The 144,179-nt window shown below is 36.7% G+C and overlaps 1 long non-coding RNA gene across 1 annotated transcript; it reads right to left on the bottom strand.

Moving 5' to 3' along the window:
- Positions 1-62,612: 62,612 nt before the first annotated feature.
- LOC141568522 (uncharacterized) lies at positions 62,613-139,692 on the bottom strand. Its single transcript, XR_012491677.1, has 4 exons — positions 137,883-139,692; positions 97,037-97,222; positions 62,844-62,951; positions 62,613-62,758 (listed from the first exon to the last, which is right to left on the bottom strand). It is a non-coding gene; the product is annotated as an uncharacterized LOC141568522 (long non-coding RNA).
- Positions 139,693-144,179: the final 4,487 nt, after the last annotated feature.

Genomic DNA, 144,179 nt, shown 5'->3' with positions numbered 1-144,179 from the left:
TGTGCAATAAATATAGTTGCTCTGATTAACTAGTTAACCATTAGAGGATACAATATAGTATAGGCCTTATCAACCTCCATTTCTTCCAGTTAAGTTTACAGAGTCTAGAAAACAGCTGAGAGCTATTTCCCCATCTAGACTGTAAGTTCCTCAAAAGTAAAGGTAAAAAGTAGCTTCTAGGTGACTTTTTTTTCTTTTTTTTCTTTTGTAGTCACAGTACCTAAGCAGTGTCTGGCCCAGAGGAGATAATGAAAAGCTTTTTTAAAATAGCAAGTACTCCAAATGTCTAAAGCATATGGTATGTGCAGGGAAATAAAAACCGTACTAAAAATGTACGTGAGGCAATATTGATCTACATAATAAGAATTTTGGATTTATTCTGTATGCAATAGAGCATTCTTTGAGGGGTTTTGTGCAGAACATAATGTGAAAAGTTGACACTGACAGTCATTCCTTGAATCTTTGTACTGTTTGAACTGGGCCAAACCAACACCGTCTTACAAACAACTGTTTACAAAGGACATCCTGACCACAAGGACCAATACTTATTAACTCTCTGAAGATAGAATCAGTAACCAGCCAGGTATAACCAAAAAGGAACTCAGCTTGTTAGCACCAATAGAAATTTGCTTCTATTCATGTAATTATTCCCTTCCTTTTCTCATAAAAACCCCTTGCCCTCACACTATAATCGGGACACTTATTTGGGTTTCTGTCTGAATCTGTGCTTTCAGAATTGTAATTCTTTTTGATCCCAAACACTTGTTGCCTCTCATTTGGGCTTTTTATTTTTAGGTTAACAAGAATATATAATAAATTATTTCATGCATATTAAAGCACTTAGAACTGTGTCTGTCATATAATAATTCCTCTATAATAGTTATTAGCATCATCTTTATGACAGCCATGTTTATTGTTCCTTTTATAAGAATTTCTGCTTCATGTACTGATTTATGTTCATATTCAAATGTCCAAAACATTGAGTTTGCCTTTAGTATTTTCAAGGCATTTTCTCTGCAAAAACAGATTGCGAGAAAACTGCATCCATTTTTAGTCTCCTACTCTAAAATAAGTCTAGCTCTAAAGTCAGCCTCCCGCTTTAATTCCCAGAACTCATTCCCCATTAAAAATCACTTAACTCCAATCTATCACCAAACATGAAAAGTTTCAGCTTGAAAGGAGCTCCAGCATCTGCCTCCACACCCGGGACCACAAAGCCTGAGTGAGCAGTTGTGGCTGCAGGCTTGAGTAAAAGGGATGAGTCTAAGCGTGATTGCTGTGTGAGCTTTGCACAAATGAAGCGACGATCACAGAGGAGACCCACCTCAGGGAATTGGATAAGCGAGTAGGCAGCTCTATACAGACCACAAAAAGATAATCAGGTTTTGGAACAGTTTTTTCTTAGTTTGTATTCTTTGGGGATAACTTCCTTAGTAGCAGCCAAATGGGGTTCCCTAAGGCCTGCCAAACATCCCATTTCAATTAGCATATATTTCCATTTGTTGACATACAGAAAAATGTACTTCCAGACTACCAAAAGCTGTCCTTCCACTCTCTCAGGTAAGTCGTCTTCCTCTGTGGCTGTCTGGGCAACCAGGGCAGGAATGAGGCAGGAACCAGTGTGGCCTTCTCTTTTTGTGACCTGTGCTGCTCTAGGCGATTGATCGCTTCTTTGCAAGGCTTAGTTTTCTCATTTAAAAATGAATGGGTAATGACAGAAAATCCTCTAAAATTCCTTATAATTTCTAATATTCTGATTTCTATTAAACACATCTTTGTAGTATATAGGCTGTTGATCTAAGTTAAGGAGTGGCAAGGCCAAATGCTCCTTCCACCTGTTTTTGTAAATAAACTTTATTGAAGCATAGCTATACCCATTCATTTATATCTTATCTATGGCTGCTTCCCCCAATGACAGAGTCCAGAGGTTGTGACAGAGACCAATCAGGGGAAGTTGAAAATATTTACTATCTGGCCTTTCACAAGAAAGTTTGCTGTTCTCTGATCTAAGTGAAAATAAACAGGAAATTTTATTTCCTCATCTATTTCTTTTGCTCATACTGTCTCCAAATATGAGTAAATTGAGAGCTCATGAATAAAAGCTCACAGTTATTTGTTCTATATTTATTTATTTATTTATTTATTTATTTATTTATTTATTTATAGGAGGGCACAGCTCACAGTGGCTCATGCAGGGATCGAACTGGCAACCTTGGTGTTAGCACCATGCTCTAACCAACTGAGCTAACTGACCACCTCTATTTGTTCTACTTTTAAACAATAAGAATCAAGAGGAAAGAAATGACAAATTGGTGGCAAATTGTTCTGATGTTCAAGCCACCAGAGAGTGCCATGTGAAATGCTATTGTCACACCCAAACCAGTTCTCAGGACATGAGTGGGAATGGTCTGAACTGAAACATCAAATTGTCATCATATTCGAAGTCATTTTATTACACACCCACTTGAGATAGGACACTATTTGCTTTATGGCTTCAAAAATGAGAAATGACTTAGCATCAAAATCTTCCTATTCTCTCTTGAATGACTTTTTAATAGCCGAAGATCATAGTTGTACGAACTCCATAGTGAATCTATTTTAATTATATAAAAAGGAGACATGCTAAATCATGCAATGAGTAGGAAACGACTTTAAAAACTTTAAACAAAATATATAAAACAATTAGAGACTGATTCATATATGACTTGATACTTCACTTTAAGTGTGTCCCTTATTAGAACATTAAGTAGAAAATGAAAGCAGCTATTCAAATATTTTTACATGTTTTAAATGGGGCATAGCTGAAACTGTGAAGTGTGTGTCTTTGGTTCTTTTAATAACAGCCCTCACTCGTTTTGAGCCTCAAAGCATCTCAAGTGATAAAGCCTTCCTGCTTCACTGTAAAAGTTGTTCCTTTTCAACATCCCTTTAATTCCCATGATTTCTGTTCATCATGTGACAACCCTGTTCTTTTTCACCCATTAAAATTTATTACCTCGTTTGCCAAACAATTAATTAAAGTTTATTGGGGTGACAATTGTTAGCAAAGTTACATAGGTTTCAGGTGTACAATTCTGTATTACATCATCTATATATCACATTGTGTGTTTACCACCCAGAGTCAGTTCTCCTTCCCTCACCATATATTTGATCCCTTTTACCCTCATGTACCACTCCCCTCCCCTCTTAACCTCTGGTAACCACTAAACTATTGTCTGTGTCAATGAGTTTTTGTTTTTTTGTTTGTCTTGTTCCTTTGTTGTCTTCAGTTTTATATACCACGTATCCGTGAAATCATATGGTTCTTGATTTTTTTTCTGTCTGATTTATTCGGCTTAGCATAATAATCTCAAGATCCATCCATGTTGTCGCAAATGGCACTATTTCATCTTTTCTTATGGCAAAATAGTATTCCATTGTGTATATATACCACATCTTCTTTATCCAATCATCTATCGAAGGACACTTTGGTTGTTTCCATGTCTTGGCCACCGTAAATAAAGTTTAAATGAAACAATCTTGAACTGAGTGTCAGTTTGGAGCTACACAGACCTGTGTTTGATTTCCAGCATTGTGACTTTGGGGAAGTTATTTAACCTCACCCAGCAAGACAAGGAATCTATATCTGTCAAATTTGAAAACAGTTGCTACTTCATAGGTTGTTATGAGAATTCTACTTGCCAAATGTATATCCCTGGTATATAACACATCATTACAAATATCATTAGTCAATTCACTTTCCACAGAAGAATAACGAGACTCTCTTTCTCCCCTCCCACATCCATTGGTTTTCAAAAATTGCAGTTTCCTACCAATCATTCACTTCTTAGAGTTTAATAGCTTGTATTTCCCAAGTTTTTAGCTGATACCTGTCAATCAAATCCCATTTTTGTTGAAATTATTCCTATGTTAAATTTACAAGACATCATGTGTCCCTGTCTAAGGTAGAAAGAAGACTCATTCTCAAAGATGCTGTACTGGAGGTATTACTGATGAGATCCCACAGATTTAAAATGTTGTGAGGCCAGTAGTCCATGGAAGCCTATAGATCTCTAATACTTCATCATTCCTGACAGTAACCTAAGTAGTGGTTAATTATTTTCTACTTTCCTAAATATATCAAGTGTAAATCCACAGAATATATTAACCAAAGTCAATAAACAGAGAGGAATGAAACATATAAAAGCCTTACATATAGACAGAAAAGCTACTCTGATGATATGCATTTAATAGTGTGTGTTATTTTAAAGGTTAGCATTACAGTTCAATTAGTAATTTTATTTATTAGTGCATTTTTCCTAGGAGAATTATTTATCTCAGCTTTTAAAACATCTTCAAATCCCAATTTAAAGTATCTCTTGGAAGGAATTCCCATCAGATCTCTTGGTTTGACTTAGACTTCTTCTTGAAATTGTCACTTAAGACCATTAAATTCCATTTTCTCTCAGTCATTGCTAACTCTCTGCATAGATGTATAGGACAGGTAGAATCTTTGCACAAACAGATAGCTAAGGCAGAGGGATTGTATTTACATAATACAGGTAAGGAATCCATGCCCTTTGGTCTGTTCTGCTCCAAAAATAATAATAATGATAATTGTTGACTCTCAGAAAGTTAGTACCAAATGAGTCTAAGGTGGTATTGAAGACCTTCCTCTAAAATGAGGAAGACCTTCCTCTTTCTAGAGAAAATAAATTTAATACCATATAGACATATAAGATGTAGTTTACCACTATTATTATAATATCCTGTAACAGCAATACAACATGTGGAAAATGAGAATTATATAAAAAAATCATTAAAAATAGTAATGAAGAAGAAGATTTAAGGAATTAAGTAAACCAAAATAAAGTGGAGAATGGATGATATGGGATGGGTGATAGCATTTGTCATCATTTTTCACCCTACTTATATACCATAAATAAACAAACAAAAAAAGAGAGCATTTCAAGTCAGAAACTTGTTTCTCTCAAATTCCGTGTGCAAAGGAATCAAAATCTAAAATTCGTTTTTGTATTTATAAAACATCCAGTAAAATTGAAAACTAGTGCTAAAGTAATAAATTATTCTTGCTATTCAATGGTTTCCTGCCATACATAAATGCTGAAATAATACAAGGTATTCATTTTCATAGCAAGAGAAATGGTAGTCTATTGTAAGAACTGTACTTCTGTTACTTGCAATGATTAACCATTGGTTTTACTGAAATCAGAATCATGAAATAAGAGCTGTTCCGTGAGCCATTATCCTTAGATGCCTCTATAACCTGATGCATCAAAGGCCATGTCTATATTTATATCTGCAGTTAACTTTAAGTAGAATGTATAAAGATTTCTATTGATTAAAAATTGATATGCTCTCCTGTGAAAAATAATACGAAATGGAACTGCACCATAAGCAATTGATTAAAAAAACAAACAAATGAAACCTATTATTTTTCTAATGAAACAAAATTTAGTTTTAATTTTAAAAAATTATGTCAATAAATGAAAACTAATGTATTTGAAACTTGGCTTGCCTGGACTAATGCTCTTTTGACGATAGAGACATTATAAAATGAAAGTGTGTTGTGAGCATGTGAAGTGAATGTGTGTGAGAAGGTGTCAGACTGGTACAGAGTATGGTACAGAATTCCTATGTAAGATAAAAGTATTTAAGGAATAAGAGAATTTATCAAACCTCTGAAAATATTTTATTTTTGAACTTTCAAAGACTAACCCAACATTCAGACCTATTTTTCAAAACTATCAATGTCCATGCATGCCCCTTGAAACTGCTATTTCCTCTAAAGTTTTTTTCTTTTTCTTTTTTTGAACAGTTATTTAAACCAATCATTTCTGAGTAACCATTTTCATGATCCCAGTTATTCGTTTGGTTGACAGTCTATTTTCCTTGGCTAATTGGAAAGATTATCAGTGCCACATTGAAAGAATTGGTGATAATGAAACCAAACTACCTGTTAATGACACAATTTAGATCTCATTAGTAGACTATACAGCTCAATGTATAAGGACTGTTACAAAGAGATGAAGGGATAGAATCTCATCAGAGGCCGCCTCCTCTTTCAAGCTGAAGTCTGCTATACTCCAAATAGAGATGTCAGAAGTGCTCTGACCTTACTGAGTTGTCAGGTGGAAATAAATTAAGCAGGATATGGGCTAATTAATCATTAGCTAATATTATTGGAAACATGACAGGCACTTCTTCCTTGTGGCATTTAAACCTTGTATTCACATTTCTATTATATGTACCACATTTTAACTTGTATTCTCATTACTTATTTAACAATCCTTACCCTTCCTCCTGGCCACCAACAGGCTATGAGCTCCTGGAGAGTAGGGGCTTTATTTAACTTAGTCTTTGTATCTACTCCAAAAGTGTAGGCATTCATTAAAAGTTAATGGAAGAAATGACTGAATGAATAATTAAAGCATGCTAACACCTAAAAAGTAAAATCAATGGGGGGAAATCACATAAGAACTAGGATAGATCGCCAGGGTTAAACAGGTGCACAAATTAAAGAGACATTTCCAAATTATGTCCACGGCAGAGATGTCCTTAGAAGAGATGGATGGTCATTGAGCATCCAAACAACCTTGAGACTGGTTGCCACCTAGTGGCCTTAGTAAGTAACTTACTCTTCTGAGTCTACCATGGTTATATAGCAAACTGCTGAAAAACTAGACCCCAAACTGTGGTATCTCAGACATACTGGGAGTTTATTTCTTGCTTACAGGGATGCAGGACGCACACCACTCTCTGAAAAGTTCCAGGTGCAGTGGCACACATTTCTTCTCTTACAAGACATTGGAAAGAAGTAGCCACACATCAATGCAGGAGAGTCAAAGAAATGTACTCTAGCCATGTGCCAACTAAAATTCTATTTTTATGAAGGAAGAGAAAGGACAGGGATAGCTCTGCCATACTTAATTTTTTCAATTGTAAAAACAAGAATAACAATATCCATCTCAGACTATCTATAGAATTAAATAATAAATATCAACAGATAAGGATAACAGAAAGTAAAAAATACAAAAATTTAGCTAGCATGCCTAAATGAGCCCTTGATTCTTAGAAGAAATTAATAAGGGGTTGTTTTCATTCATCTCAGTAGGAAGAACTACATTATATTTTATTCTATTTTAGGTTGAATTCTAGAGTTCTAGATGACTGACAGAGAAACTTCATGTATTCACAAGGAGTCACCGTGCCCCCATTCTGTGCCAGGTACCATGCTAGTCACACAACACAGCAATGAACAAAATAGAAATCCTGCCTTCAAACAGATATTAAACATGTATGACAGGAAATTTTAGAGCACAGTTATTTATGATCTTTTGCCATTTCACCTTACAAGGGGAATCCATTCTTTTTTACTCTGCTCACCTGTAAGAATAAAAATGTCCATATTTTACTTGTGTTATACAAATATTTCCTTCAATAATAAAATGCTATGATACAGGTTGTTTTTAAAAAACACAGCATGCTGGCAGAGCAATTAATAGGAGGGTCTGACTAAATCTAGGGGTGATCAAGGAATGCCTCCCTCATATAGTGACATGTAAAGTGAAGCCAGAAGTACCACTGAATGCCAGGATGGGGGTGACAAAGCATTTCAAGCAGAAGAATTTTTATGCAGAGGTTTCCAATGCTGGAAAAAGCATGGGCACTGGCTAAACTGAAAGAAAGCCAGCATGACTAGAAGGCATACCATAAGAGGAGAACAGGGTGGAACGAGATTAGGTAAACCAGATCATACAGAGACTCAAAACCTATGCTAAGGCTTTTGAACTTTATTGAAAGAACAATTGGAATTCATAGGCTATTTGAAGCAAAGGTATAGCATGATCGAATTGCAATATAAAAAGTTCAATCTAGCTGTTAGAGAATGAATTAAAAGGAATAAAAAGTAGATTCAATGGGACCAATTCAGAAATGTTTGCTCTATTACAGGCAAAGTACCATTTGGCTTGAACTAAAATGGTGGAAAAGAGATTGAGGGAAGAAAAGGGAACCAAGAAATATGTACAAAGTAAAAGATCAGGACATGATAATTGATGGAACGGAATGAGGACAAGAAGTAGGGATGAGAAAGAGAAAGATGAAAGAAGAATCCCAATGTTTCTAGTTTGAGTAACGGTAGATAATTGATGTTATATCCTAATTTAGGAAACATACAGAAAGAAATGCCTCAAAGGAATATGGATGCTTAGAGGACAAGTATAGCATCCCTTACAGATTTTCTCTAACACCACTTTTTTCTTCCTCTCCTAGAATACAATTGCTATTCTTAGGTAACTGAAATACTTTTTTTAAAAAATCAGCTGGATGTAAATATGCTCAAAGTAATTTTATGTGCTATTCACTTTAGAATAATACTTGCAAAAGTTATGAGAAAAAGTAAACAATTCACTGACCAGCAAGAACATACTCTTGCATTTTGGAGCTCTTATTTTTTCTTTACAATGACCACCTTAAAAATCAGAGTAAAATTAGTTTGGATGCTACAATTTGGCAATGGTATAAATTTATCATTTCGTATCTGTAATCTCGGCTTCCTTATCTGTAAGGGGATGGCTATAATCATCCTTACTGTATGGATTTGTGATAAGAATTAAATGATGTAATTCCCATGAGTTCTAGCACATTGTAAATATTCAATAAATAAACTAGTATGAATGGTAATACTAATATTGATGTAGTATTGATAAGAAATATTTTATCAAATAAATTCAGTAATGTTATCTATTTTTACACTAAAATATTTACTTTCCTCTATTTTGATCTTCACAACAAAATACTTTTTGCCTAATCTAATACTTTATTACACTTACACAACTTATATATTTCAAAGTTCTTTCATATGCACTGGTTCACTTGAGCTTCACCATATCTATGTAAGATAATCATGGCAGATATTATCGTCCACATTTGTAAATAAGAAAATTAAGGCTCCAAAGCAAATTTTATACAGTATAAGCTAGGACACAGAGGAGCCAGAACAATAAAACAGGTCTCTTGATCCTTTGACAAATAGCAAAATAGAAAATAATTCTTTCACACAAAATTCCTTCTAAGAACTCATATTTCTCTTAGTCTACTGCTGTACCTTTGCATTTCAAAAGCACAGTCTGTGGTGGAATTTTTGTAATAAATTATGCTAATATTGGAAAACACCTGAGATTCTGATTCAGAATTTATGATTGCATGTAAATCTGAATCTTGTCAGTGAGATGTCGACTAGAGCTTATCTGAGAAATAGTACCAATACTTCTATACGTAACACTGGTATTTTTGTAATTGTAGGCCATGAGAACTACACTCCTTCAGTGAACACTTATTCAGCAATAAATATACAATGCTATTTATTATTAGGCTAAACTCTTAAAAATAGAAAAATAAAATAGGCACAGCCCATAACCTCAAAAAGTTTACAATACAAAGGGTAAAGAGACATATACACAGATTATTGTCATAAAGTTTCTAACATCTCTATATTAAAGTATTTTATCTGCCTGTCTCTCCTCCTGGACTGAGAGCTTCTTAAATTAGCATCATTTCCTAAGGAAGTTAGGAATCCAAAAGGATGAGCAGTAGACATAGCAGGGCCCAGATGAAAGTTTGTAATCCAAGAAAAGGGAGTAGGATGTGATAAGTAGTGAAGTATGAAGCCACGTGATCTGTAGAAGAAATTGAAAGTAACTCAGCATGGAGAGAGAGTAAGATCTACGTTTAAGGTAGAAAGCAGAGAAGATTATTCACTAGATGAGGCTGGTGGGAGTGTGTCCGGCTTCGAAATATTCATTAAATATGAGAAGAGGAGCAGAATTTGTGGAAAGAGGAGTTCAAATATAGACATGTCATTTGTGGAACTTGCATATGAAGATAGGTCATTATATATACAGGTTTGCAGTTCCAAAATTATAGATTATTAAATGATTTGTGAGTAAATGGTAATCAATGTGATTTCTCAAGAAGAAAATGGTTACAACAAGAGATGTGCTCCTTGTAGGAAAAAATATATATATTTTTAACACCACCAACAGTGTTGGCAGTCCTTGAAAAATTATATAATGTTATACCAGGAAATAGAAACTTTTAAGTGCTGATATGAAAAACTTAGATTCTCTCCATGTGCTGAAATTGGAGGAAAAGTGGCAGGCTTCATCTCTGATGCAATGGTTAAAGGGAGGGCTTGTAGTTTAAAAGAGCCAGGCTTCATGTGAGAATACCCATTTCAAACGTAATAGATGACAATGAGACTCCTTATATGTTTTCCATTCAAAATTTTGAAGGAGGGAAAGAATTAAGAAATAGTTATATGAGTGCTTTTCTACCTCTTTAGAGCTTCTAGAATTCTGTTATGTCTTTCTTCCTTCACTTATAATAATTCTCATCATAAATGTATCTTACAACTAATTAACATCATTCTTGAAGCCTCAATTAAAGGCATTTAGCTTGAATAGCTTTTTTCATAATTGTTCATGGAGGCAATTTCCCCGATTAGTTTATGAGGGTTTTTAAACTGCCAGAAGCATAGAAATAAAATAGAATCTGTACTCCTCATTCTCATGTTCTCAAATAAAACTGTGAAAATGCCACTGTAAGGGTAACACAACAAAAAGCAAAAATATCAGATTTTATACCTGGCCTACACTTAACAGGCTTAAAACTACATCTGTTTTACTGGGTTAGCCTGGGAAGTATAAATCAATAAAACATGCCATAACTATATAAGCATAATCCCAAAGGATATTTAATCCTGGTCTCCACAGCATTGAATCAAAAAAGAGTCTTAAATGAATCAACAGAAACACTCCTGAACGTAATTTTTTTTCTTGTTTGACCTTTTATAAGCCCATGAGCTGTAGGCATAGTCTCAGTGGATCTAGAAACCATTCTGAACTGCTCCCTGGAAGAGCCCAAAGATAAATAAGAGAAACAACACATCCTGTTGAACCAGCTAGCTAGTTTTTCTTCACCAAGCTCTCTTCTCCCTTCTCCTAGGGAAGGATGGGTCAGGCTTCAATGGCTAATATTAGAAATCACATCCTTTTACTTTATATGTGGCTCATTATATTAGGGTGTGTATCACTTCCATAAGCCAGACAAAGAAAGATAGTTGATGGTAAATTATAAGAAAGAGATAACTACAAACCAGATATACCTCTTGAGTTCCATACCCCTGAATGTGTCAAGAAAGACTGGATGGCAATCTGTCTGCCATTAGTCTAATTAGTTGGAATTCGGAATAAAAGGCATTTTGGATAACTTCAAACTCTGAAAAAACACTATTCAAGGAAAAGCTGGCAGTATGAATTGAAGTGCTCATAAAAGGCGTAGCATAGAAAAGATTCAATACTTATTATCAACGATTATCTATTTATTATCAAATACTATTGTCAATATAGTAATTGAATACTTGGAAACCAATCTCTTCAAATGGTCAGTAACAGCAATAGTAAGATAGTAGTAGTAATAACTAACAATTACCGACAACTTAGTATGTACCTGGCACTATATATTCTATCACTTGAACCTGAAAACATCATAAGAAATAGATAAATTTATCATCTTGATTTTACTGATGAAAAACAACAAGGTACAAAAAGTCTAGTAATTTCCCCAAGATCATACAGTTAATACTGGAGGAGCAACCCAGTAAAATGGAATATTCTAAAGAATATGGAAAATGTTCTTATTTAGATATATACGTAGTAAAATAGATATATTTAAAAACTCTCAACACAAAATATTTAGAAACGATCTATAAAGTATAACAAACACCATGTTAAAGACATAGGTGAATTCTTAAAGAAAATAAGAGCAATCCCAGGAGCAAAATAAAGGAGGAACTGAAAATAAGAATATATACTTACTACAAAGTAAAATATAGCTAGAGATGATTTACTGATCTCAGGACATTTATGGTACAAATGGCAAAACCTGGGTCTCACATAAGGTGAAGTGTTAGAAATGAGATCCTTACATAAAGATAAAAAAACCTCAGAGGTCTATAGTCTGAGTAAAACGGTAGGTGAGGGGGGAAATTATTGTCAGAAAGGAGGGAAAAGAAGGAAAATTTAGCTTTTATGTAGAATCCAGGTAGGAAAAAAAAGAAAAAGAAAAAAGAAATCCTGGAAATGTCTTCAAGTCATATCTAAGTCTGGATTTCTTATTCATACTATCTGCAAGGTCCAAGAGAAAATTAACCTAAAGTAGTAGCATTCTGAAGAAACAAAGGCAAATTTTCTCAGGATAAAAGCAAAAACCTAGGACTCTTTAGATTCTCAGAGGAAAAATATCCGGGCTACATATGAATTAACACATAAGACTACAAACAATTTAGGAAAATATAATACCATCAGTGAAAGTCAGCAAAAACAATCAATAGCAGAATTAGGCATCTTATAGCATCATTCATGTAATTATAAGATTCAGAATGTAAAAATATTTTTAAATATTTAAGTATACTAAAATAGAATAACAGAGCAATGAGATAATTGTTTTTAAAAAGATAAGACATATTTTAAAATAAGTGAAAAATAAATTTAGAAATAAAAACGTTTTGGCTAAAATTAAAGATATAGTTAAAATAAATGTTCTAATTAAACATTACATTTTAAGTAGTCAAAGAAAAGTTAATGAATTGAAAGATCTATATGAAAACATTACTAATAATACAGGACAGAAAAACAATAAGCTGTAATATAAAAGATATGGAAGCCTAAATGAGAAAGTCTAACATATACCTGTATATAATTGGATTTTGAAAAGAAAATGAGAAAGAGGGCAAGATACTTGAAAAGATAATGGCTTTTCTCAATGGACTGCTACTCATAAATATTGGGTAAAATAAATCAGACACAAAAGAATATGTTCTATGCAATTCCATTTATGTAAACTCCAAAAACTGACAAAACTCATCTTTGATGATAGAACGAATTCCAGACAGTGCTAATATTTGGAGATAGGTAGTGATGGAAAGGGAACCTGAAGAGAACATCTGGAATTATATAAATATTGTATTTCTTGATTTGTAGGCTGGCTAAATCAATATTTGTGGTCTGTAAAGTCATCAAACTATACCTAACAGCACTTTTCTGCATGCATATTATACTTCAATAGAATGTTTTTAAAGGGTTTAGGGTTTTATAGAATTAATTATATAAAAATCATCAGGTCAAGGAAGTATAATTTTCATCAAGAAGCATCATGTAAAAACTGCAAAAGAAAAAGATAAAGAGAAGACCTTAAAAAGCATCCAGAGAGAAAGAAACAAAGACAGATTACATGTAAAGGAATGTCAATTAGATTTTTTAAAAACTCAGCAAACAGCAGCAAAGTAAAGCAAAAAACAGTAAAATAATATTTTAGATGTACTGAGAGAAGATAATTGCCAATCTATAATTTTACACCAAATACAATCATCTTAAGAATACACATAAATTTTAACATACTATTTTTCAACCAACCAAAACTATAAATGTTCATCATCAAAGAAATTACTAAATGTCTTTCTAAAATTTGTCTTAAGAAAAAGAAAGTGATCTCAAAAGGAAAATCTGATGAGAAAAGAAATAGTAAGACTTTAAACAATTTAAAGCAGAGTCAAAATATACAAATAAAAATATACATTTAAAAATTGATTTAAAAAATAGGAGACATGTGGAATGAGGACATAAATGCAGTTAGATGACCCCCAAAAAAAATCAAAATGAAAATGAAGCAGAAGTCAAATTTGAAGAGATAATGGGTGAGAATTTTCCAGAATTTAGGAAAGATAGCAATCCACATATTGAAGAAGCACTGCAAAATTTAAGTACAATAAAAACAAAGAAAACCATACATAGCCTTGTCAGGGAAAACTGATAAAACCAAATGGGAAAATCAAAAAATAGGGCAGAAAAATTTAAGATATATTATTCAAAAGAACAAAAATAGATTTTACAGATGATGTCCCAACAGAAGTAATGGAAAGTGATAAACAATAGAACAAAATCTTTAAAGTACTAAGAAATATTTACCAGCTTATATTTGTGTAAATATATATCCTTCAAATATGAAATGTCCTTCAAATATAAAGGTTAAATATATTTCCAAATGTATCAAAACAATCAAGAGAAATTGAGAGAAATGTCACCAGTAGACCTGCACAGAAAAGAATATGAAAGGGGACTTTACTACAACAGTATCAAAATAATCCAAGATGGAAACCTGGAGACATCAAAAGGAATAGAGTAACGGAATGAGTAAATGTGTATATAAATGTAAATTGATATTGGCAATATGAATCAATAATCTAAGAAAGATACCCAGTTCACTTGATTGACCCAGGATGTCTGAATAGCTGTTGATGGCTCGCGTTGCAAGGGTAATAGACCATTATTTACCATAATCCTAACTGCCTACAAAAGTCCTATGCCAAAAGGGTCTGAAAACCAGAAGTTTGCCCAAGTGATTACCGTCTTTGCTTGGAATCTCTTGCTGTCATACCCTTCAACTAGATAAATCCCCTAAGTTATTCCTCATGACTTGAATCAAACCCAAGTTCATTGTAAATGAACCTTAGATTTTACCATTTAGTATTTTGATTTGTTATATAACTAAATCCCTCACATAAAACCCCATTCTGCAGCACCAGGAAAGCACAAATGTCCCATAATGACTCGTAGATAATGCCATTCAAATCGGACACTTCAACTTACTTCTATGAGAATGATCCTACCAATGCCCAAGTGATTTATTGATTTCACTTTTAGATAAAACCAAAGTCTATATTTCAATGAAGGTATTCATGCCAAAATTTAAACAATGCTAGAACACAGAAAATTTTTTTAATCCTCCTTTACCTTTAAAGATAGTTTGTAAATACAGAAAAGCTAAAACTTTATGAAGAGGAACTCATATTTAGATATGTAGCTATATTTTTCTATAAGAATTTAATGTTACCAGATGTTTTAATAAAATGATTATCACAGTCTGAAAGGTATACAAAATATGCAAATTAAATTTCTCTGCTTTAGAAAACATTTAATTAATTCTGAATATTTAGGAATGTATTAGCTGTTGTATATCTTTCTATTACTTCTTTGAAGCAAATATATACATTAAAAGTTTTATATATATGAAAACACACATCTGTATACACATAAAAGATAACTGGAGTAAAATGTTTCATACCAAAATAGGTGTCTTATATAATTATTGATCCAAATGCATTTAACAGATGAGTAATACCTATTTTAAAAATAATGAAAGATATACTTATAAGAATAACATAATTACTTTTGTTTTTGCTTTCCTCTTACAATATTTAATGCTATTGAGATATTAACCTATTTACTCTTAGGCAGCATTGACTACTGTGTGAATGAGAGAGAGGTAGTCTTCCTGTATGTGAGAGGGCCATGTCTAATAGAGCTCCTATGAAATATTTTAGGACTAACTGTCCATTGGACAGGGTTGCAAGGCCTTGTGGCATCTTATGTGATGTTTCCTTATTGCAGTCCATTCTCTTGCCATGGGACCACCACCATGGCAGCTAATCTGACACATGCTGCCAGTTTTCAATTCCTATTGTACCAGATAAAGGGAATGTCTATTAATAATGCTGGTTATATCTGTTCACAAACAAGTTCTTCAAGCCCATGCCTAAAGCACAGACTTTTGAATGTCCCATAATTGTATTTATCCTAGTTATACAATATTTTAGTCTTTCAAAGTTATCATATTGCCAAAAAAGTGATTATGATCAGTGAATATGGTAAAAATAGAATAACTTAGCCATGTGAAAAATGGTGGTTTGTGAGATTTTGAGGAAACACATAGCATATAGAGATGAATTATTTTACAATAAGGAGAAAAATTAAGATGCACCTGAAATTTAAAAATGTTATGGCTAAGGACTGATTTATTTTCAGAAACTGTCTAAATTAAAATTTATATATATCCTCATTGCTCACCAAAAATTGAGAATGTTAGTAAAATACTAAGGAAAGGAGAAAATCTGTGGCATGCACTATTTCACTTTCTTAAGGGAATAAGGTGTGGGATGTATCTTTGACTTCACAAACTGATGAAGACTCCACACACAGAGATTATGTCTCAAACAGAGATCATTCCAAAGAATTTTACTTATTCCCTCCTGCTTCCATTAAACAACTTATTTATCCATGCATTCATCTACTTAGAAAACTTTATTTATTAGTTTAGTGCAAAAGTAATTGCAGTTTTTGCAATTTTAATCATTTATACCACAATTACTTTTGCACCAACCTAACCGTATGTATTAATAGTCCAGTAGCTGCTAAGTACTGCAATTTAAAAAAAAGCTAAAACATGATTCCAATGTTTTGAAAGTCATAAAGAGTAACTCTCCTTATAAACAAGTAATTATGACACAACTTACATGAAATTATAAATGTAAACACAAAGTACTATTCAAATCAAGAAGGTGAAAAATATTTCTGTAAAAGACAGGAAATAACAGAATGCCATTCTGTAACAGACTGTCGTTATCATCAGCATCATCCTCCTCATCATCTATCTTTCCACTAGAATGTAACCCTTATAAGGAACTGTGTCTTTCCCCAGCATCTAGATTAGTGCATCGCACAACATAACACTCACTAATTATTTGTTTGTTTAAACAAATGAATAAAAAAAATTCTAGTACAAATTCCTTGCTTTACACATGATAAAATATAAATGACCAATTATGCATACAGCTGAACTAAAACCTAGGTCTTTCTGTTCCCGGATTGTCCTTACTTGGGAAGTAAACTCAGTATAATTTTACACACTATTACTGCAGCTGGCTATTTGGGAGTATGAAAAACTTAGTAGGAAAATAAATTTTAACAGACAACAGCGGAGAAATATTTGGAGTTCACCAACAGGTTGATTGACCAGCACAAATATGGTAAATAAAGAACCTGTGCCTTGAAGAAAGCTCTATATTTTATACCTCTAACTTAAACAAAAATAGAAAAACAGTCTTTATGTAATAAATAATTTAACATTTTAATACTTCTCCTCCATTCTCCTTATTTCCCATAAGGTTTTATAGAGATTGTTATTTAGTTCATAATAGGAAAATATATTCAATGTAAATGTAATATTCTATGTAGTCTAAGAAAAGATGCCACTACTTCAATTATTTTCTGCAATAGCTAAAAATGACCATAGGTCATCTGTCTATTTTATGGTCAGTTTTGTGAAATGAGTTATTTTTAATTTAATGAAATATTTTAAGAATACGTGTAAGACAAACCTGTTTATGGTATGTCAATAGCTCTGATTTTAAAATCTACGAACATATTTAAAATACAATTTTATAGATATCAAGTGTATAAAAATAATTTGTCAAAACTCTGCAGTTGTCTCACACTACAAGAAAGTAAAACAGTATTTTCCTTTAGCCATGCAGCATTAAAGAGTAGCGAATATTAAATATGCAATGTCAAATATGCCAAAATTCTCACAAGTGAAAATTAGGTAGCAATGGATTATTCTAAAAGAGAGAATGAAAGAAAAATAGTCCTGGCCAAGAAACTTTTAAGAATTTAGAACAAATTTTATGTACTAAAATCAAAAGAAGCAAAGAGTACAATACTGGCCATAAAATAGCATAACTAATTTGCATATTGTATAGCAATGTACTTTGTAATTAGATTTTACAGACATAATTATTTATCTGACACCTGTATTCTGATGTACATTCTACACAGAGTTTCTCATGACTATTTCATCGGATCCTCCTAACATTGTTAAGATTGAATAAAATAATATATGTAACATACTTAAAAGAGAGCTGAGCACATAGTACTATATAAATGTTAGATGCTATAGTGGTTTTTTTTTAGGATGCAGCTCCTCCCAACCTTTTGCTTTTTTAATTTTTTTAATTTATAGTTTCAAGTGTACAAAACAACATAATGATTAGACATTTACACCCCTCACAAAGTGATAATCCCAACAAGTCTACTACCCCTCTGACATCGTACATAGCTATTACCACACCATTGACTATATTCTCTATGCTGTACGTTATATCTCGTGATTATATATACATCCCATGACTATATATATATATATATATATATTTAATTATAGTTGACATTTAGTATTATTCCACACTAGTTCCAGGTACACAGCACAGTGACCATAGTTTTTTGTTTTCATATTAACCTGTATCTCACAGGGATTGTGAGGATGAATTGAGATGATGCTTTTACATCATTTAATCAGTCATATGGCATATAAAGTAAATTCTTCATAAAGCTTAGCTTTGTTATTTCCATCATTACTATCATTATTATTATTATTTCCATTTTAAAGATGACATTAAGGCAGAGTCTTGCTTAAAAAATGGCACAAGTATTAAACTGAAGATTCAATGCCCAAATTTGTATCACTTAACATCTAGCCCAGACATTGTTTTCCTTTTAATACTTTCTTTCAACACTTCTGTTCTTTAATGTGCTTTTGGACATAAAGGGAGTCTTGGAGCTCATACTTCTAGAAACTGAGGCATAGAATCTGAAATGTGGTCACAATGAATTCAGTCATTCATGTAAAAGTATATATTGCTGTCTACTTTGTGCTAGACACTGTGCTAGGTGCTGGAGTTAACCAGTGAATGAAAAAACAAGCAAGATTCCTGTTCTTCTGCAACTTCCCAGCTCCCAGAGAGAAACTACTTTTATAACTATTGGTTTACAACAGGCGTCAATGTTGTGACAGAGATGTACATGGTACTTCAAGAACTTCCAACAGGGACAAGTGATCTGGCCAAGCAGGTCAGGGACGACTGCTCTAAAGAACTGAAATCTATGTAATTTTACTAACAATTGTCACCCCAATAAATTTAGAAAATAAATTTAAAAAAATAAAGAACTGAAGAAAGAAGTTAGCTAAGCTAAGGCAAAGTACGGCAAGGCAAGTAAGTATACCAGATGGAAGAAATAGCCTGTAGAAGGAGAAAATCTGCACTTGAAAAAATATTTTTTTAAGGCCGGCGTAGCTGTTCCAAATATAAGGGGAGGAAATCTGGTACCAATACGGTCTGACGAAGTACTCGGATGACATACGAGTATCGTGCAAGGCTGTGTAAAATGTGTTCAGTATTCTGTTCTTCATTCTAACAGTTATGGAAAGCTTTTTTAAAAAAGTGATTTTATGGGACTGGGTGAGAAGAAATCAGATGTGCAGCTCAAAAACATTACTCTGGCTTCCATGTTTTGAACTGGAAAGGGGGCAAGAATAAGTGTAGGAGAACAATCCAAAACCAGCTGCATGATCCATGTGAGAGTTCATGGTACCTTGGACAACTATGATAGGGCTGGAATTGAAAAGAAGTGGACAAATTCATCAGCAAAAGTTAGAAGCGGAGTAACAGGAGATTCATATTTGTAACTCTTCTGCCCACCTGTAATAACTAAAGTCACACACATAAATGAGATGCCCAGGGAAACATTTAGTGAAAAGAGAAGAGAGCCTAGAATGAAGCCTAGAAGAACTGTGTTAGTTAGAGGAAGATGAGCTTGAAAAGTAGACAGAAAATAGCCAGAGAGGTAGGAAGAGCACCAGACCCAAGAAAGGTAGAGCTTCTTCAAGCAGGAAAGGACACTGAACAATATCGAATGCCCATTGAATTTAATGGTATAGAATTCTTAGAAAGAGCTGGTGCAGTGATGTGGTGTGGAGAGAATGTGATGGGAGATAATGAAGACGTGGAGACAAAGACAATAGCATAGTTCCTCATGGGAAGAAAACTTCCTTGAAAAACTTGCATAATTCAAGACTGGTGTAACTCAAGATAGATTCTGACAAAGTATGGAGGATATCTATGTATACGGCATATGTGGTACTGAGACTTGACTATACCATAAGAAGAGGTTTTTTCCCAGTCTTATTGAGAGATAACTGACATATAACACTATATCAGTTTAAGGTATACAACATAGTGATTTGATGTATGTATATATCGCAAAATGACTTCCACAATAAGTTTAGTTAACATCCATCACCTCACACAGTTAAATTTTCTTGTGATGAGAACTTTTAAGATCTAGTCTCTTAGCAACAGAAGAATATCCAACTCACTCCACCTACCAACTTTGTATTAAAGCAATTCTTGATTAGCCATTTGTAGTGATTTGCATTACTTCATATTTGGTGCACATAGGTTTGTTAGTAATGAGTCCACATTATTTCAAATTTGCATGCACTTTTGGGAAACTGGGCTATAAAGGGGGCAAAGAAGAAGTCATATTTTTTAAAAACTGAGAAAGTGGCAACATCAAATGTATGCGATAGACTCCACATCAGTTCTATAATCTAAATGTCTGAGTTCATCTGTCTTTCTAGTTCTCCCTCAGTTCAGTGTTTATCAGCATATAAAGTTGTCAATCTGGTAGGAAATCAGCAGCAACATTTTGTGTATAATCAATTCTGGGCTCACTGTAAATGATGATTAAATGATTAGTATCTAAGTGATTGCTGGGTAAGGGGAGGGTAACCGCATCTTTCTTTTTTTTTAACATCAAAATTGAGAGAAGTTAAGATTGCTCCACACAGCTGTTTAAAAATAAAACAAGTTGAGGTTTGGCTTACTTACGTATATCACATAATCCAACCAGAGTTTCTTTCTTAAAATTACAATATAAAAAGAAAGAGAAAATAGAGCTAAAGCAGGGTTAACTTAGGGTTGATTCTTGATGATTTGAGATCATATAACCAACACCTTTAAATTCCATCCTTTGTGGATTTGTTTACTACAGTTAGTAAATAAGCTGGGTTTAGTGTACATGTAAATTTTTATACTATTTTAATTTTTAATCTTATTTTAATACTATTTTGGGTACCTACAAATGTACCACACAATGTAGGTATACACACACACACACACACACACACACACACAATTTATATTCTCATACATCACTTAGATACAGAAATTATCTCTATTAAAGATGAGAAAACTCAAGGTCAACAAAACTAAGTAAAGCGCCCAAAGCCATGGTTTGTGAATGGCTAAGCTAGCAGAGATGTAATTTGACCCAAATTTTTGTGTCACCTCGAAGCCTCTTCCTACAATGGCAATCAGGACTAGATGAAGTAGGATGGAGGCAGGAGGTAAAGGAGAAACAGCAAAACAAATAGGATATAAAAGTAGATCCATATTCCTTATGTGATACCCCACCCGCATCCCATGATACCTGCATTCATTTCCAGAAGAATTTTCACAAACACATCCCTAGTTAGTCACCATATATGTATGAAAACAAGCTCATGCTCAAAAAGACCTTTTTCACTGGGTTTCTCAGGGGGCAAGGAATGAACAACCAAACCTGACTCTATGAATCAAAAACAGGCATATCTTTGCAACGTTAATGTGCAAAAGACTTCCAAGGCAGAAGAAATTGTTGAGTACCAATAATGAGAAATGCAATGGCAAGTTAATCCAGAAACTTCAAAGGGGCTTTTTTCTCAGGAGAACAAGCTGTTGAAATGGATTCGATCTTAACAAGACATTATCTCTAATGGAAACAGAAATCTTCTGCTTTCTGATCTAGGTCCCAATATGCAGAACAAGCATAAAAACTTTACAAGAATTACAGATTAGGAAAATTACCATTGCTGGAACAATCTAAAAATATGAAAATGCAGATCCACAGGGGGAACTTCATATTTTAGAAAGTGAATCACCCAAAATAAACTGATCAGTTATAAACTAAAGATAAATATTAGAGCAAAAGAGAAATTATCTGTGTTCTCAGGTGAGTATTAATTCAGAAGCATAATTTCCTGATTTTAATATGCAATCATCATCATCTAATTTTAGAAGTTAAAAAAACTCTTTTTTTCACAAAGTAAGTTGATTTTCAACTGTATAGTAAGACAGGTAAAGTAAGAAGTAAAATAAAGTGTTTTCAACCTTGATTTATGAACATTTAAATATGTGAATTATGTTTAAGATACGTTTTTATAACATAAGCAAAATAGAGACAATGAATTTGGAGAATTATCACCTACAGAACCCCCACTTACACTTTAAAACTTAAATTATATAATTTTACTATTTGTTATGTTTCTCTTATGATCCAGGCACTGTCTTAGGCTGTATCTAGGCTACTAAAAAGATAAGGATAAACAAAATAGTCAAATATCCCTACACTCACGCAGCTTGTATTTCTAAATGGGAGACAGACAATAAACATCAGAGAGAAAAAAATTATATAGTAGATTAGCAAGTGTTGAGTGCTATGGACAAAAGAAAAAGTAGAACAGAGTAGAATATCCAGCTCATCTTCCCAACTCCAGATCCATCAGATTCTTATCCATGGACCCCAGAGGAAGTAGCCACACAGAGGTAACCACTTTCCACAAACCTTTCCATGAACAACTCCTTCAGGTTTTCCCTGGTAGCTGGGTGTGCTTGGCTTCTCAGATTTCCACACAAATCTCCCTTTTCCAGATCTTTTCTCCCCTGGTTCTCCTACCTTTGTGTAAGGCTGATTTCCTACAGCAAAACTTTAATCCCATAAAATCATAGCTCTGCTTCCCCAGGTGTACTCTGACCAATACACAAACCATTCTTCATAGGGCAATCAAAATGTTCTTTCCAAGGACGAAGTGTGATCATGTTCTGTATCTGTTAACAGCAGTCAATGATGTCTCATTTCCTTCAGAATAAAGTCCTAATTTTGAAAAGTTGCTTACCAGGCCCTCATGAGTTGACCTCAACCTATTTAAACTCTCTCACATATAAAGGCAGAGAATTTCCACCCTTTCCTCAAACTCTCTCATCTCTAAACCATCAAACATACCTTCCCTTCCCTGAAGCACTCCCCTCATCTAAGAAAGTGCTTATTCTTCAGACTTCAAATGAAAGGTCCCAGTTTTAGATAAACCGTCCCAATGTCAACATGACTAGTCAGGTTTTTCTACCATTAAGACCTACAGTGTCCCATGATCCCCATTCTGTAACCTCTTATCACACTGTATTTGATGATACGTCTTCCTCACTAAACAATAAGCTCTCAAACGACAACCATGTCTGTTTTGTTCACTGTTCCGTCCTCAGTGCCAACATGATTCCTAGCACACGATAAATACTTTATCAACATTTGTGGGATGAACAGATGGCTGAATAAATAAATCAGAGGTATAAGAGTCATATATTCCTGTGCAAAAAAAAAAAAATAGCACAAATTTAGAGGATAAAACAACACACATTTATTATCTTATAGCTCCTGGAGAACAGGAACCCAGGCACAGCTTCACGGGGTCTGCTTCTTCAGGCTCTGTCTCTCACACAGTTACCATCAAGATGGCAGCCAGAGCAGCCACCTCAGCTGAAAGCCTGTCTGGGAAGTATGAGCTTCTAAGATTATGTGGCTGTGATAAGACTTCATTCCCTGCAGCTCGTTGGACTGACAGCCTCAGTTCCTTGCTGGCTGTTGGCCAGAGGCCAATCTCAATTCCTTGCCATGTGACAGCTGTCCGTATCACTTGCTTCATCAAAGCCAGAAAAGGAGACTCTGTTGCCAAGACAGAAGTGAGAATATTTTCAAATCTAATACAGAAGCGGCATCCCCTCAACACTGAGGTATAGTGTTGGTTAGGAGCAAGTTACTCACAGGAAGGGAATGACACAGGCCATGAATCCCCAGAGGTGGGAATAACTGGAGATCAATTTAGAGTCTGCCTACCAAAACAGGCATGTAGCAAAGTTGCGCTGGAACATCTATGATGAGTTTCCACTGGTTGTCAAGGGCAGGTATGTGGGTGGCTCAGGCTAGCCTAAAAGTTCTGTGACAAACTGGTTGGGAGACATACTTTATGGATTGAGGTGGCCTTCCACAGGTCCTAAGTTAATCTTGTCTAAATATATTTAAAACACCCGAGTAGTAATAACTAGTAGTAGAAAGATTTTAGTGGATTCCAGTAATATTAGAAAAAATAGAGCAAAAAGTAAACCTTAAGGAGTGAATCAGTCAAATGGTTCACTATAATACTCATTCATAATATATGTAGGCTACAGGTCAGCTATGGCTCTAACTCAGGTTCTACCTCTGCTCCATGCATCTTTTGTGCCAGGATTCTGACAAGCTTCACTGATTTGGAACATTCCATTCTTGAGACAGTAGAATGGACCAGAAGCACTGTTGGAAATGCAGAATGCCTGTTAAAGCATTCTGCAAAGAGAAACATTGTTCCTTCCATTGACATTCTGAACACGGGTGGGAAGTATGCCCACCCATGGAAGCACTGAGAGTTACGTGGTACTTCTGGGCAGAGAAGAGGCATTACTGATTGGGAACAATGACACAATATGACAAAATAATAATATATTCTAATACCTTCATATTATTGCTATAGGAAAGGAATCTGAGGCTTAGATAGGTTAATGACTTGCTGGAGTTTATACAATAAGTTAATGGCAGAACTAAACCTAACACACAAGTTTTTCATCCATTTGCTCATTCTTTCAACAAAGTTTTATTTCACTTTCATAATGCATTGTCAGAACTCAAACTAGGAGCTGGGGTACAAGAAATGAATGAGGCTGTAATTACATAGAGATCACAGCTTATTGAGGAGGTTTGTATGTGAAGAGAAATTCACTACATTACATTTTCTTGGAGAAAGATTTACAGTGAAGATCATTTGAGCTGGGCAATGACCAATGAATAGAAATGTGCCAAATAATTAAGATGGTGTAGTGTGAGCGCTTCAGGAAACAAGGACAGCATGTGTGAAAGCTTAGAGGCAGTGATGAGCATGAGAACAGAGATTTAAAGTGGTTGGGACACAGGGAGATGTAGTCAGTGGATCACGTGAGGGATCCCCAGAATGGCTCCTCACATTACACGGATTTATGCAAAGTTTTTCCTGCTCTGGCCTTGGGAGAATAATAAGATTTCTGTTGACTTTTTAAAAGTAAATATAGAAATATCACCAAAAAGAAAAAAGAAAGTTGTTTAAAGAATGACAAAGTCTACTGACTTTTAGTGACATAAGCTCAACTTCTATTTTTTCTTCTTAGTTTAAGATTTTTATGTGTAAACGTTGCCTTAGAGTCCATGATCAACAATAGTATGGGGGAGATCCACAAATTTTAGAGACATAAATATGTGACCAAATATCCAAAGAGTCACATAGCAGATGTGTTTCATAGCAGATGCGATATCAGAAAGGTGTTATATTTTTAGACCTAGTGAGTCTAGTCTACTCCTGGAAAGTGGGGGAGGATGGAAGTGAGATTAAAATGGCATGTCTTTGATGAAATGTGTCATATCCAATCCAGAGCTGGTCTATAATTCATAGAGTTACCAGATCTACCACTTTGATGAAAATTACAAGTTAAATCAGGAAAATAGTAGGTCAAGTTAAGCAGTGGTTGAATTTTTCCTATGGAACTAATCAAACCAAAGTTATCTGAAGATATGCAGACAGCATTGTTGGAAAAACAAACGTTCACCTAATGTAATGCAACATCTCAAAGGTGACTGCTCATATATATTCAAGGACTGTAAAATAACCCCTAAATACAAGACTCCATTTGTCATTCCCAAAATTAGAGGTAGGGGAAGGCCAGTGTTACAGTGGAAATTTGGACATTCCATGTCTTTTGTAAACTGTAGTGTCTTACAGCTTCAAGCACCAAAACACCAGTGAAAATGAGAAGCTGATTTTTCTTCCTTCCTTCCTTCCTTCCTTCCTTCCTTCCTTCCTTCCTTCCTTCCTTCCTTCTTTCCTTTCTTTCTTTTCTCTCTCTCTCTCTCTCTCTCTCTCTCTCTCTCTCTCTCTCTCTCTCTCTCTCTTCCTTTCTTTTTCTTTATGTCTTTCTTTTCGTTTTTTTTTTTTTTTTTTTTTTAATCCAGCTTTTTCCAAGTGTTGACTCCTTTAATGTTGGGAAATAAACATCTTCCTTGTTTTATAAACACAAAAACTGAGGGTCAAAAAGCTTTACCATCTTGGCTAGTCAGAAACAAGGTTAAGTGATGACATTGCGATTTTAAAAGCCGTGTTCTCTCCATTCCACTGAACTACCACAGCCACCATAGCTCTAAGCTGGAGGGAAAAGGAGGTGGCCGTAAGGACATTTAGCTGCTTACTAACTGGGGTAGCCAACCACCCAGTTTGATCCAGACTGCCCAAGTTTAGCACCAGGTTTCCTGCATCCCAGGAAATTCCTCAATCCTGGGCAAACTGGGACTGTGGGCCACCTTACCATGCATTCCTCTGACACTCACATTGGTTTCTGTGAAGTAGAGAAAAACAGCACAGAGAAGTCCAAGTCCAGAGCCCCTGTGAATACAAGCAACATAAATGGGTGCCAAAGACATGAGGGGGAGATTATTGGGAAGTATAATTGTTGTTGTTGTTGTTTGTTTGTTTTTGGGGTTTTTTTGTGTGTGTTTTTTATCATAAAGTTATCTTTACATTGCTTGGTTCTTACCTCCTTTCACCATTCACCTTCATGTCACCTGGCAGCCCAGCTTATATGACTAACAATGCATGTGGAACACCTTAAATAGTTTCGTTAGTGCTTTAATCTAATAAAGTGAATTAGCTATCATTAGCATAAGAGTTATTTGAATATTAAGTCTACTGCTAAAATAGTACTTATAGGCAGTAGTTCAGCTTTCCATTTAAAGTGGGCCAGACAGCCCCTTATGCAGGCCCATCTCATGATGGAATGAAAAGGTGTTGGCTTATGCAATGTGATATTTGGAACACTGGTCAGGCCTTCGGCTCCCAAATGTCTTCTTCCATGCCTTATAGCGTGCCTGAAATGCTACCATTAGTGGGTGTTTTAAAAAAATGTTCTAGGACAGGAAGAGGCAGGCTCTCTGGGAGGTGGAAAAAAAGAAGCTTCACTTGCAATCTGGCAGAGAGTCAGCCTGTCCTTGCTGCAGATGTAGCAAATGTGCTTTTCCAGCAGTTTCTGCAAAGGTGAACTCTGAGCCAATGAGTCAAGAGTATCACAAATTCATTTGTTTTGTAAGGTTTCTGGTCTAAGCTCATTTAAAATTTTAAGGCACCATTTGGCAGAAAAGATCATTCCAAGCAGAAAATATGCTTTTTATTTTAAAACAACTTTACTGAGTGGGTCAATTCTCGGGAGACATAGCTGTTTTCACTGTTTAAGTCAGAGGTCTCTGTTCCTTACAGAAGCTATTTGATCAACTTCAGATGACCTCGGCTGAGCTAGCATAATACAATAGTTGTCTTGATCCTTGGAAATGTTTATTGCCTGTCTGTATTCGGAAAGAACAGTTACACCCTAGCATAATGAGGACATTTTCCAAATCTCAAGTTGAATGTTTGGCCTTATGGAAAGAATAAAGCCAAAGCTGTAAGAGAATTACAAAGACAGCTTTGTAGCAATATTTTATACTGTACAGTTCATTACAAGAACACTCTTTAATATGAAAAATCCATTGCTAACATTGTGGTTTGTAGTGCTTAAACCACAGATGCACAAACTTTGCCTCTGTCAATATGTGGGATCATGAATTCTTTATTTTCAATGCCTCGGAAATCTGTAGTGAAGAAAGTGTGCTATGTATACAGCCACCTTATATCTCACGTTGAAAGTAGAAACAAATAGTTATAAATGAACTTTCCAAGTCAGTGGATGACCCTAAGTAAAGATCTATGGCCAAATAAGGCTTGGAGAATCACAATGTATATTATATGAGCATAGTAAAGGTCTCAGGTGTTTGATAAAATATTCAAATCACCACCAACAACAAAATTATTTGACCTCAGAATCTTATTTAACATTATTACTTTAGAACACATTAGAAAATATTTATAAGGATCAAATATTTACAATCATGCTTGTCTTGTAAAATCATAGACTGTCGCTACAATTATTAATATAGAGTTATTTCCAGTCTAGGTGTCCCTGGGAAACTATAGAATCAATTAAGACTTTAAATTGTTATTTAATATGTTATATCAAATTCTAGATCAATGATCTTAAAGGGTTGAAGCAACTTGCCATTCTCCTAAAGCTGCCTTACTTTGGGCCCTGTACAGGCATCGCTCAGAGATACTGAAGTTTCGGTTCCAGACCACTATAATAATGCAAGTATCATAATGAAGTTAGTTATAATCTTTTTGCTGGTAGAGGGTCTTGCTTTCCATTTGTAAAAAACGCAACATCTGTGAAGCACAATAAAGCAAAGTTCAATAAAACGATGTATGCCTGTAGTGGCTTCCTACGGAGTCGCCTTAGTTCTTTCAGATACATGAAATCTGTTTTCTTTTATTCTACTGAGTTAACGTAATACACTGTGGAATGCTGGAAAATTGAGAGTCAAAATAATCAATGGTGGGTTGGTTGGTTTGCGGCCACAAGGCAAAGCAGCAGCACGTCCAACAGCAACGGGCTTCATTAGGGCTGGTGCTGGGTACTATCGGAAGGTCAAGAGGCATCTGTCCCGAGAACTTGCTGGGGAAAATGCACTGGGTCACATGTCAACCTTTTCTACCTAATCCCCCACCCAGACAAGCACCTTGATAAAATGGTTGTTGAGGAAGAAAGGTTAATATTCACTTAATGGTCTACCTGAGATTAGTAAGGGCTTTCAATAAACCTAATTTTGTTTTAATGTTATGTTTTGGTTTTTTGTTTTGTTTTGTTTTTTTTAAAGATTTTATTGGGGGAGGGGAACAGGACTTTATTGGGGAACAGTGTGTACTTCCAGGACTTTTTTTTTTCCAAGTCAAGTTGTTGTCCTTTCAATCTTAGTTGAGAGGACACCCTCCAACCAATTGAGCCATCCGGGAGGCAGCTCAGCTCAAGGTGCCATGTTCAATTTTAGTTGCAGGGGGCAGAGCCCACCATCCCTTGTGGGACTTGAGGAATTGAACTGGCAACCTTGTGGTTGAGAGCCCACTGGCCCATGTGGGAATCGAACCGGCAGCCTTCGGAGTTAGGAGCATGGAGCTCTAACCTCCTGAGCCACCCGGCCGGCCCCCTAATGTTATGTTTTAATAGATGTAATTCTATCTGATATTCATCAGAAGATACAATAAGTTAAACACAAACAAGATTTAAATCTACCAGGGGTTGCCAAAAAAATATATACAAGCAGACACTTCGGTCAGTGTTGCGCAAGCAGTAGTTCGCCGTCATCAGAAGTGTCTGGACACTGATGGTAACCACTCTGAGCACCTCCTGTAATTGCAGAAGTCAAACGTGACTTGTATTCATCTTTTGTTACTGGTATATATTATTACATTTTAATACAGTTTTTTCCTTTCTTAATATGTCTACATTTTTCTGGCACCCTCTGTATATTTTTTAAGTACTAAGGAACTCTGTATTACTGAGTTAGAAAAGAGGCACCCAATAAAAATCACAACAGAAAAAAAAATCTATAAATAATACCACATTTTACTCCTATTTATTTTTTAAATTCATTTGTCAAAGGTGGTAGAATTCTTCTGTTACTAATGATCCTTTAGGAAATAGCCTTCTATAAACTGAGGCATTAAAATTATGAAATTCCTTGGGGCAGATGGGTGGCTCAGTTGGTTAGAGCGTGAACTCTGGGTAACGGGGCTGCCAGTTCGATTCCCACATGGGCCAGAGAGCTGCGCCCTCCACAACTAGAATGAAATCAATGAGCCACCGCTCAGCTCGCAGATGGCCAGATGGCTCAGTAGGTTGGAGCGCGGGCTCTCAACCACAAGATTGTTGGTTCGACTCCCCCAAGGGATGGTGGGCTGCACCACCTACAACTAACAACAGCAACTGGACCTGAAGCTGAGCTGCGCCCTCCACAACTAAGATTGAAAGGACAACAACTTGACTTAGAAAAGTCCCAGAAGTACACACTGTTCCCCAATAAAGTCTTGTTCCCCTTCCCCAATAAAAAAATTTTTTTTAAAAATTATGAAATTCCAAAACTCACTACAAGAGAATATAATAGGAAGTGACTCATAGGAGGTATTTTCTCATCCAAAAGTGGTTCAGCTTCCTTCACAATATATTTTCTCTGTATGTTGGCATGGTTTTTTTTAAATAAGAAACAGGTGCAATACTGCAATGTGATTCAACATCAGTGAGAGCCACTTGGGGACAAATATTTGAATTACAGTTCTGGGGTCACAATTCTTTTAAAATAAATATATCAGTACATTAGGAGAAAAGGTGCCAAATAATTATTTGTCTGTGTGACTTTAATGAAGCAACAGTCATTACGTAATAGGTATTTTTTTTTAATTTGCAAATAATGTTCAAGGAAATTTTACTATAGTGCTAATTTTATATTTAACATACAACAGATGTCTAAAGCCAAAAAGCTTTCGTTTTTCTAGTTCAATGCAAATTTATTGAGAAATTAGTACATCATTAGAACTGTACAAGACAAGGCTTACTATAAAAATTAATAAACAAGATTCCTTTAGGAGATCATTTTCTAGTAACAAACTATTTCAAGTACAGTAAAATAGCTTTGATGCATCTTTACAAATATTTGATTTATAAAGAGAAAATGGGAGTAAAACTGATGAAAAATACATTTACCTAACTACTAGTTTTTAATTTATACATTTTTTCTACACCACATGATACAGAATATATAAATTATCATAAAACTAGAAATGTTGTGTTTTGAAATATATAAAGGAAAAAATTGGGAACATGTTTTGGATTTAATGTACATTTTATGACTATTTCTATAAGCTTTGTTTTCTGAGGTTAAAAGAAAACACATTATATTTCAATTCATTCAAACAACACAAAGTATAAAATGGACTGGCAGTAGTTTTTAAAGACAATAACCCTCTCCTTCTTTATTTGAGGTCTTGCTTGCATACAACCCAATCTTATTTCAGCTTTCTTGAGCGGCCAGAAAACCAATATGCTAGTGAGAAAACTGCTGGGAACAGTAATTGAATGAATCAAATATGAATCCTTACGCAGTTGAGGTCCAGCAAATAGATGACATTTAAGGATAACTATTTCTCCTTTGTAACTATATTAGCTGCAGTACTTTTTCCAGCAACATATTAAAGTATTCTGAAGACAGTCTCCTGAATTTCCAAGCAACATCTGGCTGAAAAACGGGTGCTAAGGATGTCTCTTTTGTTTTTTGAGGTTCGTTTTTTTTTTCCTTTTTTACTTAGAAATCCTATTTTTTTATATAGAAATTTGACCACTTCAATCAAGCCTATCTACAGTATGACAAGAAAATAAGACTTCAAATACATGTTGCTAAGAATAAGAACAGAATTGATTCTAGTTTAGAAAATTCAGAACTAAGTTAAAATCTCAAACTACAACCAAACTTATTTCCAGAGATGTTTCGGTTTACAAACCCAATCTATATTCTCTAATAGGATCTGGGGACTTAATCCCCTATTGGGAACAAGAAATACTGAAAATGTATACAATATCTACAATAGAAAATGGTGTTTTGTTTCCTTTTATATCCCTTCCTAATTTATCTCCTTTGTTAAAGTGTACCTAATATCTTACAAAAGGAAACTAAATAGATATTTAAAAGTTCTGAAAAATTATCTTTGCCATGAGAGTGCAGTATACTGCCTGGTCTATGGAGCTGCCTCCTATACAAAGGAACAGATTAATCTCAGTATTTAGAAAACAAGGAATGAGGAACAAACTGCATATTCCTTCTAGAGGAGAAATGTGTAAACTGGACCATGCGTTGGGTTTAAAGATAGGGGTTACACCTCACTTCCTTCTGGGGTATACATATGAATGGGTTAGTTGGCCTAGGTCTCAGATGAGGTAGAATAAAAGCATCTCTACAATGCCTAAACTAAATACTTATTTTGGAAATGTCACAAGTCAGTTGATATCAGTTTGTAAGATGAATTGAACCTGTAAAGGACATTACCCTCCTGTTTTAATACAGATATATTTGCTAAAAAACAAAAACTCTGGTCCTGTAAGAGGAATGTTATTATCCTTGCCTAAGGAGTCTTTCTAGGTTAGAGATATAGTTAACAGTTCCTATGATTAATGTACACTTACTCTCCTCATCACCTTGCAGATATTTCTTAATTAATATACTCATAATTGATATTATTTAAATAGATAGTCGTCCCATACATCATCCTACATATATCACGTAGCTTAGAGAACAAGATAAGATAAGAGGTAGTCTCTCATTATTTCTTTGCTGCTTTCTATAATGGGTTTGGGGGCTTCTGATGAAAGCCATGATCTCAACCAGCTAACACAGTGTAGCTGCTGGCAGGAACAAGAGAGAAGAGTCAGGCCAAGCAGTGATGCCTTCTCCAGGGTCTGAGTCTTCACAAGGACAAGACCCCTTCCTGCCAGGTGCAAGCAAAATATGGTCTTTTGCATGGGTATTTCTTATTAATATTTAACAACAGTGTATATTCCAAGAAGTTTACATCTTTATCTGTCATTTATATGTGGTTTATGATTTTTGGCTAAACAAAATTTTATTAAAAATACATTTATGTGGTTCTCAATTTTTTTTCTTTTTTTGGTCTTCTTAACTGAAATCGTAAATAGTCCTTAAATGTGTCCATGTTTGTCGCCTCCATCTTCCCCACCACTGGTCTGAGGCCCTCCCCTTCTCCCCAGGAATGCAGCCAGGCCTTTCCTTTTATGTTTCAGCAACACTGAAAAGCGAATGAGAGTTTCCTGCCTTTGCCAGCCCATATCGCACCTGCATGATTTTAATCATGCTGCCTCCCCTTAACTAGAATATCATTCCCTCCTCTCCCCCATTCCACTTGGTTAACCCTACACATCCTTAAAGACTCCACTGAAGTGTCATTGACTCCAGGAAAACTTTCTTACCCCCAACAGCTTCAGGTCTTACTTTGTACCATAAGTACTCCCTAAGTCATGGATAGATTCTGCAACTTTAAGCAAAACAACTATAACGCAACCAATTTTACTATGTACAAATTGATAGAAACAAGTCTTAAGTTCCTAAGGCAACCCAACAATATTACAAAGAAAAGGACGCTGAACAAAACAACGTTATTTGAAGCCCTGCTGTATTCCATAATACCATGTACTTAGTAATCCATTTCATATCTGTATCTGCCATGTGACTGAACTGTCATTGCGGACTGTCCCTTTGTCAATCATGGAATCTGAGTGCTTTACCCAGTGTCTGGGGCCTAAAGGGGAACAACAGATATTTGACAAAATGATGAATAAATTAACAAAATGAAGAGTTTATAGGATTACCATAATAACAGCTTGGACAGAGGTTTAGAATTTCTGGAACAATTAAGAAGGTTACCAGTTCCAACCCCACATAAAGATGATTTTGAAAGCAAATCTCAGTTTCATATATCGACAGCACTCACATCTTCCCTTTATTATAATTTTCTTCTAAAATACTGTGCAAGAATCAGAACTTGAATCCATAAGGACTTCAGTGAATCTCTTACTATATTACTCTGAAAAAGATTGCTTTGTGGTTTACACTTACATATGAAAACTGCTTTTTTTCTACCATCCTCACTAAAGTCCCTAAAGCATTTCTAGAAAAACCCAGATAAATTTAATTTATCAAAGAAACCAAAAGGGGTTTTAACATATTAAAAGAAAAGCACAAGTGAAGATTTTTGAACTATCCACTTTGAAGGAATTATTATTATATAAGAAATCTAAGACATTTCAGCAAAGAAGATCTCTTCTAGAAATTCAGATTTTTATATACTCAAAATAATGTTTAGGAACAAAAAGGACATAGTACCCTTCTTGTTCAGTGACTCTAATTATGGCCTACATTATAGTGTATAACCTAACCTTTGCTCCTGGCCTCTGCATCTGAATCTCTAACTCACTAAGAAACAATTTCACCGTGAACGCACATGTCATAGCAATAATAATAATAGCAGCAGTAGTAGTAATAGCAGATACTTACCTAGGGCTTGACACATACCAAACACTGTTTATGCATGATATATAATATATAATATATACACATATATATGCATGATATACACAACACATACGCACATACACATATTCATTTAAACGTCAAAAAACAGCTTTATGAGGTAGCTACCATTGTTTTCTCCTTTTTTTATTAAAGAGCAAAATAAAGCACAAAATGTTTAAGGATCTTCTTCCAGGACACATAGCTGAAAACCAGCAAGGTGGGATATGAACCCAGGCACTCTGGCTCCTGGGTCTGTCTAGCGACCGCCCCCAGCCCCCATGCTCTTCAGCTTCTCATTGCTGGAAGTGTGTGAATTATAGACACTGACAGAGCTGGGTTCAAATCTGGGTCCACAATCTTTACCATGGAAATCTGTTATTCACAAGAATGTGGCTTAATTAATTAATCTGGACCACAAGCAGGTTCCTATCTATAAAATAAAATTATTAAATTTTATGGTCTTGTTGGGAGAGTAAAACAACAAATATGTGTAGAGTTTCCAGCACAGTTCCCAGTGAGTGCATAGTAAGTGGTTAATAAATGTTAATTCCCTTCTTTCTGATTGTTCAAATTTAAAATGTCACAAGGCCATTCCCCAGACACTTGCTGCTCCTTCCATGTCTCAATGCAGTGAGAAATTAACATGCACCCAATAACCTCAGTATAATCATCTACTGTTCTCTTTCTCTCTCCCCTACCACAACAAATCCATCATCTAGTCTATCACCAGAGTATTTCTCAAGTCTCTCACATTCCCTGTTCTCCAACCTCCATGCCACCAGTGTCTTAATGTGAGCTCTTAGAAACTCTCACAAAAGTTATCATAATACTTCCCAAGCTGATTTCTCTGCCTGTGGTCCCTCTACTGGAGCTCACCAGTGGCTACGTCAGTTATCGAATCACTAGAATACAAATCTTGCCCAAGTCATTCTGGTGCTTAATCACCTTCACTGTTTCTCCACTGACAGCATGGTGAAGTTCAAACTAGCTTAGCAAGTCTGGTTTCATCCTGCCTTAGCAAATTTTAGCTCCCAATAGTGCATTCTTCATGCTTAGAATAACATCAAATATCTAGTCATTTTCCTAACATGATGTGATGGTGGTTTCCTTGTCCTTTGCACATGCTCCTTCCCCTCAACTTAAAAGGCCATTGAAACTTCTGATATTAAATGAAAGATTGTTAAATAAATTGACTGAGCAATAGATTTGTTGACTCTGTATATCCAATTGTTCTCCAAACACATTCTCTCACACTTTGGGTCTTATATGCAACAGAAAGAAGGTAGTCTAAATACACATGGAATCAAACTGGGAATAAAGATGAGATGACAAATCTCCCAGGTTAACAGAACATCAGACTAGAAGCAAGGCATTGCACTAACAATCCACAAAGATACATGAAAAGATAAAAGCATGTAATGACATTATAAATCAAAGCTTTAGAAATGCCATATTTTGCTCGAACCACATTTTTACTAATGGTAACATTCAGTAGAAGCTGATTAGAAACCAAAAGCCTTGAATATATATTGCACATACCCCACCAGAATATAGAAAGCCCAAAAAACATTAGAGAAAATACACTGATTTACTCCAGCCACATACCACTAATTCTGGGGCACGGGATACTTTACTATAAAAAAAGGACCTGGTTCAACAGCATTAGAATTATGAGCCATTCAACCCAGAACCTGTCCTCCTCTCAGCCGCTCACCACATCAGATCATTTACTTGTAAAGCCACACAAAACTAAAATTCTCAAGATACAATGTGATAAAAGAAAGCTGCATAGCTGTATACGTTGCATGAGGAATTGTTAAACAACCTAAGCAAACGTATTTAGAAGCATAGACCGAAGCACTGGGAACTTACCTTTTTTTGGTGGAAGACTGCGGAGAGTCAGGCCGGGGCCTGATCCAGGTGAGTTAAATGCCGTTTCCCAGGAAGGCAAACAGGGCAGTCTTGGAGCCTTCGGGGCATGTTTTGTGGCTCCAGGTGTACCGGGAGAATGTCAGCGCAGGTCCAGATGGAGGGCGCAGAGAGGATGGGTTGGGATAAACTGAGCGTCAGGAGCAGCTCAGAGACCGTACGAATCAGGCATGAAAGGATTCCGCCGCAACCAGTCTTCCCAGAGGAAGACAGATCTCACGATATCTCGAGAGTTCTATGGTAGCTGACAGGGTGATTGTAGATGAGAACCACCTGGGCACCTGAGGTGCCAGAGGCCTCTCATCCCAGAGTAAACAGAAAAGAGTCGGGCTCACGCCACCTATCAGGGAAACCCCAATCCTTCGTCGACACCTCCCTTGACACCCTCGTCAGTCAGTGCTGGAGCTCCTCATCCCAGGGGCCCAGGCAGGTGTGGGTGACAGGGCTCTGGCCCAAAGTCAGTGCAGGGGTATGAACTACGCATGCACAGGCTGCAAGTCTGTCACCTTCCAGGAGTCAGACGGCCCCAGCAGTGATGCGGCATTCTGGGGCTGGCCCACCGGACCCGACCCGGATCCACTGTCTGCCAAGGTCCAAGGCGCAGCAGCCAGAATGCGCTGCTTCATTATCCAGAGGCCAGTTGTTCCTCCTAGCAGCAGTGAGGAGTCTTGAATTTATCTCCGGAAACCATGGATACTGTTCCTGGAGCCTTTCCTCTGAAGAAAGGCTCCCTCTTTCTGACTGCCTCCAACTGCCAGCACCCTACTATTGGGAAGCTGGCCTCTTCACTCACCACCCTACATCAGGAAAAAAATCTGTTTTGAACACCATGGGGGTACCCACTGGCTGGAGCCAGGACCAAGGCCTCGGCTGGGTGAGTGGAGTGTGGAGTTTCCCAGAAAGACGAACAGGCCACAGTCGGAGCTCACAGGGTGTGCTTTGTGGCTTCTGGAGTGTGGAGGGGATTAACTGCAGGTCCAGATAGAGGAACAGGTAGACGATGAGCTGAGAATCAGGGGTAGCTTTCACATTCCTCACTTATAATGAAGGACTGCCAGTGGAATATGATTCACTTACCATGACAAAGATACCAACAACTGAAGCTGAAATGAGCCTCAGTGGATGACAGTCCGTGGTGCTCAATAAATAGAGCCCAAGGGCTGAGAACACAAAAGTGCTTTTCAGGGCTAGGTGCCAGCAGACAAGTGCACACTGAAAGAGGTTAGGACACCATGTCCTGAGATTCAAAAGGATCTGCTAAGAAAGCAGAGGAGTCAGCACAGGTTATCGAATGAGTCCTGCGTAGGAAATTTTGGGAAAACCCTCTCAGAAAATAAAGGCAAAGAACAAAGATATTAAAATCAATAAGAAGAGGATACACATGGAAACTAAGAAAAGATAGTCCAACAAATAGAGAGGTTCTTGAGGAAAAAGCAAGGAAAAAATGAAAAATCAAAGATATAACAAAATAATCTTAAAAATACCTAAGGCTATAAATAAAAATATTTCACCAAATCATAGGCAAATATAATGGAGAGCACATACACACATACAATTTTTTGTAATTAAACACACCAATTAAAAAGCAAAAGCCCAACCTTAAATTTTAAACAAAATAGAGCTATTTGTTTCTTATAAGAAAATTACTAAAACACACTAATAACGAAAATTGGAAAATGTAAAAGATGAACAAAACACTTCAGACGAAAGCATATCCAAAAAAACTGAAATGATCCTATTAAGAAATGATCATATTTCACAAAATATTATATTTTACTTCATAAATCATGTCTCCTAGCATATGAAGAGTATTTCCTCATGGAAGCAGAGGAAAGTTAAATCTTAGGTCAGAGTAATCCCTAATCAGCTTTGAAACCACATCACAAAACTGGTCTGAGGGGAGAGTGGCTGCTGTATCTGCCCCTACTCTCATGCACACAGACAGGAAAGGAAGTCGCACAGAGCTTCTTCCTGAAGTCACTTCTCAGACAAAAGCTCACATGGGGAAAGTTTCCTTTTATAATCTGATGCCACCTCAAGGAGAAGGTGGGCAAGGGGTGAAAATCTAAAATATTAACCTTTGAAGCCAAAAGATATTGGTCTTAAAGACTCTAATTAAACTATTGTACATAAGAATGCTTTTATGAGATTAGACTGTTTATTCATCTGTATTCAGTGCGTGTGTGTGTGTGTGTGTGTGTGACAGAGAGAGAGAGAGATTCTTCAGTGTGTAAATTCTATCAAAGGAATCTGAATTCTCTTTGCACATTGCAAACTGAAATACAGTTCAAGTGACTGGGGCATGTCAACATGACATAACATTTAAAAATATATATTCTGAAGCCAGACCATCTGGTTTGGAATAAAGTTTAACCTCTTTGTGTCATATATGAGTACCCTCATACATTAAATGGGAATAATAAGACCTATTACACAGGATCGTGGTAAATATTAAAAGGTCAGTTATATATGTGTAAAGTGCTTCATGTTGTGTTAGAAAATGTTTGTTATATAAATGTGTGGCTCTGTTACATCAATATCCAGGAAACAACTGTATTCTTCAAGACTGTTTGGTTTGACTCTTTGAAAGAACTCTAAATTAGAGTAGCATAGCCAAAAGGAAGATTTGGCTCACCTAACTAACAGAACCACAAGAAGAAGAAATAAGCCACAGAAACACAAATAATGCAATAAATCTAAAGAAGAATCAGAACCAAAATTTTCAGCACCATAAGGATGCTCCTTCTTTACCTGTTCTCATCAGTTTGTCCTTCCAGGTCAGCAATCACTTGATGGTCCCACTTAGTACAAGTGCCCATGCCTAGATCAAACACTGTGATCCACATAAAGATGGTAGTTTCCACTGGAAATCATATAGGGAAAAAGAATAAAAATTATTAACATTTATCCAGTGTTTACTTTGTGTCTGTTGCTCTTCTAAGAATTTTGCATAGGCTAAATCATTTATTGCCCACAATAATCCAATGAGGTATTATTTTCATTGTAGAAAAAAAGAAACAGAGCATAGATCAATGGAACAGAATACAGAGCCCAGAAATAAATCCATGACTATATGGTCGTTTAACCTATACAATGGAAGCAAGAATTTATGTTGGGGTAAAGACAGTCTATTTAATAAATGGTGCTGGGAAAACTGGACAGATACATGCAAAAAATTAAACTGTACCAATTTCTTTTGCCATATACAAGAATAAATTCAAAATGGATCAAAGACTTAAATGTATGACCCAAAACCACAAAACTCCTAGAAGAAAACATAGGAAGTAAATTTGCAGACATTACACTTAGTACTATTTTTTGTTGCTATATCCTCTCGGGCAAGAGAATAAAAAGAAAAAATAAACCTGTGGGATTACACCAAACTACAATGTTTCTTTACAGCAAAGGAAACCATCAATAAAACAAAAAGGCATCCTACTGAATGGGAAAAGATATTTGCAAAGATACATCTGATAAGGGATTAATATCCAAAATTTATTAAAAAAACTCATACAACTCAACACCAAAAAAAACAAACAACCCAATTTAAAAATATGCAAAGGACATGAAGAGACATTTCTCTAAAGAGGATAAACACATGGCCAACAGACACATGAAAAAATGCTCAGCACCACTAATCATTAGAGAAACGCAATTAAAAACCACACTGAGATACCACCTCACTACGGGCAGAATGGCCATCATCAATAAATCAAAAACAAGTGCTGGTGAGGATGTGGAGAAAAGGGAACCCCTGTGCACTGTTGGTAGGACTGCAAATTGGTGCAACCACTATGGAAAACAGTATGGAGGTACCTCAAAAAATTGAAAATGGAACTACCTTATTACCCAGTAATTCCACTCCTGAGTATCTAGCCAAAGAAATCCAAAACACTAATTCAAAAAAATATATGTACCCTATGTTTATTGCCGTGCTATCCACAATAGCCAAGATATGGAAACAACCCAAATGCCCATCAATAGACAACTGGATATGGTGGGAATACAGACTGGTGCAGCTGTTATGGAAGGCGGTGTGGAGGTTCCTCAAAAAATTATGAATAGAATTGCCATATGACCCAGCAATCCCTCTCCTGGGTATCTACCCAAAAAATCTGAAAACATTTAGAGATAAAGACACGTGTGCTCCAATGTTCATTGCAGCTTTGTTTACGGTGGCCAAGACATGGAAACAACCAAAATGTCCTTCGATAGATGAACGGATGAAGAAGTTGTGGTATATATACACAATGGAATACTATTCGGCGGTAAGAAAAGATGATATAGGAACATTTGTAACAACAGGGATGGATCTTGAGAGTGTAATGCTGAGCGAAATAAGTCAGAAAGAAAAAGCAGAGAACCATGTGATTTCACTGATATGTGGTATATAAACCAAAAGCAACAAAAGAACAAGACAAACAAATGAGAAACAGAAACTCATAGACACAGACAATGGTTTGGTGGTTGCCAGAGGGTAAGGGGGGCGGGGGGTGAGGGGTGGGAGATGAGGGTAAGGGGGATTGAATATATGGTGATGGAAGGAGAACTGACTCTGGGTGATGAACACACAATGGGATTTATAGATGATGTAATACAGAATTGTACACCTGAAATCTATGTAATTTTACTAACAATTGTCACTTCAATAAATTTAATTAAAAAAAATAGACAACTGGATAAAGAAATTGTGGTACAGTTATACAATGGAGTATTACTCAGCCACAAAAAAGAATAAATCTTACCATTTTCAAGAACATGCATGGACCTAGAGAATATTACGCTAAGTGAAATAAGTCAGACTGAGAAAGACAAATACCATATGATCTCACTTACATGTGGAATCTAAAGAACAGAATAAATGAACAAACAAAACAGAAATAGAGATATAGGGAAAAAAAACTCATGATGTCATAGAAATGGCAGCGTGAGGAGAGCCTCTTGAAATCTTCCCTGGAATTTACAACAAATTGAACAACTATAATTCCACAAAGGCCTCCCTGCACAGCAGACAGGCAAGACGAAGAGACACGCAACTGAAATCATCTAAAGGTGGGCAAATTGGGTGAGCGGGCAAGGAGGGAAGCGGGAAGAGCGGAGTCCCGGGCTGCCCGGGCGCAGGATGCAAACTGGAGCTCCCAGAACTTGCATTCGAGAGCTACAGCCATGGGAGAGGGAAGAATTTGGACAGCCAGGCTCCCCCTATGGCCCACAGTCCCACCTGAGGGATCAGCATATAATATGGCTGAACCCAACGCTCACGGCAAAGACCTCGGAGCAAAGACTGAGGGAAGAAGGCTGAAAATGGTACTTTAAGCCCTCAATGCCAAGCAGAGAACAGAAGCCTTAGTCACTGAGCCTAGCTGCACCCTCCCTACCATCGTAGAGCTCTCCCCACCCTCACCTGCCCAGTGCTAAAAGCAGAACAGTAGCAGGTCAGATCAAAACAACAGAATATTTACAATTCTGAGAACTGCAAGCCCACAGCAACAGACTCACAGCCCAACTAGTTCTGATGAAGGGAAGGGAGCCCAGGGTGCTGGATGGGCTGTGCTGTTGGTCGTATCCATTTCTTATAACCACCTCTCACAAATCCCTCCCTCTCCACTCCCATCCTCACCACCACCACCCCCACCCCCTGCACGTATCTGGGTAGAACCCTGCAGAGGTAAACAGAGCCACTGAAACACACAGGCCCTGAATCTGGTGTAGGAAGAGCTTTGAAATTTCAGATGCTTTCCACATCCCCAACAGAGCTGGTTCCCTGAGACACAGGCAACCTGCTCACAGAGGAGAAGCCCATCTTTCAGGGAATCACCCCATTGTTTGAGAAGCTGGAACAGTGCAGCTAAAATATAACACTATAGTGTGAGAGAGAATAAAAGGCTGCAGTCGAAAGAAAATAAAGCATTCTACCAACACCCATTGGAAAGCAAAGGAAAGACCAGTTCCTACCAACCTGTTACAGAACCCACTCTTATAGATGCCTAGGAAGAGAAATAATAATCCACTAATTGCCATTAATAACCAAGGTGACAAAGCAGCTCAGAAAGAAAATGAAAAGTCTCCAGAAAATGAATTTAAGAAATGAAAATATGTGACTTAAATGGAAGAGAATTCAAGATTGCAGTTCTGAAAAAACTCAACGAGATTCAAGAAAACACAGACAAACAGTTTAATGAACTCTGAAACACAATCAAAAACAAAATGAACATTTTACCAAAAAGATTGAATTTTAAAAAAGAACGAAATAGAATTTCTGGAGATTAAGAATTCAATAAAAGAAATGAAGAATGAAATAGCCAGCTTACATAATACAACTGACCAGATGGAGGAAACAATTAATGATTTCGAAGGTAGAAATCTTGAAATGACACAGATGGAAGAAGAGAGAGACTTGAGACTTAAAAGAAATGAAAGAACTCTATGAGAACTTTCTGACTCCATCGAAAAGAGCAATATAAGAATAATGGGCATAGCAGAAGGAGAACAAAGGGAGAAGGGAACAGAGAGTATATTCAAACAAATAGTCGATGAGAACTTCCCAAACTTGTGGAAAGAACTGGATCCTCGAATCCAAAACGCAAACAGAACACCTAATTACCTCAATTCAACAGGCCTTCTCCAAGGCACATTGTATTGAAGCTGTCAAAAATTAATGACAAAGAAAGAATCCTCAAGGCAACCAGGAAAAAGAAGATGGTAACCTACAAAGGAAAGCCCATTAGATTATCATCAGATTTTTCAGAAAGGAGTGCACTCAAATATTCAACTATTGAAAGAGAGAAATTATGAACCAAGAATAATATATCCAGCAAAGATATCCTTTAGACATGAAGGAGGAAAAAAGACCTTTCCAGACATACAGAAGCTGAGGAAATTTTCTAACACACAACCTGCAATACAAGAAATACTGAAGGAAGCAATTTGACCTGAAACAAAAAAGCAAAAGAATACAAAACCATGAGCAGTATTATGAACAGACAGACAGAAGCAGGAAATGACAACCCCTACACCAAATATGACACTATACACTTAAACATAACATACAGGGTAAAGAAGAAGAAGAAAGAGGAAGAGGAGGAGGAGGAGGAGGAAGAGAAGGAGAAGGAGAAGAAGAAGAAGTAAACACTTAAAGAAAAAGAGGAAAAAGACAACTTGCTACTGTAGCACAGAAATCAACTTCACAGCATAAATAGGGATAATTAGTGACAACAAAAACATAAAAGGGGGGAGAATAAAGGTCTTAACCTGCATAAGGAAATGGAGAAAATAAGCATGCTAAATAAAATGGAATACTCTAAATATGAAACTTTCTTTTACATAAACTTAATGGTAACCGCTCAAAAAAATCCAGAACTGAAATATATAACATAATAAAAGAAGAAACAGATACATTATAGAATACCACCACACTGAAATAATAGACAGCAACAAAAAGGCAAAGAAAGAATGGAGAAACAGTCCTACCAGAAAACCAAAGATAGAATGATAGGAAATCCTCATATATCAATAATCACCCTAAACGTAAATGGATTGAACTCACCAATAAAAAGGCACAGAATAGAAGATTGGATCAAAAACTAAACCCAACCATATGCTGCCTCCAAGAGACACATCTCAGCTACAAGGACAAATATAGACTCAAAGTGAAAGGGTGGAAATTGACACTCCAAGCAAATGGTATACAGAGAAAATCAGGTGTATCCATACTGATACCAGATGAAACAGACTTCAGGATAGAAAAGGTAACAAGAGGCAAAGATGGACATATCATAATGATAAAGGGGACTATACAACAAGAAGACATAACAGTCATCAATATTTATGCCCCCAATCAGGGAGCACCAAAATATACCAAGCAGCTAATAATAGAACTAAAGGGATAAATTGACCAAAACACAATTATAGTAGGGGACCTGAATACATCATTGACAGCTATGCATAGATCATCCAAACAGAAAATAAATAAAGAAATATCAGCCCTAAATGACACATTACATGAAATGGACATAATTGGCATTTATAGAGCACTTCATCCTAGAACACCAGGCTACACATTCTTTTCTAGTGTACATGGAACATTCTCAAGGATAGACCATATATTGGGACATAAAACTAGCCTTAGCAAATTTAAGAAGATTGAAATCATACCAAGCATATTCTGTGATCACAAGACTTAGAAACTGGATATCAACTGCAAAAAGAAAGCAGGAAAAAACACAAATATGTGGAGATTAAACAACATACTTTTAAAGAACGACTGTGTCAGCGAAGAAATAAGGGATCAAAAGATACATAGAAACAAAAGAGAATGAAAATACATCCTACCAAAATTTTTGGGATGCAGTGAAAGCAGTTTTAAGTGGGAAATTTATATTATTACATGCCTATCTCAAGAAACAAGAAAAATCCCAGAAATAATCTCATGTTATACCTTAAAGAACTAGAAAAACAAATGAAATCCAAAGTCAACAGAAGGAAGGAAAATATAAAAATCAGACCAGAACTAAATGAAATAGAGAACAAAAAGACAATAGAAAAAATTAATGTGACAAAAAGCTGGTTCTTTGAAAAGATTAATAAAATTGGCAAACCCTTGGCTAGACTCACTAAGATAAAAAGAGAAAAGACACAAATAAACAAAATCAGAAACAAAAGCGGGGAAGTTATCACGGATGCCATAGAAATACAAAGGATCATCCAACAATACTATGAAGGACTATATGCCACCAAATTCAGTAGCCTAGAAGAAATGGACAAGTTCTTAGAAATATATAGCCCTCCTAGGATGAACCATGAAGAACTGGAAAATCTAAACAGACCAATCACCAGTAACGAAATTGAATCAGCCATCCGAAACCTTCACAAAAGCAAAAGTCCGGGACCAGATGCCTTCACTAGTGAATTCTACCAAACATTCAAAGAGAATCTAATACTTGTCCTACTCAAACTCTTCCAAAAAATTGAAGAAGAGAATATTCCCTCTCTCATTTTATGAGGCCAATATTACCCTCATACCAAAACCTGGAAAGGATAACATAAAAAAAGAAAATTACAGACCAATATATTTGATGAATACAGATGCCAAAATCCTAAACAAAATTCTAGCAAATCGAATGCAATAATGCTTTAAAAAGATTATAGGGCCAGCCCAGTGGCTCAGGCGATTGGAGATCCGTGCTCCTTACGCTGAAGGCTGCCAGTTCAATTCCCACATGGGCCAGTGGGCTCTCAACCACGAGGTTGCCGGTTCGACTCCCACAAGGGATGGTGGGCTGTGCCCCCTGCGACTAAAAACGGCAACTGGACCTGGAGCTGAGCTGCGCCCTCCACAATTAAGATTGAAAAGACAACAACTTGGTTTGGAAAAAGACCTGGAAGTGCAAACTGTTCCCCAATAAAGTCCTGTTCCCCTTCCCCAATAAAATCTTTAAAAAAAAAGAAGAAGATTATACATCACGACCAAGTGGGGTTCATCCAATGGGCACAAAGATGGTTAAACATATGCAAATCGATCAATATGATACACCACATAAACAAAATAAAGGACAAATTTATGTATCAATATATGCAGAAAAAGAGTTTTACAAGATATAACATCCATTTATGATCAAAACACTTAATAAAATGGGTATAGAAGGAAAAATACCTTAACATAATAAAGGCCATATATGACAAACCCTTATCTCCTATCATAATTAACGATGAAAAACAGAAGCCCTTTTTTTTCCCTATGTTCAGGAATGCAATAGGACTATCCCCTATCACCTCTGCTTTTCATCATAGTATTGGAAGTTGTAACCGGAGCAATCAGGCAAGAGAAAGAAATGAAAGGCATCAAAATTGGGAATGAAGAAGTTAAATTGTCACTTTTTGCAGATGACATGATGCTATATATAGAAAACCCTAAAGACTCCACCAAAACATTATTAGAAACAATAAATGAATACAGTAAAGTTGCCAGCTACAAAAATCAGTCTACAAAAGTCCATTGAATTCCTATATAGTAACAATGAAATCTCAGAAAAAGAAGTTAAAAAAAAAAATTCCTTTTGTAATTGCAACAAAAGGAATAAAACACCTAGGAATAAACTTAACCAAGGATGTGAAAGACCTATATGCTGAAAACTATAAGACATTTTTAGAAGATATTGAAGAAGACATAAAGAAATGGAAAGACATTCCGTGTGCATGGATTGGAAGAATCAACATAGTTAAAATGGCCATATTACCCAAAGCAATGTACAGATTTATTTTTTTTATTTTTTATTTTTTTTAGGGGAACAGGACTCTATTGGGGAAGAGTGTGCACTTCCAGGCCTTCTCTCCAAGTCAAGTTGCTGTCCTTTCAATCTTAGCCTCAGAGGGTGCCATTCAGCTTCAAGTTGTTGTCCTTTCCGTCTTAGTTGTGGAGGGTGCATCTCAGCTATAGGCCCAGTGGCTGTTGCCAGTTGCAGGGAGCGCAGCCCACCATCCCCTGCGGGAGTCGAACTGGCAACCTTGAGGTTGAGAGGACATGCTCCAACCAACTGAGCCATCCAGGAAGCAGCTCAGCTCAAGGTGCCGTGTTCAATCTTAGTTGGGGGTGGAACCCAACATCCCTTGCGGGACTCGAGGAGTTGAACCGGCAACCTTGTGGCCGAGAGCCCACTGGCCCATGTGGGAATGGAACAAGCAGCCTTCAGAGTCAGGAGCACAGAGCTCCAACCGCCTGAGCCACCGGGTGGCTCTGCAATGTACAGATTTAATGCAATCCCCCATCAAAATCTCAATGGAATTTTTTAAAGAAATAGAACAAAAAAATCATCAGATTTGTATGGAACCACAACACACCCCAAATAGCCAGAGCAATCCTAAGAAAAAAAGAACAATGCTGGAGGTATCACACTTCCTGACTTTAGCTTGTACTGCAGGGCAACAATAATTAAAACAGCATGGTATTGGCAGAAAAACAGACACACAGACCAATGGAATAGAATTGAGAACCCAGAAATAAACCCACATAAATATGGACAGATAATTTTTGACAAATAAGCCAAAAGCATACAATGGAGAAAAGACAGCCTCTTCAATAAATGTTGATGAGAATTGGAAAGCCATATGCAAAAGAATGAAACTAGACTGCTATCTATCACCGTGTACCAATTAGCTCAAAATGGACAAAGACCTAAACATAAGACCTGAAACAATCAACTGCATAGAAGAAAACAAAGGTACTAAAGTTATGGACCTTTGGTTCAAAGAGCACTTTATTAATTTTACTTCAAAGGCAAGGGAAGTAAAAGCTGAAATAAATTAATGGGATTATATCAGACTAAAAAGCTCCTGCACAGCAAAGGAAACCATCGACAAAATATGGAGAACTGATGTTATTACACCATTGAATCTCTTCCCAAGCGGGTTGTGGGAAGGAATGCAGCCACAAAGGCAGAAGCTCTCCTTAACAGGGGGAAGGTGGGGGTTTATGTCCACTTCTATCAACCCCGTGGGTTCTCCTACTGGTCCTTACTCGGCTGTGCCTGCCTTGAGTTGTCCCCCCCCCCGCCCCCCGTGGAGAATCTTACTCGTCATTGGCTAACCAGCCATCCTCCAGGGCCAAACAGGGAGACATAAGGTGTAAGCACAAAGGTTAAGCAAAGTCCTTGAAAGGATTAGTCTCACAGACTCTCCTTTCTTTAGGGCAGGTATGAGGGGACAGAGGGATAGGCTGCTGCGTGACAACACAGTTTCTTCAAAAGTGTATACATTTTTCTGGCACCCAGGAAAAAACTGTATTAAAATTGTAATACAATGAATGGCACTAGCATTCATTTGATTAATGCCATATTTTGAGCAAATATCATACTACACATTGCTACTGTAATCCAACTCAACTCAAAAAGTAATATATAGATAGCATCTCTTAAAATGTGTACATTTTTTTGGCAATCCTGGTATATGTATTGTCGCGGGATGTGGAGTACAGTACAGAGAATGTAGTCAATGGTACTGTAACAGCTATATACAATGTCAGAGGGATAGTCGGTTGGGGCGAGGTTATCACCTGGTGAAGGGTATAAATGTCTAACTATTATATTGCTTTGTACACCTGAAACTAAAAAATAAAAAAAGAAACAGAGACCACAATAATTAAGAAACTTCCCCAAGGCCATACAACTACTTATTGGCAAAACTAAGATTTTAAATTAGTTAATCCATATGTCAACTATTCTCAGAATCTAAGCTCTGGCTTATCCCAAACACCTTGAAATATACATTGTAGAGATATGAAAGAAATACACAAATATAAACAATGGTTATCTCTAGATTACAATATTTTGGGTAGATTTTTAAGAAATTTTCTATATTCCAAGTTTACTTAAATGCACCTTATTACTTTTGTTTTCAGATTAAAAACAATGAAGTTTATTTTTAATAAATTTCCAGCCCCCAATTCAAGATTGCAAATAAATGTATTTACTCTGTTAAAACACAGAAGTACAAAAAAAGAATCAACCTGTTAAAGAAAAGAAATCAAGAGATAGAAATATATTGACAGACGAAACAGGTTGGAGGAAATTGTAATCCAGAATGTGATAGGAAGAGGGAGCCATTTCTTACGTGAGAGCTGAGGAAAATTTCTGAGCTCAGAGTCGATAGGATCAGTGGAAGAAAAGCTGAAAACAAGGGGAATTCCTTCAAAGTCTGCACATGGAATAACTTTGCTAGTCAACCCAGTACCCACTTCCCCAATCATGGAGCACAGAAGACAGCTCAGCATTTACCCCAGAGAAAAAAAGTATTATCAGACTCTACTCCCAAAGTAATAAATTCCCTTGGACCAAAGAATTCTAATATGGATAGTGTTCAAATGTTGGTGTCTGGTCCTGTCCTATCTTCCATGAATAGAACAAACTGCTAAAATATCTAGAGTAACCATTGTAAGAAAAGAAATGGACATAGTTTCTAAATTGATCCAAGATGAAATAGAAAATCTGATTGGTCTTATGAACATTAAATAACTTGACGAAACAGCTAAAATCCTTTCTACAATTAGAAGGAAAAAACAGAATGAGGAAAACACAAAGCAAAAAGTTTCATCAATACAAATAAAGACAAGAAATGAAAGGTTTAAAATATGCAGTAGGAAAAAAGAAATAAAAAAATGGGAAAACAGCACAAAATAAGAGGGTAGAAATGAATCCAAATATTTAATAATTAAAGCAACTATAAAGGGATTAAAGTTTCCAATTAAAGAAACTGATATTTTCTTTTCCAGATTGTTATTTTAGAAAATTTAGCTAAAGCTGATTATAAGAGACACATTTAAAATATAAAAACAGAAGGTGAGAGGTTTTAAAAAATAGTCGGTAACCACAAGATGGTCATGGGGGTTTGAAAATTAATTTGGGGAACGTACAGAGGGATAGTGGATGGGGGGAGGGGGGTTCACACAGTGTGAGGGATATAAATGATAAACGTCTAAGTTTTGCTTTGTCTTGTACACCTGAAACTAATTAAAAATAAATAAATTAATTAAAATGAAATAAATAAATAAATAAATAAAATATAAAGACATAGGAAAGTTGATATAAAAAGATAGACATACGCCAATCAAAAGAAAGCTGATGTAGCATAATTAACATCAAATACAATAAGCTTTAAGGCAAATAACATTACTAGAAATAAAGAGGTTAAACTCACTAAGAAAATACAAAAATTCTAAACTTATAAGAACACAATATAGCTTCAATCAGAATCAATCTTCATCATTTGTGGATTCTATATTTGTGAATTTGCCTACTGGCAATGCCTTATCTGTAATCCCAAAAGCAGTGCTTGCAGCACTTTTGTGGTCATCTAACAACATGTACAGAGCAGAAAAAAAAATAAGGAGCCCAAAATTCATGTTGTCAGCTGAAACTGAACAAGGTGATACTCTGTTTTGTTTCCATTTTCATACCATAAACAGGTGTCTTTCACACCTGTTTATGTATTTAATGTCATGTTTTTCTCATTTGTGTGCAGTTTGTTGGTAATTTCATGCTTAATATGGCCCCCAAGAGTAGTGCTACAGTTCTATATAGGTTTCATAAGCACTGGAAGGCTGCAGTTTCCCTTACAGAGAAAACACATGTTAGATGAGCATTGTACAGGCATGAGTCATAATGCTGTTGGCTGTGAATTCAATGTTAATACATCAACACTATATATTAAATAAGTGCCTTTAAACAAAAACACACATAGAGCAAGGTTATGTTTTGGTGAGTTGACAAACATGTTGTTATCAGAGGCTCACAGAAACTTAACCTTGCATTTCCTCTAGGAGTAATGGTTCAATGTTCACTATTTCAGTATTTGCACTAACATTGCAGAACATAATTATGAAGACCAATGAGAACTGACTGTATATAAATAAAAAACTGACAGAACTACAAGTAGAAACTAATCAATCCACTATGAAAATGAAATATTTAATATACCTCTTCTAGTATCTGGAAGATCAAACAGACAAAAATAAATCTTAGGAATATACAAAATTTGAACAACACAATTAACATATTTTGTCTGCAAACTAACACTTAGCCATTTTGATAAGGTGTAATGAGAAGAATGCAGGGTCACTTCTTTGTTATTCCTTTAAAGAAGTATAATCTCATTTTAGTCATGAGGCAATGGCTAACAGAACCAAACTGAGATATATTCTACAAAACAATGAGCTTGTACACTTCAAAATTGTCAATGTCATGACACACTGAGGAATTATTCTATATTAAAGAAGATTAACTAAATGCAATGCATGATCCTGAATTGGAATCTATAAAATCATATAAAAATATAGCTATGACAGACATTGAGAGAATTGACAAAATTTGAATATAGATATTATTGGGGAAATTGAACATATTTGATTACAGACTGGGGATTAGATAATAGCACAGTATCGATATTAAATTTCCTGATGTTAGTAATTATTCTATGATTATATATGATATTATTGTTGATTTTTTATAAATATACACTGAAGTATTTAGGGGTAATGGATATGATGTCTGTAACTTAATCCCAAATAGTTTCAAAACAACCAGGAGAAAGAGAGAAGGAGAGAGGAAATCATAAAGCAAACGGTGAATCTGGGTAAAAGGCACACAGGAATTCATTGTACTATTCTTGAAACTTTACTAAGGTTAAAATTATACCAACGTTTCAAGATTATGACAACAAACACAGCTCAGGTAGAGAAATGAGTCTGGGAACAATTGGAAAAATATGATACCTAGTGGCATGTAGAAATAGAAGTTCATGCTTCCAGTAGGGAGCAACTTGATCAATAAAGGATCCCCACAAACGTATTGAGGAAGACCAAAATAAACATGTGGAGAAGAGCAACAAGGAGCACGGCACAGAGAACATGCAGGTTAGATTGGCACTAGGGAGAAGGAAGGATCAGCAGGTACCACTAGCAGCCGTCAGGCTTTGGTAAAGAAGTATTTATTAATTCAAAACAATTAATGGAGCACCTGCAATCACCAGATATTGTGGCTGGCACTGCAGACACTAGAATCATACATACACTTCATTGAGTATCTTGACATCAAATGTGCAGTTTCCCAATCTCTGGACAGCAGACTGACAGGAGCAAGGCAGAAGAAGGCAAAGCCCCATTTGGAGATATGGTTTAGAGCCAAGGACCCAAATAGAACCCTAGTTACAAAAATCAAAACTGAAGTGTCTGCGTGATAGGGCTTAAGTGTGAAGAATAGGGGTCAGCCAGAAGATAATAATCAATTAGTAGCGCCTGTTTAGAAGGAAAGGGATCAGATTTGTCTTGATATTGGGGAATAATCAGACAGTATCTATAAGAATAGTCCAGTATGTTAAATTAAATAATATTTAGCACATAGTGAGTTCAAGACTCAGCTCAGGACTGAAAAGAGTTGTGATATTGTTCCTCAGAATTATCTTCCCACCTGATCTGGTCCCTTACCATCCTGTGCACGATCCCAAAGGCACAGGATGAGAATATTTGCTACATTGTATGGAAATCATGGACATGTATATCTATCTCCTCATCTACATTCTCTCAGGGCAAGGATTATTTCTTGGTCACCTCTCCTTCCCAACATCTTGTGCAGTGCTGGGCACAGAATAAGTTCTGAATAAATGTTGGATGAATGAATAGATGAATGAATGGTTATTTAATAGACGTCAAAACTATGGCAACCGTTACAGGGGGGAAAAAGGGAAAGTAAGAAAAAACTATAACATTTTTAAGAAAGCCTTGCTAATTTCCATTATTTTTATAAAATGATAAAAATGTTTAAATGGTGAGAATCCAGAATAGAAATGTGTTAGATATTGGAATGCTGTTTTCTATTTCTGATAAGATTCTTCATCTACTTTCCTCACTTTTAAAGACTTCACAAAAGAATTGAAATTCAAGAAGCCATGTTTTTGGAAAAGATAAAAGGTGTTTTAGCAAGGAAGACTTCCATAGTGGATTCATATAAAGCTCATGGTTGAATGTGTGATATAATTCCCTTTGATGTGTAGCCACAAATTGGTTACCACACTTAATAGCTTGAATGTGATATAAGTAGTCAAAATCCTTCCAGGTGAAGTGAAACTTAGACCTAAACAGCTAAACATTCAGAACTGATATAGAGAAGTAAATATGAGCAGAGTCCAAGATCTTGCAGCTTGGCTTTCTCCCTCTGGAAAGAACATTATCATTTGTTATTCTGGCATTATAATCAACATGTTTTCATCTGCAGAAGCCCTGCAGTCTTTGCTACAGATCAAATATTCTGATTTGCTTCTCCTTGCTCCTTTATGCTGATTTAATAAAACAATTGACTTTTTATGAAGTAGTAGACTGATTTTGGAGACAAGTTCCCAGAATGACCAGAATACAGAATACTTTGCTCAATGCCAGATTGAGGATCAGAGTAGGGTAGCAGCAATATAAGAACTGGAAGTGCAAAGAATGCTTAATCTGTATTTGTTCTATTTTCTATCATTTAGTTTCTAATATGGAAGCCATTTCTTGCTAAAGAAATAACAGTCTGTCCCAAATCCTTCCACCCTCTTATGGAAAATCATGCAGTCTTGCAGTTGGATATGATTTTTACACAATGTTCTTTCAACTCATGTGCCATAGCACCATGGTGCACATGGAACAGATTAGAAGAAGGTGGAGATAGTATTTATTCCACCAACAGGGAATATGGTGGACTGAGCTCCAGCCAGTTGCCTCCAACCTCAGGTAGTCTCATCAGCTTATCACATTGTGTGACACATATATCATTGTTGTTTTTTTGTTTGCTTGTTTGTTTACTGGCTAAAAACCTTTTTAAATAATCAGACAAATGATTTATATCAAAATAGGCACCTATTTTCTAATTTGTACATAAAGCATACACAGACATATATCCCTGGTTTTTGTGCCATGATGTAGGCAATGTTGGGAGCGACGGCCTTGGGGATCACGTACTCTAACTTGCTCAAAAAGAAATGCTCATGACAACCATTCTAGCACAAGATTACTTGAGATTTATTTGCATGTTTTCCATGATAGATTTCACAACACTTCATGAAAACAACAATTCTTTTTAAAGGTCTTCCAGAGAAAGAGGTTAAAATGATCTCCTAATTTCTGTGACTCGATGCAAATCCTGACATTTGAAGCCATGGTGGGTACAATTTCACCTGATAATTTTAAATCTCGGGATGCAAACATGAAGTCTTTCTTTAGTTATGGCTTCTCCAGGACATACATTTTCAATTCCCTCAAATGTTTCTAAAATGACAAGGCTCAAGAACCTTCCACAATTTATCAATAATCTCACTTACATGAAAATGACTCTTTTTAAAATGCAGGGTCTAGTACTGAATACCAGATGTAACTGGATCAAAGCTTATTAAAATGTGTATATTATTTCCTCAATTTTTATTTAATCAAGAATTGAGATCAAAATGGCAGCGTGAGGTGAGCCTCTGTAAAGCTCCCCTGGAATTTACAACTAATCGAACAACAATGGTTCCACGGAGGACTCCCTGCACAGCGGACAGGTGAGACGAGGAGCCCCACTGCTGAATTCACCTAGAGGTGGGCGAATCACACAAATGGGGGAGGAGGGAAGGGAGAAGTACTGAGACGGAGCTGCGCGGGCGCAGGACGCAGACCTAGCTCAGTGCTCCAAGCTCGCTGCATCCCGGAACTGCCACAGCTACAGGGGAGGGAAGAACTCGGACTGCTAGGGCTCCATTTATGGCACACAGGGCTGGGGGAACAGCATATAGCACGGCTGAACCCAACGCTCACGGCAGAGACCTCAGAGCAAAGACTGAGGGAAGAGGGCTGAAGGCGGTGGTTTAAGCCCTCACTGCCACAGAGGGTGGAAGCCTTGGTCACTGGGACTGGCCACCCCCTCTTGACACTCCCAGGGTTCACCCCGTCCTCACCTGCCTGGTGCTAGAGGTGGAACAGTGGCAGTGTTAGATCAAAAGAACAGAATATTTGCTGTTCTGAGAACTGTGGACCGCAGACACAGATTCGCAGCCCAACTAGTTCCAGAAAAGGGGAGGGAGCTGTGGAGGCAGGACCCACTGTGGTGGTGGTCGCCGCCATTACTCTGGGCCACTGCTGACAACTCACCCTGCCCCTGACCCCACCTATCTGGGTGGATCCCTGCAGGAGTAAACAGAACTTCTGAAACCTACAGGCTCTGAATCTGGTTTAGGAAGAGCTTTGGAACTTCAAAAGTTCTCCGCATACCAACAAGGACACTGCGCCCTATGACCCAGGCGAACTATTAACAGAGGAGAAGCCCATCTCCCATGGAATCCCCCCATTGTGTGAGAAGCTGGAATAGTGCAGAGAAAACATAGCACTACATTGTGAGAGAGAAAAAAAAGGCTGCAGTCGGAGAGAAAATAAAACATTCTACCAACTCCTACTGGAAAACAAAAGAAACGCCTCTTCCTATCAACCTGTTGCAGAAGCCACTCCTGTAGATGTCTAGAAAGAGAAATAATAAATCAGGAATTGCCATGAATAACCAAGGCAACAAGACAGCTCAGAAAGAAAGTGAAAAGTCTCCACAAAAGGAACTTAAAGATATGGAAATATGTGAATTAAATGACAGAGAATTCAAGATTGCAGTTCTGAACAATCTCAACGAGATGCAAGAAATCACAGAAAGGCAGTTTAATGAACTCAGAAACACAATCAAAGAAAAACATGAGCATTTTATGAAAGAGATTGAAATTTTAAAAAAGAACCAAATAGAATTTCTGGTGATTAAGAACTCAATAGAAGAAGTTAAGAATGAAATAAACAGCTTAGGTAGTAGAGTTGACCAGATGAAGAAAGAATCACTGACATCGAAGATAGAAACCTGGAAAGTACACAGATGGAAGAACACAGAGACTTGAAACTTAAAAATATATGGAGATTAAACAAAATACTTTTAAAGAATGACCAGGTCAAAGAAGAAATTAGAGGAGAGATCAAAAGATACATAGAAACAAATGACAATGAAAATACATCCTACCAAAATTTTTGGGATGCAGCAAAAGCAGTTTTAAGATGGAAATTTATATCATTACAGGCCTATCTCAAGAAACAAGAAAAATCCCAAATAAATAACCTCATGTTACACCTTAAAGAACTAGAAGAACAACTGAAACCCAAGGTCAGCAGAAGAAAGGAAATAATAAAAATCAGAGCAGAACTAAATGAATAGAGAACAAAAAGACAATAGAAAAAATTAATGTGACAAAGAGCTGGTTCTTTGAAAAGATTAACAAAATTGACAAACCCTTGGCTAGACTCACTAAGATAAAAAGAGAAAAGACACTAATTAACAAAATCAGAAATGAAAAAGGGGAAGTTATCACGGACACCACAGCAATACAAAGGATCATCCAAGAATACTCTGAAGGACTATATTCCACCAAATTCAATAACCTAGAAGAAATGGACAAGTTCTTAGAAACATAGCCTTCCGAGGCTGAACCATGAAGAACTGGAAAATCTAAACAGACAGATCACCAGTAACAAAATTGAATCAGTCATCCAAAACCTTCCCAAAGGCAAAAGTCCGGAGCCAGATGGCTTTACTAGTGAATACTACCAAACCTTCAAAGAGGATCTAATACCAATCCTGCTCAAACTCTTCCAAAAAATTGAAGAAGAGACAGTACTTCCTAACTCATTTTATGAGGCCAATATTACCCTGATACCAAAACCTCGTAAGGAAACACAAAAAAAGAAAACTACACACTAATATCTCTGATGAATACAGATGCAAAAATCCTAAACAAAATTCTAGCAAATCAAATACAACAATGCATTAAAAAGATTATTCATCATGACCAAGTGGGGTTCATCCCCGGGGCACAAGAGTGGTACAACATCTGCTAATCCATCAATGTGATACAGCACATAAACAAACTAAAGGACAAAAATCATATGATTATATCAATTGATGCAGAAAAACCATTTGACAAGATACAACATCCATTTATGATTAAAATACTTAATAAAATAGGTATAGAAGGAAAATACCTTAACATAATAAAGGCCATAGATGACAAGCCTTCAGCTAATCTCATAATTAACGGTGAAAAACTGAAGCCCTTTGCTCTACATTCAGGAACACGACAGGTCTGTCCCCTATCACCTCTGCTTTTCAACATAGTGTTAGAAGTCCTTGCCAGAGCAATCAGGCAAGAGAAAGAAATAAAAGGCATCCAAATTGGAAATGAGGAAATTAAATTATCACTCTTTGCAGATGACATGATGCTATATATAGAAAACCCTAAAGACTCCACCAAAAAGCTATTAGAAACAATCAATGAATACAGTAAAGTTGCCAGCTACAAAATCAATGTACAAAAGTCCATCGCATTCCTATATACTAACAAAGAAATCTCAGAAAAAGAAATACAAAAAACAATTCTGTTTGCAATTGCAGCAAAAAGAATAAAGTACCCAGGAATAAACTTAACCAAGGATGTGAAGGACCTATATGCTGAAAACTATAAGACATTTTTGAAAGCAATTAAAGAAGACACAAAGAAATGGAAAGATATTCCGTGCTCATGGATTGGAAGAATCAACATAGTTAAAATGGCCATATTACCCAAAGCAATATACAGATTTAATGCAATTCCCATCAAAATCCAAAAAAATGGCATTTTTTAAAGAAATACAACAAAAAATCATCATATTTGTTTGGAACCACGAAAGACCACGAATAGCCAAAGCAATCTTAAGAAAAAAGAACAATGCTGGAGGTATGACACTCCCTGACTTTAGCTTGTACTACAGGCCACAATAATCAGAACAGCATAGTATTGGCAGAAAAACAGACACATAGACCAATGGAATAGAAATGAGAACCCAGAAATAAAACCACATAAATATCGACAAATAATTTTTGACAAAGAAGATAAAAACATACAATGGAGGAAAGGCAGCCTCTTCAATAAATGGTGCTAGGAAAATTGGAAAGCCACGTGCAAAAGAATGAAACTGGACTGCTATTTGTCACCATGTACCAAAATTTATTCAAAATGGATCAAAGACTTAAGCATAAGACCTGACACAATAAACTGCATAGAAGAAAACATAGGTACTAAACTTATGGACCTTGGGTTCAAAGAGCATTTTATGAATTTGACTCCAAAGGCAATGGAAGTAAAAGCTAAAATAAACGAATGGGACTATATGAAACTTAAAAGCTTCTGCACAGCAAAAGAAACCATCAACAAAATAAAGAGGCAACCAACTGAATGGGAGAAGATTTTTGCAAACAGTGCCTCCGATAAGGGGCTAATATCCAAAATATACAAGGAACTCATGAAACTCAACAACAAAAAAACAAACAACCCAATTGAAAAATGGGCAGAGGACCTGAAGAGACATTTCTCCAAAGAGGACATACAAATGGCAAATAGACATATGAAAAAATGCTCAACATCACTAATCATCAGAGAAATGCAAATAAAAACCACAATGAGATATCACCTCACCCCAGTCAGAATGGCTATCATCAACAAGACAAATAGTAACAAGTGTTGGAGAGGCTGTGGAGAAAAAGGAACCCTCATACACTGTTGGTGGGAATGCAGACTGGTGCAGCCGTTATGGAAGGCAGTGTGGAGGTTCCTCAAAAAATTACGAATAGAATTACCATATGACCCAGCAATCCCTCTCCTGGGTATCTACCAAAAAAATCTGAAAACATTTATACATAAAGACATGTGTGCTCCAATGTTCATTGCAGCTTTGTTTACGGTGGCCAAGACATGGAAACAACCAAAATGTCCTTCGATAGATGAATGGATAAAGAAGTTGTGGTATATATGCACAATGGAATACTATTCGGCGGTAAGAAAAGATAATATAGGAACATTTGTGACAACATGGATGGATCTTGAGAGTATAATACTGAGCGAAATAAGTCAGACAGAAAAAGCAGAGAACCATGTGATTTCACTGATATGTGGTATATAAACCAAAGACAACAAAAGAACAAGACAAACAAATGTGAAACAAAAACTCATAGACCCAGACAATAGTTTAGTGGTTACCAGAGGGTAAGGAGGGTGGGGGGTGGGAGATGAGGGTAAGGGGGATCAAATATATGGTGATGGAAGGAGAACTGACTCTGGGTGATGAACACACAATGGGATTTTTAGATGATGTAATACAGAATTGTACACCTTAAATCTATGTACTTTTACTAACAATTGTCACCCCAATAAATTTAAAAAAAAAAAATTGAGAGATCTTTTCTTTTTTTTCTTACCAATTGCATTGTGTTTTTTGTTTGCATTGAATTCGTGGTTGTGGGGACTGAGCCCCAGAGAGCAGTTTCCAGGCTCTCGGCCTCACGTGGAAAGGTGCTGGCTCGGGTAGTAGATGGCCGTTGGCTGTGGCTAGTTGGCCGTCAGCTGTAGCCGGTTAACCAATTGGCCAATGATATAACTGCTGCGGATGTGGTGGAGTCAAGGAGAGTCGTCTGTCAGTTGGCAGAAAAGCGGACAGCAGGTCGCACGTCATGTGAATCCAGCGTCCAGTAAGACTGTGGTGGTGTGATTCCCCTACCTATGGCTCCGTGGGTGTTCCTTTTTGGCCTAGCCACATGCTGCGTTCTTAAGTGGGGAGCGGGAGCAGAGACCCCGCAGGCCTCCCCGCGTGACAGTGGTCCATGAAAAACCTCAGGATATTTTATATGAACTGTTGCAGGGTTAAATAATATCTTCTTTATCCTGTACTTACTCATTGTCTGTTTTCAAATTAATGCATTTGATTTTTATAGAAGTTAAGGTTCACAGCAAAATTGAGCAGTAAGTTCAGAGTTCCCACATAGCATCTCTCTCATGCGCAGCCTCCCCCGTTATTATGGACATCTGCACCAGAGTTGTGCATTTGTTACAAGGAAGAACTTACACTGACACATCATTATCACCTTACCTTAGGGTTCACTCTTAATGTTGTTTGTACATTCTATGAGTTTTGACAGATGTATACACCATGGTAGTATTATATGAAATAGTTTCATTGACCTAAAAATCCTCTGTGCTCTTCCTTTCATCCCTCCCACATCCCTAACCTCTGGCAACTACTAATCAGACTGTCTCCAAAGTTTTGCCTTTTCCAGAATGTCATATAGTAGAGATTATACAATATGTAGTCTTTTCAGATTAATTGCTTTCACTTAATAATACACATTTAAGGTTCTTTTATGTCTTCCCCGCCCCCCATGACCAAGTAGGTTTATTCCAGGAAGGCAAAACTGATTCAATATTTTAAAAATCAATGTAATCTACTATATTAACAGGCTGAAAAAAATTCACATGATCAAATCAATTGATACATAAAAAGTATTTGACAAAAATCAGTACTCATTCATGATAAAAACAGTAGGAAAAATTGGAATAGAGTGGCTCTTCCTCCACTTACAGAAGATAAGAACACCTATAAAATAACCTTAAGCTAACATTATACTCCATAATAAAAGACTGCCCTCTTACCCTAAGACCTGTAGAAGACAAAGATGTCCTTTTTTGCCCCTTCTGTTCAGCATCGTATTAGAGCTTCTAACCAAGGAAATTACACAACTGAATTTTCTCCCCAGTTTTACTGAGGTATATTGACAAATAAAATTGCATCTACTTAAGGCATATAATGTGATAATTTGACGTATGTATACAGTGAGAAATGATTACCACAATCAAACTGATTAATACATCCATCATCTCACAGTTACCTTTTGTGCGTGTGTGTGCATGCGAGCGCGTGCATGTCCGCATGTGGTGAGAACACTTAAGAGCTAGTCTCTTAGCAAATTGCAAGTATATAATACAGTATTATTAACTATATTCACCATCCTGTATATTAGATCCTTAGAACTTATTCATCTTAAAACTGAAAGTTTGTACCCTTTGACCAACATCCGCCCCTTTCCCCTCCCCCAACCACAGGCAACCACTATTCTACTGTATCTATGAGTTTGCCTTTTAAAAAACTCATTTTGTTCAATATAAAGATGTAATTTCCTTTTTTTTTCTATGTTAAATTTAACTATAGTTACTTCTCACCTGAAGGCAAAATTTTTATTCCTGTTTTGTAATCAGTTTTAATTGTTGTTAGATCTTTTGAATATGACCATTTAATAGGTCTTCAGTCAAGTAATTAAATTGCAAAACAATGCAAAACCCATCACATAAGTCAGACAGGCCAGGATCCCATGGCACAGTAACTACCAGAAGAAACTTCCTTTCAAGTTGGCATCTAACCACCTGAATATTAACAAAGTATTTCTTACCTGTTATATTTTTCCTTATCTCATTCTTTATTGTGGTATAATTAAAAACAAAGCCATATAAAATCATACTCAGTTTATTAGTTAAGTAATATTAGCTTATTATAGCAAACCAACCTAAAAATAGCTCAGATACATTAAAATTTTATTTTATCCTCTCCTTCAAGCAGTAATTCAAGGACACAGACTCCTTCCATCTTTTGGCTCTGCCATCTTCAATATGTGGCTTCAAAAGTTGTCAGGTTCCCCTGTATCAAGTTGATGAAAAATGAAAAAGCAAGTGGAAAAAAAGCACTTAAAAATCCTAAAAGTGAATCATAAAATTGGTGAACATAATTGCTATCTGGGAAACCACATCCCCGCATCAATTCCACATTATGGGAATAGAGACACAATTTTGAGGAAAGCTACTGTCTTTCTTTAAAATAGTTTACTCCCCCCGCCCCACCTTCTTTTTCTTCAAGTCAAGCTCTCCCCAAGTGAGACCATCTAACATCCATCCAGAAACCATCCACGTCAAAGTTCAGAACATCCTGGCAAAACTCAACCTTCTTCACCAAGTCCAAATTTGGCCCCTCATGGTCCTATAAATTAACAAATTATCTTCTACTCACCTTACATATATTCTCATATTTTCTGTCTCTCTGTCTCTCTGTCTCTCTGTCTCTCTGTCTCTCTGTCTCTCTGTCTCTCTCTCTCTCTCTCTCTCTCTCTCTCTCTCTCTCCTGCTCCCTCTTTCCCTTCTCCTTCTCTTCTTCCTCCTCCTCTGCCTCCTTCTCCTCTCCCCTCTCCTTCCCTCCCTCCCACTCAATAGACAATAGAGAAGCAGAGACAGGAAAACTATAATTAAAAACACCCAAGGGGAAAAAAAGAATGGAAAACTGTGTAGTTATAGCAACAGCAAATTTCTGATGTGTAGGTATTATTTACACCTCTGACCTGGTGGTAGATGTTCCCAAATTAGACTATCATCCTGCTCTCTGGTAGGAACTCTCTTGTCCACTGTTGTCTCTTGACACTGGCTCCAGCCCTGGGAGGTTTGTCCTTGTCCCTTATTCTCTGTGAGTATTGAGGAGTGAGCCCTCTTTGGGGCTTGTACAACTTGCAGAGCCTGCTTCCTGATGGTGCAGGTTTGGGACTCCAAAAATTGTTTTTACAGTTACAGGTTTTTCCTAGGCCAGGTGCATGGAGGTGGGGGTCTTGGCAATAAGAATCTCTCAAAATCTTAGTAGATTCTGATATTTCTATTTCCATTCAGTTCTATGTGATAGGAACCATGAACAAATTTCTTTTGGGGGTATAATTTTCAAGCCTACCTGATCTCTTTCATTCTTCATTCACATGACATTCTCTTAAAACTCAGTGGTTTTCTATCTGGAAGCCATGACATACTTTGTTTCCTTGAGAAGGAAATGCCCATACTCTGGTCTTTGTCCTAGGGGTATTGACCTGGGAAAATCTTAATAACTCTGTTGTGCAAAGTAGTTTTCAGTTTCATTTGTTCCTGTTTGAGTTTCCCCAACTCTGCAAGATCCAAAATTTCTACAACCTTTCTATCCACTTTTATTTCTGCTTTCAAACTGCCAATTCTTCCAACACTTGTTTTGCTTTGTAATACCTTGCCAAATGCAGTAAGAAGCATTCAACATACAATCAGGTGTCTATAACCCTAGAGCTATGGATTTTGTAAGTAGTTGATCAGCTTCCAAATGATTATAGTTTTACCAAATATTTTGTTGCTCACATAATATAGATCTCTGTATTTTCAGCCTTCAACATGTATTTTCTTACTATATCATAACTATTAAGCCACTGCCACATATTTTAATTATTGTTGGAGAAGCATTATTTCTCAAGATTCTGATTTTCACATTAATTAAAGATAAGTAAACTGATGTAACAAATAAAACACAAATTTTAAATGGCCCAAACACATTAGAAGTTTATTATTTACTCCTATAAAGTCCAAAAGGAATGTTCCGAATCTTTGGAAGGCTCTCCTCCAAATGGCGATTCAGAGAATTAGGCTGCTTCCTCCTTGGCACCATCATCTTCCAAGATCACCATGTTGATCTGCAATGTTAGCAGAAGTTGAAGACCCAGTGGAGAAACCACATCTTACAAAACTCATGTCCCTTCTGCTTAATGGAATACTCACATAGAAATGACCATATTGGCTTGCAAAAAAAGGATTTAATTAGCCTTCTCTGCTTCACTCTTCAATAGAAAATTCTAGAGGCAAGTGAATTTCAATTTCTGAGTTAGCCTGAAAAATATGCACAGAACATTTATTTTAAATTAGCATAGATTCTACAACCCCAAAACTTTACTATGAAATTTTGAGCAGATCTATATTACACCAAATAAAAACAGGACAAATTGTTTATATAGTAATTAAAAATTGGTGTCTGTATTATTATAAATATACAAGTAAGGAAAAACAACAACAACAGATGGTGCTTTGTCACTGAAATTAAGCTAAAATAGTAGAAGTGGGGGGAAAAAAGAAAACAAACACACCATTAAGAATAATATCATTGGAGACAACCAAGATGGCTCAGTAGGTAAACGCTGTGTTTACCTTCTCTCACAACCACATCAAAATTACAACTAAACTACAAAACAACCATTATTGAGAATCGCCTAACAGCAAGCTGAACGGAACCCTTTCAACTAAGGACTTGCAGAAAAAGCCACCTCCAGACTGGTACGAAGGTCAGAGATGTGGAACGGGCTGGTCCCACACCTGTGTATAACCATTAAAGATCAGGAGGGCTATTTCAGCTGTGGGGGTCCCCGCCCATCCCCTAAAGGAGTGAGATATACCAGCTCCACAGCAGGCCGGGGTCCCAGTGCTGGGGAGAGAAATCCCCATAGTTTTTGGTTATGAAAACCAGCGGAGATTGTGACTGAGTGAGACAGTGCAGCTGCACTCACAGGCGCTGCTCTTAAAGGGACTGTATGCAGACTTACCCAACGGAATCACTAGCTCTGAGCTCCAGCACTGGGGCAGCAGCTGGAAAGGCAGCAGGGACATATGGTGGGGAATTGAGTTGTCTGGCTTAGGATGAGGGCTGGAGAGGCAGCTTTCTTCTGGACGGGGGAGCTGATGGAAGCTATTGTTTCTTTGTTGAGTTCTCCCCCTTCCTGGCATGTGAACATAGGCTGCCGCCATTTCTGAACCTCTGCCATTTATTCACCCCGCCCTGGAGATTTAAGACCTGGCCCCGCCCAACTTTTGGGCATACCCAGGCTGCTTTCAGTGGGGTTTTTTTGTGCAGACCACTTGCCTTGGCTCAAGCTGCACTTTCCTAGGGTCTCTCAAAGGTTCACGGAACCCAGACAAGCAGCATCTGGCTTGAGCATATCCTATACCTCTGGCTGAGCAGCCATAAGCCGGCACTAGTGGCAGCCAGCCTTGTTTTGTGGCTTGGTCTCTCACGGAGCTTCCAAGTACAGCACGGGTGGCAGCCATCTGTGGATTTCTTTCTGGCTCCCACTAGGTGATCCTGGGTGGGGCACGGGATGTGGCTGAAGTAGACCTACAGCAGATCCCCCCAAAGGTGGCCCTGGGGCTGTTGCCCCAAGTGGCCAGCTTCAAAATGAGCTGGAGCATCACCCAGCCATCTCCAAGTACAACACACCCAAAGGGCAGATTGGGCAGGCACCAGAGTCCTGTTGAGGCAGATCCTGCTCTGTAGGATCAGCCCCTGCACAACAATTTTCCTACTGTACTCACACCTGGTCCTCACAACCAGTGAGCCCAAGAGTCAGTCCTTCTCATTGATATGCAATTATTAACCAAGGTTCAACTACAAGAAGAGGGCACACACAACCCACACAAGAGACACAGCTGAAGTACATGGCTCAGGTGACCAGAAAGACTGCTCCACTGAACCCCACAGCATACCTACTACATAAGGCCATTCTACTAAGACTAGAAGACATAGCAGCCCTACCTAATACAAACATAGGGAGGCAACCAAAATGGGGAGACAAAGAAACATGTCCCAAATGAAAGAACAGAACAAAGCTCCAGAAAAATAACTAAGCTAAATGGAGATAAACAATCTATCAGAGTTCCAAACACTGGTTATAAGAATAGTCAATGATCTCATAAAAATGGAGATGGAAACCATAAAAAAGAACCAGTCAGAAATAAAGGATACAATAATGGAAATGAAGAATATATTACAAAGAATCAACAATAGATTAGATGAATCAGAGGATTTAACCAGCAATGGAGAAGATAAAGTAGCAGAAAACACCCAACTAGCATAGCAAGAAGAAAAAAGAATCCAAAAAATTGAGGAGAGTTTAAGAGACCTCTGGGACAATATCAAGCATACCAACATTCGCATTATAGGGGTACCAGAAGGAGAAGAGAGAGAGCAAGGAATTGAAAACCTAGTTGAAGAAATAATGACAGAAAACTTCCCTAACCTGGTAAAGGAAACGGACATACAAGCCCAGGAAGCACAGAGTCCCAAACAAGATAAACCCAAAGAGGCCAACACCAACACACATCACAATTAAAATGCCAAAGGTTAAAGACAAAGAGAGAATCCTAAAAGCAACAAGAAAAAAGCAGTTAGTTACCTACAAGGGAGTTCCCATGAGATTGTCAGCTGACTTCTCAACAGAATCTTTGCAGGCCAGAAGAGATTGGCATGAAATATTCAAAAAGATGAAAAGTAAAAATCTACAACCAAGATTACTCTATCAACCAACCTATCATTTAGAAACAAAGGACAGATTAAGAACTTCCCAGACAAGAAAAAGCTAAAGGAGTTCATCACCACTCAGACAATATTACAAGGAATGTTAGAGGGACTACTTTAAGAAGAAGGAGAGGAAAAAATAAAAAATATGAAAAATAAAATAGCAATAATTACATATCTATCAAAAATTACTATCAATCTAAATGTATTAAATGAGTAAATGCTCTAATCAAAAGCATGGTTGAATGGATAAGAAAACAAGAGCCTTACATATGCTATCTACAAGAGACTCACTTCAGATCAAAAGACACACAGAGACTGAAAATAAAAGAGATGGAAAAAGATATTTCGTGAAGATGAAAACAAAAAATTAAAAAGATGAGATAGCAATACTTATCCTAGACAAAATAGACTTTAAAACAAAGGCTATATAACAAGAGACACAGAAGGACCCAGTAATCCTACTTCAGTATTTATCCAAAGAAACCCAAAACACTAATTTGAAGGGACCTGTGCATCCATATGTTCACTGCAGCATTATTTACAATAGCGAAGATATGGAGGCAACCTGTGTGTCCATCCCTGGATGAATGAATAAAGAAGAAGTGATACATCAATGGAATATTACTCAGATATAAAAAGAATGAAATCTTGCCATCTACAACAATATGGGTGGACCTAGAGGGTATTGTGCTGAGTAGAGTAAGTCAGGCAGAGAAAGACAAATATCATATGATTTCACTAATATGTGGAATCTAGAGAACAGGATAAACAAACAAACAAAACAGAAACAAGTATACAGATGCAGAGATCATTTTGATGGTTGCCGGATGGGGGGTAGGGAAATGAGTGAAGGGAAGAAAGGATTAAGAGATACAAATTGGTAATTATAGAATAGTCATGAGGATGTAGAATACAGCATAGGAAATACAGACATTAGTATTGTAATAACTATTTATGGTTTCAGATGGTTACTGGATTTATCAGGGTGATCACTTTGTAAGTTTTATAAATGTCTAATCCCACTGTGTTGTACACCTGAAATAAATACAATATTTTTTAATTAAAGTTTATTAGGGTGACAATTGTTAGTAAAGTTACAGATTTCAGGTGTATAATTCTGTATTACATTATCTATAAATCCCATTGCATGTTCACCACCCAGAGTCAGTTCTCCTTCCATCACCATATATTTGATCCCCTTTACCCTTATCTACCACCCTCCCCCCTTGCCCTCTGGTAACCACTAAACTATTGTCTGTGTCTATGAGTTTTTATTTCTCATTTGTTTGTCTTGTTCTTTTGTTGTTTTTGGTTATATACCAAATGTCAGTGATAACAGTGAACTCATATGGTTCTCTGCTTTTTCTGTCTGACTTATTTCACTTAGCATTATAATCTCAAGATCCATCCATGTTGTCACAAATGGTCCTATTTCTTCTTTTCTTACCACCAAATAATATTCCATTGTGTATATATACCACAACTTCTTTATCCATTCATCTATCAAAGGACATTTTGGTTGTTTCCATGTCTTGGCCACTGTAAACAAAGCTGCAATGAACATTGGAGCACACATGTCTTTATGTATAAATGTTTTCAGATTTTTTGGGTAGATATCCAGGAGAGGGATTGCTGGGTCATATGGTAATTCTATTCTTAATTTTTTGAGGAATCTCCACACTGCCTTCTATAGCGGCTGCACCAGTCTGCATTCCCACAAACAGTGTATGAGGGTTCCTTTTTCTCCACAGCCTTTCCAACAGTTGTTACTATTTGTCTTGTTGATGATAGCCATTCTGATGGGGGTGAGGTAATATCTCATTGTGTTTTTTATTTGCATTTGTCTGATGATTAGTGATGTTGAGCATTTTTTCATATGTCTATTTGCCATTTGTATGTCCTCTTTGGAGAAATGTCTCTTCAGGTCCTCTGCCCATTTTTCAATTGGGTTGTTTGTTTGTTTTTGTTGTTGAGTTTCATGCGTTCCTTGTATATTTTGGATATTAGCCCCTTATCGGAGGCACTGTTTGCAAAAATCTTCTCCCATTCAGTTGGTTGCTTCTTTATGTTGTCGATGGTTTCTTTTGCTGTGCAGAAGCTTTTAAGTTTCATATAGTCCCATTCATTTATTTTAGCTTTTACTTCCATTGCCTTTGGAGTCAAATTCATAAAATGCTCTTTGAACCCAAGGTCCATAAGTTTAGTACCGATGTTTTCTTCTATGCAGTTGATTGTTTCTGGTCTTATGCTTAAGCCTTTGATCCATTTTGAATTAATTTTGGTACATGGTGACAGATAGCAGTCAGTTTCATTCTTTTGCACGTGGCTTTCCAATTCTCCTAGCACCATTTATTGAAGAGGCTGTCTTTTCTCCATTGTATGTTTTTAACTTCTTTGTCAAAAGTTATCTGTCCATATTTATGTGGTTTTATTTCTGAGTTCTCAGTTCTATTCCATTGGTCTACAGGTCTGTTTTTCTGCCCGTACCATGCTGTGTTGATTACTGTAGCCCTGTAGTACAAGCTAAAGTCAGGGAGTGTGATACCTCCAGCATTGTTCTTTTTTCTTAAGATTGCTTTGGCTATTTGGCGTCTTTTGTGGTTTCAAACAAACATGATGATTTTTTGTTCTATTTCTTTAAAAAATGCCATTGGGAATTTGATGGGTATTGCATAAAATCTGTATATTGCTTTGGGTAATATGGCCATTTTAACTATGTTGATTCTTCCAATACATGAGCACGGAATGTCTTTCCATTTCTTTATGAAATATAATATTATATGCATTTATAATTGAATAATTAAAAATTATTTTAAAAAAATTATAAATCTACTAGGAGATACTAATTGGTTAAGAGATAACAATATAAGACAATGTTAAAAGATAAATAGAAACAAACAATTGGATAAAGAAATTGTCGTACATTTATACAATGGAGTATTACTCTGCCATAGAAAAGAATGAAATTTTACCATTTGTAACAACATGGATGGACCTAGAGAATATTATACTAAGTGAAATAAGTCAGACTGAGAAAGACAAATACAATGTGATGTCACTTATATATGAAATCTAAAGAACAGAATAAATGAGCAAACACAACAGAAATAGACTTAGAGATACAGAGAAAAAAACTGATGGTTGCTAGATGGGAGGGGGTTTGGGAGATGGGGGAGATGATGAATGAAATGCAGTGTGGGGAACATAATCAATAATGTTGTAAAGATCATGTAGGGTACCAGTTGAGCACTGGACTTATCGGGGGGATCACTTCATAGATTGTGTAGATGTCTGACGACTATGCTGTATGACTAAAGCTGAAATAGAAGAATATTGAATCTCAACTATAATTACATACACACACACACACACACACACATACACATACACATATAGGATTTAAAGTACAGCATAGGGAATATAGTCAATGGTATTGTAATAGCTATGTACGGTGACAGATGCGTAGTAGACTTGAGGGGGTTATCCCTTTGTGAGGGGTGTAAATGTCTAATCATTATGTTGTTTTATACACCTGAAACTAATATAAAAAATTTAAATTAAAAAAGATAACTAGAAACAAAGTAATATAGGACATTGGAGGCCCTATATTTGTTCATTTAATGCATATTTATGGAGCAGACACTGTAATTAGTATTAGGAACATAATAGTAAAAAGACAAAAAAGGAACCCATCCTGATGTATTAATGGTTTAAACAGATTTAGAGTAAAATAATCAGGTATTTAAAACAGAGCATAAGTGCAATGATAGGTATATTTGAATTCTGAAGAATTCTAGTGTTTTATTAAAATAGGGAGATAGAGGGTAGAGGCTAAAAATAAGGCATTCCTAGTAAAAGGTGTTCCCCAAAGCACCGAGTCATGAAAGAGCCCAGTGTTCTAGGGAACAGAGGAATTCAATATTGAGAGAACTGTAACATGGAGAGCAAAGAAATATATGTGCAAATATGTAAGTTGAAGTCATATTACCATGTTTCTCCGAAAATAAGACCTAGCTGGACCATCAGCTCTAATGCATCTTTTGGAGCAAAAATTAATATGACCCGGTATTATATTATATTAATATTATATTTATATTATATTATATCATATCATATCATATTAAAGACTGGGTCTTATAGTAAAATAAGACTGGGTCTTATATTAATTTTTGCTCCAAAAGATGCATTAGAGCTGATGGTCCGGCTAGGTCTTATTTTCAGGGAAACACGGTATAAAAGAATTTCCATGCCAAATTCAGAAATTTGGATTTTTTTCAGTGTTGTCCAACAGAGGTTTTTAAACAAGAATAAAATAGTCAAGTTTGTCTTATGGAAACATTGACAGTAAGCTGGAGGATGGGCTAGAGTGATTAGAAATTATTAGCAGGCATACCTATTAAAATTCTGTTGAAGTAATCCAAAAGAGAGTTAATGAAAGCTTTATTGAACTGGTGACAAAAGGATATGGAAGAAAGGGCCAACTGGAACAACATTTCTTATATAGAACTGTTACATTTCATTTCCAATAAGAGTGGGAGGGGGGAAAAGGGAGTCCAGAAAGAGGCATCAATAACACAGTAAAACAAGCTAAGAGGTGATGTTCTTATTGAAGAATACAGGAGACTGAAGCAATCTGGATGTTTAAGAATGTTGCTGGGGTGGGATAATATTTTGAAATAATAAGCATGCCCCTGTCCTGCATTCAGGCCCCAGTGAGAGCATTCTACACTACCCCACTCAGAGCTGGATTGTTATAGCACCTATACAAAGAAAGAAGAGAGTTAGCTTCTCGCTCCAAAATAGAATTTTGAAATACACAGTACAAATTCTCTGATGGAAAGGCTTTTGAATTGTGAGATCCTGAATTTTGAGGATAAAGAGCCATATGAAGGACATAACGTTTAAGTCTTAAATAATAAGCAGAAAAATCTGAGCTCAGAGAGAGCCAATCTTTTCCACTTAACTAGAGGGGAAGTAAAATTTGTGGGCGGGGGGGGTGGTAAATAAGAAAAGAGAGAAGAAACTAATATTTATATACCCACGTGGAACTCTGTGAAGTACACTCCTGTTTCTACCCTAGATTAAAACCTTAGGGGTTGGGGGTGAAGTAAGGATAAAAAATCACCCAGATTGGGGATTTAAGAACAGTGAAGACCTAAAGACCTATGCAAGTTTGGTTTAGCATTAGCAGAATATCAATGAAGGCATTAATGTCCCATGCTCCCAGATTGGCATGAAAGAGCATCAGAAAATTCTCATGTCTACATTGGGAAGGTCTCAGAACTAAATGACAAAGGGCCAAGAGATCTATTTTGTGTTATAAATGATTGGACTGTGACCTGCCTGGGTGAGTACTGAAGACCAAATATAATACAACCATCTAAGCAGACACCCACTAGGACAGATTTTGATGACCAGGAACCAACATTAACGAGGCTGCAAAGCAGACGTCAGCAAAAATAGGCATAGACTAGATAAAGCCTCACCTCCCCCTCCCACCCAAAATGACTACTTATGCCCCTGGAACTTAAATACAATCTCAGTTGACTCTGAATCACTGAAACCAATCTGAAAATTTCTGCCACTACACAGCAAATTTGCTTATAGAAAAATAAAGATGCATTTTTTTGCTTGTAAAATTTCAGCAAGTAATGGAAATGCAGATCTGGGACTAAGAAGAAAAGTCTGGGCCAGAGATTCCAGTTTGTCATTGTCAGACAGATGACAAACTGAAGCAATAGGAGTGGATGAGATAAACAGTAAGGAGGATAGAGCCCTCAGTGCTGTAGCAGTCAGGGGATAAGCAAAGAAGGACATAAAAATAGAGGCAGAAAGGCTCTCTTTTCTGCTCATTCAGAATACTGGTAGAAGAGAGGGCAAGAATTCCAGTCACCAGAGTAAACATCATTTGGGATGTATGCTAGCTATAAGCAGGCTATTGCTGACCGATCAAGAGAGTTTCTTGGGAATGGAAGAGACAGAAGCCAGATTCAATACAGTCAGAACAGAATGAGGAATTTGACAAAGTGAAGACAGTATGAGGAATTTGACAAATGAAGACGGTAAGGACAGGTTGTATTAAAAAAAAACAAAAAGTTCAGAAAGGAAGGAAGGAGATAAGAAAGAACTTTGAAGTTGATATTCAGTTCAAGGAACGGTTTGGGTTTTCATTTGACTTTTATTTTCCTTCTGAAGATTTGTTTTTGTTTTATTTTGTTTTAGGGTTAAGGAAAAGAAGTATTATTGAAGATAGAAAGAGAGAAAAACAGATGAAAGGGATGACTGAGTGATTACGAGACTAGTAGTGAGAATGTCAGATAGTGCAAAGTGAAATACTTGTCCTTGGAATGTAACAACATGAAGGAATAAATGAAAGAGGTAGGAATGAATACTGTAATAGCAGTGAGGAAGTGAATTCAGTGAATTCCACTATGTTTTCCCTACGAAGGTGTTGAGGAGTAGTCAGCTGGGTGTGAAGAGAATGGGAGGGAACAAGAAGGCCCAGGAACTTGAGAATCTTAGCGTAAACAGGAATGAATAAAGGACTACCCGAGCTGTTCTACCGGGCCCAGTGGGAAGTGACACCCTAAAATCTTAATGCCACCAATCAACACAGTATCGTCTACAGCAAAATTTATTAACCACAAGAAATACAAAGGCAATTAAGACACAGTTCCTACGGTCAGATTGCTCAGTCAGAGGAAACAGGTAAATAAATAATTGCAGTTCTATGTGATAAGTCCTGTATAAGAGGGGAGAACAAGGTACTGTGTATGTGACAACAAACTTTGGATGTTAGAGAAGGCTTCACAGAAGACATGACACTTTATTTAGGTTTTGAGGGAGGAAGTTTTATAAGGAAACAAGGAAAGGAGGATTTCTAACTATAAATACAGCATATGGAGATCATGGAATTAGAAAAAGCGTTGGAAATTTCAGACTATGGTATAAGTTTGATGTGATTCTAGATTGGGGTGAGGAAAGGGAAAGGTTGAATACTATTGTTCTAGAAAAGTAAAACTAGAGATTACAATAAAGTATTTCTAAAGTTTCTTATAGATTTTCTTCAATGAGTTTAATTATGCAGGAGAGTCATAGAAAAGGGGGACTCACCACTATCATGAAATAATATATTTTTTTAGTCCAACAGTACAACGTGTTCACAGGGAAAGAAAAAAATAGACATGTTACTACCATGTTGCATGTAGTCAATTAACTCTTCAGGATTACATATCTTAGCTAGATAGATAGATTATATAGATAGATTCATGATAGATAATAGATAGGTAGGCAGATAGATAAATAGATAGATAGATAGATAGATAGATAGATAGATAGATAGATAGATAGATACATAGATGATAGATAATTGATAGATACATTTCCTGAAACTTCTGTCGTTTATTGGTTTCCTCTTTGGAAATTGTAGTTAAGATCATATTGCTGAGTCATCAGTCTAAAAGAAAAAGAAAATGTTCCTTTGGCCACAAATGGGGAGATATTTATGTTGATTTGCAGATAATGGCACACCAGATGGCAGCAACTGGTCTGTGCAACGTCTATAATAGTAGTTTGATGACCACAAGGTACTAAATGATGCTCCTTCCATAGGGCATCATTGGAGTGACAGATGAAAAGGGACCATTTAAAAACACCAGGCCAAAAAGTGGAATTCAGCCCTATAGATGTAGAGATATAAAATATTCAAGGAAAGAGATCGCTGAACCACTTTTGTTAACCTGTCAAGGTCTAAGGGTCTTCACTCTCTGGAAATTGTACTCTCTGGAAATTGTACTGTAATCCCAATCTGACCAATCTCTTCTGCAACAGCAGATCATTTTATTCTATTCTATTCAGAAAAAGTAAATTGCCACCTCTACATTTGTTTTTATTTCTTTTTTTAAATTTTTTGTATTAGTTTCAGCCATATAAAACAATGTCATAGTTAGACATTTATACCCCTCACAAAGTGATAACCCCCTCCCCCAATCTACTACCCTTCTGACATTGTATATAGCTGTTACAATACCATTGACTCTATTCCTTATGCTGTGCTCCACATCCTGTGATTATATATGTGTATACTACATATGTATATATATATACATAGAGAGAGAGAGAGAGAGAGAAACAGAGAGAGAGAAAGAGAGAGAGCCAAAAAAATGTATACACATTTTAAGAAATGAAAAAAGGTATTTATACCAATAACAAAAGATGAATACAAGTCACCTTTGACTTCTGCAATTACACGAGGCACTCAAAGTGGTTACCATCAGCGTCCAGACACTTCTGATTACGGCGAACTACTGCTTGAGCAACGATGACCAAAGCTTTAACATTTCTTAAAATGCATATACATTTTTGTGGCACCCCAGATATGTATTTAATTATAGTTGACATTCAATATTATTCAGCTTCAATAAGTTAGACAAAGAAAGACAAATACCATATGATCTCACTTATACATGGAATCTAATAGAACAGAATAAACAAGCAAACTAAACAGAAATAGACGCAGAGAGAAAAGAGAAAAAACTGATGGTTGCTAGATGGGAGGAGGTGGGGATGGGAGAGAGGCTAAAGGGATAAAAGGCACAAATTAATAGTCTACATTTGTTTTTATTTCTTTTTACTTCAGAAAATGTTAACAAATTTCCTAAATCACTACTCACATTTACAACTCCTGCTGTACATGGATGCCTAAAATTCCTTTAACAAGAAAAAAAATTATTCCTTCCTTAGCTAAAGATAAAGCTGAAAAACTGAAAGAGCTAACATTTATTGAGCACCCACTATGTGACAGAGAGCTTCATGTTTTTTCATATTTTAACTCATTTAACCAAAACCTTAAACATAGAAACTGCTATTATTTTACACACAGAGAAACTGAGGCACAGAGAGGATAAGTTATAAACACAACACTACAACACTGTAAGTGGTAGATCTGAGATTTGAATCCAGACAGTCTGGCTCTCCAATCTCTGCTCTTAATTGCTATGCAAAGTAAGGGACAAAGAGAGTTTTTCCGGAGCTTTCACTGATGAATAGGAAGAAAGAAATGTATTAGAGGAAGAAGGAGGAGACACAAATTGCGGAAACAAAGAGCAGCAAATGCCATGGAAAGGAGAAAATGACACAGTAAAATGAAGCTAAAGGTACCAAGTAAACACCTCAGTGACTTCACAGTATTGTCAGAGACCATCATAGGCACAGGGTCTTCTTGGAGTCATTCTGGCACATTTCCTCCAGCCCGCAGGGACTTACTCATGAGGGCAGAAGGTCTGAAAGACACCACTTGAATCTCCCTCAGCATTTCTTCCCCATTTCTTCCCCAGCACTGAGCTAGCTAGCTCTACACTTAAAACTGCATTTTAGGCTAACTAATAGCATCCTTAACTGATAATTTAGTAATCTGTAACATAATCCATTTTAGAAAGTGCTAAACATAGTGTAATCCATTTTTATAAATTTTCTGTTATCTCTGTCAAAGACTGTAGTTAGAGCTAATGAACATTTATTATACCCTGACAACTTCACACAGGTAAATTTTAAGTGCTACCCAAATGTCCTATTTTTTCCAACTGTTGACAAATGCTTTACTAGAAATAAGCTATGCATGGAATTAAAGAATACTGTATTTTCAACAAGCAAGAGTTATTTAAAGCTGTATGCTAATGAGTGGTATAGCTTTCCTAAGTGGTTTACAATCTCGGAGATGTGTAAACCAACAGCAGAACCTTGCTAGGCTACATCGTCCATGGCCCAAGAACCTTCCTTCTTAGAAAACAGAGGAGAAAATCATCAGGAAGGAGACCAGGAATCAATCACACCCCAGTCAGGTCTACAGTCCTGTAAAGATCAACACAGGCCATGTTGGTCTTGAAACCAGATATGAGCCTATGTTAAGAAAGTCTTATTATTATTCTTCATTTAGATTTTCTGTAACCAGATAAGGTGACCAGAAATATAAAGACATAGTATTAACGATCCCGCCAAATTTGCCTATTTTAGGTTCACTCATCAGCGACTGGTCCATTGAGTAGAGAATGATGAACATGATGCCTAGTCCACAGGCTCCATGCCCATACAGGTGGGTAAATTTTCTTACTTCCCAAACAACTTTGAAGATTTTCCTTTGGCGACAACAAAACTCAGACAAAAGTTATTGTTGTTACGATTGTTTCTTGATGATTCCATCTTGCACATTCCATCTAATTCTAAACCAACAGTGTTATGGTTATATGACAAGAGCACCATTTCTCGCTCACACATGCATTCAACAATTATCTAATTAATGCAAAGTACTGCTTTAAGGTATGCACAGGAGTGAGTAAAGTCCCTGCACTCATGAGTTTTATATTCTAGAAGAAGGAGGCAGACAGCAATCATATACACAAATGATAAAACTTCAGAGGAAAACAAAATAGGGTCATAAGAAAATGTTGAAAGCTGTTGATGCTATAAGTAGGGTTGTCAGAGGCCTCTCCAAGGAGCTGGCAATTTGACTGAGACCCAAATTGTGAAACAAAGGGTTTTAGGCATAGAAAACTGCAATTGCAAAGGCTCTGGGAAATATAATGTTTAGCCGGTGAGGGGCAGTGAGAAGGATGGTGTTGGTGACACAGAAGAAGGGAAGCAAAGACACATGGGAAATGCTCCTCCATTGTGCAGACCTTTGAGGGACATGATAAGAATTGGGGATTATATTATGATGACAATAAAAACTCTTAGAAGGGCTTTACAAAAAAAAAAAAAAAAGATTTGATTTGATAAACATTTTAAGAAAATCTTTTTTGGCTGCTGACTGGAGAAGGGTCTTGGGGTTTGGGGATGGGAACAAGTGTGGTAGTTGAAAGATCAGTTAGGAGACTTCTGATGCAGTAAAAGTGAGAGATGACGGTGACTTCACCAGTGCAGTAAAGATGTTGAGAAGTAATCAGATTTGGGAAGTCATTCGGGACAGCACCAATAAGACTTTTGATTGATTATGTATGGGATGTTAGAGAAACTGCATCATACAGCATTAGCACCTGCTCCAGGCTATAAAATACTCATGAAGTTGATCACTGAGCTACACCTTGCAAGAAAAACACTTGACTTCTAGCGAGTAAAAAGTATGTAACCATGGATGTAATAGAGAGATGTAGTGGTGTGAGTTTTCTTCTCGTTTTGTATTGCTAAGAGTTAAGAAAAATTATACTTAGAGATCTCTCCATGAGCTGAGTGGAGTTTAATCTGTATAAGAGGTAGCTTTCAAACTCTTCTAAAATGAAATGCACTGGAAATTTTCATCTGCTTCACTCCTATGGCATTAGATGTAAATGCAAAGCTCCCAAAACATATGTGAAAACATATTTGATTCACAGTGTCTAATTCTTCACTGGTCTCATCATAAAACCTAATCTCTAGATTCTTGGTCATTTAAAGTGTTCTATCTGCATTTTTTCTTGAGCTTTTGCTGTTGAATTCCTGTTCTTTGTACAGAATGCATATAGCTGTTAAAAATGGATTTTAAAATTGGCCATTTTCAGTGAAGCATTTGACTTACATCAGGATGTGAGAAGGTCACAGCTTGTCAAACATGCCAACCACTATTAATATTTTATTGATTCTAGGGAAAATCATTTTCAACTGTGCTAAGCATATATCTTATTGTGTTTCTTAAATCCAGACAGACCAGTTGAGAGCAAGATAGCATCATCTTTGTCCCTAAAAGAATTACTTTCACTTAATTGCACTTTGGGGTATGTCCATCAATCAATCAATCGTGAAGGTGGTTATAAGAAACAGTTCTCTGAAATTCACAGTTACATCCATTTTCAGTATTTGTAAAGGAGTTTCTTTATTACATTGCAAGGAATCCTTTTTACAAAGTACTTCTCAGGAGAGATTCCTGTCTGATCAGAATATTAAAATTGCCTGCTAATTGTACTTTTGTATAATAAATGATTTTTTTTCTTACAATTGCTATGAATCCTGTGACTCAATTTTCCTTTTTTGCATAAGCTGTTAAAAAAATTTCAAGATATTTTGGGTTACATAGAAAGTAGTTCAATAGATTATTACAGTATGTGTTAACGTTTTTCCTGCCTTTCTTTTTCTTTTTTTTTTTCTGCCCCAGATTTTATAGATTCCCTCACATGTTTATTTTATGTAATTTTATAAACTTCTCAGGAAAACTCAAGATTGGACAAACTACTTGACCTCCCTGGTTCTCAGTTTCCCCATCCTAAAACTTGAAAGTCAGATTACAAAACACCCAAGACTCTTTCCTTCTATAATTGTGAATATTCAGGTAGATGAAATATGCACTTCAGCTTCTGAAATAGGGAAAGGATTTTTGTACCCTTCAAATCACAATACAAAAGCAGCTGCTTACTCTGCCAACGTATAAAACCAGCTCTGCCTTCAGGAATTGGAAAATACAGATCCTAGTCTATCCTGTTAAGTTGCTAAGTCACACTCATTAGAACTGGACTCTTCAAGCAACATCTCTGAGTTCTTGGAAGTTGTGAGGTTATTTTCGGTGGCCTACATCTAAGTCACGCTGTTTATAATTGAACCCCAAAAATGGAAGAAGATCTAATGTTATGGCATTAGTCATTAATGGCAGGGGAGTATTTTACTTTGTCCTGAAAGATTGCCAGCTGCCTCTGTTTTCTACTTTGTGAATCCAGAAAATCATAAAATAAAATCTTGCCCCAGAGCAGATACTGGCTCTCATCATGCTAAGCTACTACAAAGACACACACACACACACACACACACACACACACACACACACACACAAATACACAGGAGATGTAAATGAGCAAAAGTTTGAAGGAAATATCACTCTGTAAATCAACAGGAGCTATAAAGTAACGCAGTATTTTTTAAAGCTACTTTATGCCGTGCCTATGCCAAGAGCTCAAATCGTGCCTGGCTCCAAGCAATAACTGTATTTCACTATCATATATCTTCCACTTGGGGTTTTTTAAGTGATTTGCAGACTAAAAAATGTTGGGGATGACTGTTTTTGAGTCTCTCATAGTACTTGCAAAGTGGGACTGAGAAGCTGAGGCCAACTGCCTCGAGGAGTACATTCTCACTCCATGGTCTTTTCTGGAGACTAATTATTATTTTAGACATCCCTAGGCTTTTTCCCTGCGCCTTGTGTGAGAAGAACCTGTTAAATTTTATGCCTTGGGATTTCTGCCCAACTTGCGATGCCATTAAACCAACTCTTTCTTTACTTGCTTTTGTCCTAGTCCCTACCTCCTTCCAAGTAAGGAGTTCACTAAATAGTTAGTGCTGCAGTGATTGGTAAATAGATAAAAAGCTGTTCTTATCCTTGGGATATCAATAAAATAGACATGTAAAATTTCAATTCTTGTTTCATGTTCTCTTTTTCCCCGTATTCTTTATTTGACATCTTTTGTTGCTAATTTTTCCATCTTCAAGTTCAATGGTTTCAAAATGTTCATTGCAATATCATTGCAAAAGCAATGCCAAGTAGCAAATTGAAAAACTACAGCACAGATGCCTAATCATTGCCTCTACACTAATTTCTTTTAATTGCACTCTTTTGGTTCCTACATACAACGTAATAGATGGAAATAGCCCACCTTTATATGGCCTGCAAATGTGAGCAGATTGTGTGTGTGTGTGTGTGTGTGTGTGTGTGTGTGTGTGTATGAGAGAGAGAGAGAAACAGAGAGAGAGAGAGAGAGAGAGAGAGAGAATACGTGCATGTATGTATATAAAACAGTTTATTAACCCTGACTTCCAAACTGCTCCATAATTTCCACATGGCGATTATTGATGTGGGCCTGGCCTAATTGCATTTGTCTTTTAAATGTGGGTCTAGAAGTCAGGAATGGAGAGGGTAAGAGATTTACAGTTTTCCATCAATGCTTTCTGCATGGGCATATTAGAGAGGGGAATAAACTAAATTTAAGGGAGCTGTTTTTAATCATTTCTGCCTGAAACTTCAGAGTTTCTATCATAGAGAATATTCTACCAGTTAGAACAGTATTAGTTTACATTGCCAATAAATATGTATTTAATAAAGTAAAAGAGTAAAATTTGAACAAGTTGTTATTTTAAATAACCCAGGATTCTAAAAAGTCAGAACTTTAATTAAGTTTATAAAATGTCCTAAGTTCGTGTCACCACAAACTCAGCATCTTAAAACAGTACCTGTGTATTAGCTAATAATTTCTCAGGTTAGAAGTCTGGTATGCATAACTAGCTTTTTTCTCAGAAAACCACAAAACTGAAATCAAAGTGTCCACCAGACTTAAATCTCATCTGGAGGTTTTGAAGAAAATTCGTCTTCCAAGCTTATTCTTGTTATTGGCAGAATTCAGTTTCTTCTGTTTGTAGGACTGAGGTCTCTGTTTCCTTGCTGGCTGTCAGTCAGGAGCTGCTTTCAACTCCTAGAGGCCACTCACATTCTTAGCCACATGACCTTCCACCTCTGTCTTCAAACTATCAATGTCACATTGACTCCTTCTGACCCTCTTCAAATCTCTCACCCTCTCCATCCCTAACTTCTTAACCCACATTTAAAGAACATATGCAATTAGGCCAAGGCCTCATGGATAATAACCTTAAATTAAAGTCAATTACAATTACCTAATTACATCTGCAATATCCATTTTGCCATTTACCATAATATAATCATGAGAGTGAAACCATCATATTCATAATCCTAGAAATTATACTGCGTACGTACAATAGGAAGCAGGAATCCTGGTGGCCATCTTTGAATTCTCCCAATCATGCTAATAATATAATGAATTGAACTGAATAATATTTAATGAATGGGAAATTATTAACAAAAACTGCATGCAATGTCATTGACAATGTGACAAAAGTTATGAGTGATTTAGAAATTACCTGAATAGATATTTTATTCATACTCTTTGTTTACGGTTCAAAATCAACTATAATAGAATACAGTATAACTAAATTAATAGCTGTAAGCAGAAAAATGTTGGGCCACTTTTATCATGCTTCTTGAGTCAAAGGCAAAAATCAAGACTTGCAAGAGACTTGGAATTGCCATTCATACCAGGTGGAGAAGTAACTATCGCATATTTAAATCTGCTTGAGTCGAAGAAAGCCTTAATTTACAGGTTGCAGATAAAAACACCAACATAACAGGTCTTACTTAACAACCACCAGTTTCTTGCAGAAAATGTTGTTTATAAATTAGGGCAGGCAAACTACGTGCCTTGAGAATGTACCCATTTCTTAAATGATAACTATTGCTTTAAAATCTCCTACCAGTCTATCAGGAGAAGTTACTAAGGTCAGAGTACAGATGGTAAAAGTTGGGATGCAGACAGAAATTTAGACAAAATTTTGTTAACTTGAAAGCCAATCATGTTACTCCATTGATGAATTTCTAGCTCCAACGTTTAAGGACACATTTTCTCAAGAGATAATGTGAAGCAACAGGTGCTCGCAAATATATTAGAAGAAAAATATATTCAAAAAGCAACAATAACCCAGCTTCTTAAATATTCAGAAAGTGGCTCTTCCAACAATGCACAAAACTTCTGTGTGCCAAATTGTATCACTGGAATAGCAGCAACAGCATTGATCAAAACAGAGTCCAGATTTTGAAGAGAAGTTAACTCTTGAGTATAGTCAGCTGTCATTAGAGAAGAAAAAAAGCTTACTTACTTGGGGGTGATTTCACAATCCAGAAATATCCCATTCTGGAAGAAATAGTTGCAACAGATCTTGTCCCAACACTGACCTCAAATAAAAGCATTTTTGTATTGCAAATTACACAGTATAAAGAAATCAAGATAAATCTACAGCAAACAGTGCTAAAAAGTTACAAATCCTGGATTTTTAATGTCACATTTTAAAAATAGACCTGGTAAACATTTTTAAATAGAATGTCAAATTTATTTTTGAATCACTTTTGGCTACAATGCAAATATGGCGTACCTCTAGCTATAAATTTCATATTTTTCATTACTCAATATTTTATTTTTCATTTTGTAAATTAAAAAAAGTCAGTTATCCATATCATTACGGATTTTTGATCATAAAAATAAAATTTTTAGTTAAAAATTACATTGCTTTGAGAGTTACTGGTTAAGCATGCTCCTCCTTACCAGACAGGAGGGATTTTTATTTTGTGACAACCACCAATACACAATGCCTTCATCTTAATCATCTTCAGAGAAATATCTAAAGTAAAGCCAGCATCACCTTGTGAATTGGAAAAATCACACTATGTTTTCCTCAAACTCTAGTCATTCTTAATACTACAATTTTGATCACCAAATGTGTAGGTGTTTTCTCACACCAACCAGTTTTCCAATTCTCTGCAGATACTAGTAGGGTGTCTTATAATGTAACACCATTCTGACACTATCTACCTGGAGATGGCTTCAGATCCCACAGGGTAAGGGCTGAGTCCCACAAGACTACTCACACCACACTTCAGATGCCAACTGCAAGCCCAGGTTCTCACTTGTACTTCTGACAGACTGACCATAAATTGGAGGTTCCCACTACCCGCTCCTCAGGTTCATTCATTTGGTAGGATGGCTCACAGAAGTCAGGAAAGTACTTAACTATTACATATTTATTATAAAGGAATACAACTCAGGAACAGGAAGATGGAAGAGATGCATAGGGCAAGGCATGGGGGAAGGGACACTGACCTTCCCTGACTTTTCTGAGTGTTCCATCCTCCCAGCATCTTCAAGTTTTCAGCAACATGGAAGCTCTCTGAACCTTGTCCTTTTGGGTTTTTAAGGAGGCTTCACTATATAGGAATGGCTGATTAAATCCTTGGCCATTGGTGAATACCTGATCTCCTGCCCCTCTCCCCTCCTAGGGAAAGAGAGTTGTGGCTAGAAGTTCCAGCCCTCTATCATGTGGTTGGTTCCCCCATCGCAACCAGTCCCCATCCGGAGGCTATTCAGGAGCCCCCAGTCACTGTCATCTCAGTAGCATACAAAAAGGCACTTATCACTTTAGATTCCAAGGGTTTTAGGAGATGTGCTTTAGTAATCACCTTGGCTTAAGACTATAATACTTCTTATTGGATCACAACATCACACCTTAGTATTTAAAACTTAACACAGTTGAATTTATATCTACTATTAATATTTTGCATGTGGAAACATAGAAAATTGGTTTTTATAAATCCTCTTTGTATTAGGTTTTACCCACGAATTAAAGAAAAGTAACTTTAGAGCCCAAAGAATGCTCAGGAAGGAATTTAATTGCGTGTAATGCAGTCATGGCTGTTAAGAAGAAATTTTTCATGTATTTATAAAATGGCCAGAAATATTGAGGACTTGGTGGAACAACTATTTCCCTCAAAATGTGGATTGAACTAACTGGACATTTATGTTTGAATCGTAGTCTAATGTTACATTAAATTATTACACTTATAGGTTTCAAAATGCCTTGCAACATACATTACACATATACAAGTTCAGACAATTAAGTTCGCAAACTCATCCTAGAAAAAGTGCTCCGTACTTCATTGCTGAATATCACTATGGTCACCTTCTAAGTACTCCCCTTGGGAAGCTATGCACCAATGCCAGCACCTAGTTCACCCATCAAAGCAATTTTGGAACCCTTTTTCTGGAATGGCCATCAGTGCTGTCATTGTATTACCCTTGATGTCCTGAATGTCACCAAAATGTCTTCCTTTCAGTATTTCCTTTATCTTTGGATAAAGAAAGAAGTCATTGGGGGCCAGATCAGGTGAGTAGGGAGGGTGTTCCAATACAGTTATTTGTTGACTGGCTAAAAACTCTCTCACAGACAGTACTGAGCGAACTGGTACATTGCCGTGATGCAAGAGCCATGAGTTTTGGCGAAAACGTTCAGGTAGTTTTCATCTAACTTTTTCATGCAGCCTTTTCAGCACTTCCAAATAGTAAACTTGGTTAACTATTTGTCCAGTTGGTACAAATTCATAATGAATAATCCCTCCGACATCAAAAAAGGTTAGCAACATCATTGTAACAAGTTCGCGAACTTAATCGGCAGAACTCGTATATACTTTATATTACATTACATGTATGGCAAGCAACACAGATAAAGCTTGTTGAAAAAATATAAAACTTCTCAAGGACTTTTAGAAAAGTCCACCTTAATCTTAAAACTAAAGTAGGATTTGATTAGACTTTCCCTTGAATCAACTTAACAAAGAAAAGGAAAATTAACAAAACAAAGAATCAAAGAAATATGTAAGAATATTATGTGATAGTCTCTCAATTTAAATAAATAAACTTGTAAGATTCTAAAATGCTCTCAGTTCATCCTTCATGTAATGGGTTTAATTTTTCTAATTACTGCCCTCTAAACATCTTGCTCCATTTAAGCTCAGTTGGGTTGCCAACTATTTTAAAAGGCTATTCAGAAAAATAAACTTTTCGAATATTTTAAGTTTCATATCATTTAAATGATTAGGATGGAATAGACATGTCTTTAAAATAGATTCAGACCAAAATTTCCAAGCGTCAATGACCTTTTCTCTTCCTAAATAGGCACGTAAAAGTGGAAGATTTGTTAAAATGGTTTCAGAACTAATAGATGTGGTTTTAGTCAGAACTTCAAAAAAGATCTCAGAGTAGGAGAGGTTCTACTTGTTTAGTTTAGTCATTTTTGCTTGGAGACCAAGTGTGGGGAGCATATACAAAGCATAAATAAAGCAAATTATTGAAAATCCTGAAATGACCCTCCTTAGGAAAAGGTCGGCTGAATTTAAAACGGAAAAGTCATTAAATCACATGAAATGATGTTGACAGGCATCGTATGGCTCAGCTGCCAACTTCCTCACCCTGTGCATAAATATATTGCTGAGTTACACTAAAATTCTTCTCGGCACAGATTCCGTTAGTACACCAAATGGTGAAGGACAGATCATTGTGTAGTGAAGTTAGAACTTTGTTCTTTAGACCTTCCTTTTCAGAGCTCTGTTAAACTTGGATCCCAACCCTCCCTGCCCTTTGCCTTTCAGTGACCTTGATCTGGCCTCCCACCATTCAGCTTTATAAAACAGAAAAGTCTCTCTTATTAATAGCTGACATTTGCTAATGTGAGATTAATTGCATTTTATTGCAAAAGAGCATTTAATTGATATGGATATGAATTTGCACTGTGTCCGAATATTTATTTTTCCCCCATTAAAGTAATTTCAGGCTTCAGCAATTACTAGATCTTATTTAATAATTCTGTGGTAACTATAAGAAGGATGGAGGATGGAGGGAGGTAACTGAATTCTCCAGAATACATGGGGTCCTGATGCCCTGGGGCAACAAACAGACCTGGCTATTATTGCTAAAAACCTATCATGAGGTACAAGGTGCTATGATCCTCTGTTACCAATGCTCCCAAGACCTACAGCTCTCTGTGCCCTCCCTCCAGACTCCCAGAAGTCTCTTTCCCTTTCTGGAAAGTTCTGCTCTTCTCTAACCACCTCTTATTGCCAGCACATGCATATTTCCTTTTCTGATCCATTTGACATTACTGTAGTTTAGTTAGTCTTTAATTATATTTTCTGCCATAACATCCCTGTTATAATGACTTGGAACACAGCCCTGCGCCTCTGATATTTATGGTTCCCATTTAGCTCTGCCTTTTCAGGAGAGTCACAGTTTCAAATATTCTGCCCTATTGTCCTCATAAATGGACTCACATTTATCAAACCATCTGTCCTGGATTTCAGTTTCTAAAATAATGCCTTGGCATTCTTGCTTGGAATTTAAAACGCTTTTTTTCTCATGGAAATAATATTATAAATGTCGGTAAGACTCTCGGGCAAGACCCATCATTGAACATAGTACAATTAACATTAATGAACTATTTCTCAATTAATCCACAAGCCTACTGATTTTATGGTGGACAAGGGTTTAGAGAGTATCTCAGCGTTTGGGGGCCAAAGGGGGTGATAAGCTAATACCAAAGGAAAGCAGGTAATGCTGGAGAATATACAAATAACTACATGTAATAGTTGTATATATGTAAGTTTGGCTTTTTCAGATCATAAGGAACAAAGATATATCCAGTTCCTGTCAAGTAATTAAAATTTATTATATAGATGATCAGGGAAGTAAGTAAGAACAGAAAACAATCCCAGCAGCCAGAGAACTGAAATCATGGAAAAACTGGAAGTGAACCTAAGAACAGAACAGCACGGGTATCTCTGCAGACACAGCAAAGCTGCCGAGATCGTTCCACCGTCTGCAGCAGTGCTCTGCTTTAAGATGACTCAGCTAGGCCCTATTTTGGCTCTTTCAACTTCTTTTATCCCACTTGACTCTTATGCTATCCCGCATTAAAATTGCCCAACTGAGAGAATGTTCTTGCTTTAGAGAGTCTCCAAATAATGCACCAAGGGACACATCAGGGCTGCTGTCCACTCAATAAACAACTGCTTTTGGGAATTCCACCAATCCTTAATCTATTCAGTTGTAGTGAGGGTGCTGAATCAGGGTGGCCATATGTCCTGGTTTATCCTAGTTTGTCCCAGACAGTCCCAACTTACACCTGTTATACTGATGTAATAGTACCCCCTTTCATTCTCAAAAGTGTTTGGTTTGTAATACAATTTATATAGTTGCTCTATGCAGACTCACATTGAACTGTATCATGCAATTTGTAGGTCAGAAAATGCCTGCAGGAGGGTACATACTGGCATTCATCCCAACCATCTGTCCAGTTCTTTCAGGTATTGCCTCAGCAAGGGCCAATTGATTAAATTGCTAGGTTATGGGACTAATTCTACCAATAACGTGCAATTCATCAGTTCTAGATGTAAATAATGTGTCATTGATTTATTCAATATATTTTTTATGGAGTGCTTCTATATCCCAGGCACTATCCTAGCACTGCAGAATCAATAGTGAACAAAACATACAAAAACCCGTGCTCTTATGGTGCTTACATACTGGTTACATATTTTCCAAATCATCACAAATATTTATTAACTACTTCTATATGCTGGGCACTGTTGTCATCATACTACATATATTATCTCAGTGTCCTCAAAATAACTGCGTGGAGTGCATCCTATTATTGCTGTTATCGTTGTCATGATCATGACCATCATCAACATCACCAAGGACTGAGCCACAGAGAAATTTAGAAACAAGCCAAGATGAGACAGTGGGTGAGTGGTGCACCTAGGATTTGAACCCAGACATGCTAGTTCTAAGTCCCTACTCGTGACCACTCTATTATGCCACTTCCCTGTTTGCAGGAACTGCAGTATCCCTCTTGACAATTTTCAGAAATTGTAGAAGAATAACAGGGTTGTAAAAATCCAAGGGAGGTCACCCTTACTTAAATTTCAAAGAAAATCTGAACTGAAATATGAGCAAGCTAATATTACCCTTCTCCTATCAATTTTCAGCACTATTATGGCACAAGTTAACCAATTTTCGTTCATTCATTGGAGAAGAACTTGCAAACCAATTGCCCATGGGTGCCACATGCTCAAAGGTTATATTTATCTTAGATTACATGCAAATGTTTAGTTATTGTTTCTCAAGTCAATACCTCATCAGGATGGTTGAGTTCTATAGTATTTCCAGACTTAGCCACACTTTGCTAAATCCAACTTTCCAGCCTATGAACACTTAGACTCTTGCCTCCCAACCAGGTTACCATTCTAGGTGCCACCTTTCCTAAAAAAAATAAAAAATAAAAAACAAGTATAGATATCCTTATTTTCCTTCCTCAGTATAATTGTGGGGAAATTATCTCCAAGACATTGGAGGGTTTTATATCAAAATGGAAGATTAGATCACTATTTAAAAATTAGTCAATACAGCACATCACATTAACAGAATTAAGGAGAAAAATTTTATGATCCTCCCAATAATAACAGAAAAAGCAACTGATAAAATCCAACTTACATAATAAAAATCCCAGAAAGCTAAGGAGGGAATTGCCTCAATTTGATAAAGGATAGCTATGTAAATAAAACCTTTAGCTAACTCCTGTGATGATAAATGAATGAACTTCTTTGCCCTAATGTCAGAAACATGTTAAAAATGTCTACTCTTACTCCTTCTTTACAACACTGTAATGGAGGTACTAGCAAAGCAAGAAGGCAACAAAAAGAAATGGGCATATCAGAGAGGATCTAAGATGGCAGAGTAGATAAACATTGTGCTTCCCTCTCCCATGGCCATATTAAAATTACAACTAAATCATAGAACAATCAACCTAGAAAACCATCTGAAGTCTAGCTAAACAGAAATCCTATAACTGGGGATTTAAAGAAGAAGTCACATTGAGAGTGGTAGGAGGGGTGGAGACGCAAAACAGCTGGCCCTAAACCTGTGTGTGGAGATTGAAAATTGGGAGGAATATCTTTGCCACAGACGTCCTACCCAATGGAGCAAGGGACCCAGCCCTCCATATGAGGCTCCCCAGCCCGGAGTACTGGTGCTGAGAAGAGGAGCCACCACATCTGGCTGTGAAAAACAGTGGGGATTCTGACCATCTGGGTGAGACGGAAAGCTGCAGGAAACACAGATGTTCTCTTGAAGGGCCCACACACAGACTCACTCGCTCACAGACACTGACCCTGGGCTCTGACTGAGGTACAATGAATCGGGGGGCTTTGGAGACTTACAAGGCAGGGGAACTGAAATGCCTAATGTTCAGCTTCAGAGGGAGGACTGGTGGACAGTCAGTATTTTCCTGGTGAAGAATCCACCTTTGTACAGACAGCAGGAGGGTGCTATGTTTTCTGTGTTGAGTCCACCTCCTCTGGCCAAATCTGAATCTGATTGGCCTGTTGAACTCCACTCTCTGCCCTGCTGACTCACTAGGAACCCGCCCCACCCAACTCACGCACCTCTGGAGGCACTGTTTCTGAGAATAGCCAGCCCTGCTTACTTTGCTGTCTTTCTTGGAAAACTATGGGACAAACTCCAGGTAGGTGGCAACTGTCCTCAGTATGCTCTGAGACTTTTGCTAAGTAGATACAGGCTTAGCACTCACACCAAACTATAATTTATTTTAACCTGGTAACCACAATTCTTCCTACTCTAATGACTCCCTGACACCCTGCCTCGCATACCGCACAAGGTGTTATCAGTAGCTGAACCTCAACGTAGGTGGCAGCAGGCCTCAGGGTGTCCTTGCTTTTTTCAGAGATACCCCAGACCTGGTACTGGTGGCAGCTGTCCTCATTTCACAGTGTGGCCTCTCCCATGTGACTTTAGGTCCAACCCAGGCAGTGAACAACTATGGATTACTTCGTAGCTCCTACCAGACAGCTCCCAGCCAGTCATTGTTAGTGGCTGACCTGGCCTTCACTGGAGCCCCTCCCAAGTGTTCCCAGAACCAACATACTTGGAGGTTAGCTTCAGACAACAGCAGACCACAGTCTAATTAGCCCCTCAAGTGGCACACACAAAGGGTAGTTTCAATAAGCACCAGAGCCCACTGGAATGAATCCCATTCAGTGGGATAAGCCTCCTGCACAACAGCCCATAAGCTGTGGACGTGGCCAAACCCTATGGCCAGTGAACCTATGGATCAATACCACCCACTGACATACCAAGAGAAATCAAGGCTCAACTATAACAAGGAGGTACACACAATCTGCACAACAGACACTCCTGGAGCACCTGGCTCAGGTGATGAGGGAGACCATGCCACTGGGCCCCACAGGACACCTACTACATAAGACCACCCTGTCAAGACTGGGAGACACAGCAGATATAACTAATACACAGAAACAAACTCAGAAGGCAGCCAAAATGAGGAAACAAAGAAATGCATCCAAAATGAAAGAACTGGAAAAAAATCCAGAAAAAGAATGAAATGAAATGTAGGCAAGCAACCTACCAGAGACAGAGTTCAAAACAATGGTTATAAAAATGCTCAAGGAACTTAGTGAGAACTTCAACAAAGACATAGAAAGCATAAATAAAGGACATAGAAACTATAAAAAAGAACAACTCAGAAGTGAAGGATACAATAACAGAAATGAAGAATGCACTAGGAGAAATCACCAGCAGACTAGATGAAGCAGACGATCAAATCAGTGATTTGGAAGACAAGGTAGCATAAAACACCCTATCAGAATGGCAAAAAGAAAAAAGAATCACCCCTCCCAAAAAAATGAGAATAGTTTAAGGGACCTCTGAGACAACATCAAGCAAAGCAACTTTTGTATTATAGGGGTACCAGAAGGAAAAGAGAGAAAGAAAGAGATTGAGAACCTACTTGAAGAAACAATGACTGAAAACTTTCCTAACCTAGTGAAGGAAATAGACAAAAGCCCAGAAAGCACAGAATGCCAAGGAAGATGAACCCAAAGAGGCCAGCACCAATGCACATTATAATTAAAATGGCAAAGGATAAAGACAAAGAGAGGATCCCAAAAGTAAGAAGAGAAAGGCAACTAGTAACTTCTAAGGGAGCTCCCATACTACTGTCAGCTGATTTCTCAATAGAAACATTGCAGGCCAGTAGGGATTGGCACAAAATATTCAGCATGATGAAAAGTAAGGACCTACAACCAAGACTACTCTATCCAGCAAGTCTATCATTTAAAATTGAAGGAGAGATAAAAAGCTTCCCAGACAAGAAAAGGCTAAAGGAGTTAATCACCACCAAAGCAGCATTACAAGGAATGTTAGAGGGACTTCATGAAGAAGAAGGAGGAGAAGGAAGAGGAGGAGGAGGAAGAGGAAGAAGAGAAGGTGGTGGAGGAGGCGGAGGAGAAAGTAAAGGGATGGAAAAAGATATTTTATGAAAATGGAAAGGAAAAAAAAAAAGCTGGTGTAGCAATAGTTATACCAGACAAAACAGAATTTAAAACAAGGCTATAACAAGAGACAAAGAAGAACCCAGTAATCCCAATTCAGGGTATTTACCTGAAGAAACTGAAAATGCTACTTTGAGAAGATGTGTGCATCCATATATTCATTGCAGCATTGTTTACAATGGCGAAGATGTGGAAGCAGTCTGGGTGTCTGTTGATGGAAGAATGGATCAAGAGGAGGTAGTACGTATGTACAATGGAATATTGCTAGGCCATGGAAGAGAATGGGTTCTTGCCATCTGCAGTGGCATGGATGAACCTGGAGGATGCTGTGCTTACTAGAGTGTCAGACAGAGAAGGACAGATGCAATATGATTTTGCTTATATGTGGAATCTAAGTTAAAATTAACAGAACAGAAACAAACTCATAGATACAGAAAACATTCTGATGGTTGTCAGATGGGAGGGGTTTGGGGGTGTAGGTGAAAAGGGGGAAAGGATTAGAAGTACAAATTGGTTGTTACAAAGTTGTCATGGGGATGTAGGATATAGCATAAGGAATATAGTCAATAATACTGTAATATAGTCAATGATAATATGGTGTTAAATGGGTACTAGATTTGTTGGGGTTATAGATGGGAGGGGGTTGGATGGCAGAGTGAAAAAAGTGAAGGGATTAAGAAGTACAAATTGGTTAATTACAAAAAGTAGTTACAAACTCCCTAAAAGGGAGTTCCCATAAAATTGTTAGCTGATTTTTTCAACAGAAACTTTTCAGGCCACATGGGATTGGCATAAAATATTCAAAGTGATGAAAAGTACAAACCTACAACCAAGATTACTCTACCTTGCAAAGTTATCATTTAGAACCAAAGGACAGATAAAGAGCTTCCCAGACAAGAAAAAAGCTAAAGGATTTCATCACCACCAAAGCAGTATTACAAGGAATGTTAGAGGGGCTTCTTTAGATGGAAAATAAAAAAATATGAACAATAAAATGGTAAAAATTACATATCTATCAAGAATTACTTTTAATATAAATGAATTTAATGTTCCAATCAAAAGATAAATTGGCTAAGTGGATAAGAAAACAAGACCCTTACATATGCTGCCTACAAGAGACTCACTTCAGATCAAAAGACACTCACAGATTGAAAGTAAAGGGATGGGAAAAGTTATTTCATGAAAATAGAAAGGAAAGAAGAAAAATCTAGAGTAGCAATACTTATACCAGACAAAATAGACTTGAAAACAAAGGCTGTAACAAGAGAAAAAGGACCCCGTAATCCTACTTCTCGGTATTTATCCAAAGAAGCCCAAAATACTACTTCGAACAGACATGTACATTCATATCATTGCAGCGTTGTTTACAATGGCCAAGACATGGAAGCAGCCTGGGTATCCATCCATGAATTAATGGATAAAGAGTAGGTGGTACATAATACAGTGGGTTCCTGCCATCTGTGTTAGCATGGATGGAACTGGAGAATATTGTGCTGAGTGGAATATATCAGACAGAGAAAGACAGATGCAATGTGATTTTGCTTATATGTGGAATCTAAAGAACAAAATAAACAAACAAATCAGAAGCAAACTCTTAGACACAGAGAACATTTTGATGGTTGCCAGATGGTAAGGGGGTTGAGGGGTGAGTGAAAAACGGGATTAAGAAGTACAAATTGGTTGTTACATAGTAGTCATGGGGATGTAGGGTATAGCACAAGGAATATAATCAATAATATTGTAATAACTATGTCTGGTGTCAGAAGTGTACTAGATTTATTGGGTGATAGATGGGTGGGGATTCGGGGCAGCATGAAAAAGGTGAAGGGATTAAGACATAAAAATTAGTAGCTACAAAATAGTCCTGCAGATATAAAGTAAATCATAGGAGATATAGTAATAACTATGAGTAGTGCCAGGTGAGTACTAGACTCAGGGGGATCACTTCTTTAATTATATAAATGTCTAACCACTACGTTGTACACCTGAAATTAATATAAAATAATATTGAATGTCAAATAAATAAATAATTTACAAACAGTAAGTTTGGCATAGGTGCAGAGAAAAAGGAATCCTCATGCACTGTTGGTGGGACTGCAAATTGGTGCAGCCACTATGGAAAATGGCTTGGAGGTTCCTCAAAAAATAAACCTAGAGTTTATTGAAGGAAAAGAATTACTATAACAACCATTTTAAGCGTCTTTCAGACACATTAAGCATTCTAGACAGGCCATGTCCAAATTTCAATTGTCCTTCCTTCGTAAGGTTCATAGGGAGACCCCACCGTAACAGCCTCCTCTGCACTTCCACCTGACACACAGGGCACAAGTTCAAGAAATTTATTAATTTCTTGCTTCTTTCTAGAAAGAGAAATGGTAACTTTGTATATTAATCCATAACTACTTCATAACTAAAATGTCTTGCCTATCACCTGTCAGCTGCAAGTGACTCAGGTCAGTCACCACTTCAGAGCTTTACTCCTTAACAGATTTTATTGGCACAGCTCTGGAGTGGCCATCCAGTTCTTTCAAAATGTGTTCAGCCAGAAAGGCCCAAGTCCATGCAGCTATGGAAAAGTTACAGTTCTGTGGTTTCATGTTAATTATCTTACAGTTATTGTGTAATTAGCGCCTCTTAATGTATGCTACCAAAAATAAGTATACAAGGTGTGATAAAAAAATACAGTGAATGTTTAAATTTTAAAAAAATTATTACAGTAAAAGACACATTGCCATAAACCCCATTATAAATACTCCCCCTCGCTTCGAACACTTATCCCATCATTCTTGCCACTTTCTGAAGCAGTTCTGTAAGTCCTCTTTTGTGAGTGTCTTTAGTTGCGTTGTCATGGCTGCCTCAATGTCCTGAATCATTTTGACTTTGGGGAACAGCCAGAAGTTGCATGGTGCCAGATCTGGTGAATAAGGTGGATGAGGAAACACTGCAATATTTGTATTTGACAGAAATTGCTGTATATCAGAAGCAATGTGTGACACAGAGGTTGTCATGATGGGGAATGATTTACAGCACCCTTTAAAACACACCTTTCAAACGTAGCTCACACCTGACTGATTGCACCGAACAAGTTGAGACTTGTCACATACTGTTACTAAGGTTTGACTTGCCACTTCCCGTACCAAAGATCCCTGGCTTTCTGTTGGATGGCACTCGGCAGCAGCATTCACTATATTTTATGATCACAATGGAAAGGCTCTGTGTCACACATCACTTCTGGTATGGCAATTTCTGTCTTCTGGCTCTTCCCCAAAGTCAAAATGACCATGAAAGGTAAACATTTTGAATCTATTCAGGACATCGAGGCAGCCATGACAACGCAAGTAAAGACACTTACAAAAGAGGACTTCCAGAACTGCTTCAGAAAGTGGCAAGAACGATGGGGTATGTGTCTTCAAAGCTAGCAAGAGTATCTTGAGAGGGATTAATGGCTATGTGTCTTTTACTGCAATAATTTTTTTTTTACTTAAACATTCACCATATCTTTTGATCACACCTTGTGTCTACTCCAGACTAGCTGTAATATTGTTTGTATAATTGGATTTCCTAATACTGATATTTGTCATCCCCACAGAAAGTATGTTGGTTTTCTTTTAAAAAAGAAAGTGCATTTGAAAATAAATTCAGATGGAAAAAAAAAAAATGGTGGATCAGAAAAACACCAAAATGTGTAGGGAATACCTCAGAACTAAAGAGCCTGAAATGGAATCTCAGTTGGGATTTTTTTATACCCTACTGGTCACATAGGCATTTCTACTGGTAATCAGTCCCAGCAGCAGAACCCTCCTGAGACCAGATGCAAATCATGTAGCTATTATCAATAAAAAATGCTGAAAAGCTGATACAACCAACCCTGAAATTCCTTGTTCCACGACTAAAAAGCAAAACTGTTAATCAGTATGTCTCATGCCTCCAACAGAGGTCAGCGCAGTGCAAACACTTTAGCAAAACATCTCAAAGCAAATAAAGAGCTGCTGGATATAACCTTCATGACAAAACCCCTCAACAGAGCTGGAATCGACACCATCTCTGTCAAAATCCTAGCAGTCATTTTTTGTTGAAATTGAGACACATTCCCAAGTCTGTACGGAAATTCAAACATTCTGAAACAAAACAATATTGAAAAGAAGAATGAAGTTAGAGGACTCCCAATACCTCATTTCAAGACTTACTATAAAAGTACAATAAGCAAGATGGTATGGAGTTGACATAAATATACATGACCAGATCAGTGATGTAGAATGGAGTCTAGAAATAGGTCCTCACAAATATTACACCATTAACTGATTCTTGACAAATATACCAAGGTAATTCACACTTCTTCTCCCTATCTATCCCACTAAGTATAGCTAAAATTATTTTAAAAACAAACTAAAGGGCACCAAAATTTTGCCACTCTGAAGTTACTTTTTGGGATATTGATTTTAAGCTGTTTATTAAGAAACAAAAGACTCAGAAAGAACTTTTGGCCCTCCCCCTTCTCCTGCTGCAGAGATTCAGACAGACACCTGTTTCAGGAAAGGAGCCTTCGCTTTATCACCTTAAGAATCTTCACCCTAACATTAGTCAGGAAGATCCCAAGTCTGTTAGGTCGTTACCACCTATGTCTCATTGTTTCTGAGTTGCATAGCAAGAATTTTCCTGCCAAATATGTTCCTCTCTTCTTTACCTATAAATCATCCATTTTCACTTCTGAAATCTAATACCCTATGCCACCCCCATCACTTTCTCCTTTGTTCAAAATGCCTTATCTACAAAATGTTGCCTCACTGTCTTGAATTCCCTATGCACATGTATTGAATACCTGATATTCTCCTGTTAACCTGTCTCTGTTAATTTGTTTATTAGCCCAGCTAGAAGGACTTAGAAAGTGGGGGGAAAAGTATTTTTTTTTAGCCCCCAGAAGACAAAACAACACATCAGAACCTGAGGAACAACACCTTGTGAATTCTCTGGGCTTTATTTTGTCTAACACATTCCACACTGAGTGCTACAGTAGCCAGCAAACCTGGAAAAGCCAACAGGCACAGACAAAAAATGTCCCCTAAATAGTCTTCTCTCTCTAGCCAAAGGAGTATGAAAGGGTAGTCTAGCCTCTGTTAATTTTTTTTCCAGCCTATTATCTCACTTCATATTTGGTCATTTTCCACCCTCACCTGGTTGTAACGAGGTGCTAATACACACCATCCAAACCCACTGAGATACTGTCAGAAAATGCTGAGGGCTGGGACTTTTAATTAAAATAATGAGCAGAGCCCCAGGAACTCATGGGACTCTCTAATAATCATGTCATCAAAGTCCTAGAAGGAGAGGAGAAAAAGGACAGGACTAAGAGTTATTAGAAGAAATAACAGCTGAAATTTGCTTTCTCCTTTGATTTCCCTTAGTAATGTTTTATGGTCGAAGCAAAAATTACGACATTGAAAAGAAAAAGCATTTGAAGTGGTTGAAACAGTTGGGCCAATAAAAGTCCCCTATTAAGAAAACCATTCATATTGTACTTAGTGAGAGTATTGTAGTCTGGAATCAGATTGCCTGGGTTCAGCTTTCAACTCTATATTATACGTGTGTGATGTTAGGCAAGTTCCTTAGTCTTTCTGTGCCTCTTTCCTTGTCTGTGAAATAAGAATAATAACAGTATTTACCTCAACGGATCTTTGTAAGGATCAAATGCAATAAATGTAAAGTGTTCACTGGCACATGATGAGTGTCAGACTGATATTAGCAATTACTATTATTTGTTATTATCATCACAGACTTTTTTCTAAGCATATACATATCTTTTATACTATATTACATTATATCATATATTTTTTTATAAATAAAATGTTGGGGAAAGAAAGAGTTCATCTAAACGCCTTAACATAAGAATTTGTTGTGTTAAGGTATTGAAAATGAGGGTAATTTTTTTCTCTTCTTTAATGTGGTTATGATTTTAATAAAAATACAAATATAATCATTTTATTTTTAAAATTAACCTCAAATCCTTCTACTCACAATAATAAAAATTTTTAAAAAACTAAAACTATAACCTTCTAGAAAAAAATAAGAGACTATCTTTATACCCTTTAGGTAAGCAAAAATTTCTTAGGGCTCAAAAAAACAGGAGAGTGCAAAAAATACTACCTATAAAAGAAAAAAAATGATAATAAGTTGGACTTTATTAAAATTAAAAACCTCTGCTCTTCAAGAAACACTATTAAGAAAATGAAAATGTAAGCCATACAATGGGAGAAAATATTTGCAAAACCTAGCTGATCAATCCTTTGTATCTGGAATCTATACTACCCAACTGGGAGGAAGAAAAAAAAAAAAAAAAAAAAAAAAAATTGAACAAACACTTTACAAGATATTCAAATGTGCATAAGCACAAGAAACAATTCTGACTCTCATTGGTAATCAGAGAAATACATATTAAAAGTAGTGTAAGGGACCACTTCACACCCACCAGAACAGATAAAATTCAAGGCTGACAATACCAGGCACTGGTGAAGACGTCAAACAGATATGGGGAGAAAGTGTAAACTCCACGCAGACAGTGGCCCTGGCAGGGAATCAATTTTTACTTTTTTTATTAACATCATAACAAAACAACATTGAACAAAATGACATGATTGAAGGACCTACTGTATAATATCCACTTTAATCCTTACAGCAGCCTAAGACATATTATTATACCATTATTGCCACTGAGAAACCGGCCACATTAAGAAATGGAGCCAAGGACAACTCAACTGGTAAGAGGTGGAGCTGAGATTTGTACACAGTCTGATATCAAGACTCAGGTATTTGCTTTTCACCACAATAATATTTTCTGAGACATCAGCAAATTGATTAGGTATTTACTTCCCAAAGAAGAACGCAGGCATATTAGGCCAGCACTCACAGAAAGTGTCCCTGTGTCTGATTTGTGTGAGGTCACTGCACCCGATGGGTCTCTTTCTTAGTGTTAACTTTACCCTGGAGGAACTCTTCCAGGAATTGCCAGAAGGGTTTCTTCTCCAACATCTGATCTTGTTATCCTCAGGCGATCTGAAAGAGACAAGGCAGTTCACTTGGGGCCGCACTCTCAAGTCGCCTGCCTCAGCTAAATTTTCCTCTTCTGAAAATAAAGCTGCTGCTAACATCTTGTTGGCAATTGAGAGACAAATCTCACTTTGCCATCCCAAAGCTAAGTCTAACTGGAAAAATTCTTTCCCTAACTGAGGTATTTTCATCTAATTACGGGGAAAATTAAAGCTGGTCTCTTTTCAGCTAATTTTCCTAACTCTAACTTGTTAGTTTTTCATTAAAAAATTAAAAACCTGCCAGAAAATATATTCATTTTAACTTTCTGGAGCCTTTTCTCCTCTGTCTCAAAATAGAAAAAGCAAAACAAAACAAAAACTTAAACTCTGATGGTCTTTTGTCCAGCAGTGTGGGAGATAGCTAGTCCCTCCACGGTGATTACTATGGACCTCTGCTTCATAAAGATAAACAAAGTTGACAGATCTAGGCTCGAAATCTAGCACCATCACTTATTCTTTATATTATGTTAGGCAAATATTTAATACTATCCTTGAGCCTCACTATCTTTGTCTACAAAATGAAAATATTACTTAATATCTACCTCATAAAACTGTAGTAGTGCTTCCAGGATCTAATGTATGTATCATGTTTAACACAGTCTGGGATAAAATGTATGTATATAAAAATATTAATACCTCTCCCCATTCATCCTTTTATTCATGCACAGTCAACTTAAATTTCTTGTGTTTCCAGTCCAAAGCCATCACTTAATCCAACCTTAGATTTTTTCAGTCAATATTCTTTTCTGGAAGCCTTTAAACATTAATAGAATATTTTTAAAATATGGCTTCCTTTCAAATCCAAACCAACATTGATAGTATGGAAATCAAATTAGTGAGTAGTATGAAACTAGAGAAAAAGTTGATATGCTCAATGCTAGATTAGGAACCAAAAGGGGTTCCATCAAATCTAATTGTGAGCTGAATCTGACTAGAACTCAGCATGGATTAATAAATTTAGACAACAGTTCAAAAATATAGCAGCACATACATAATCTTTTGAGGATTTAATTTTCTACATGATTCATAAGGATCAACAATCTATGTGTACTTTTTTACACACTAAAAAGAAATATGTTTTTAAAGTGTATGGTCCACTTTAATTGTCTTCAAAATGTGGAGGTTGCCCCAAATTATTCTACTTTATCTGCATTACTGGGTACAAAGTACCAGAACAAGGAAGGTTACCCTATTTTACCCTGAGCCAATCAGAACACACTTAGATGTAGTTTGGGGTATTAGAATGAATGAGATTTTGGAATACTAGAATGAGTGCTAAAAAGAGTGTCTCAGAGGGTGAGAGGATTCAATGCAATAGCATATAAACTGTGGTTGAAATCCCAGAGGACAGGGAATGTTTGTATGGGACATCATAACTGACGCCGTATATTACGACAAAGAGAAATTACTTTTTTTTTCCTATGTGCCCCAAGGAACAACACAAAGAACATGAGTATTATTTTCTGGGAGCCAGATTTCATTTCAATATAAGGAAAAACTTCTTAACAATTACATTTATTATTAAATCAAGCAGATGATCTTGTAAAAAGGTTCAAATCACTTGTGGTTTTAAAACAAAAGCACTAGGGTTTTCTCTCATCAGAAAATGACCTCCAATATGCCCAGAAGTCTCTTATTTTAGCATATGGAGCTTTTTTTCCAACCCCTTGGTCTGGCATCTACTATAAACATATGTTCTCTGGAAGTAAGCTTAGAGTAGGAGGAAAGTGTGGGATTGTGTGATACGTTCTAAATGAGCACCCCCCCCCCCAATACATCATATATTTTGCTTAAAATTACTTTCTGATTTTTTAAAAAATTGTTAATCTATCATTTAGCAAATGACAATAATGTTCACAAAGGCCAACACATATTGAGTTCTTACTATGTGATAAACTCAATGGAAATATTCTTCATGAATTATCCTGTTTAATCCTCAATACAACTCTAGTACTTTAATGTACACATACCCCTAACTATAGTCAATGCTTATTGTTATACCCATTGTTACAGATGAGAAAACCAAGAAATTAAGTAACATTGTGTTATACTCATTATCTTTTGTGCTGCTCCTTGGGGCACACAGGATAAAAGTCTAATATCTCTAGTGGAATAAATGAGTTCTGTTATGTTGTCTCACAACTCACTAACATAAGTAATCATTAGACATGTCAAGAGAAACTTTCAGAACACTTGATCTCCACAGTCCAAGATCTTCATTTATATTATACTTACACGTATAAGACACAAGGACACTGAGGGAATTACCACATTTTTTTTCTGCTACTGAAAATTTAGAAATGAAATTTTGACTTTCAAAGGAAAAAATAATTCTCTGCTGGGTGAGGTTCACGGAGACTCTGTGTGCAGATTTGCATCCAGGGGAGCATGAAGACCAGTTTAGGGGCATGCAGCAGTGCCGTCCCAGGAGGGTGCACAGGGGTTGGGTCTAGTGGGCCCCTGGCCACACACACAGCGGGAGTGGCTGCCGATCCAGTGGGGGCACGGACACACACGCAGAGGTTCAGCATATGGCAGGATGGTGCGCAGGCATACGTTTGTGAGCAGAGTGATGCCTCCCAATCCTGGAGGGCGGGGCAGTGCTTGGTGGTTCTGGTTCCAGTGGACACAACTGTGGCTGTGGCTCTAGGCAGCTCTGGCAGCTGGGGTCTGTGTCAGGAAAGAGCACGGGAGGTGACCAGGGCAGAATGCTTCTACTCCTTTCTGTGCAGCCATCCCTGGTCTCTGTGCTCCTCTGGGATCCTGAACCCTTCTATTATAATTGCACTCCAGGATTCCCCTAGATCTATTCTTATCTGTGGATAGTTGATTTGATTATCGTTTTTTGTGTGGAGCTGAAAGCTAGGATCTCCAGTCTGTCATTTTGCTCTCTGCTTGTTTTTAATTCTCCTAATGGAAGGGGCTTTTTCCATCTTAATGATCCAACAGGTAAGAGGATCCCCCCTCTCTATGTCCTGTTAAAATAATCTTGGTGAAAGATTCTGCATGTCACTTTTACTGCAGTCATAATTTTCAGAGTTCTAGTAGAAATGGGAAGTAGGTAACTGGGTGGATACAAATTACCACAATTAGAGGTATTGCCCCAAAAAGAGAAGTTTAGAAATCTTCAGAAGGGAGACCTAAGCAATCTTTAAAAATGAGGAAGATTTAGCCAAGCAAATAAGGGTAAAATAGTGATCTTCTAAGCTGGAGAATCAGATTAAGCAAGGATATCTCATCAAGAATCAATCTGATGTGTAACTGAGGACCCATTAGAGGTGGGGATTTGGGAGATAAGGCTGCAGTATCATAAGGGTCAGGTCATGAACTTGTCACTATGCCCCAAATTAAAGAGGATTAATGAGGCTGCAAGACCCAGAAGTCTTATGTTTTTATTTCTAACTCTGCTTAGGATTTAGTGAGTTAGTGGACATTAGGTCCCTCACAGGTGTAAGTTCTTTCCCCAAACCCACACCTCTCTTTTCTTCTTTTATTCACCACCCCTGCACTTCCTCCATCTTTCCATTTTTATCCTCCTATAGCTTTAGCCCCATCAACTCTGATAGTGTCATATATTTGTCTGGTAACAAGCTCAGAGCTGCACAAAATGGTGGCAACTCAGAGACTTCTCTTTTAAGCAGAGTTTAGCTGCTTCAATCAGTTTTCTTTCTACCATCCTCTCTGCGCTAATGACACAAAATTCACTGAGTGTGCCAATCTGTCTTGAATCCTCTCACTTGAAATTTATGTATTATTCTATCCAAAAAATTGCCTAGTAAGGGAATATTTCTTGAGGCATGTAGAGAGGTTGGGCCTATTATAAAACAAATAAAACCAGTGGGAAAATTAATTTGTTTCATCTGCATTAGAAATCCACATTTGTATTTTGTGTATCTTTTCAAGCTAAGTAAGCCTCCTTCTACCTTATAATTAATATTCCAGAGTCTTGATCGCAGAGTGTACACCTATCACAGGAAAACCGTGACATTCTTTCTTTCGATATTTTTTTGTTCACATGCCAAACACTGCTGTGCAGCCTTCCCAGAGGAATTCTATTTCAACTCCAAAAAGTTGTTAACATAAGGCTAAGCCTGTACCATGACCTTATTATGACAGCTTGTTCAAAACTATGAAAGACAAAGGGCAAGAAAAAGTTTAAAAATCGTGTCTTTTACATACACACATGGTCTCTACAATATGTTAACTTTGCAAATGGTGGAGGCTATAGTTCTAGAAGAAAAGTAAAAGTAGTAAACAATTGCAGTCATTTCAGTAGTCAGTAGCTCTCCAAAATCTCTAAAAACCTGATGATTAAAATGCAGGGGTTGCAACTATTCAGATAAAATTCTGTAGGAACTATTCAGAAGGATCCTATAAAAATCTTTAACCATTTGATTCAAATTATTCAACCTCTTAGGTTAATCTAAGTGTTAGTATGGAATTTTTCCCACCTAAGAAAGTGAAAAAATGTCTGTGATTCCATCTTATGGAGTACCTTGAAGCATCCAATGGTAGAAAATATACATAATGTAATATTAAGATAAGAAAGCAGAATCCAAAATAACACGAAAACATTTACGAAAACTATACAAATTATATAAATGTTACTTAAAGTGGTGACAAATTAGAAGCAATCAAAATATCCAACAATGGGAAGATGCTTATGTAAACTGTGGTATATTCATCTCATGGAATGTTACATAGTTGCTAAAAATGACATTAAGAGGAGTTTATAATACCACAAGGACACATCTGAAACATTACGAAAATGTAGGACTAAAAGTTGCATATAAAATATGGCCACAATTTTATAATTAAAAACATGGAAGAAAAGATTTTACATGAAATACAGGTATTTTTAATCTTTTTCTTACCCCCAATGTTTCCAGTTATTCTTTAACAAGTATGCATTTTTTATAATGTAAAATTATAAAATATTTGTGAAACCATTTTTGAAGAATGATTTCTCAAAATCTATTAATGGTGAAGATGACTATGTCCTACCACCTAGTAATTCCATTCCTAGGGATGTTGCAACTGAAAGAAATGTTCACACCTGTACAAAAGTATACAAGTACCAACATGTTCACTGTTGCATCAACTAACAGCAAGAAACAGAGAATGAACTGAATTTTTTTAAAAACAACGGTAAAATTGAATGAACCAGAGCTGCATGTGTCAATACAGGTAAATCTCAGAAGCAAAATGGTGACAAAAAAAAAAAAAAAAACTTGCAGAAAATATATATAGTATGATAATATTATAAAGTTTAAAGCATCCGAACTACTATATACCGGGGTGCCAAAAAAATGTATACAAGTGGACACTTTGGTCAGCATTGCTTAAGCAGTAGTTCACCGTAATCAGAAGTGTCTAGATGCTGATGGTAACCACTTTGAGCACCTCTTGTAGTTGCAAAAGTCAAACGTGACTTGTATTCATCTTTTGTTATCGGTGTATATTGAGTATTACAATTTTAATACAGTTTTCCTTTCTTAAAATGTGATTACATTTTTTGACACCCTCTGTATTGTTTATGCATGCTTATATCTGTAGTAAAAATGGACAATAAAAGGAATGCATGGATAGAGTGAATACCAAACTCAAGATAGTATAAACCTCTAGGAGAAGAAGAGATTAAATCTGAGAGAGATTATATGAACTTCATCTGCTATGTCTATGTTTCATTATATTTTAAAAAGATTTAAAACAAATAAGGTAAAAATGATAAGATTTGGCAAAGCCAGGTGGTAAGAATTTGTGTCCTTAATATATGATTATCCTTTTTAATATACTTCAAATACTTTATAATGCCAAGTAACATAAACAATATTTTAATATATGTGGAGTGAAAAAGAAAGTTAATCCTACTGGGAAAAAGTAGTAAATTTCTATATTATCTAATACATGATAGTTATTTTTCTATATCAAAATTTGTTGAATACAAGGGGTTAAAAGTACTACTGTTTAAACTATGTGTTTAAATGGTCACAAATGGGAGGAAACAGAAACACATTTGCAATAGAAAAGGGAGCACCAGATATCAGCTGTGCTTAGCCAATCATATCTTCTCAAGAGAACTGAACGGAGAGGATGGAGAGCCTTGTCAATTAATGGTGGTTGTTAAAGCTAAGAGTTCATGATATAGTAATGGAGTTGGAGGTCACGTTGAGCCAGCTACCGCTGGAGTAAGCAGAAAAGGGAGAGGAACACAGCACTAGGCAAAGCAAAGCTGAGAAAGACCATATGGCTCCAGAGAGATCAGAATGAACTTACTTCCTGGATTTCTGGTTCCCAAGTCTATTATAATATCCAATGTGAGCCTTACCTTGGGATCACTGAGATGCTGCTCTGTGTCTCATGATAAAAACCTTGCTAGTGTGAAAGGGTGACTGTTCTTTGCAACCAAATGAACCTTGATTGGAACTCTATTGAAATTCAAATATTTTCATTCAAGAATAAAAGTGATCCAAATGAATAGAAAAGACAAACAGTCAATGAATAGAGAGTGGTCAAGCGTATAAGACAAACCCAATCAAAATGTAACCCTTACATTATTAATGTCATCATGGAAGGAGGATTCATTGTAAAGCCAAATGGCACTAAGGTCCTTAGAAGTGCACAACATGCCCTAAATTTGTCTAGACTCTACTCAACACAAAGTTCTAAGAACATAATGGTTGCTCAGTAAACCTTTCTGACTTATTTCAACACTAGGAATTTTTTGTGTTTTTTTCTTTTTCAATCACATGCCTATTTTTCTATAGGAGATGAGATTTGCTTTAATATTTTTTGCAACACAAAATCTTAATCCAAATGGCACTAGCACAGCAATTATTATCCAAGCTATTTTCATTGTGTTGATTTGTTTTCTTTTCCTCCAATAAAACATAATACCACCTTGAACTGGGGTGAGCATAAAGTCTAAGCCATTAAGAGAACTTTAAAAAAAAAATAAACAAACTTCTCTGAATATGAAGAGTAGAAGAAGCCTGAAAAATTGCTTCCTTAGTAGGTGAGAAAGTAATTCTGGAAAGTCACAGTATATTTTCCAAGAGAGAGAAAACAGAAAAAATAATAGCATAAAAATGGAAATACAGTGCCAAAGGCTATTTATTTTAAGTATACAGAGTATTTATGGAATAGTCAATAAAATATGAATGCAAATTGTCTGAGTTTCACTCTGAAACATGCCAATAAAAACTTGGCTGACTGAACATTATTTTCTATCATCCAGATGTGAAAATGTGGACAATATACAATAAATGCTGTTTTTAAGAAATATATATATATATAGAATCTTTCATGTTAATGTAGACTCTGACTTCCCAGGAGCATCAGAAGTCTTTCCTATCTCACATTTATATTTATCTCTGTGTTTCCTAGTTCTACATTAAACAGAGAACATAAATAATTACCCTTTGTTAAGAAAGTAACATACTTGGCATTATGAAGCAGAAAATATACGTTCTTTGAATAATTGTAAAAAATGTCAAAATGCTAATAAAATGTGCTTTTTGTTTCAAAAGTTTATATTATTATAACCTACGATTTCCAGGAACATGGTTCACTTGAATGAAAAAAAAAAATGACATACTAACATATTGTGTGTGTGTGTGTGTGTGTGTGTGTGTGTTTTGTTTTGTTTTGTTTTTTTACCAATGTCTATGTTGACTGGGTTCATTAGGTACAGTGAACTAAAACCCCCTGACATGAATTGTTTTATCCAGATTCAAAAATTTATTTCTGGTCTCCTCGAGGATAATGGGTTTAAAAAGCAAAATGCTTCATATGTCAGCACTTAGAACACTCTGGAGAACAGGCATTAGGCAAATTTCAAGTATGATTATCACTTAAGGTTAGTAGACTAGGAAGATTTTAAAGGTCTATTTTTATCAAATCTTTTCCCGTAAATGGAAGGGATCTTACATGCCCCATAGAGGACAACCGAAGCAAAGAGAAGCTTCACTTAGGTAAAGAGTACAGTAGCTACAGCTTGCTTCAGCAAGTTTTAAAGACTTTCTTTTCCTTTTCATCAAATAACCTCTAGTGTCATATTCTTGTTAGCTTCCCAAGCAAAAGCAAGAAATACTCTCAAAAATTTTATAGCTGGGTAAACCTAGTCCCAAAGCATAATAAAAAATATGGCAAAAGAAACAATAAGTTTTCACATGTTACTTTATAAAATAAGTTTATTTCAGGTTATTTTCAGGCTTTCTTTCAAATAAAAATTGATTTGTGCCCAGAATTGACCCAAATTAGGTTCCCAATCTTTCTCTGTTCAAGCTATAACACTGCTTCATGGGTTGACTTCAACAGAAAGGCATAGTTATTCTTCTAAAAATCCAAGACTTAATTAGATTTTCAGGGCTTTTTGTTTCTAACCGGAGCTCTAGGACTCTTTTCCTGATAAAAATATGAATGTTTTGCCTTTTAAATTCTCTCCGAATATTCCTTAATAGAGACTGTCATGTGGGAAAAATTCAACCCCTCAAAGTTAGCCTCCCAGGAACCAAATGAAGACTGGAATATTTATTTATACTAACCCCAGTCTATATACTGGCCTTCTGTCAAAAAACAGTTGAATCAAATAACATACGTAATTCCTTAATTAGAGAACACCATCAATTGTAAAAAGCACCACATGCTTAAAAACTTTTCAGGTAATTTACACATTAATAGAAAGCATACTTAATTTCAAAAGTGTGACAACATCTGCATCAAAGCCAGGAAGGAGATATCAGTTCCCAGAGTCACTGCAGCAAAAGTAGTGCCTATAATACTTTGAATTTGGTTAACTTGTTGCTGTCTGACTGCTCTTCGTATAAAAAAATTAAAGTATAGAAAACAGAAAAACTAGAAATACTGTCAAGTGCTGGATTTCTGAAAACATTACCAAAGCAAATTTTGATAAGACAAAACCAAGTTAATTGTGACCATGGTAAGAGAGGGCAAAAGGTTTTAAATTCTGGTTTAACACGGGTCTTTCAGTTTATAGCTTAGTAAGGATTGATTGCGTAAGAATCATGATCATGCTGATCTAGTGTTAATGGACATCAACAAGGCAAGGATTTCCACCCAAGTTCAAGTTTTCTTGGTTGTAAATAGTCATTAGGAACTAGCTGCTGAAGAATCAAACAGTTTGATGTTCACTTAAATAATTTTTCAGGAAGTTCCTGGAACAAACCACAAAGTTATTTGCAACTTTTATCTTCTTGGGCAAGAGTTTCCTGGAAACCAGAAACAATGGAATGGAAAAGTCACGTTAACGTAGACAGTAAGCTGTGCAGCTGTGGAAGGTTTGGTTCTCAAGGTCTCTGTTCGCAGCGAATACATAATTGAAAATTATTATCCAAATCTTTGAAGTTAAAAATGCCCTCTCTTAATAATTACGTTGGGACAACTGACATAAGCTGGGATACTCCTGGGCAAAGTAGGTTGTATGGTTGACCTATCTGTGACAATAAAACTCCATATTTCCCCGGTACCTAGTCTCATTACTGCTCTGCTCCCAACAAAGGAAGGACGACGTAACTTTCAGTAAAGAGATTTGCTCCATAGATGAACCACCTTTCTAGCCACACTGTAAACAAGGCACGTCATTGACTTGCAGCACACTGACGTGAGGACATAACGTCCCATGTAACAATCAGTTGTTGCAGGCAGGAATTTTGAGATTCTGTTCTTTTTCCTTAGCTTTATTTCCTACATAGCTCAAGAAGTACTGGTAAATGGAGGTTAGTTATGTCATCTACATACAATAGTCCCTCCTCGTCTGCAGTTTTGCTCTCAGTGGTTTCAGTTACCTGCAGTCAAATTCAGTCTGAAAAGGTTAAATGGAAAATCCCAGAAATAAACAATTCATAAGCATTAAATTGTGCATTATTCTGAGTAGCATGATGAAATCTCTTGTTGTCCTGCTCTGTCCCATCCTGGACATGGCTCATCCCTTTGCCCGGAGTATCCACATCATATACCCTCCCTGCCAGTTCGGCACTTAGTAGCGCTCCGGGTTACCAGATGGACTGTGTGGTATCGCAGTGCTTGTGTTCAGGTAACCCCATTTTACTTAATAATGGCCCCAAAGCACAATCGTACTGATGCTGGCAATTCAAATATGCCAAAGAGAAGCCACAAAGTGCTTCTTTTAAGTGAACCGGTGAGTACAGTACAATAAGGTATTCTGAAAGAGATCATAGTCATACAACTTTTATTCCAGTATATTGTTATAATTGTTCTATTTTATTACTAGTTATTGTTAATCTCTTACTGTACCCAATTTATAACTTAAATTTTATTGCAGGTATGTATGTATAGGAAAAAACAGTGTATATATAGGGTTTGGTACTATCCTTGATGGATAAGCAAGGACTATTGTAATCGAATTTTTGCTTTTTTAGCTTATTTCTGTTCAGGTCAAAAACAATATGGTGTAGTAGTTAAGAGCACAGACTAGAGGTTGCATGCATTGAAACTGTGGTTATGTGACTTAACAGCTAAGTAAACATGGATGAGATGTTTAACCAACTAGTGCCTCTGTTTTCTCATCTGTAATATGGGAATAATAGTAGTAGCTTTCCAATAGGTTGTTATGAGGATAAATGAGCTAATAAACATGAAGTGATTTGAATAGTGCTATGGCAAAGTTTTAACAAACTGCAGCCAGGGCCCAGGGATCAATATTTGTAAACTCGAAAATTTTGTGAAATTAAAATTTCAGGGTCCATTGTAAAGTTTTATTGAAACACAGATATGCTCATTCACTCTTTATTAGCCTATGGCTGCTTTTACACTATAAGGGCAGAGGTGAGCAGTTACACCAGAGACGATATGGCCCAAAATACCTAAAATATTTACTATCTGGCCCTTTACAGAAAAAGTTTGCTGACTCCTGCTATATAAATACTGTCAGTGCTCTCTAGCCAGATTCCCTTCATTTACCCATTCTGCAGACCCCTCCCCTGGCTTTTGTGTGCCTTTACGTCTGCCTTCCTATGACTTCCTTTGGAGGACTGCCCTGGAGCTATGAGAATCACCTGGCTCACAGACACAGGTCTGGATATACCGAGGAGGGTACAGTTCCCCCATCCCACCATGGCCCTCAGCCAATGACTGACTGGTATGGAACTGTGAAGCAGCTCCATTGCCCAAGTTGGAATGAACTGTGAGAGGTAATTTGTACTTCATAGATACTTTAATGCTATAGATGCTTTTCTACTGGGGAGCAGCTTATCTTTCTGCTTTCTGTCTGCTGCTACAGTATTATTCTGCAATGCTGTGGAGAAGGCAAGGTTGAGTGTTTTCCAATGTCACTATATTCCTCCTTAAAAAAAAAAAAAAAAGCTTGTAAGAAAGAAAATGCTGAATTGGATACAATCTGAAAAAAATTTCTCATCGCTGAGAAAACAAGATGCCACACTGTGAAGCCTCCTCTTCTAAGTGCAGTTGCTCAGAATTTGCTGTTTAACCATTCAATGGCCACGATTGGGTGATCTAGAAATAAGTTTCATTTCTCCAGGCTGAGGCACTCAGCAGTTTTTGACTCTCTATTACATCCCATGCCCTAGGCTAACTGCTGAGAACACATTGAAGGTAACATGACCCAGGCCTTAAAATTTCATACTTTTGTGAGGTCCTAACAGTTTCATATTCTACTAGAACAGGGACTGGATCTTCTATTATTTTTCAAATTTTTTGAGTGCCAAGCACAGTAATACGCTGAATAAATGCTTGTTAAATGTAATGGTACTTCATCATTCTCAGGAATGGAAATCTATCCAGCCAGGGCAGCACCTTAATTCCATACATAATTCCTAGTGAAAGAATTATTGACACATAACCTAACATGATATAATGTCACCAGGAATGGGCTCCAGGCTGAGTATCTAAAGTCCTGACTCCGTGCTTCCACTCTGTTAGCAATTCTCTAGGTGACCCTAGATAATTCATTTCATTCTCTAAGTCTCAATTTCTTCAACTATAAAATAAATAGGCCAAACCAGATTATTCATACGGTTCATTCCACTTCCAAAATTCTGATTCTTCTGAACTGTCCAATTACTTAGCAATGCTAGACTCTCATGAACTAATAGACTTATTTCAGGACTCAATCCAATACTTTTATAAGAATTGAACTGCAGAATTTTTAAATGTGATAAACCTTATTTTTGAGGCAGAACCTATATATCCTATGATTTACTCTGTCTACAGTCTCAGGTTTGAAAATAGTATTTCTCCAACATATCTATCATTTAGTCTTTTATAAAAAGCAGTTTGCAATAAGTTCTGAAAAATATTTGCTACTTATTTTCTGACTCACATTTCTACATAGAACCAAGATCCAATCAATGCCATTTTTTTTCTATTCTAGCAAATGGCTTCATTTCACCATTTTGACTTATTTTTTAGATTTAAAAAAAAAAACTCTTAACACACTCAAGCTTGTTACTTTTTTCAAACCACCCCACCTCTTTCTTAGGTCCCCAGACCTTAGTAGGAGTCTGAAGATTTGTAGGAAATTAAATCCAAAGTAACTCCTGTTCCAAAAATGAATATGAAACCTTGATATAGCAAGCAGGAATAATTTGTATTTATTATTTTCATGCAAATAATTTATTATTTGGTCACCCAGACACACACAATTTTAGGTATGTAATTGAGTATTCACCTTGTTCCAATTTTTTTTTTTTAAATCAGAAACTCGATTTTCATGATTCTAAAAATAAATTAATGCGTAGGAATTTCATATTCTTCATGTCTCCCTTCCTTTTTGTCATCTCTGAAACTGTGCCTTCCCCCAATACCTTTCTCCAATGGAAAGGAAGAGAATTTTCTCACCAACAGTATGGATCCCTGCATCGTTTTCATTGTTTCAAAATTTATTGGACACCTAGTACTTGGCCTGATGCTAGACAGTGAGAATATAAAGGAAGAAGACAGAAGGTTTCCCAGAAAAGTTGTTAAATTGAATTTTGAAGAATGAGTGACGTTATAAGAAAGAAAATGGAGGCTTGAAGATGAGAAAACACAGCACATCAAGAGTCTGCAAGTGCCCTAGGATGGCTGAAGCACAGGCTTCTCTATAAAACAGTAAGACTAATGAAATAACAGTAGAATGTATGTGATTTATCTATGTAACTATCACTATTTCGTCTTCCCAAGCTGGTCCTATTACAGGGCTATTTTGTCTCTGGTAAAAGAAAACAATGTATTTTTAAATTTTCACAATCACTCGTTTCTTTTCTCTCTCTCTCTCTCTCTCTCTCTCTCTCTCTCTCCACTATTTTTAATTTATCACCTAACCCCATTATTCAGCTCTCCTTTTTCTTTGGTCCATTTCAGTTGTCACTGGGTAAGTAGGGACCAACTGCAAACCAGGGCCAAGGTCAATTCTACACTAAAATTTATTCTGGCATTCAGCATTTATATATTTAGAAAGACTAAAAGCTAAGCTAAATAGATGAACAATTGGCTTCAAACCCAAATCCAACACAGCAGTGTGTGTTGTGGAATCTAGGGTATGGAAATCCTTTAAGACCATCTTTAAAAGAAAATACATAAATTTACAAAAAAACAAAAATGACTTTATACTTTACTCTGTAAGAAAAAAGGGAAACAGAACAAACAAAGGTGAAAAAAATTGTTGTTTTTTTTTTAAACTTTTATTTATTTTTCAAATGTGTTTTTCCAGGACCCATAAGCTCCAAGTCAAGTAGTTGTTTCAATCTCATTGTGGAGGGCGCAGCTCACAGTGGCCCATGTGGGTATCCAACCAGCAACCATGTTGTTAAGAGCACCGCGCTCTAACCAACTGAGCCAACTGGCCACCCCCCTAAAATGGCTTTTTTGAAAGCAGAGTGCCTGCTTTACTCACACCTCCATCTCCAAATGGTCCATAATAAGCCAGAAATAAACAAAGATGTAAGCATTAATCCCTCCACAGATACCTGCATCCTAAATGGCATTACGAACACATACTTGCATATACACTCACACACACACACACATGTACGCAGGCACATATACATGTACCCAGACCTTTGCCCTTCAGTAAATGATCAAAGCCCATGAAATGGAATCAGGTTCAAGGTCCAGATTTGACTTATATAGATGATCACTGGCAGTCAAACTAAACACATTGTCTACAATTGTCTCTCACCTGAGTATAGAGGATGGTGGCACCATCCTTTCCTTTACGTATTCTCAATACAACTATGCCTGTATTCCCACTTTTCATACTTGAGATTTCATTGCCTAATCAAGTGAATCAGAAAACAACTACAGGCAAAGTGAATGCAGCTTAATTGGATCTAGACTTTTGTGAAATAGTGTCTTGTCTATTTCTTTCTCCTTTTGCTCAGCTCTGAACAAGATCCTATTTTATTTTTTAAATATTTTTTAAGTTTTTCAATTACAGTTGACATACAGTATCATATTAATTTCAGGTGTACAACTAGTGATTAGATATTTATATAACTTACAAAGTGATCACCTCAATAAATCTAGTACCACTGTGACACCATACATAGTTATTACAATATTATTGACTATATTCCTTATGCTGTACTTTACATCTCCATGACTATTTTGTAACTACCAATTTGTACTTCTTAATCCTTTCTACCTTTTCACTCATTCCCCCAGTGCCCCTCCCATCTGGCAACCATCAAAATGTTCTCTGTATTTATGAGTATATTTCTGGTTTTTTTGTTTGTTTATTTTGTGTGTGTTTTTTATTCCACATATAGGTGAAATCATATGGTATTTGTCTTTGTCTGTCTGACTTATTTCACTTAGCATAATTGTCCATTCATGTTGTTGCAGATGGCAAGATTTCATTCTTTTTGATATTCCATTGTACATATGGATTAATTCTTATCCATTCATCTATTGATGGACATTTAGGTTACTTCCATATTTTGGCTATTGTCAATAAAGCTGCAATGAACATATAGATGCACATGTCTTTCTGAAGTAGTGTTTTGGGTTTCTTCAGATAAATACCATAAAGTAGTTTTGCTGGGTCCTTCTTTGTCTATTGGTATAGCCTTTGTTTTCAAGTTTATTTTGTTTGGTGTAAGTATTACTACACCAGTTTTTGTTTGTTTCTTCTTTTCCATTTTCATGAAATATCTTTTTCCATCCCTTTACTTTCAATCTCTGTGTGTCTTTCAATCTGAAGTGAGTCTCTTGTAGGCAGCATATGTAAGAGTCTTGTTTTCTTATCCATTCAATGACCTTATGTCTTCGGATTGGAGCGTTTCATTCCTTACTTTTAAAGTAATTGTTGATAGATATGTAGTTATTGCCATTATATTATTCATATTTTTTATCTTTTCTCCTCCTCTTCCTCCTCTTCCTCCTCTTTCTCCTTCTTCTCCTAGAAGTTGCTTTAATAATTTTTGCAATACTGCTTTGGTGGTGATGAACTCCTTTAGGTTTTTTTTGTCTGGGAAGCTCTTTATCTGTCCTTCAATTCTAAATGATAGCTTTGCTGGGTAGAGTAATCTCAGTTGTAGGTCCTTGTTTTTCATCACTTTGAATATTTCCTGCTAATCCCTTCCAGCCTCTAAAGTTTTTGTTGAGAAATCAGACGACAATCTTACAGGAGTTCCCTTATAGGTAACTAACTGCTTTTCTCTTGCAGCTTTTAAGTTTCTCTCTTCAACCTTTGGCATTTTAATTACGATGTGTTTGGTGTGGGCCCCTTTGGGTTCATGTTATTTGGGACTCTCTGCACTTCCGGGAACAAGACGTTTTTTAGCTAGCAGAGAATTTTTGACCTTTCACTGGCATCATTTTGGTCATTTGAAGTTTATCCTACAAAGATAGATATTCACATGCCAAGTCATTCTCTTACTTGCCAGCATGATGTTTAAAAACTGAAAACAAAGAAAAGATGGCCATTTTTGTACTGGTGGAAAAAACCAACGCTCCTGAAGGGGTTCTAGAAAAGCTCGGGGGAATAAAAGAAGGATTCCTTTAAATATTAATAATGTCATGAGTCAAAAGGAAGCAATCAGTTAACTAAAGCATTTGACAGATAAACACCAAAATGCTAAGGGTGACTTACTCATAGTAATGGGATTAAAGATGATCTTTTTTATTATCTTTATGATTTTCCATATTCTAATTTATCAACGATCAACAATTATTATATTATTAATCAAAAAAACCTGAAAGTCAGAATACAGTTTCAAAAACTTAATACCAAAAACCACAGTGATGTACCCCAGAACAAAAAACAAAGCACTGTTCAAAGGGGTCTACCAAGCCCAAGTTCAAATTTTAACTTTGCCTGTTATGTGAATTAGGCAAATTATTTAGCCTTTCTGAATTTCAGAATACTTAAACACTAGCAAGATAATTCCTAACTCATAGGGTTGTAATGAGGATGAAATAAAGCAAATGAATACAAATTTGAAAGAATTTTTATTAGTATTATTAAGATGAACCTTTGCCTCCCCAAAGTTAAAAGGCTGTCCCTGAGTCCTGTCTGGTTCTGCTATGTTATCCATTAATTCATGGAGACAACAGTGACTTATACCGCTGACATTCATTTCATGGACATTTAAAGACTGAGTATAATAATAATACGAAATACCTTGAATGTATTTAATATAGTATGTTTGCATAAATATAATGGCTTTTATTAGTAACAATAATAATGATGATAAGAAACAATTTCTGTGGCTTTGTTCTATGTCAGGTTCTGGATTAATCACTTTATATGCACTATCTCACATTATCTTCATAGCAACCTAATGAGCTAATATTATCATTAGAGGTTGGTAACTTACCCAGCATCATGAAGCAAAAAACTGAAAGATCTGGGTCTCTAACGTCAACTTTGTATGGCTTCAAAGAGCAGTCCTCTATCCACTTTATCATCTAAAGAAAGTAAGAATTCCATTTGCAGACATACTTCCAATTTCTTTTTTATTCAAAATCTCATTCTTAGACATAAAGTATATTAAACTCTACAACGTGCCATCTTTTCCCTGAGTCATGATCGGAACACTAAATAGTCCAAACTCTACAAACAAGTCTGGTCATGGGAGCTGAAGAAACTGGCAAAGCTGTGAGTGAATCACATTCCTGATGCATACTAAAGAATCTGCTCCTCAGACACAGGGTCAGAATAAAAATTGTGACGCATTGTGATTCTGTTTCCACAGACTCTGAAGCAATCAAACCAGACCAAACTGAATCTATTGGAAAATAAATCATTACTCTTCTCGACTCTTTAACTATGTGATCCTGGTTAGTCAGAATGGAGATCAATTCCGCATTGCCTAAAAACAATAGTATTTCTGTGTCCTTTATATTTGGTAATCTTGTTTCCTCAAACTGATGCCTTCTCTTCCATTTAATAAAATAACATCTTAAAATGTCAAATTAAGGAATTTAGAGATTGCAGGAACAGGTCCTCTTGCTTTATGAAGTCTAAGAAATAACGTGCAATATTTTTAAGGTATGTTATATTTTTAAGGAGGGTAGTTTTCAGTTTTTTAAATTAGAGAAATCATGCACATATTTGTTTCTTCTGCCCTTGGAGATTATAAACTCCCAGAGGCAACTCATTTTTGTAGAGTATTTGCTGTCAAGAAGCAATGAAGTGCAAATGGAAGCCAACTGAACTTAGCAATTTGTTTACTCAGAAAGAAAACAGCTGGAGAATAAAAGAGTATTTTCATAATTAGCCAGTCATGTTAGATAAGAGACATTCCAGTATATGATCTAGCATTATAATAAGGAGGCCGTCACCTTGAATTATAAAGAATTAGCAATTAACCTTCTTCTATTTCAAGGAAAAAACTGTCCTCAAAAGGGGACAAAAAAAGTAGAGAAAGAAGCTTCAGTTCTGAATTTTATTCACTATGTCTCCAAACTCAACATCATTTTTTTAAAAAGTTTTACAGTATCATATGCATTGAGTACCTTTAGAAATAGAAATCTTCGTGAGCCAAGGCTAAAGATAGCATTGTTGAGGAATTATTAACTAGTTAGTTTAGTTATCATGGGGGACTTTCCCCAGCTCTCTTATGAGAATTCCAATTCTGATACTCCTTTGTCTATAATGTCTATACCTACCATAATTTCCAAAAAGAAATGAGGAAACCTCTGCTGTATAGCTTAATTATTGGCGACATGCCGACACAGGATGCAAAGTTAATTGTAAACAGCTCCCTTATACTTTACTACAGATCCTTAATTAACCACAAAGTCCTTTCACCATGTACCTGCCTAGAACATTTCGTAAAAATATAGAAGATATCTTTAAAGAATAGATATAATGACATATCACTGAGATGTCAGGTTGTGACTGTGGTCCAGCCAGAACCATAGCAATTGGAGACAGGAATGGTGACTTTCTCCAAAGCTTGCCTTTTTTCCTGCCATCTGCCACCAAATGGAGAGCTTGAGCCCTTCCATTCCAGAGAAAAATCCTGTCCGTTCAGAAGGAGAATGGCCTGATTTCAGGTACTCTACATTTGTGTAGCAATATCTAAACAGATAGATTGGCCTTTGAAGTCCTGATGAAAAACTGTAGACCTAAGCTAAATAATACTAAGGAGTATGAAAAACAAAGAAGTAGCCATTGAGATTAGTTGCTTCCGGTACATGGAGGGGGAAGAGGAAAGGAAGGGAAGTACTGGGAGCAAAAGAACTAAAAAGAGGGTTAAGGAGAAACAAAGACGGTTGACAGTCTTATTGGAAGCGCTTAAGGTTGGTTACAAATCAACATAACTCAGTATAGTAAATGCACCGAACTAGAATAATCCAATGGCTGAGACAAAGGCGATTCTGCCGCTGTTATTATTGTGTGGTTGTTGTTCCCAGTGTTGGTGCTGATGCTGCTGTTCTCCAGGAGGTTCTGATATGTTTGAAAAACAACATTTGAAAGATGGCAGCCTTTGGAACCCAATGCTACAATGTAGCTGAGTTACCCCAGGACTTCCAACACCCAGGGGAATAGGACCAAGTAACACCAGCATTTCTTACCTACAAAAATAGGCTCTTTTTCTCCTCCTTTGATGCTGGAGAGGTGACTATAATGAGATTTTATCAAAACCACTTTATCCTATTGTTGCTTCTGCCAGAAAGATAGTGTATAACATCCTCCTGGCTTTGATGCAGACAATGAAACTTTCTAATAGATTGCCAATTGCTTTGACATAAAAGCTAGAGAAAATGTAACTTATCCCAGAACCTTGTTTCCAATCTGTCTCCAGCACTGCAGCTGTCAAATTTGGCCCCTAAAATGCCCTTGATTAAAGGAGTGAGCCAGAGAAAGAGTAATAGTCTGCCAAGTGAGGTGGCTATAATCCTCAATATTGGTAATTACACTTCAAATACACTGAGCTTTGTTGTTGAAGCTCAGAAAATAAAACTCTGATTCTTCTAAACAAAAGATGATTCAGATCTTGCAAGACTCAAAGAGCTAAAGATGTTCTAAAATGTCCCCTGCAGCTAAATATCTTCGTTTATGATTTTTATCAGCTCTCCCAAGACAGTTTTGCCTCATCTGGTCATCCGAGGAAACCTTAGCCAACCATAGAAAGTACTGCATGAGGCTCAATTTTTTGAGGAAAAACATCAAGTTCTAAAGCCAGGCTCTATTGATATTGTAAATCTAAGGCTTCTCCCACTTTGGGTCAATAGCTCTGAGATTTCATCCAGAAGAAAGAGCTCACCTTCTCAGTCCTAGTCCAAAAACACCCAGAAGCATTAGCTTATCTTCTGAAATCTCTAACTGTTAGCATCACAATCATGGCCAAAGCCTTCTTTAACATAATGTCGGAGTTCTGTCTCAGCCAATACGAATGTATTGTTTTTCACGGTCAAGATGTCACAGATTCAAGAGTTAGAAATATTTACAGAATGAATTAATAACACAGGGCAAGCTTGTCTCCTGTTGTCTAGCATCTTGGTCCTTCCTTCTTATTTATGGATTTTCTCATGAATAATAGGGTGACTTTGTTCAAATTTCCATCCTGTATCAGTTAATACACCACTTAATTCCTTCCACAGTCAACAATTTCAACGCTCAGATCATAGTCTTTTCTGTAGCATTTCTTGTGTTGTCTAACTTGTAGACGGCCTGCTGATGATGTAGCAACAGTAAATTAAACAGTAGCATGGTAGTAGTTGCCCCTGAATAGAGTTCAGTAGCTTTTACAATTCTGCCACAATTGGCATCAATTAATTCACCTTGAGATAACCATTCATCAAATATTTGAGACGAAACACAAGGATTCTTATGTTTAACCACACTCTCCCCCAAAGTCAGTCAACCAAATCAAGTTAGCTTACCCCAGACAAAAATCAAGTTGTGATTATGTTTTTTAAAAATTCTTCTACCGGAAGTTCTCTTTATAGTTTCAACTTCACTCTTCCAGAAACTCCTCCACGATCTATTTAAAAATGATCTTGAAACTCAATATCTCTTTTTTAAAAGTGACATTTAGAAAACCCTCATTCCACCTGCACTCACCAGGCATTCCCAAAATAATTGAGGGATAGGTTGAAATCCCCAGCTTAGAATGTCATTTCAGAAATTAATCCCACCAGAGAGTAATGCTTGTTACATTGTTACAGCTACGGCCAAATCATCTTTTAGGTACTGATGACATATGAATCCTGACACATACTTAGTTGTCAACACTGTGTTCTGAAAGAGGGCTTCTTTGACCTTGGGTGCACAGCCAAACCAGGAGTGCCTCTAAGTTGGCACGGCATTGCTTTACTTTCCCATGATGACACCACAGCCCAATAGAGCAGGAAAGAAATATCCAGACCTTGTGTTTGGAAGCTTGATAGTAGTAGCAGTAGTAGTAGCAGCAGTAGTAGTAGGAACAGTAACAGTGGTAATAGTTCTCATCTACTTAGTGTCTACAATGGGTCAGACACTGTGTTAAACGCTCTATACACATTGTCCATGCACTTAATAATTGAATATTTGGGGAAATATTAATTTTAATATTAGGAATCTCAGAAATTTAAATATTCAAAGGGAGGCCTAGTTTTCTATGCAGATTTTTTTCTTAAGATGACAGGGAAGAACTTGCCTAATTACACAGTTATTAGCCTTCAGGAAGAGGATGTTTGGGTGAATAAATCCTGGTTACTTCCAACTGGGCAAAGAGAGCTCAATGGAAGTCTAAGGAAAGAAAGATGAAAAAAGGAAATATTTCAAGAATAAGTCTTCAGAAAGGATAACAATATCAAAGACCCAAGTAAGATACAGATAGTAGAGTGCTTAGGTTCAGAGAAGATGGACAAAGAGATTATGTTAATGGCTGGTCAAGGAAAGGTGTGTACCACATTCATATCAAACATGAAGATCAAAGCAACGTAGGTAGTTCAGCACCTGTATAGCTTAACTATGGCTTTGCATTCATTAATGAGCTTGGTTTTTAAATTCTAGAATATCTTTACCTGGTAATGTTTCATTCAAGTGAAAGTATGCTGAAAAGAACGCTAGAAACCCTCCTTTTAAAATTAAACTACTAGTAGTTGCTAAAATTTAAGTAATAACCTTTCTGGAATTCAGTTTCATTAATTGTATAATGGAAATTAATCAAACCACCCTGCCTACATCACACTTTTTTAAAAATATTGCATATAGTAAGATAATTGATATAAAGGAACTTTGAAATAATAATAAAGCACTATACAAAGGTAAAAGGCATTATCATCATTTTGTATCTGAATGCAATCAACTTCAAACTCATGGCTGGATGCTCTAATCCTTCATGAGGATCACAAGACAACATAAAAAAATGTCGAATGAAACACTAGGGTCTCTGCCTCACTGACTTACAAATGAAAAAAGTATAGTGAGAATGGACCAAAAAGATCCATTGGGAGTGGTACCTGAAGGAAAAAAATATATGAACATTTTCCTGTGTCTCCACTAATTGATTTAGTCAGTTATTCATTTAATCTATAATTTTCCCCTTGGGAGATTTCAAGCTTATTTTCTCTTATTCCTTGTTAGGTGGGTATGAAGAATAATAGTTATTGAAAAATTAACTTAAAATCAACACCTTGGTTTTTCTTCTTCAGGAAAAATAATTTTCATAATAACTTCAATGGTTTTCATTCTTAATAAGAAATGATTTTCTACTCCTTAATCACCCTCACTGAACTTGTCTGAACTCAGTGTTGAAACCTGGGTGTCTGTCTAATTATCCGAATAGAGAAAGGTCTTTTTATCAGATATTGTCTAGGGCATAGGCTGCAGCCTGGGTCTGAACCTAATTAAGGTCAAGTCAGATTGCTAGTGCCCCTACATACCTGACAAAGCAAATGAAAATCCTCATTAGAGAAGAAGGTAACATGGTACTTAGTCTTGAATTATCTCAACAATTAATTTTTCAAAATGCAATGGCTGGCTCACATGCTAGGATAACTAGAAACATTTTAGAACAGGAAACTCTGAGGAAAACAAACAAACAAACAAGAAAAACAACATCCAATCCATGTCAAGCTTGAAAACATTGGCAGAGAGCTGTGACCAACGATAAGTAATACTGGGAATGTTAAAAAGAATCAAGTGAAAATGCTAGGAAAATATTAGAATACAGTAAGAAATTTAAAACTCAATACATACAATTAAAGATAGAGTAAAGTATGAAGAGGAAGAGATGAAGAATGGAATGAAAAGCAAGATGGTAAATGTGCAGGAGGCCCTAAACAAGCCGTGAATAAATAAAACAATAACGCTGTGGCTTTAAAACATATGCAATGTAAATATACATTTTGCATATTATCATTTGTTGTTTTATACAGTCACTGCTCATTCAGTCTTAACCATATTTCATATATATATACATATATATGTGTGTGTGTGTCTGTGTGTGTGTGTGTGCAGGTGTATGTGTTAGAAATATAAAGAAACAATGGCATATAAGTCAATGTAAATGAGTTAAAATGCTCTAATGATCTTGCAATGTCCAAAGAAAGTCAAAAGTGCATGTTGTAATTTCTAGAGTAAACACACACAAACATACACACATACACACACACACACACACACACACACACACACACCACAAGACATACAATTCTAACTAGAAAATAGAAGTTAAAAGTTATCACCCTAGCTAACGAAAAGGAAAGACACAGCCAGAATTGATTTTTTGAATGGAAACGAAACGTGTAAGGAAGGGTGGGGTGCTGATATCATTTTACATTAAGAGAAGTTAAAAGATAGAGGAAAATGGAGGTTTAAGGACAGTAAGGAAACAAAACTGACCAAACAGAACCGAGAGATATACTATAGCTTTCAAAATTGGAAGACATGGAGAAGTGATATGAAGCATTATAAATGAGCTAAATGTTCGTCTTTCATCGTAAGTCATCAAACTGATAAATTAGGAGACAGGAGGATAAAGAGCTCATTTTGATTTAAGGGTAATTACCGAAAAAACTGAAATGAAAAACAGTTTGGTGATATTCTTAAAAGTGGGACTGGGGATGGTACAGGATGACATAGGGGACTGATGCTTCGTGTTTGCAGTTCTTCTGTGTGATTATTTTATATTCTGGACATACAAAATTTAGATTATATATACATGTACATATATCTTTATAGTTCATAAATATACAGCTATAGTAAATTATGTTTATAGGTAATAAAGCTATCTTACTAAAATAGTATATATTTTACATTAAATATAATTCTATATATTTTTATACATTACATATTTTATATATTTGTTTATATTCATATGTTAATACGGAGAAATTAAACTATAATCATCTTATAAAGTAATTTTATTTTCACTGATCTTTAATATATTAGGTTGCTAAAATCCAGGTCATATTTTACAAGTTTTGAGTCAGATAAACTAGGTTCCAAATCCGTTCTCCGCCATAACCTAGCTATGTGGCGGCATAGGAAAATTCACTGAACCTCCTTCAGTTTCTATTTTCTCATCCATAAAATGAGAAAATTATAGCTACTGTCGGAAGTGTTGTGATAATGAGAGATAATATATTTAAAATGCTTAGCCAGTACCTGACATAAATGAAAATAATCACTATATTTCAACACTATTGCTATTCCTTCATTTAATAAACCTTTTCTGGGACCTAATATGCATCAAAAATTCTCCTAAGACTCCCACAAGAAGTTTACAGTAAGCAGAGGCTGCGGGTGTAGGGCCATCAGGGGAGGCTTCATTGAGTCAATGACACTTGAACTGAACTATGACAAATAATCTGAGTCAAAGAAAGGAAATTCCAAACAAAGAGAACAGCATGGGCAAAGATATAAAAATAACATGATGTGTTTTATGTCTTAGATAAAAACTTTGAATTTGCCCAACTCTACAGAGAGCATTGCAGAATTAAGCAGGACAATTACCGCAATTGATATTAGAAAGATCACTCTGTTGATAATAATATGAATAAACTGGAAGGAGAGTAGAGAAGAGAAAGTAAGCAATTAAGATGAAGGATTCTGTTAAAATAATATCTTAGTAATCTGGGGGGTAAGTGACAAAGACCTGAAGTAAGTCAATAAGAATGGAAAGGCAAGGTCATAAATTAAAAATTAAGAAGTTAGATACTAGCAACATGGACAACCTTAATGTGACAGGTGAATAAGAGGGGAGAATTTAGGATGGCTTTGAAAATGGGGTGAATAGCAGTGTATTGAATGAGATAGAAAATGCAGATGAAGGAAAGCTGGTTGGGACATCCTGAGTTTGGGACATCTCTAGAACATCAAATGCAAATACCCAGCGGGTAGGGGGCTTTGTGGGTCTGCAGCATAAGAGGATCTGGGCTGAGGGCCTATATATGGCTTAGTACATAGATAATGGCTGAAAATATGAGTTTAAGCTAATACTTCGAAGGAAATCATAGGAAGTGAGAAAAGCCCTCACTCCTTGTAAAAACAGCCCTCCAGACTCACCCATTGCTGTACCTGTACAAAATTTCATTTGTTTGTTCACCAAAATTTTTCCAGTTGAATGCCTATTATTGTCCAAATGCAGTGATTGTGTGCATGTCATATACTATATCTATATTTTTACATTCCCAGGCTAGACTAAATCTTTCTAAGGTAGGGACTAGCTCATATCCATATCATCTTTATCACTGACATAATTTCTGGCACACAGACTGCCCTAAATCCGTTTACTGAGTTAATTCCTCAAGCCACTGGGAGCATTATAATACTATTCCTTATCCTGTTTGAATCACAGCTCTTTCTAAAATTTTAATTTGTTTCTCTGTTTCTCTAGCTCCCACTTTATACTATATTGCATGTTACTGCTCATTTTTCTTTTAAATCTATGTTAGTAAAGGCACCCATTGAACCACACAGAGCTCAAATAATCATGAACAAGTTATGAGAGAACAAAAGAAACCTTGAAGATGCTGCAGGTAAATAAACACTGGCACTCCCAAACCACTGATGAATGAATGACCAGGCCAGAAATAGGAAGGAAGGGAACGCGGTATCATTGACACTGCAATTTGGTGGGTAATTTTGATACTTCCATACTGGTGATAAAATGATACCCCGTTTTAACAGGAAGCAATCCCAGTAGAGAAATACCTTTGGTCTGTAGGAGATTCTTCTCCTATTCTAGGTTTATCCACCACACAAAGATTTAACTTGCATATCTGGCAAAAATGACAATATTCCTTTTAGATGATTAATTTTGAGAAGAATAACAGTAAGACATGAGAAATATATTCTCTAAAAAGTTCCATTCCAAAAGAGACATTTTTTCAAAATGCTGAATACGTTTAGAAAGAGAAGGTCACATTGAACGTCAGCTCCATACAAACATTTGCTCACAAAAACACTAGCAACAGATAAATAACATTTAGGAAGCAATTGCCTTGCCCTGACTATACACAAATAGAAGAAAGTCTTCAAATACTTCAATTCCTTCATTTTGAAATGGCTGTCAACCTCAGAAGCTGTTCCTGGTAATACATTTACTGGCAATACTTGCACCTCCTTGTTTTCAAAGCTATTAACCAAATGTTGACTATTACGCAAGTTCCTTTGGGAAAAAAAAATGTGTCTGAAATGCATTTATTTTGTAATTCATTACATAAGGTTCTCACAAGTAATTAAACAGAACAGAAGAATATTTGGAAAAAGGACTATTTTTTACCAAAAAAGTAAAAGTTTCCAAAAGTGCACTTATCAAAAAAGCAAGCGATTTATTTTTAAGTAAAAACAATTAAGAGCATGACATATAATGAAATGCTTTAAGGTAGTGAAGGAGGGACACACTTGAAATTTGGGAGCGTATCTAACACCAGTAGCAGTAGCCTATTTTCTTGTTTTCCTTGTTGTCATCATTAATAATTAGAGACAGTTAAGAATTGCCTTTCTGTATTTGAATTCCAGCTAACATCCTGAGGATCACCTTAGGAGAGTAGTGCATTGCAGTCTTTTGCCGAAGTAAGCATAGGCAGTGTTTTATTATAAAAGTCGAAAACTTAGTTTATTAGTAAAAATTGCAATTAGCTACACAGAAAAACAACCAGAAAAGGCATTTCCAGGCTAGTCCTTCTTTCTCACCAATAATTAGCAGCACAGAGTAATATCTACTTATGACTGATGGTTGCCTAGTAGCCACATTCAAGTTTAAGGTCTTTGCAAGCCAGCCTTCTCTGTTATGAGCCACAATGCCTTGCATTCTGCTCAAAATGCCTCTTAGTTTTGCTAATGGACAAAAGTTGCCACAGTGTACATTTTCATATAGACAGAATATTTTCCTTACTGTAATTCTACAATATCATGGTCACTGCTGGCTTCAATGGTAAAGGTAGAGACATACAAGAAAGAGAAAAACTATAAAAGGAAAACAACTTCCCCAACTCCCCATTAAGTCACCTATCAAATAATAGCAGTCATCATATTGCATAGCATTTTACTGTACATCAATAATGCAGCCATCTGATTAATATATTGCTAGTGCTGTATTTGCCATGCACCTTAGAAAAATTAAAGGACAAACAAGCAAACAAGACTGCCGTCTTTGGCAATGTGCCTATTGAATATCTCCATGCTTATTGAATATTATTGAAAAAAAGAGGACAGTGGCCATTGCTCAAAGGATTTGTTTCAGGAGGGACCAACCCAGTGACGCAGGAACTCTCCATCTCCATTCTTCAGAACAAAGCAAACGGTTAATGAAATGATATTTGTCAAGGTTAATTAGCTCCATTTCCCTTCCATGTAGGTAAGAGTCAGGTCTGGGACTACCACAACTTTAGGTGGCATCTAAACACAGGAGAGAAGCCTCTTTTCCGTGCCAGGGCACAGCGTGCAGCCACAGAGCACGACGAGCTGCAGGTTTACAGGCTGGATTTAGAAATCAGACTTCCTGAAACTGAATCCCTATTCAGCTCCTGATGAAGCACAGAACCTCAGTAAGTTACTCAACCTCTCTGTGCTTCAGGGTCCTCAGCTGCAGTGCACATGTACGCACTCATAACCACTTCACAGGGTTATTGTGAAGATTACATGAGCTAGGGCATATACAAAAGCCTACCACATGCAAAGAGCTCAAGAAATTTGGCTATTATTATTATTATTACCAGTACTGGGCCTTCAGTGCACATAGCCTACAGGTAAAACGTCGTCCTACACAGGGGGCCCAGAGAGAACCAAGGCTGAGATGTATCCAGTGTGACAGTTGGGGGTGCCCCTCCCTTAAGTTTCTACATGCATTCACTGATAGGAATCACTTGGAGAAAGAAGGGCCTGGCCCAAAGAGCCAGGAGCAGAAAAAGAATTAGAGGAAACAGTAATTCTAGATAGAGATGGTGGTTATTATTTGAGACTATGCCAACTTAGCTGTTCTAGTGGAGTGGAAAAAATAAAAAGCCTCCTTTATTAGCTTCTGGAGTAATTGAGAACCCAGGTAACAGTTATACTGGGGATGCTCCTTGTCCTTGATGTGAACAGAAGGCAGAGGTGGCACCAATGTATGGGGTGAATCAGCAGAGATCGGTCCCTCAGCAGGTGAGGCAGCTGCATGCAGAGCAGTGCTGCACAGCTGTCAAAAGAGCAGCTGCCGGATCCAGGGTCAGCTAACAGTGAGGTCAGCAGAGCCTCAGGGGGACCCGCGCCGAGGTGGTGGAAGGAGTCCAAACAGAACAGTCAAGTTGGTGGCACAACCCAGAGTGGCAGAAATCCACCCTGAGCAGGAGTGGCCAGGATGAGTGCAGGTACTTGTAGAACACCTTCTGCATGAGCCCCCAAACCCTCAGGAGAGTGGGTTCCCCTAGGGGACGTCATAATTTGAGCATGAATGCTAATAGGCCTTCACTATGTTCTCCGGCTGGTCAACCCTGGGACCGCTGGCTTTCATTTATGTCCTGTTGGCCACCTTTCTCAGGAAAGCTTGCATTCATTTTTTGTGGCAGCTGTATTAATTCAGAGTATGGAGGCTGGCTTCACAAGTTGGAGTACAGATTTTTCTGGTGATAACTAAGGCGCAAAACACAGGAGTGGGGGAGTTTCTTCCCTCTGAATCCCTGAAGCCAGGTCGTAGTGATACCATGGTTTCAGACGTGGCTGTGGCAGGTGAGCTGAAAACAAAGTTCTGTGTCCCTGTTGGGACAGGAGAATGTTGGGGGTGGTGGAGGGGTGAGAAACACACTCAGTGGATTTCTTGTCCAATTTCTAACATTTTTCCTTAGGTACAATATAGTTAAAATGAATAACTTAAATTGCAGATGAAGGGAAGTTATCAGAAAATCATGACTATATCATATACGATTTTAAGTTTACAAACTTAGGTGTGCAAGAAATATCATTTTTAGAATTTTTTTTAAACCCCAACAAAACTCAGACTCTGAGCCCCCCATCCCACCAGACTAAGCAGAAAACTCAGCCTTAGTCCTTCTTGAAGTTCCCCATCCTCCTGCTCCTCACCCTGTCTCCTCCCCTGGATTGAGCAAAGGTTAAGCATCTTCCAAGAGAAACAAGGCATTAGGGAGGCCCTTCTGGTCAAGACTCATCAGTCCCCACTGTCTACCTTGGAGACGTGTGTGGTCCCTTCAGCCTCTGCAGCTTCGCTGTGGCAGCAGTGCCACCCAGGGGTCAGGAAATCTTGGAAGAGGGTAGGAGCCTCCAGAGTGGGCATTGAACCTTCTCAGGGGCCCCAGTCGGACCTTCCCATGGCAACTGTCCTTTCCAAAGAGTAGAGTTACAAAGCAAGACAGGGAACTCCACTCTTAAAGCACAAAAGCCCCACTACTATTCCCCATGGTGGGAACAACATTTCTCCCTCCTCTGGCTGCCCTTAGAAGTTTTAAAATAAAATATAAAATACATAGATAGAAAAAACATATAGAATAAAATACCCTGAATCCCAAAATCCCTGAGTCTAACTTCCTGCTTGAAGGGGAGTGAGTGGTGGGGAATACACGGAGAAAATCATAAATTAACATGTCAAAAAGTATTCTGCCATGAGTAAAAACCTATGGTGACAATTTAGTTATTTATTTATCAAGCCCTTAGAGCTTAGTATGAGCCAGCAACTGTTTTAAGCACTTTACAAATATTAACTTAGTCAATCCTCAGAACATTCCTATATATTATCTTCTTTACAGTGAAGAAATAGGGACACTGATTAATGTGTCTGAGTTCACAAAGCAAACGGGTGGCAGAGTCAATGGTGAAAGCCAGGCCTTAGACGCTGCTTTTGCCCACTGCTACGTGCTCCTTCTGGAAGGCAGAGATGGGCCTGCCGAGCATTACATTGCTTTGCTCCATTGCTACTTTCTTCTCCTGTCCTCTTGCGCTGAGTCACCTAAGCTCCCTCTATTTGATCCACGATGTGCTGGGCCAGGTTTCTGTTCTGAAATCTGGACCTTACACTGGACTCATATCCTCTCATCTTGTTCCATCATTTGCTCTTTGCTCCATGCTCTGTTCTTACATTTTCATTGTTCTCCTTGACCCTTGAACTTTAGGAACGATTTGATTCTCCTGGCTTCCGCCCTCAGAACCCTCTGACTTTTCCTCTTTGGAGACTCAAGAGTATATCCTCTTGACCAAGTTCCAACACCTCAAATCTAACTTTGACATGAGGCCTCCTGGCCCATGACCCATGAACTTGCTCCAGCCTCCCTCAAGGAGGAATCAGTGCGAGGTAAAACTCCAGGACACATTCTTGCCCCCTGAATTCAGGGATAGCAAAATCCTTTCAAAATCACATTTTTTCGCAATATAGGTCATACTTGTATTTTTAAAATACTTAATACTTTGCGGGCCTTTGTTTTTCAAATTTTTATTACAAAATAAGATGATTCTGTTATAGGAAATTAGAAAATAAAGCACTAAGTGTATTGCCTAGTATTTTTACATTAGAACTTATTTCCACATTGTGCATATTTACATATGATACTTGTAATAACTTTGAGGTAAATTGCTTAAAAAACTTAATTACTTTAGGCCAATGACTTTCAAGCATTTTTGACTGCAACCTATAGAAAGAAAAACAAATAATGGTGCAATCCAGAGCATATGTGCTGAAACCAAAGTTTCCTATAAGAAGACTTATTTTTCCTGTGTTTAATATGCTCTGATTTAGTGTACATTATGTTATTCATCTTTTAAATAAACCCACTAATAAGTTATGTTTCAATTTGAAAAATAATACAGTATGCTATTACTGGCTTATTATTTTTTGAAAAAACCCATCTTCACCTTACTCCTTACACACACACACACACACACACACACACACACACTTACATGTACTGCACAGAGAATACATATCTCAAAAATATGCACTAGGAACAGAAAAATGTCTCTCAGAACCTGGCTGTTTTCACAGTTCTGATGACCATGAGGACAGCGTGGGAGCACATGGATTTCCTGTCCCTCAGGTCTAGGGGATCAATTCATCAAATATGGAAAGCTTTGTGTAAGAGTCTATCCTAAAGCAAGTAACACTGGTAGAGTTTGTTTCTTCTGTCTGAATGAGGTAGTAGTGACTGTGGGACATATATTATTTGTCAAAGGAGTGTTAAGTGATACTTGAGGTTTAGAAGGGGAGGCATTTATATGCTGACAAGAAAACAAACTATGGATTTTCTCTAAAGTATATTATTTTCTGGATTTAAGAATCATGTGGATTAAGAATATGGGATTTCTAACTAATAGTTCACTTTACTATACATTCTTTTCTATCTGTGTGATACAAAAATTAATAAATTACTTCATTAAGTTATCACAAGACTTTGGGGAAGGACCTGTGATGCCTATAAGAAGGTTCAAATAATTTCCTTCACATAAATGCATCAAATTTTACTCTTGACAAGGCTGGTCACATATTACCCATTGAATGTTTGTGTCCCCCCCAAATTCATATGTTGAAATCCTAAATCCCAATGTGATAGTATTAGGAGGTAGGACTTTTGGGAGGTGATTATGTCAAGAGGATGGAGCCCTCATGAGTGGGATTGGTGATGTTATAAGAGACACTCCAGAGAGCTCTCTTGTAGCTTCTGCCATCTAAGGACGCAGTGAGAAGATGGCCACCTATAAAGTAGGAAGTGGTCCCTCACCAGATACCAAATCTGGCAGTGCCTTGATCTTGGACTTCCCAGCCTCCAGAACTGAGAGAAATAAATGTTTATAGTTTAAGCTCCCAGTCTATGGTATTTTTGTAACAGCAGACTGAACTGACTATGACAAAGGCCCTTTAAGACAACGTTTTCAGCCTCCAGATTCAGCTCAGGATTTATTTCACTGTGTAAAAAGAGTTTCCATCTGAAAGAAACTCAGCTGGTAACAAGGACCAAAGAGTCAAGAGAACACTTCATCATGATTAGCTGCTGTTTAAAGAACCAGTCTGGAGGAGGCTAAGCACTCCATGGACACAGGGCTAGCTGTTGTTGGAAAGAAGGAACAGTTCACTACTTTCAATAAACTTGGGACTTCATTCGGTATCTTCCCAAGCCCAGAGTATAAAATAGTAAGACAAGGATAAAAGCCAAGAAATAAAAGGTACACAAAAAGTGGTGATGGAAAGGAGGCTGAGAGCAATGTTTTTGCTTCAGAAGGGAGAGTTAATATGAAATTGAAAAGAAAAGAGGAAGTAAAATGCTCCCCATCAAGTAAGTAACAATAAACAAATTCACCAGTTCTGTTAGGGGCAGATCATTTCACAGTTATGGCATTTCTAAATGTTCTAATTTCATCAAAACTCTACGTCTGACATTGCCTAGCACATTACTTAAATTATTTATGGAATTCATTGCAGAGATACATAATCTGCCTCATCTGGAGTCAGTCACTCTTCTCTTTCAAACATTCATTCAAAACTCACCCACAAGATAAAGGTCATTCCAATGGTTATCTGTAATTACAATAGTACTTATTAAATGAACAGGTTATTTTTGCACCTGATCACACAGACAAATCCAACTTGATTCACCCCTGCACCTGTCCAGGTGGACATGGCTGTAGAAAATCGCACACCTGTGCAGGCAGAAACTGAATTAATAACCACAGTTTAAGGTGAGCCCTTAATGTGTCCAGAAATCCTGCTAAACTTTCCTACTCCACCTACTTTCCTACTCTGCTAGATGATAATCCACACCTTTCTTCTCCTGATACCTCACAGACCTTCTGTTCTATCCTCACTTTCTTTTTCTGAGATAAATGCCCAATGGCATAATTGCTGGTTCATATGGTAGTTTCATGTTTAATTTTTAGGAAACTGACAAACTGTTATCCAGAGTGGCTATAGCATTCTACATTTCCACCAGCAACATATGTATGATCCAGTTTCTCTGCATTCATGCCAGCATTTGGTGTTTTCACTATGTTCTGTATTAGCCATTCTAATCGTATATCTCACTGGAATTTTAATTTGCATTTCCCTAATGACTAATGATGTTGAAACCTTTCCACATGCTTACTTGTCTCCTGTACATTAACTTGATTTCTGTATATTAACCTTGTATATGCTCTTCATTGAAATGTCTGTTATGTCTTTTGCCTATTTTTGATTAGGTTGTTTGTTACTCTACTGTTGAGTTTTAATAATTCTTTATATATTCTAGATACTACTTTTATTACAGGTACATTGCGCACATTTTTTCCTGCTCAATAGTTTAGTTTTTCATCCTCTTAACAGTGTCTTTTACAGACCAAAAATTTTAATTTTGGTGAGGTGCAATTTATCATTTTCGTCTTATGAATTATGCCTTGCTATCAATTCTAAGAACTATTTGCCTAGCCCTAGAACCCAAAGATTGTTCTCCTATTTTTTTCTGAAAGGCTTATATTATACTTTTACATTTTTCATTTAAGTCCATAGTCCATTTTTAGTTAATTTTTGCATAAATTTTATATCAAGGTTTAGGTCAAGGTTATTTTTTTTTTTTGATGGCTCCAGAACCATTTGTTGAAAAGGCTATCCTTCCTCCATGGACTTGCTTTTGTTCCTTTGTTAAAAATAAATAAGGCATATTGGTGTGGGTCTATTTCTGGGTTCTCTACATTGATCTGTGTGTCTAACCCTCCACCAATATTACACTGTCTCAATTACTGTAACTACACAGTAAGTCTTAAAATCAAGTAGAGTGATTCCTCTCATTTTAGTCTTCTTTTTCAAGATTCTTTTAGGTAATCCAATACCTGTGCCTTTCAATATGAATTTTAGAATAAACTTATTTATGTCTATAAAAGAACCCTACTGGGATTGTGACAGGAATGGCATTGAGCCTATAAATAAACCTGGGAGGAATTCACAGCTTTATGATGTTGACGCTCCCAATCCATAAACACAGTATGTTCTACATCTTTGATTTCTTTCATCAGAATTTAGTAATTTTCAGCAGAGAGATCTTTTGTATGTTTTGTTAAGTTTATACCTAACTATTTCACTTTATTTGAGGTGGTTGTAAATGGTTTTATGCTTTTAGTTTTGGTTTCCAATTGTTCAATATTAGTATAGAGAAATGCAATAGATGTTTTGTGTGCTTTTCTTGTATTTTGTAATCTTGCAGAATACACTTTTTTGTTGTAAGAGTTTTATTTTTGTTTTTGGTATAGATTACTTGGCATTTTCTATATAGATTATCACATTATCTGCAAGTACCAGCAGTTTTATTTCTTCCTTTCCAATCTTCATGTCTTTTCCTCTTTTTCTTGCCTTATTGCAGTGGCTAGAAGTTCTAGTACTATACTGAATAACAGTGATGTCAATAAATTGATTTTATTATTCTATGCAAAAGCAAAAAGGCTAAGAACAGCCAGAACATTCCTTAAATGCAAGAACAACTTGTAAATATATGTTACAACAAATTTCAAAATTGGTTGAACATATTCATTTCTTGCAATCCAGTAATTCTAGTTCTAGGTATGTACTCCAAAAAAATCACTTGCACTTGTGCTCCTGGAGACATATACAAGAAATTTCACAGCAGCATCCCTCTTCATAACAAAATATTGGATATAATATTCATCTGCAGGAGCATGTTAAATGGTAAATAAAGTGTGTATAATTGCACAATAGAATATTATACATTATTGACAAAGGATAACCTAGAGCTACATGAAACACTGTGGATAAACTTTTGAAACATAACTTTTACAATATCAATGTGTTATAAAAGACAATATATAGGATGATATAACTTTTGAAAAGGCAATTAAAGAAAAACTAAACAGTATGTTGTTTCAATATGCATGCATGGGTGGCAAAACAAAGGAAACAACAAACAAGTAAATGATAAACACAACATTCAGAGTACTGAGGGATAGGTAAAGAGATGGAATTAAAGAGGTAAACAGGTAGACTCAAGAGTATTGGTAATATTCTCTTTCTTAAGTTGGGTGGGAAGGACATAAATGTTACTTTTCTTATTCTTTATAATTTAAACACCTTATTTTGTTCATAAAATATATTTCATAATTTTAAAAAAAGATAAGAAATATGCATTCCAAAATCATGACAGTGTCTGTTTCTCAGGAGAGGAAGAGAGAAACAGAACCAGAGGTAATGGTTTCAAAGCACTTTAGTCCTAATAATTTACTTCTTTAACAAGAGGGGAAGAAAACATAACAAAATAAGCAAAATATTCAGAGGTTTTCACCCTGAGACTATGCATAGGGGATACAGATTTTGGCTATATTACTGTTTGCAATTTTCCTTTTTTGGGATTTTTTTCAAAATAAACTCTTGTATGCCCATCTCCTTTGTGCTGGGATTATAATGTCATAGATAAATAGACAGAGAGATAACTAAATAGGCAGATTAGGAGGCAGACAGCTAGATAATAAAATAAGAATGTGAAGTGTAACAATATAGATGTTTGGTTTCATCCCCTGAGACACACTGAGAGCAGCAATGTGATGCATCGCAAAACAGCACTTAGCTCTTGGCTGAGTAAGATGACAGATCAACGCTTTCAGTTTATACCATATCTTTATATTGTGTAACATCTTAACACCACTTAAATCACCATGGGATTATTTCTGACAACAAAATTAGCAGAAGGTGAACAGTGAAATACATTTTATTAAAGGGTAAGAAATATCAGTACTGAGATATTTACTAGAAATCAGTAACACTGTACCAAATGTAAGCATTTGATGACTATAAAAACATTTAAGGGCTATACCTACAACACAAACCGACAAATAACTTGAAGTGCAATCGAAATCTGCAAAATTCTAGAAGATATCACTTGAATTCTCAGAGACATAGCAGTCAGAAAGTCTGCTTTCAAAAGCAGAAGAAAGTGACTTGCCCAATGAAAAGATAAAATCTTCAACTAAACAACTACCTGTATAACCCAGAAAGAGAACTAAAATTGATATGTCAAAGAACTTGGGAGAGTGAAATATGGAAATGATCAAAACCAGGAGAAGGAAAAATGCATGAGAAGATAAGAAAATTCAATATGAAAGCTGCGGAAAGATTCATTGAAAATGTCAAATACTTCAAGATGGCCATGCTGTTCCCCTGAAAAGACTTCTTCATCATCAGAAAATTGAGGATTTGTAAATACATGTGCAGCTTATAGAATGCCATTCAAATATATTGTCATTCCTGCTTGTATACTTGAGTATTTGGAGTCTAACTAATTGAGATTAAAAGACTATTCCACAGCCCTAAAGCAAACTTGATCTCAAAGATTAACACAAGCTATAAACCCTGGGATGGCAGGGTCAGTGTCTGGTTCATCATTTTTATCTCCCCAGCACTTATTATAGTATTTTGTTCATAATAGGTACTCAAAAATTGGTGACAATAATACCAGCCCTGCTAGAGAAAATAGGTATTTTCTACCATCCTAATAATCAAATATGCTCTAAAGTAAATTAAATATTTTTTGACAGTGAGATGATAGGCAACACCAGATTAACCATATCACTACACTTTGAGAGAGCAGCCTAGATATGGCATTGCAAATACTTCTTGTGTTCAGTGAATGAAAACTTCATTGTCAGAGAGTCAGTATCAAATAATAAGAGAAGCTCCACACTAAGAGAATCAGATAACCCACCCTACCTCTTAGACTATTTCATTGTGAGGTCTTCAACACCACTTTACCTCCCTGGCCCTCAGTTTCTCCATCCAGAAGATGAGGGTATGAAACTAGATTATTCACTGCGATTTCTTTCAACTCTTTCATATAGTCTCTGATGTGAATCCACAAATAACAGTAAATATAACCTATGATATTCTTAGACTGCACTTTATTTAAAATAGCCTTCCTTCCCAAGTATGGTTAAAAAAAAATAAAAGCAGAATTACAATTTTCCAGAGGAGCCAGTGGGGCTTTCCTAACTAGGTAGCAATGTACCGCAAACACCAGCAGAGCCATAGAACTCGGTAGAAGCAAAATTGCTCCCTCCCAAATTAGTGAGCATGAAAAGGCCCACTAGGGAATAATGGGGTCCAGACATGCGGAACAGGATCGAGGCAGAACTGATGCTGGTGTAAACACACCTACTGCGCTGCCAGTCTTATAGGAGTATAGCACATACAGTTATGTACAGTACCTAATACTTGATAATGATAATAAACGACTATGTTATTGGCTTATGTATTTACTACACTATACTGTTTATCATTATTGTAGTGTGCACTCTATTTATTAAAAAATAAAGTTTACTGTAAAACACTATGCTGTGTTACACCATCAGCAGCCTCACACATCTCATGTTTACCACGTCTCTTGATTGCTTCATTATCTCTTGTGCTTGATTTAATCTCATGTTATTTTGTTCATCATGGCGCTAAGTGTACAAAATCCACTGCTATCATTGCCAGTAAGAGGCAACGTCAAATGATTGACCTGAAAACAAAATTAAAAGTGATTAAGGACTACGAAGGTGGAAAATCAGTGATGGTTATTGCTCAGCAGTCAGGCATGTCCCAGTCCTCCATAGCTACAATCTTGAAGAACAAGAACAAAGTGACAGATGCTGTTAAAGGATCTGTGGCATTGAAGGCAATCGGATGAGCACAAATTTGAGAAGGGCCTATATCAGACATGGAGAAACATCTAATGATCTGGATTGAAGATTAGACACAGAAGCATATCCCTCTCAGTACCATGATGATCACAACTGAAGTAAAAAGTTTCTTTGTGATGTTGAAAGAAAAGGCTGGACCTGACTAAAGTGTTGAATTTACTGCTAGCTCTGGGTGGTTTGAATGGTTCAAGGTTATTATTCATTATATAACATAAAAGTGAGTGATGAATCTGCGAGTGCTGATGTGAAGGCAACTGAAAAATTTTTGGAAACTCTAGATAAGCTGATTGTATAGGAAAATTACTTGCAAGAGCAAATATTCAATATGGATGAAAAATCCCTATTCTGGGTATGGATGCCTGAAAAGACTTTCATCCATAAGGAGACCAAGTCAATGCCAGGTTTCAAGGCTGTTAAGAACAGGATAACAGTCTTGCTTGGGAGCCATGTTGCAAGCTACAAATTGAAACCCTCCGTGATCTGGCACAGTAAGAATCCCAGGGCCTTCAGGCATATCAGCAAGCACTCACTGCCAGTATACTCCAGGAGCAATAAGTCATGGATGACCCAGCTCCTCTCCCAAGATGCCCTCCTGAATTGCAATGCCAGCAAAATGAAGAAGTACTGTTTGGAGAATAATATGCCTTTCAAGATTTTGCTTATTATTGATAATGCTCTTGTGCACATCCTCCTGTTCTTGGTCATCTTCATTCCAGTATCAATGTGGTGTTCTCCTTCCAAACACCACCTCTCTGAGCCAACCTATACATTAAGGAGTTACCCTTTAAGGCTAAGTGCCTAAGGAGGACCTTTGCCCATCTATTGCTACAACTGAGGAAGACAGTAGCAATTCTGGAAGGATTACAACATCTATGACTGCATCAAGAACCTTGCTTGGTCTTGAGGTGATGTACCAGGAGTGTATGAATGGCAACTGGAAGAAGGCATGCAAGAGGTTTGTCCATGACTTCAAATGATTTGCCAAGGATAAGGAGGTCACAAAAATCCACAAGGCTGTGGTTGCGATGGCAAACAACTCTTACCTGGGTGTGGATGAACATGACATTGAGGAGCTCCTAGAGGTGGTTCCTGAGGAACTGACTAATGAGTTGCTGGAACTGGAACAGGAATGCATAGCTGAGGATGAGGTCTTTTGTCATTTTTTTATTTCTGAAAAGAGTGACACATCCTCAAGAAGAGCCTCAGGCAGATTCTTCGGTAGGTATTCCAGAAGAAGACATTGTTTTCATAGGATGACAGTTCTATGTATGTTATTGCCCCTGAAGACCTTCCAGCGGGACAAGATGTGGAGGTGGAAGACAGTGACATTCATGATCCTGACCCTGTGTAGGCCTAGCCAATGTGTGTGTTTGTGTCTTAGCTTTTAATAAGAAAGTTTAAAAAGTAAAAAAATAAAAACAATAAAACAAAATTTCAAATAGAAAAATGCTTATAGAATAAGGATATACAGAAAGTATTTTTGTACAGCTGTAAAAATGTTTGTTTTAAAATAGTGTTATTCCAAAAGAGTCAAATTTTTTTAAAAAATTGAAAAGCTTATAAAATTACAGTAAGCTAAGCTTAATTTATTGTTGAAGAATTTTTTTATATAAATTTACTGTAACCTAAGTGTACAGTGTTTATAGTCTGCAGTAGTGTATAGTGATGTCTTAGGTCTTCACATTCACTCATCACTCACTGACTCACCCAGAGCAAATTCCAGTTCTGCAAGCTCCATTCATGGCAAGTGCCTTATATAGGTGGATGTTTTTATCTTTTTTTCTATATTTTTACTGTAACTTTTCTATGTTTAAATACACAAATACTTACCATTGTGTTAAATTACCTACAGTACTCAGTACAGTAACATGCCATACAGGCTTCTACCCTAGGAACAATAGGCTATATCACAAGCCTACGTGAGTAGTAGGCTGTACCATCTAGGTCTGTGCAAGCTGTCTCTGTGATGTTCCCACAAAGATGAAATTACCTATCGACGTATGTCTCAGAATGCATCCCCACTGTTAAGCGATGTATAACTGTAGTACATGCATGACAAACCCCAAATGAAAAACAATCCTATATGATTTCTTGGCACAGAATTTACACCATGGAAAAAAAGAATCTTCTGGCATTAAACAATCCATTTCTGTGAAATTCAAAGTCCTGTATTGCAAATAAAGACTCTCTAGAGCCCAGACTTATTTTTTGACTTTGATCTTAAACTTTTCCTCTTATATCTCTGATTAGGGCTTAATGAGTAAGCTAAGTTAATGAAGCATGATGTCCCATTAAATACATCAACTGACAACAATTAATTCCTCAGAGCATGTTCTCTGTTGATTGATTATATTTTTTCAGTGTAGTAAAATTTAAGTGATGTAAATCTCTTAGAAAATAGGAGCTTCAAACTCTGATCAGGTGAGTAGGGAGGATGTTCCAATACAGTTTAATTCAAAGAAAATGATTATTTTCTATCCATGAACTTTGTCCATCAGTTCAAAGAATGAGCCTGTTGATCTGTGAACAAATTAATGAAAACTTCACAAAAACAAGTTATCAGTCAATGAAAAATTGTTGCCTGTCATTGAAAGCCTCAGGTAGGAGCTCCCAGATTGTGTAGAGCACTTCTCTGTAGTTATATTAGATCTAAGTACATCATTGTACTACGTATAGATAAGAAGTAGCATGAAGATTAGAGGTTTAGAAAGCAAGCCCAGAAATGTATAGAAAATACAAGTACCTTTGGATTTAAGGAAATCCCCAAATCCCTTTATTCATTTTTGGTAAAAGCCCAAGTTGTCCCAAAGCACCTGTTACAGGAAGCCTGCAGACTTTCTCAGAAATCACCTCAGTGATAAATGGGCTGTCACAGAGTCTTCTTAAGTGATCCTGATAGAAATAGTGCAGAACTTTTCAGGAGATTAAACTCCATTTAAATCACCTCAGTGAGTGAAATTAACCAACTTGGGAATATCCTAGTTGGAAAAGACCAAACACCTGTTTAAACATAAATAGCTCAATAATGAGAAATAAACAAATGCCAAAAGACCTCAAAGCTATCATTTGTAAAATAGAGGACTAACAATTAAGTTCTCGAACTCATCCTAAAAAAAGTGCTACATACCTCATTGCTGAGTATCACTACGGCCACCTTTAAAGTACTCCCCTTGGGAAGCTAGCACCAACACCAGCACTTAATTCACCCTTCGAAGCAACTTTGGAACTCATTTTCTGGAATGTCCATCAGAGCTGTCATCATATTACCCTTGATGTCCTGAATGTCATCAAAATGTCTTCCTTTCAATATTTCCTTTATCTTTGTGTAAAGAAAGAAGTCATTGGGAGCTAGATCAGGTGAGTAGGGAGCATGTTCCAATACAGTTATTTGTGTACTGGCTAAATCTCCTTCACAGACAGTGCCATGTGAGCTAGTGCATTGTTGTGATGCAAGAGCCATGAATTGGGGAAAAGTTCAGGTCGTTTTCATCTAACTTTTTCATGCAGCCTTTTCAGTACTTCCAAATAGTAAACCTGATTAACTGTTTGTCCAGTTGGTACAAATTAATAATAAATAATCCCTCTGACATCAAAAAAGTTTAGCAACATCATTTTGACTCTTGATTTGGACTGACAGAACTTTTTTGGTCTTGGAGAATTGGCTGACTTCCATTATGCACTTTGATACTTTGTTTCAGGGTCATATTGGAACATCAATGTTTCATCACCAGTGATAAAATGGCCCAAAACCTCATCTTGCCTCTCCAAAAGGTTTTGGCAAACTTCAACTCTCCTTTACTTTGTTCATCGGCGAGCTCCTTCAAGACCATTTTTGCACACACCTTTCTCATGCCAAGATTTTCAGTTAAGATCGTGCTGTTTCTCTATCGATATTTACTTGGCCTGCTATGCTTCTCACAGTCAGCCAATGATTTTGATGCACAATTCAATGAATTTTTGCAATATTTTCACCAGTTCTGTTCATTACTGGTTGCCCTGCCCTCTCTTCATCAGTGACATATTCTTTCCCCTCAGAAAAACGTTTAATCCATTTGTACACTAGGGATATGGCATTATCCCCATAAACTTGGACTAACATATCCCTGATTTCACTTCCACTCTTGCCAAGTTTAACAAGAAATTTAATGTTTGTTCATTGCTCTAATTTAATCTCAGACATTCTTGCGATAGCACACAAGAATACACAACAACAATAATGAACGTCATTCAGCAAGATACTGCCACACGTCCACATGAACACAGCTGTGAGACCCTGATATACCAAGGTTGTGAAACCTTACTGAGCTGTTTGTACAGTGCTGCCAATATAAGCACATGGTGGAAAGTTCACAAACTTAATTGTCAGACCTCATATACCTACAGGTAGAAGAGTCAGAATTTGTAAAGATCATTGAGGGAATTAGGAGTACATAGAGGGAAAACAGTCAATGAATGATAATGAGAAAACTTCCTGGCATTTTGTCCACACTTCTTATGAAAGATGGAAGAATATCCATATATTCATTGACTGAACATAGCAACACAGAGCCTATTTTGTCCTTGGGACATGCACTTGTAGGGTCTTTCTGAGAACAGAATAACCTTTCTTGGTTCTTATATATTACTAAACAGTTGAGAGTCCTTTATAAAAACATAAAAAAATTGTGTGTTCAGTGAAGTAGATGTTAAATTTTTCAGGCTGATCAAAGAGGCATCCTTGAATCCTGTTCATTTAACCAGTCAATGAATATAAGCAGCATTTATTAACCGCAGTTGGCTGTTGTCAATGGTAGATTTTTTGGTTGTTTGTTTTTATGGTGCCTAAACCAGGACATAAAAGCAAATGATGAGTGACGGTCATTTTATATATTCAAGTAAATTATTCAACAAACTCATTAATTGAATCAAGCCCTCCACATCCCATCCATAACCTTGAAGTTAGTATAAAAGTTTTTCACAACTACCCAAGTGAAAAATAATAAACTTATGGAGGTCAAAAACATACCTTGGCTCTTCTGTAGCTATGTGAGATACGATTGTTAAATCCTGACAATAGATGAAAGCAAAATATTCCCAATTAAAATGAGTAAAATTCACTGGCTAGCCCAGCCACTGAAATTCATAGGCACCTGCTCATTTCAAGGGCCTCAACTTGTTAGTGGATTTCTCTCATTATTCAAGATGCCTCCCATTGCATTCTAGCTCACGATGCATTGGCAATTTCTATCACTGCCATAGAACTGGGCTGGCATGTGGCAGATGAGAAAAACATAAAATTGTATGGCTCCTGTCCTACCTATAATACCTCCCCTTTGCTTCTGTCCCTCCTCACCCCCGAAGATTAGATCCATCTGTTGGTATCTCTCTTCAATACTACCACCTCCTCATTTCAGAAAAGCAGAAAGAAGCTGACTAAACATTGGTTTAAACATAAAATATTTCCAGAAACTTTATTTAAAGATGAATTATTTTCCTGGTTGCAAAATAAAACTGTTATAGGCAAGTATTGTGTTTCCCCAAAAATAAGACTGGGTCTTATATTAATTTTTGCTCCAAAAGATGCATTAGGGCTTATGTTCAGGGGATGTTATCCTGAAAAATTATTCTAGGGCTTATTTTCCGATTAGGTCTGATTTTCGGGGAAACACGGTAGGATAACCCATCTATCTGTTTAATATGTGCATTCATTATTGCCCAATGCTTGCTGCCACTTGAACATCCCATTCAAATGTAGCAGATTTTAGAGACTGAAACAAATTACAAGCAAGTGAAATGCTATGTTAATTCTTATTATTATAACTAGCTCTAGTATTAGTATTCTCTGTCCAGTCCAATGTCTCCCAAAGTATGGACTAAAGACCATCTTAAACATGAGAATCACCTGGCGGTAAGGGACAGATTATTAGAAACACCAATTCCTGGGCCTCTACCTACTGAATCAGAATGTCTTGGAAAGGACCATATTCAGTGTGTAAAAAGATTTCTGCTAGAAAAGAATCTGCATTGTTAATGAACACCCCCAATGATCTTCCTGCACTAAAATCTGTGATATACTGTCAAGTCAATAAACTCTTACTCCTACAAAAAAAAAAAAAAAAAAAAAAAACCTTATCTCTGAATTATCACAGCAAATGAGGGAACTAAGGACATTTCAGAAAAATTACAAATGTACAAAACAGGTTAATTGGATGAAGTCTGCTGAGTTCCTACTACTCCACATTGTACCTTATAGTTGCCCTCCGGTACAGCACTCACAACAATGTCTTGCACCATAATACAGTTGATATACCTATTCCTCCTACTTTGCCAGTGTCTTACTTAATTTTGCTAGTGCCCAAAATGGTGTTAATTATAGGTACTAAAATGAAGAAATAAAAGAATGAATATTGTGTCTAGTAAAGTTATTCAGATATATGAATGACTTAGAGAAACACCAGCTCAAGTTTCCAGAAGAGCAACACATCATATTTCATTGCATCTAAGATGCCATTGATTATAAGACATACCATTATTCTTATAAGACATACCATTATTCTATATATTACCAAGAAAGAGAAACTCTGGAAGTACATATGACACCACCACTGATTGCGAGATACACCCCAATTACAAGGATGATAAAAATGTGAAAAAGGGTGTGTCTTAGAATCAATGAAATAGGGAACTTATTATATGGTACCCTGGTAACTGTACTACCACAGAAAGCGGGTTTCATGACTATATCATCCATTTATTCCCGATTCATCATATTACCATGTAAAGCGAGCAGGGTGCATTCTTCACTTGAGGAACCAGTCTGAGAAATTCCACAGAAAGACACTTTTCCCAGTGAATGCTGTTAAAGCATATGCAATGCACTGTAAGATGTGGGTCTCAGCAGCCTCTGATTCACTGATCACCCAAATAGGTCATTTGTCTTTCCATCCAGCAGGCATTTGTGTAGGCTCCAGAGCTCTGTAGTATGAGCCTTAAATTGTAGTCAGTGTGTAAGTGGGAGTAATAAAAATAAGTGGGTGGGCCAGGGATTGAAGCCATCTATCTAAATGAATTTCAAGCCTAATTAGGTGACGAATTGTGCATCAGAACTTAGTTGTTGTACAGCACGTCATGTTTGGTTAATTATGATTTATTTTAAAATTCTTCAGATTGCTTGGTTCTCCATTTTAAACGAGTTAAACCACTTTTTTTAAAAAAAGCTTTAATTTTGAGAACGTTCTCTTTTTAAATCATTCTCTGTCCACTAAATTGCAGAAATTTAGAAGCATCATAAAATAGAACCCAATGTTATGAAATAACAAGGTCAAAAATGTGCTGTTTAAAGCCCTCCCTGGAGGCTTACCTCTGGCACAGAATTGAAGCAGTATACATGTGGGCCATATTTGCCAAACAAAAAGTACCACATGTTAATTGTCAAGATTTCCACACGAAAGGAGCATTGTAAGGGTAAAAGCTCTTACAGGCCTAAAGAGCATGGCAGTAAATAAACTTCTAATATAATCTCCCTAGTCAACTTTTGAGGCAAAGACAGTCCCAAAGTTTTTACTCAGCTGGTCCCACCAGAGATGGCATTATGGTTTCAAGGAAATAAGAATCAGGTAATTAATCTTCTGGAAAGTTCACGTGAATCAGACCTGACAGACAGCGCTTAGGACCTTGGTCTCATCTGCCTTCTTTCTTTAAAAAGCGGACCTCACTGGGAGAACTTACAGGTGGGAAGGACCCTCTACCATGAATATACTGAGAGGCTCCCTGCCTTTTAGATAAAGCCAGACTCTCTGCATTTGGGAAATTAAGTAGAGAATGTCAGAATCCTTTTCCCTCTATTCTCCCGCATTGTGAAATCCCTTGTACCAACTTTTCTTTCTCTTTATCAGCCACTTTGTCATCCCCAACTAGTATTCTACATCCACAAAAGCAATGTGTAACCTTAAGCAGAACACTGCAAATTGAATTTTTATTCCAGTCTCACCACTGACTCCATTCTGTGACCTCAGGCAAACTCAAACTTCTCTGAACCTCACCTTTCTGATCTGTATAATGAACATAACACCTATTTCAGAGAGTTATTACAGACATTAAAGAAGATAATGCATGTGAATACCTAACTTTATGCCTAGCATATACAGCAGGTCCTCGAATAACATTGTTTCATTCAACATTGTTTCATTATAATGTTGATGAAATGCCACAGGAACTTAACTCTTGTATCAATTAGCCTGTGGCAAATCTGGTTTCATTACACATCACTTCCCCTAAAATCACAGCACCTATCAACAATGTTAAGTGACGACTTACTATAGACAGAACCTCATCCAACAAGTACTTAGTTAAGAACCTACTCTGTGTCATTCAAACTGGGTTGTATACAGGTGAGCTAAAGACGGAAGAGTAAGCCAAACAGACTTGGTGCCTGCCTTTGTAGATCCTAATAAGGTCAAGAGGTGAGACAATGAAACAATCATAATAAACCACATTAGTGCTATGTGGCATTACAGGGAGATTTGTGAGGCAATTAAGGCAGGAAAAATTACTAAAAGATATGTAAGAGTTATCCAGGCCAACTAGGGGAAAAGATTGTTCTAGGCAGAGAAAACAGTTGAGTGAAGGCAGTATTTACTACAAAATGTGAAAGAAGTTGCACTTATAAGGGATTGGCAACTTCAGTACAATATGTGCAAAGGGTCCAAATAGGAAATAAAGATCTCTTAAGGAGTTTGGATTTTGTTGAAGAGCAATGGAAAACAAATAAAAGGCTTTTAAACCAAAGAGGGGCATGATGAGAATCAACACATTCTAGAATGATGATTTTGCTTTAGTCTGAAAAAACTAAATTGCAATGGAGCAAGACAGAAGGAAAAGATTTCTGCTGGAAAAGAGTATGTTATTCCAGAAGGGAATGGATGGAGACATGGCCTGGGGTAGGGACGCTGGGACTAGATGAAGATACATATGTGAAAATGATTGAGGACAGAATAAAAAGGCAGATTCATTTGGATGTATGTGGTGGGGAAGCAGTTGGAGGGGACAGAAAGATGATGAAAATGGAGAACTCAGGGAGTCAGGCTTCAACTGGATGACTGCTAGGGTCTTTCCTTGGGAAACCAGGAAGCAGACTGAGAGAGGGGAAGGAGGAGTTCAGTCTGAAATATTCTTAGCAATCCTAGAATTCTTAGAATGCTACTTAGGAGGCAGGTGAATTTGCCATGAGGAGATAACCAACTGGCAGTTAGTTGGCACTTGGATATATGGGTGTAGCGTTTAGGAGAGAGTGGGTTGTGTCAACATTATTTTTTAATCTGTTTTATTCATTAATTCATGCTGGGTTTTTGCATAAAATGATCTTTTGAACCTAATTGTTCAGCTCATACTTTCTCAGGTCACTGGGTTTCACAAAAACAGCAAAGCGCTGCTATCAGGACCATGA

Source organism: Rhinolophus sinicus, linkage group LG14 (genome assembly GCF_036562045.2).
Source record: "Rhinolophus sinicus isolate RSC01 linkage group LG14, ASM3656204v1, whole genome shotgun sequence".
NCBI classification, from domain to species: domain Eukaryota; kingdom Metazoa; phylum Chordata; class Mammalia; order Chiroptera; family Rhinolophidae; genus Rhinolophus; species Rhinolophus sinicus.
Note: the sequence above shows the minus strand (reverse complement) of the source record. Positions and strands in the feature narration are given on the sequence as shown.